This window comes from Bufo bufo, chromosome 1, assembly GCF_905171765.1.
Source record: "Bufo bufo chromosome 1, aBufBuf1.1, whole genome shotgun sequence".
NCBI classification, from domain to species: domain Eukaryota; kingdom Metazoa; phylum Chordata; class Amphibia; order Anura; family Bufonidae; genus Bufo; species Bufo bufo.
The window spans coordinates 771,469,073-771,590,968 of record NC_053389.1 but is presented as its reverse complement, the minus strand read 5'-3'; the positions used below and the strand labels follow the sequence as shown (position 1 = coordinate 771,590,968).

General features: G+C 45.1%; 1 protein-coding gene across 5 annotated transcripts; it reads right to left on the bottom strand.

Moving 5' to 3' along the window:
• Positions 1 to 2,423: 2,423 nt before the first annotated feature.
• Positions 2,424 to 90,603, bottom strand: LOC120986307 (inositol polyphosphate-5-phosphatase A-like). Of its 5 annotated transcripts, XM_040414810.1 has the most exons (18): positions 90,526 to 90,603; positions 89,133 to 89,292; positions 87,978 to 88,072; positions 85,236 to 85,277; positions 85,040 to 85,140; positions 64,838 to 64,925; positions 14,702 to 14,765; positions 12,267 to 12,370; positions 10,110 to 10,162; positions 8,041 to 8,160; positions 7,873 to 7,951; positions 7,710 to 7,781; positions 5,533 to 5,607; positions 4,978 to 5,051; positions 4,764 to 4,875; positions 4,623 to 4,691; positions 4,486 to 4,542; positions 2,424 to 2,548 (listed from the first exon to the last, which is right to left on the bottom strand). In XM_040414810.1, the coding sequence occupies exons 3-17, from the start codon at positions 88,032 to 88,034 to the stop codon at positions 4,489 to 4,491; spliced, it is 1,164 nt and encodes a 387-aa protein (XP_040270744.1). In that variant the 5' UTR covers positions 88,035 to 88,072; positions 89,133 to 89,292; positions 90,526 to 90,603; the 3' UTR covers positions 2,424 to 2,548; positions 4,486 to 4,488. The 5 variants fall into 5 exon arrangements, with proteins under 5 accessions (XP_040270744.1, XP_040270747.1, XP_040270748.1 ...); XM_040414813.1 differs by lacking the exon at positions 89,133 to 89,292 and having other exon boundaries at positions 90,526 to 90,557; XM_040414814.1 differs by lacking the exons at positions 89,133 to 89,292; positions 90,526 to 90,603 and adding an exon at positions 89,812 to 89,851.
• Positions 90,604 to 121,896: the final 31,293 nt, after the last annotated feature.

Here is a 121,896-nt window from a genome sequence, read left to right as displayed (position 1 = left end):
TATTCCCCTATTACATCCGTGTGAAGTGACAACCACTATGGACATCCAACAAGTGACACCAAACATGCAATGGAGTAAATAAAAAAGTTGAATGTTCCCAGAAATGGGAGGTACTGGCTCTCCTTAAATTAAAGAGACCAGTGGTGTATGAAGACTTAGTGACATTGACCCATGGGAAAATAATATGCAAAGAAGTCTCAAATATGCAAATATCTCCCAGAACAAGAGAACTGTCTCACTAGTGTCTGGAAGTGGCCCCCTATCAGGTCCATTGGCTTGGCTGTTTCCCCTTGTCATGTTGCAAGGCTTGTTATAAATAGACCACTGCAGGTAAGTATAGTTAAAGGGGTTGTCCAGCCTACAGATATTGATGACCTATCCTTAGGATGTCATCGTATCAGACCGGTGGTGGGCTCACACCCATCAGCTCTTTAAAGGGAATCTATCACCATGATCTTGGACTATTACCTGGAGTAATAACCAATCAGATTCCACCTTTCATTTTTCAGAGGTCCTTTTTTCAGAGGTCCTTTGGGAAATGAAAGGATCAATCTGATTGGTTGCTATGGACGACTAAGCCAGTTTTCCTTTACACCAGTTTTGATAAATCAGTTTCATTTTCTGATGGTAGTTTTTATTGTCCAGAACAAATAACAGCATGGCACTCCCCAAAAAAATGTTCTTTTACTTAATCCAGCATGCACATACAGCAAGGGTGCGAGGGAAATACAGGAGAGCAGTCGGCCTACCGCCGTTTAACGTCACAGACGCTTTCTCAATGCAGTTTTTATTGTATTTCCTGTACTTGATTATGAGGGTAGCCATCTTGCCTGATCTGCTGTTAATAGGGTTGACACCTTTACCAACAAAAAATACCGGGCAACTTAAGCCACACCCCAAAGAGGGTGTGATTGTGCGGGTGTGGCTTAACACTGGGTGTTAAGTCGTTATGTCATAATGTGGCTCCCAGTATTAATAATGCCCCCATTAGTGCCCCCCAGTCATATTAATGCCTCCATTAGTGCCCCCAGAATTGATAATGCCCTCCATTAGTGCCCCCAGTAATAGTAATGCCCCCATTAGTGCCTGCCAGAATTACTAATGCCCCCATTAGTGCCCCCCCTAATTAATACTCCCCCCATTAGTGCCCCTCAGTAATATTAATGCCCCAATTAGTGCCTCCCCGAATTAATAATGCCCCCTTTAGTGAACCTCAGTAATATTAATCCCCCAATTAGTGCCCCCAAAATTAATAATGCCCCCATTAGCACCCACAGAATTAATAGTGCCCCCCAGTAATATTATTGACCCAATTAGTGTCCCCCAGAATTAATAATGTCTCCATTAGTGCCCCCAGTTATAGTAATGCCTCCATTAGTACCCTGATTAGTGCCCCCAATAATATTAATGCCCCAATTAGTGTCCAGGGAAATAATAATGCACCCATCAGTGGCCCCTAAAATTAATAATGCCCCCTTCGCTGCTTGTGCAAAAAAAAACTAAAAACTTACCTCACTGATTAGATTGTGCTGCGGTGAACACTCGCTGCTGACTGGAAGCTCAGGACAGGACCTGCTTTCCAGCGTGATGACATCTCACAGGTCCTGAGCTTCCAGTCAGCAGCGAGTGTTCACCGGTGAGGCGAGTTCCTTGCTTTATAGCAGCCACATGGACCAGAGGAACCTGTTAGACAGGAGGTATCTGATTGACTTCCATGGAAAAGCATTGTGGGCATGCTCTGTGATCTGTGCAGGGATGGGGGCATATAATCTTGTAGACTGTAAGCCCTCATGGGCGGGGCCCTCTCTCCTTCTGTACCAGTCTGGAACTCGTCTTGTTCATGCTTAGTGCACTTGTCTGTATTATGTATGTGCACCGCATATCATATGTACAGCGCCATGGAATGTAGGGCACTTTAAAGGAGTTATCCGATTTCTGAAACATCCCCCCCATGTGCCGGGCCCCTCACAGGTAATATACTTACCCCGCTCCCGGCACCGCTCCTGGTCCCCGCACCGCAGGTGGGGACAGGGACGAGCCTCCTTAGCATGCGCAGTTCGCCCTCCAGGAGTTTGGGGCCTCTATTTTAAGTATAGGTGCGGGACCCACACCTAACATTTTTGGGGGCTTTTCCTAGCGATATGCCAAAGATGAGAAAACCCCTTTAACATACTGTAAAAACTTGATCTAAACAATAGATCATTTTCTGATAATACATTCCCTTTAAGGATAAAAGATAAAATGTATCTATATGCTGACTTTTCTTTTTTAAGCGCTTCCCTACCCACTGTTAGTCTTCGCAGTATTTCATTTAAAGAAACAGCAGTTGGTGCTCCAGAGCTGCAGTTCTTACTGTGTTCTTATGATCTCCCTAGTGTGTAGTGCTGTCTATATGGTGTATAGGAATAAATCACACATTGTGGTTACAGTGACAGAGGATTAAGAGGTTTTATTTAAAATAAAATAATATTAAATATGGTAAGTGACATCATATCTACAGACGAGGATCTGTCGGAGACCTCCTGGAATTGTTCTGGCTGTGGTCGACCTGTAAAGGGAAAGGCATGGCAGTGTGATGGGGGTGCATACATGGTAAACTACATCAAAATGGAGTCAGACTGGGCGTATAGTAGTTCAGTAGGGATGGAAATTATGTTTTAATCCTTTTAAAAGGCAAAAGTAAAGCTAGCAAGCATTGTAACATAGTAACATAGCATCTACTAAGTAACATAGTTTATAAGGCTGAATAAAAACATTTGTCCATCCAGTTCGGCCTGTTATCCTGCAAATTGATCCTACTTTAGGGGACATACATGTACGGAGCCGCCAACTCTTCTCCAAGGGCATATGTCTGGGGATAGTAGGTTTGGGTTGACTTCAACATGCCCAATCCTCTTGTTCTCAGGGAGATAAGCTGCCACCAGAGGTGTCTGGCAGCGGTTTAATCCCCTTTCCCCATTCAGAAGACATGCATGCTCAGTCAAGCCAAGTGTACATGTATATATCAGGGGCGTTGCTAACGGCTCATGGACCCTGGTGCAAGAGTTCAGCTTGGGCCCCCTTCCCTCAGTGCTTTGTGGCCAGGGGCAGGGGAGCACATTGCCTTCGTGCTGCCTGAGGCAAAAATTGAAATGGCACCCCCCTTCCCCCTTGCCAAGTTCTTGACCTAATGCCTTCCCTTCATAGGTGTAACTTGACCAGCATGCACTTTCTATAATACCAGTGTCTTCTTACATGGCAGAAGGGTCTTTGGGCCCCCTTAGGCTCCTGGGCCCGGTAGTGGCTGCTACCTCTGCACCCCCTATAGCTACGCCCCGGAAGGTGGTCAAGAGATATTGCTGATCATGGTCAGGGAATATTTAGGGCTCAGTTTTTGCTCTGCTCATAGTATTATACAGATACTAGGGTCAGGCTGACAAGTCCCTTAACACTTGGTACTATATAGAAGAAATTGCTCTCATTTAAGGGAGCCATACACATTAAATACATAAGGGGGCCATACATTCGCTCAGCCATCAGCTTTTTTCCAGTCTCCCCCATTTACGTGCACAATCGGCAGATCATGCATGTTTATTTCAGTGGGGAGAGGGGTATAAGAGCTTATCTCCCATGGGAACAAATCAATCCTTCTTTTCCGGGTTGCCACCATACACATTAGATCACGTTTGGCCGGGTTTCCTCTAAAGTGTATGGATACCTTTAGATTTCCTACTATTACTTAAAGGGTATCTATCACCAGCAACCTCTCTATCCAGCTGTTTGCATAGACACATAGCTGTGCTTCACCTGGTTAAAATGCAGTTTTTCTTTTGTTGATCTGAGGCTCTGTTCCCCAGTTATGACACTTTTTCTTAATATGCAAATTAGGGCTTTGGTGCAATAAGTGCATCACTGTTGCTCGTGTTGCGCCCAAGCTCCCACCCTTTCTGTGACCAGCCCTTCCTTGGCTGCTTTGATTGACACGTCCAGACACTGGAAAAGAATGAGGGAGGAGGTTACCACAGAAAGGAGTAAAGCTTGGGTGCAACAAGTGCAATGGTGACGCCCTCATTGCACCAAAGGCCTAATTTACATATTAAGAAAATGTATCATATCTCAGGAATGGAGCCTCGGATCAAGAAAAGAAAAACAGCGTTTAATCAAGTGAACCACAGCTACGGGTCTATGGACACAGTTAGATAGGGAGGTCGCTGGTGACAGATTCCCTTTAAAGGGGTCATATGTAAGACGATCATGGTGAGTCCCAGTGCTGGATGCCCCCATGATCAGCTACTTCTGGTTACTTTCTCTAGGTTATTTTTTGTCCTTTTAGTAGTCTACATGGTGTTCTAGACCAGGCAACCTTTTAAAAGAGAGCTTAGTCTACTATTCCTATCTAGGTTACATTAGAAATAAAGGTTGACCCTAAAAAGTAGGCACAATCCATACAATGTTTAGGACTATTGGGAACTATGTGAAGAACTCCAGGAGAAACAAGCTCTTTACCTGTCAATTCTTCGCCTGGTCGATTTTAGTCTCCATCTCAAAGTAGAGGAACACGGGCTAGATATAAGAAGAAGGACCTATCAGAGGGTGAAACTGTCAATATAGATTTGGAAGTAAGAATATTTCCTCCATCTTACCTTGTGATCCCCCATACAGACGTCTCCCCCAATACTCCCATACCGTACACAGGTGTCTCCGTCTGTTCTCTGCGAAAGACAAGTTGAATGAGAGGAAGAGATGATGGGAAGTGACATATACAAGGGGTGACCTGGACTCACCTTCTGTAGTAGGGCTCTGGCTGTGTGAGACATGAAGACCCGGTCACACCAAGCCGGACATCGCGTACCCATAAACTCTGAAGGTTTGGTCACATTTTCACTAAAAGGGTACCTAGGAATAAAAGCAGTAAAAACAAATATAAAAATTTTCATTTACAATCAAAAAAAAACTGTTCAATTTCAAAATTAGCCATTTTCAAGATAATTTTCTCACGTGGGTGGAAAGGAGATCTGGACCTCGGTCAGTTCAGTCAAGAAAGGGATAGGTTCATGGTCAAATCTGAGCAGCTGGAAACAATAGAAACCAGATGAAGCTAATCTTATGTAAAAGCCAATTGAGTGATATGGTCATATCTATAAGCAGGGTTCTGGAAATACTGAACATATCCATACGAAAATTTTACAATTATCTTTAGTCTCTCCAAGAAGAAAGAATACACAATGGCTTAGCTTAAAAAATGCTTAAATTAGTTGTAAATGGTGGGCTCACTAATGTACAGGGTAAGACTAGCCCAACTAGAGGTTCCTCCAGTGGAACTAGGCCTTGGGCCTAAGGGTCCAACAGAAGACAACCCCATATGGAGTTGTCTTTGGAGATGACCACTTGTCACTGGGAAGTAGATCTTATGATATCATTCACAAAATGACCTATTAGATTATATAGAAGATACGGCATGGCCGGTGTGTAAAATAATAACAGCCTCTGGAGAATATGGAGCCTATCCTATGATTCGAGCTTTATGATATCAGAGTACGGGAGACTACTCACCATGTGCACATTTTCATCCTGAAATACCTTTGTGTTTTGATGTTCAAACCATTTACATTTTATTATAAGCTGAACCTGGGGAGAAAAATCATGTACGTGTGTAAAGAAGAGGGGATAGATAGATAGATAGATAGATAGATAGATAGATAGATATGAGATAGATAGATAGATAGATAGATAGATAGATATTAGATAGATAGATATTAGATAGATAGATAGATAGATAGATAGATATAGATAGATAGATAGATAGATATAAGATAGATAGATAGATATGAGATAGATAGATAGATAGATAGATAGATATGAGATAGATAGATAGATAGATAGATAGATATTAGATAGATATTAGATAGATAGATATTAGATAGATAGATAGATATGAGATAGATAGATAGATAGATAGATAGATAGATAGATAGATAGATAGATATTAGATAGATAGATATTAGATAAATAGATATAAGATAGATAGATAGATAATAAAAATAAACTCCACGGCACTTCCAAAAGAAAAAAGTATTTGTTTAATCACCAGATAGCGACGTTTCAGTTCTCTCAAGGGGACCTTTCTCAAGCAGTGACAAAAATACAAGTGCAAATATAAATACAACTTTATGATAATTGATCATCAAATACAATTAATGAATATGTGAAAATACATACATGATTTAGACACAAAAAATGACCTGGTAACACTAAGTGCCATAATGAATAAATATATCAAAAGAGAAAGAAGATCATAATAGTATATGTATATCCATAACACATACATAATTGATCATAATTAAAAACATGACACAGTTGTGGTTACCCAGGTGTAGAATTAAAAACATAAATGAATAAGGAGGAGCACTGACCAGCATGGATCCGGTCCACATGTGTTTAGAGTCTCAAGTTACAGACTGCGCATGTCTAAGGGGTGTTTGTAAAAGAGGCGCGCATTCCGCAACCAAAACTTTGCAGCGGCAGGTCACATGACCACACCGTAGTTGGAACGCGCAATGACCCGCTAGCATTGTGATCGCATGATCACTGAAAAACACAGTGAACCGCAAGCTTGCAGCGATACGACCAACTAGCTGAAAATGATTGTACATTGGAATGATATGTATATCTTGCCATCTCAAGAAGAAAATGATAGAGATGATAATAGTATAAAATATAGAGGCAACAGGGGTGAGATGCTACATCAATATTATGACCCTGGATTTCCACAAGGTCCGGTGCAGCTTCCACCGCATCCAAACCATGTTGGAGGGTCGACACAGCCACTCGGTATCTGTATAACAGACATCAAACACCGCTGTGTCAAACCACAGATCCAATACTAAAATAAGAAGAGTAATAAAAGAATCATTGTATACAAAATGGCATATCAATCCGTCTCAACATACAACAATTGTGTTGCATGGGGCAGACAGACAACGGAGCTCCATACCAGACCCACACCGAAAATTCAGCATGTGGACATTATATCGAACATCCATAACCATTTAATGATGAAATAAAATATATATATATATTCTCACTTATCCATTAATTGTATTTGATTATCAATTATCATAAAGTTGTATTTATATTTGCACTTGTATCTTTGTCACTGCTTGAGAAAGGTCCCATTGAGAGAACTGAAACGTCGCTATCTGGTGATTAAACAAATACTTTTTTCTTTTGGAAGTGCCGTGGAGTTTATTTTATTATAATTTTTTTGTTTGGTGGATCGCCTCTTCAGCCGCTGGCACTCCGCATTTACTAACATATTGCTGTGCTGCCCATAACATTTTCTTTTTTCTCTAGATAGATAGATATGAGATAGATAGATAGATAGATAGATAGATAGATAGATGTGAGATAGATAGATAGATAGATAATAGATAGATAGATAGATAATAGATAGATAGATAGATTATAGATAGATATAAGATAGATAGATAGATAGATAGATAGATAGATAGATAGATGATAGATAGATAGATAGATAGATAGATAGATAGATAATAGATAGATTAGATAGATAGATAGATAGATAGATAATAGATAGATAGATATGAGATAGATAGATAGATAGATAGATAGATAGATATGAGATAGATAGAGAGATAGGGCATTTAGATGAGCAGAAGAAGTGAATGGAGGAACATAAGTTGAGGGAAATCTCTATAAGATAATTCTACCTCCCCGTCCTGCTCATACACGGCAGTCTGTCCATCTGTGCCTCCTGCGTCACTCGAGGACCAGCCTTGAGCCTGTGGATAGAGGACTGATCTCAATCACTCAGTACATAATATACAATAATCCCATAAAAACTGTATACATTTTGATTTATGATCTCCAGACCTGAATGAAACTTTTCAAGTCCAAACGGAAGTTAAAATCTCCAAATAGGAAAAATGGGGCATTACAGTCATCTCTTAACCTGGGAACACAAACAAGAACCTAGGATATATGGCAGTGGTTTGTAACGTGTGACTTTAATAACTGAGGACTGGTGGGATGGATTGGTACCTTGTCAGCACATGGAATAGGCCTCGTCTACGGTTGGCGCTGTACACAGACGGGGAGCAGTCACTTGACACTAGGTTTGAGGCATCATGAAAGAGGTGAAGGTTCACCAGATCAAACATCCTTAAATACAGAAGGCGGATCCATGTTAAGAGTCCAAACAGTGATAAATACTGAGATTTAAAAAAAATCTGGAAAAAAAAATTCTAGGTATAAAAGACTAAAAGAAAATGGACAATGCATCGGTTGGAAGTGAGATCTCGGTATCAAAGAAATTCATGGAGAGTTGGGCAAGGCAGGTTGACCTATAGGTCCTCTAGTGTGTTTTTACAAAACTGACACTTGTGGCATGCCATTCAGTGTCAAGTGTCAGATTACGAGATTATCAATTAGGACTTCTACTATTTTTTATAATGGTGAGGTCCCTGTGCAGTGACCCGGTGGTTCACTGCAAAATGAGTTTCTGTGACTTTACTGTGCATTTTGTGACCTACAGGTTGTACCATTCTTGGATTCAGCTACTAGGTGTAGGCTGGCCCGGCCCCTCTGATCTGAGAGCTGTAGTGAGCGTAGAGTGTAGTAAAGTACAGTTACCCTATTTCACCATATCGATTGTCACCTGCATTGCTGAGGCATTCTTTTCTGCCAAACCCGAGGGATCCCTGCCTTGCACCCCAAAAAAAACACAGACACCAAGAGCACTCCACCTACCACCAGACAGAAGACCCCAAAATCAGGGTGTGTCCCAAGGGGAAGAAAGGGTGCACCCTTCCATATACTGCAAAGCCCAGGGAGCACTAGAATGAGGACCGCCTCTGTGAGTCCTATTGCTCCTACCCTTGCCATCACCACCACTCTCATCCTCTTACTCTCCTCTCCTAGGCTCGATGCACCAGGCCCAGTTCTTACATAAAAGATGGGATCCCATGGGAGGTCCCTCTCCACTAAAACCAACTGGAGATTTTGAACTTTTCAAGAAATGTTGGCTGGAAAGTCCAATACTTAAAAGGTTTGTCTTGTTTAGGAAACAAATTTTCACATACTTTGTAAAAGAGGTTCACTGATCAGGACCCTTAACTATGAGCTCTGGAGGGCCCTGCATTACAAAGATTCATTGATTTAATGGAGAATTGTGTAATGCTTGATTTTCCCTGCGGAGGCGCTGCAGATAGATTAAACACTTGCTGTTGGATTCCCCCAGAAATTACAGCTGATTGTTGGGGGTTCTAAAAGCATGATACCAGATGATTAGTGTATGGCATGGGCGGATTGGCCATAGACCTTACAGGGAAATCTCCCGGTGGGACCGATGCCCAAGGGGCCGCCTACGACCTCTTCTTTGCAGCTGGTCAGGTAGATAATGAGCTCTCAGTGGTAATTAACGGTGTAAGAATCAGAAACTCATGTACCCCACCAGCGACCATTTATGCCCTCTGAATTCATCTGCTGTGGCCTGTATCTCATCTCCTAAGCCCCCTGCTCCATATCTTGATCAGAGACAACTGGAGGAGGACAGAAAATGGCAGCTATTGATGGCCACAACAGAAGGACAGCTTTTGGGGAAATATATTATGCTGCACTATAGTATTTGGTTCTGCTGGGACTGTATTTTGCACTAGCGTGTTGCCCCGTCTTCTGTCAATTTTCACCCCCCTACAACATGCTAAATACTTTTAGTATTTTTTTTCTAGGGCCACTTTAAGTTCCCAGTCCGCTCCTGGTGTATGGTCAGGGGTCAGGTCCCTTCTAGCGGGAAGGGATTATACAAAGTGGACAAGCCTGTTATATATATATATACACACACAGGTTATACTGAAGATTAAAAGGAGGAAGCACAGGCGCGTACATTGCAGCAAGCAACAGGTCTGCAGTAGATCACCCGAGTATTGGGATCAAAGGTTGCTCATTATTGGAGATATGAGTCAAATACAAACAAATTTATCATCGTGATTGTCAAACTCCAGAACAATCACACTGCGCTTTCGACCGAGGAAGACTTGGCTACTATTACCCGCACGTGTTACACCAGCATGTGTCCTAGTCATCAGCACAAAGTCAGGAGTTTCACTAACCGGTCATTTACTAGCCATCTCGTCTTCATGAATCCCTTGCGAGTCCATGCAAACTGTGAACAAAACAGGAGATCATAAAAGAGGTGGTCTGCTTTAGAAAACCCATGTACCCTAGTAAAGAATTATATGAGTTAAAGGGGTTGTGCCACCATTAAGGATCAGTGAATCGATTCATACGAATTAAATTAGTTCAAAAATCTGCCTCCTTGAGCGGTGAGGAGCTGGCCCCTGCTGCTCAAGAGACAGCCCCTTCCCCTTGATTGAAAGGGCCAGACATCTTTCTTGGCCCTGTCAATCTTGGGCCTGCACCATTGCTCCAAGTAGCGGCACAAGCATAGAGTCTCTGCTGGAACAGAGCAGACGTTGACTGTGCATGCGCCGGTCACGTCTAGGTACACCAGCAAGTGTAGCGGCATATGCATAGTCAGCATCTTTGCTGCTTAGATGGCAGACCTGAAATTGATAGGGCCAGGGGAGATGTCTGGCCCTGGCAAAGTGGAGGCTCTTGAGCAGTGGGGCTTGAGATTTTTGAATAAATTTGAAGTTATTTCGCTCATATCTATTCAGCATGAATAACTAGCTACTTTTGTCATTTATTTTCTGTTACAAAAACTCCCCAGTTGTGAGATATTTTCTTTACTTCATTCCAAGGGTGCCCCCTGGTGTTTAATATGTTTAATATGTATAGTAATATGCATGTCCACCCACTGAGGTGGTCGCACATGCTCAGTTTCATCTTTCAACTGCCACCAGCTGTATCTACTTTTAGAAGCTGTGACAGTCACAGGGCGAGAGCTGAAGCAGAAAGAACAGACACCCTGAGCCATGATAGGAAGAGAGCTGTAGCAGAAAGGACATACCCTCTGAAAAAGTATACGCCCCTGAGCATCCAACCTAAAGAGAATATAGCAGAACAATTGGGGCAATTAATGGGGTGGTCCATGTGAGGTACAGGGCTCGTTCTAGCTTTGTAGAAAGAGACTGTCTTGTACTATATTATGTCTGATTCTCATTTTTACATCAGTCATGGCATAACTTCTGGTGTCCATCTACAAAGGGCATCTTTTGGAGGACACTGCACATTGATATCTATGAACAATATGCATTGCTTCATTTCTCCTCTGGTGGTGCTCCAGGGGAATTCAATACTTGCGTTCAGGTTACAGTTGATCAAAGGGGGTCCTAGCAGCGGGACAACAGTCTATCATTGGGAACCCTTCTAAGGAAAAATTGCTGAGGCATCTGCCCTGGGTGCTTCGGAATGTCAACAAAGCCACTTTGACTTAGCTAGAGTATTTTGAGGCAGAGCTTGGGCAATAAACTGAATCTCTGCCCCTTGTCAATACTAAAGTACTTCAAAATGTTCTTGTTCTGATCGTATACAATATCACAAATATCAAATTGTTTCTCGTGGTTAAACCAATGATGTCGACAGTGGTCTGGTTGTACCTAAGCTAACTTTGACCATATCAATAACTAGGGTCTTTGGCAGCAGGTTCTGATATTTTAGGACATAGAATAACCACACACTGGTTACTCTGCTGCCATTCTCCTATGGCACTTTGGTTTTGTTCCCATAGAGGTTATGGAGTTCTCCTAAAGTTTCCACCCAAAATGTAAAAATTGGCTAATTAACTTTAAGTTCAACTAAGAGTTCAACTCTATGCATGTAAAGCTGAGTCATCCTTGTCTTTTAGCAGTTGTGCAATCCCATTATAAGTGCTTACTAATAGAGCAAAGTCACATAGACCAAGCTTCATCCTCCATTGGGCTGGCCCAGCATCCTTGGGAAAGCCTGCCGCCCCATAAAAAACTGTTTATCAATTAACTTAGATTAAATTGGCACAGAACTGGGAACCAAATGCGATAGCAATATAAAGGGTGTGTCCAGGATGAGAAAAACATGGCAGCTTTCTTCCAAAACTGCACTACTCCTGACCACAGGTTGTGTGTGATATCGCAGCTAAATTTATGAGACTAAACTAAAGTACTGCACCCAACCTGTTGTTCTACATTGGACAACCACTGGAGGTCACAAAACTCGAATAATAGAAGTTGAAAGCCAAACACCCTAGCACTTAATTGGTGGCTGGACACCAGGGATTGCACTGCTCCATTACTTCCTATGAAGTGTTCCAATTGCAGTGATATATATACCTTCAGCCAGAAGTCTTGGGGGAATCTTTCCTTGTGAACAGTGGGACAATCCTCAAGTGATCCCATCCACATTGTATGGCCCGAGATGGACACAAAGTTCTTTTCTGAGGGATAAGAGGTATTTGGAGAAGATATTACTAACACAACAAAAAGCTAATGGTATCGTTTTCAACCCTCCTGGAATGTCTGGGAGGCTCCCAGAACAAAGGGGGCAATCTCCTGAAAGAGCAGGCAAGTCTCCCACAGGTGCACCACATTCTCATCTCTCAACGTTCTTCACAACCAGGTTGCATCACATACAATGTCCTGACACCACATGGTGTCTGTGCATTGTCTGAGGTGGCACCAGGTAGTGGAGGGTAGTGCAGGAATCTCAAGTACCTTATTGTCTGGTCTGAGGTCCATATTGGTGTAGTTTGACACCTTATATAGAAACCCAAGACCAGACCTTCTATTGTCTGTAAACAGGGAGGTCTGGGGTTTGTAAACAATGAGTTCTTGTCTAGAGTCTGTAAACAGGGAGGTCTGGTATGAGGTCTGTAAACAAAGGGGGGCCTGGTCTGGGGTCTGAATACAGGGAATTCTGGTCTGGAGTCTGTAAATTTGGAGGTCTGGGGTCTGTTACCGGGACAGTCTCTTATTAAGGTTTGTAAACAGAGGAGGGTCTAGTCTGGTGTTTGTATACAGAGAGATCTGGGAACTGTATACATGGAGGTCACGCCTGGGGTCTGTATACAGGGAGGTCAAGTCTGGGGTCTGTATATAGAGAATTCTGGCCTGTGGGCTGTATATAGGAAGGTCAGGTCTGGGGTCTGTAAACTGAGGAGACGTATGGTCTAGGGCAGTGGTGGCGAACCTATGGCACGGGTGCCAGAGGTGGCACTCAGAGCCCTCCCTGTGGGCACCCACGCCCTGGAAAAAGTCTAATATGCCTTAGACTTTTCCTGCCATTCATCAGCGCAGGGCGCACTATGAACAGCGCAGGCAGCGCACTGAATGTAGCTATTATAGCTAAGTGATAAAGTACATGGAAGATACACTATATTGGACTGTAGTATTCAGGGTAAATTGCCGTGTTGGCACCTTGTGATAAATAAGTGGGTTTTGGGTTGCAGTTTGGGCACTCGGTCTCTAAACGGTTCGCCATCACTGGTCTAGGGTCTATATCTGTGAAGAGGATCTGTTTAATTGAGGTTATATGTACTATTTGTGATTAATATGTCATATGTTGTGAGCGTGTTCTACATAAATAGGCAGGGCATGAAGTTTAAAAACTTTGCACTACTATATATTCCACCCTAGGGAATGTAATAGATGTCCTTTCTCAATAGTTGTCAAGTATTATATAAGTCCCTCTATATACCAGTCTCTATGTAATAATAAGATGGTGGTCTATGGATATACCAGTTTATTCCTAATAAGAATGTAGACTGTGAATAAAAGCGTGTTTATTATGGGTACAGACAGTGCCAGTCTCTTTATAATAAAACTACTGCTGATATCAGATATGTGCCAGTCTCTTTATAATAAAACTACTGCTGATATCAGATATGTGCCAGTCTCTTTATAATAAAACTACTGCTGATATCAGATATGTGCCAGTCTCTTTATAATAAAACTACTGCTGATATCAGATATGTGCCAGTCTCTTTATAATAAATCTGCTGCTGATATTAGATATGTGCCAGACTCTTTATAATAAAACTACTGCTGATGATAGATATGTGCAGGTCTCTTTATAATAAAACTACTGCTGATATTAGATATGTGCCAGTCTCTTTATAATAAAACTACTGCTGATATCAGATATGTGCCAGTCTCTTTATAATAAAAGGGATGCTGATATTAGATATGTGCCAGTCTCTTTATAATAAAACTACTGCTGATATCAGATATGTGCCAGACTCTTTATAATAAAACTACTGCTGATATCAGATATGTGCCAGTCTCTTTATAATAAAAGGGATGCTGATATTAGATATGTGCCAGTCTCTTTATAATAAAACTACTGCTGATATCAGATATGTGCCAGTCTCTTTATAATAAAAGGGATGCTGATATTAGATATGTGCCAGTCTCTTTATAATAAAACTACTGCTGATATCAGATATGTGCCAGTCTCTTTATAATAAAACTACTGCTGATATCAGATATGTGCCAGTCTCTTTATAATAAAAGGGATGCTGATATTAGATATGTGCCAGTCTATTTATAATAAAAGGGGTGCTGATATTAGATATGTGCCAGTCTCTTTATAATAAAAGGGATGCTGATATTAGATATGTGCCAGTCTCTTTATAATAAAACTGCTGCTGTATTAGATATGTGCCAGTCTCTTTATAATACAACTACTGCTGATATTAGATATGTGCCGGTAATACGACGGTCTCTTTGTATAATACACTTTATGCATTCTCTATAGAAACCCAACTTACCTTGGAAATCATAAATCTTAACATTACGCAGAGAGCTGTGTATGAAATAGATGGAAGCCAGGGCCTGCCAAAGAAACAGAGAAGAGAAAGGGTTAAATATGGTAGTCTTGCGTAGGGGGTGTAGGTAAAGTAGGGGTTAATAAAGTCAGGGCCCATGGGTTCCTAGCAGTCTTTGCTAAGGACAAGTGCATAGGTGGACTTACCAACCCCCAACTGGCCCTAGGGGGCACCCTGGACCCTCCCACCCTCACGGCTGCGCTGGGCTGATTAATTGGGAGCTGGCGATCAATAGGAGGCAGAAAATTAAAACTATTTTTAAGAGATTAAGTCGTTTAACAGCTGTCTGGAGCGATGTCAGAGAGGGATACCACAGAGACGGGGAGGGGAGGGGAGGAGGTGGGGGAGAGGGACCATAAGGAGCACACAGAATGTGAATTTAAGGAAGGGAAGTAGAAGTGATGCCAGCCCATCCAATCTACCTTCTGGCCGGCATTGCCCTATGTAGAGCTTGTGCCCACCATCACCCCAATATACCACAAATACTAGAAATGATACTCTCTCTAAAACAGTATCATGTCATGACTCATGGCAGACCGAGTAAAAGTTACAGATGTAGCAGAGCTAAATCGGTTCTTTAGTTTGAGCAGGCTTTTAGTCTACATTACCTGCGGTCCTAAGTGTCAGAGATCACAGTCTCAGGAAAATTGTGAAGATTCAATATGGTGGCACCGGATGATATAATAATAGTAGGGTACCACAGGCGCCAAATCATGTGGCACCGCGGCCTGCGGTAAGGAATGGCTTGAAGTGACCGGTGGATCCTGGGCAAGCACCTTGCTGGCAAGAGATGGGTTAACGGAGTGGTGCTCTCGGAGGGGGTGCTGAGATTCACAGACATGTTCATAAATCAGAGTCTCGCACGAGAGAGTCGCAAAAATATAGAGTACCAAATAATTGCCTATCAAAGGAGCGTTAATAACCAGGAGTGAGAAGAGAGAGACAGCGCTGCCTGGGGAGAGAAAGGGAGCAGACTAGTGATGGAGAGACAGTGCACTGTGGAGACAAGGAGAGCAGTCTAGTAGAGAAGAGACCGCTGACTGTAGAGGGACGAGAGCAGTCCAGTATAGAGGAGACCGCTGACTGTAGAGGGATGAGAGCAGTCTAGTAGAGAAGAGACCGCTGACTGTAGAGGGATGAGAGCAGTCTAGTATAGAAGAGACTGCTGACTGTAGAGGGATGAGAGCAGTCCAGTATAGAAGAGACTGCTGACTGTAGAGGGACGAGAGCAGTCCAGTATAGAAGAGACCGCTGACTGTAGAGGGACAAGAGCAGTCTAGTATTGAATAGACTGCTCATTGTAGAGGGATGAGAGCAGTCTAGTATAGAAGAGACCTCTGACTGTAGAGGGATCAGAGCAGTCTAGTATAGAAGAGACCACTGACTGTAGAGGGATGAGAGCAGTCTAGTATAGAAGAGACTGCTGACTGTAGAGGGACAAGAGCAGTCCAGTATAGAAGAGACCGCTGACTGTAGAGGGATGAGAGCAGTCTAGTATAGAAGAGACCTCTGACTGTAGAGGGATCAAAGCAGTCTAGTATAGAAGAGACCGCTGACTGTAGAGGGATGAGAGCAGTCTAGTATAGAAGAGACTGCTGACTGTAGAGGGACAAGAGCAGTCCAGTATAGAAGAGACCGCTGACTGTAGAGGGACAAGAGCAGTCTAGTATTGAATAGACTGCTCATTGTAGAGGGATGAGAGCAGTCTAGTATAGAATAGACCGCTGACTGTAGAGGGATGAGAGCAGTCCATTATAGAAGAGACAATGCTAAGATAATGAGAGTAGAGACAGCCGACTGGAGAGAGAAAAAGAACAGTCTAGTGTAGAAGAGACAGCAGATTGTGGCGGGGAATATATATACTGTAGACACACATATATGCTGTGTATACATGTGCGTACAACCGTTTTTAAAGCACAGGAGACACCTCTCGCTCTCTTCGGCTGGCCGTATACATGAGATGGCTGACAGCTAACTCCTGATCCTCTTAGGGGAGAGCTGGGAGGAGGGGAGTGGTAGTCATGACACTGACAGGAGTTGTAGTGGTTCATGGTGGCTGTCCTCACTTCAACACTCCCTGGGGCCATGCAGTGAATGGACAGTGCCACCTTTCTTCAGTTGGGGCACACCCTGGACCTTTTGGGGCTCCTGCTTGGTGTTAGGCTTGGTGTTTGATGCAAAGCGCTCGTTCATCAGGTAATTAGATCGTTTGTGCGAACACAAAAATCCTTGTTTCCCAGTTGCAGATAGTGCTGTGCAAACCGGGAAACAACGAGTCAGTATGGCGACCAGCGATGGTGTTGGCGATCACTGCTCCCCATACTGTGGAAGAGATCGCTGCATGTAACTACACCGGTCTCCTCCGCTAGCGGTCAGCAGATTGTCAGGAAGGAACACTTCCTTCTGCTAGATCGTCATCCTGGGTAAAGGGACCATTATCTGCTGAGAACAAAAGGATTGGGTGATATAATCCAAAGTGCCCGATCCTTATCTCTCCGACAGAGAATCTTGAGGCCTCCATCCACATTAGATGATCATCCAAACCCGCCAAAACCGAGCTTCATAGATGGAGAACTCACTGCTATATTGATTTATGGAGACCCTGAATGTAGGTAGGTATATCCTCACCCCGCACCTGCTATACAGGTTCTTCTCAAAAAATTAGCATATTGTGATAAAGTTCATTATTTTCTGTAATGTACTGATAAACATTAGACTTACATATATTTTAGATTCATTACACACAACTGAAGTAGTTCAAGCCTTTTCTTGTTTTAATATTGATGATTTTGGCATAAAGCTCATGAAAACCCAAAATTCCTATCTCAAAAAATTAGCATATTTCATCCGACCAATAAAAGAAAAGTGTTTTTAATACAAAAAAAGTCAACCTTCAAATAATTAAGTTCAGTTATGCGCTCAATACTTGGTCGGGAATCCTTTTGCAGAAATGACTGCTTCAATGCGGCGTGGCATGGAGGCAATCAGCCTGTGGCACTGCTGAGCTGTTATGGAGGCCCAGGATGCTTCGATAGCGCCTTAGGCTCATCCAGAGTGTTGGGTCTTGCGTCTCTTAACTTTCTCTTCCCAATATCCCACAGATTCTCTATGGGGTTCAGGTCAGGAGAGTTGGCAGGCCAATTGGGCACAGTAATACCATGGTCAGTAAACCATTTACCAGTGGTTTTGGCACTGTGAGCAGGTGCCAGGTCGTGCTGAAAAATGAAATCTTCATCTCCATAAAGCTTTTCAGCAGATGGAAGCATGAAGTGCTCCAAAATCTCCTGATAGCTAGCTGCATTGACCCTGCCCTTGATAAAACACAGTGGACCAACACCAGCAGCTGACATGGCACCCCAGACCATCACTGACTGTGGGTACTTGACACTGGACTTCAGGCATTTTGGCATTTCCCTCTCCCCAGTCTTCCTCCAGACTCTGGCACCTTGATTTCCGAATGACATGCAAAATTTGCTTTCATCCGAAAAAAGTACTTTGGACCACTGAGCAACAGTCCAGTGCTGCTTCTCTGTAGCCCAGGTCAGGCACTTCTGCCGCTGTTTCTGGTTCAAAAGTGGCTTGACCTGGGGAATGCGGCACCTGTAGCCCATTTCCTGCACACGCCTGTACACGGTGGCTCTGGATGTTTCTACTCCAGACTCAGTCCACTGCTTCCGCAGGTCCCCCAAGGTCTGGAATCGGTCCTTCTCCACAATCTTCCTCAGGGTCCGGTCACCTCTTCTCGTTGTGCAGCGTTTTCTGCCACACTTTTTCCTTCCCACAGACTTCCCACTGAGGTGCCTTGATACAGCACTCTGGGAACAGCCTATTCGTTCAGAAATTTCTTTCTGTGTCTTACCCTCTTGCTTGAGGGTGTCAATGATGGCCTTCTGGACAGCAGTCAGGTCGGCAGTCTTACCCATGATTGTGGTTTTGAGTAATGAACCAGGCTGGGAGTTTTTAAAAGCCTCAGGAATCTTTTGCAGGTGTTTAGAGTTTATTAGTTGATTCAGATGATTAGGTTAATAGCTCGTTTAGAGAACCTTTTCATGATATGCTAATTTTTTGAGATAGGAATTTTGGGTTTTCATGAGCTGTATGCCAAAATCATCAATATTAAAACAAGAAAAGGCTTGAACTACTTCAGTTGTGTGTAATGAATCTAAAATATATGAAAGTCTAATGTTTATCAGTACATTACAGAAAATAATGAACTTTATCACAATATGCTAATTTTTTTAGAAGAACCTGTAGTATTGCACCATGCTGGTGAACAGAGGCTCCATGCTACACTCTGGGTATACACCTACAGGCTCAAAGGCTTTTCCAGCTGTTTGCAAAGAAAGCTGAATCACTGTATAAAAGGAGACTTCTACAACTTTCTAATATATTTTGCTTCTTTTCGTCACCATTTTCTAGAGATTTGCTTGCTGTTAGTGGATAAGAACCCTCTTGATTCAGAGGCAGTCGACAGCTAGTCCTCATCTGGGCAGTGGACACCATTGTATCAGTCTAGAGTAGACAATGCTCTGTGAGCTAAACAGCCTCCAGACTGACACATTGTAGCAAACCAGCAGAGAGATTAGTACATCTGCTGATGTGTTCCGCTCACAGAGTATTGTCAGACTAAGGCCTCCTGCACACGAACCTGTGCTGCCCATGCTGTGGACCGCAAAAAACTATGCCAGCCAGGTGCAGGCCTGCCATAGATGCGCCTAAATTGGACAAATTTCTGAGCGCAAGGAGGAAACTAAGACCAGCGTTCCCCTGGATCAACTTGCAGGATAACAGGCTGAACTGGATGGACAGATGTCTTTTTCAGCCTTATAAACTATGTTACTTAGTAAATGTGCCCCATTGAGCACTTTGTACAATGTGTAGTCATCTGGATCTGAAGAGTCTTCCTACCGCCATAGCAGGTGCTCAACTGCTACGCAGTGCGAGGGGGGGTTCGGGCCATAATGTACAGTCAGGTCCATAAAAATTGGGACACCGACACAATTCTCAAATTTTTGGCTCTATACACCACCACAATGGATTTGAAATGAAACGAACAAGATGTGCTTTAACTCCAGACTGTCAGCTTTAATTTGAGGGAATTTATATACAAATCAGGTGAACGATGTAGGAATTACAACAGTTTGCATATGTGCCTCCCACTTGTTAAGGAACCAAAAGTAATGGGACAATTGGCTTCTCAGCTGTTCCATGGCCAGGTGTGTGTTATTCCCTCATTATCCCAATTAAAATGAGCAGATAAAAGGTCCAGAGTTCATTTTGAAGTGTGCTATTTGCATTTAGAATCTGTTGCTGTCAACGCTCAAGATGAGATCCAAAGAGCTGTCACTATCAGTGAAGCAAGCCATCATTAGGCTGAAAAAACACAACAAACCCATCAGAGAGATAGCAAAAACATTAGGCGTGGCCAAAACAACTGTTCGGAACATTCTTTAAAAAGAAGGAACGCACCGGTGAGCTCAGCAACACCAAAAGACCCGGAAGACCACGGAAAACAACTGTGGTGGATGACCGAAGAATTCTTTCCCTGGTGAAGAAAACACCCTTCACAACAGTTGGCCAGATCAAGGACACTCTCCAGGAGGTAGGTGTATGTGTGTCAAAGTCAACAATCAAGAGAAGACTTCACCAGAGTGAATACAGAGGGTTCACCACAAGATGGAAACCGTTGGTGAGCCTCAAAAACAGGAAGGCCAGATTAGAGTTTGCCAAACGACATCTAAAAAAGCCTTCACGGTTCTGGAACAACATCCTATGGACAGATGAGACCAAGATCAACTAGTACCAGAGTGATGGGAAGAGAAGAGTATGGAGAAGGAAAGGAACTGCTCATGATCCTAAGCATGCCACCTCATCAGTGAAGCATGGTGGTGGTAGTGTCATGCTGTGGGCATGTATGGCTGCCAATGGAACTGGTTCTCTTGAATTTATTGATGATGTGTAAGTAAAGAGGAGAATACGACGGCACTGCTGCAAATTCAGGTTACGATCCATCAACTCTTACAGCCAATCACTGGCGCAGCGGTCTCGGTGGGTAACCCCTTCCTGCGGTTTATACATTTATTTTTGCGTTATGGCGATGACATTTTTTTGGTCTGGTCGGGTAGCGAGGAATCATGTCACGCATTCCTGCATTACCTCAATACGCGCAACCAGATGAACATGAGATTCACCGTCAATTTTGGTGGTGCGTCCCTTGATTTTCTGGATGTGCGCGTCATGGTGAGGGATGGTGTATTACACACCACAGGTTTTCGCAAACCCACCGTGACAAACTCGCTGCTCCACCAGACCAGTTTTCACCTGCCATCGGTGAAGGGGGCCGTCCCATACGGACAGTTCGTCCGTCTGCGGAGGATCAACGACACCGATGACGGGTTTTACCGACAGGCGCACAAACTAAAAAACCGCCTCCTGGATCGGGGTTCCCTGCCGCGAATAGTCTCAGCCGCACTTCACAAGGCGGCCAAACTTGATCGTAATTCCCTGCTGGTTGAAAGGGCAAGGGGCAAGACATCATCCCGTTTCGCCTTCGCTTTTAAATACAGTCCTGCGGCGGACGTAATTAAACGTGTCATTAACCAGAACTGGGATCTTTTGAAAGGGGATCCCTCTTTGAGCAACCTTTCTGGCCAACGGCCTTTAGTCACATTTAGAAGATGCCCTACCCTCAAAGATAAGCTAGTTGACAGTGTATTCAGCAAACCCCAAGAGGAGACCTGGCTCACTAGCAGAAAGTCTAGAAGGAATTATAAGTGCGGGCACTAAATGTATGTAAAAAATTGCTGCAGATAGGAGGTGTGACCTACGTAGTACGCAACTTTATCACTTGTCGCACACCGTATGTTGTCTATGTCGTCTTTTGCCCTTGCAAAAGATATTACATTGGAAAAACTATTTGCCCACTTTTTGAGCGAATCCGCGAACATGTTGGTTCTGTTTGTTCGGGAAAAGGATGTCCCCGTTTGATAGAACATATCAGAGCTGCTCATGGCGCCCGTCCGCGTTGTCTTTCCTTTACAGGTCCGACTCATCCCTGGGGGGGGGATCGGCACCGTCTGCTCCTGCAGAGGGAAGCAAGGTGGATCCTGCGCACTGGGGCCATGGGGCCAGCAGGCCTGAACGACAGAAACGACATGTCCGTCTTTCTCTAAGTCGATTCTTGTGATATACTTATGCTCCGCACATATAATGTGGTTTATTAGCTGATTCAGCAATCATGACGTGCTGCCCGCTCTCCCGTGCCAGATTATAGAGCATCATCTTTGCATCAGGATATGCATTATTATAGTGTAATTTGTGCAAGATTTATGGTACCAGCTGTACTTTACTTGTCTCTTTCTGTACTTCATGGTTTTAACGTCACTAACCTGCGGTGAGCAGCTGTTGCCCATGGTGCCGGCTGCGGAGCGCCGCCTCTATAAAGCGCAACAATGCGTGATGACGTCGACAGCGGCCCGAAGAAGCACGAGAGTACGCGCGAAACGGGAGTAGCCGCTACCATTCGCAACGAAGTGTCTGCTCCTGCGTCCCGCACGTAACTTATTCCAATGAAGGAACAATAAAGAAGATTTTTATTTGCAACTTTGGTGAGTGCCGCACGTCTCTACATATTTTCTCTACATTGTCGCACTTTATTGATGATGTGACTGCTGACAAAAGCAGCAGGATGAATTCTGAAGTGTTTTGGGCAATATTATCTGCTCATATTCAGCCAAATGCTTCAGAACTCATTGGCCGGTACTTCACAGTGCAGATGGACAATGACCCAAAGCATACTGCAAAAGCAACCAAAGAGTTTATAAAGGGAAAGAAGTGGAATGTTATGTAATGACCAAGTCAATCACCTGACCTGAATCCGATTGAGCATGCATTTCACTTGCTGAAGACAAAAACTGAAGGGAAAATGCCCCAAGAACAAGCAGGAACTGAAGACAGTTGCAGTAGAGGACTGGCAGAGCATCACCAGGGATGAAACCCAGCGTCTGGTGATGTCTATGCGTTCCAGACTTCAGGCTGTAATTGACTGCAAAGGATTTGTAACCAAGTATTAAAAAGTGAAAGTTTGATTTATGATTATTATTTTGCCCCATTACTTTTGGTTCCTTAACAAGTGGGAGGCTCATATGTAACTGTTGTAATTCCTGCACCGTTCACCTGATTTCGATGTAAATACCCTCAAATTAAAGCTGACAGTCTGCAGGTAAAGCACATCTTGTTTGTTTCATTTCAAATCCATTGTGGTGGTGTATAGAGCCAAAAATGTTAGAATTGTGTCCATGTCCCAATATTTATGGACCTGACTTGTATGTCTGTCATCTATTATGGCCTGGGCCTCATTTTCTAGTCTGTGCTCTCCCTCAGCAGGCACAATGCAGTGAGATTATTGTGCCTGCTTTACTGAGCAGAACGAAAGGGCCGAAATCATCCCCTGTCCCCGTGTGAGCTCTCTCAGCCCAGCAGACGTGATGACATCACTGCATCTTGCCTGCTGGGGAGAGTGGTATATGCTCTGTTCATTGGAGGAATAGGGGTAGGTGAGTATTGATGTTTTTTGTTTTTTTTACGTTATTTATACCACAGGAGCCTCACCAACGTAAAGGAGCAGGGCACTAAAGAGGCATAACTACAGTGTGGGGGCATTATGAGGGCAAAACTACTGTGTGGGGGCACTAAAGGGGTAAAACTACTGCGTGGGGGCATTAAGAGGGCAAACCTACTGTGTGGAGGCATTAAGGTGGCACAACTACTGTGTGGGGGCACTAAAGGGGCAAAACAACTGTGTGGGGCCCATTAAGAGGGCAAACCTATTCTTTGGAGGCATTAAGGTGGCACAACTACTGTGTGGGGGCACTAAAGAGAAGAACTACCATGTAAGCTCATTGAGGAGGAGATGCAGGTGCACTAAGGGTGAGCATCAGGGGCGTAGCTATAGGGGAATCGGCTGCTTTGGGGCCCAAACTCCGAAGGGGCCCAACCAGGATGAGAACTAAAATATTTTATTGTCAGGATCCCCTCAACAGTATTACACAATGAAATTCTATACAGTGACAGTTTATAAAGTGTAGGAAATGGATGGAGCAGCTGCTGGGCCTGGTCTGAGAGAGCAATCTTTACTAGCCACAGGAATAGGGGTGGCATGAAAGGAAGGGGTTGCAAAGAAATTACTGGGGAAAGGGGGCCCCATTCAAAAATTTGCTTTGGGGCCAAGTCATTTCTAGTTACGCCACTGGTGAGCATTATTGCGTGGGGCAAAACTACTGTGAAGGGTGCACTATGGGGGCATAACTAATGTGTGGAGGAACTGTGGAGGCAAAACAACTGAGTGGGGATGTTGTACAGCGGGCATGGCTGGTCTTGACTAGCCGTGGGAGCGGGGTTGTAGGGAAGGTGCTCAGGGAGAGGCATTTAAATTTTGGCTATTGGGTCCAGCCTTTTCTAGTTACGCCCCTGGTGTTTAAAGCTCATTATACCCATGATGATTTTGACTTTCCCATACATAGGAAAGATATCACCCCCTTGTATGTGGTCTGTAGGTGTCCTGGCCATATGTTCCTATATGTGGTATGGGGATAGGAAGACATCAGCCTTATAACAGTCTTCCAGGTTCAGACTGGTCCTTTACCAGAGGATTCTGTGGAGTGCCCAGGTTCTAACACAACAGGGATATAAAGGCCTGGTAGAAGACAACTCCATCTGCAGCCAATCAATTGTCACTAGCAGGGCCGGCTCCAGGTTCATGTGGGACCTTGGGCGATAAATCCCAGTGGGCCCCCTTGAGGCATTTTTTTACATTTACATGTACCCCTGTGGCTCCCACACCGTATAATGACCCCCAGTGGCCCCCATACAGTATAATGACCACTAGTGGCCCTTCACACAGTATAATGCCCCCCCCCAATGTCCCCCACACAGTATAATGACCCCACAGAGGCCCCACACACAGTATAATGACCCCACAGTGGCCCTCCATTCAGAATAATGACCCCTCAGTCGCCACCCATTCAGAATACTGTGTAAGGGGCCCTCACAGTGTAATGACCGCCCAGTGACCCCCCTCACATACCTATCATTGCAGGAGTGCAGGGGAGCCGGTGGTCCTGTCATTCACTAACTGTAGCTCATCTCCCTGCGCTCCTTCTCTCCTCCGCTGCAGCAGTGAGACACACGTCATGACGTCACCGCTGGGCCGGGCCTGGAGGAGAGAAGGAGCTGTGCAGGGATGTAGCTAGAACTGACTGGGCCCCACAGCAAATTTTTGTAGGCCCCCTTCCCAGTGGGTTCATGTCCTATCGTTTTGATGTATACAAATGTGCAGCACTCCACGTTTTTTGTATCCTACAGAGTACAGTAAAAAATACATACGGTAATGTATATGTTTTTTTTTACAATGAAACTGTATGGTGAACGGCCGCCACTGTACGGCATCAGTCTGAGATACCTGTTAATGTATACATTTTTGGAATACATTTCCGTTCCTGAAAAAAATAGAAATGTCCTATTCTTGTCCGCAATTGCAGACAAGAATAGGCATATTCTATTAGTGCCGGTGATGTGCGGTCCGCAAAATGCGGAACGCACATTGCCGGTGTCCGTGTTTTGCGGTTTCGCTGATTCATTTCTATGGGGCTGCACGATGTGCGGCCCGGATCTGGAAATGCGGACCCGCACTTCTGGGTCTGCATTTCCGTTCCCAACAAAAAATAGAAAATGTCCTATTCTTGTCCGCAATTGCGGACAATAATAGGCATATTCTATTAGTGCCGTTGATGTGCGGTCCGCAAAATGCGGAACGCACATTGCCGTTGTCCGTGTTTTGCGGATCCGCAAAACACACATGGACATGTGAATGGACCCTTAGTGCCATAATAAGCACTAGTACACAGCGGAGCGGCGAGGGGAGACCGCCATGTACTGACAGAGCACACAACCTGGTCCTAGTGGTCAGCGGTGAGGACTGTGCTGCCCAAGGATCATTTATCTATTGGGAAATACAGGGCACAGTATAATACACTAGAATCTATATACTACAAAGATATTAGCCCTACTCCCAAATAATAATACAATTAGGGGGTCATTTATTAAACAGAAATACGCCTATATTAGGCTAGTTTCCACACTAGCAGCAGGGGACTCCGGCAGGCTGTTCCAACCTGCCGCTAGTTCACGTGTGCCCCCGGACTGCCGCTCCATCCCCATTGACTATAATAGGGGCGGGGGCGGAGTTCCAGAACGGCAGCGCACGCCGAGAGGCAGCCAGACTAAAAGTACTGCATGCCGGCCCCCACCCCCATTATAGTCAATGGGGACGGAGCCGCAGTCCGGGGGCACACGTAAACTAGCGGCAGGACGGATCCGACAGGCTGTTCAAACGCCGGAACAGCCTGCCGGAGTCCCCTGCCGCTAGTGTGAAAGTACCCTTAGGAGTATTTCTGACACAGATTGTGGAGCAAAGGTCCTTAGCGCCGCAATCTGCAACTTTTTCCCACTCATGCCAGGTCTAAAAAAGGTAGCGTGGGCAGGGAAGGGGATACAGTTATTGGATAACACCACCATACAGTAACTGGATACCACCGCCATACAGTCACCGGATAACACAGCCATACATTCACCAGATAAAACTACCATACAGTAACCGGATACCACCGCCATACAGTCACCGGATAACACCGCCATACAGTAACTGAATAACACCACCATACAGTCACCGGATAACACCTCCATACAGTAACTGGATAGCACCACCATACAGCGACTGGATAAAAGGGTATAAGAGGGCACAGAACAGGTAATGACTAGGGGCACTGTACAGAATATGGTAAGAGGGCACAATGCAGGGTATAAGGGAGCACAGTACGGGGTGGGGGGCACAGTCACGTGACCCTCTGACGTTAAAAGGTCCTTATGGTGCATGCGGTTTACACACCACGATAACGAGAGGCAGAGGAGTGAGACAGGGGCCCTGGGCCCTGGATGGACAAGAGGGGTGCACACAGCAAGTAGGTGGAAGGGGCTCTGAGGGGAATTCATATAAGAAGTAGGGGGAAGGAGGTCTGTGCAGGGCAGCAATAGATGATAGGAGGGGGGCAACAGAAGCTCTGGATACATGGGGGAGGAAAGGAGACAGCAGGGGCTCCATGAGGATGAGATAAGACAGGGAATGGGGGGGCAGGTGTCATGGAGGCCAACTGCTTAATGAGGCAGTAAAACATCAATTAGCATGAAGCTGCTGGTCTACAGCATCCAGCAGCAGCTTGAAGAGTTCCCTGACCCTCCTCCTCCTGTCCCACAGAGAAGAGACAGTCACAGTGCAGACTCACTCACAGACTGTCTTCACACTTTTGCTCCGCTGGGGTCTCAGCACCTCCTGTGTAGAGGGGGCGTGTCTGAAGCTGGTAAGGCAACATGTCTTCTCTGCTGGAGTGAAGAGGGGGTGTGTTTGAAGCTCCGCAGCACAAGAGCTTGTAATGAGGACAGCAGCAGCCAGCCTCAGCGGATGCTCCCTTGCTCCAGTCTGAAACTGCGTAAGTGAAAGGACTGCAGCTCCCTGCACTCCAGCAATGAGCACTTCCATCTGTATTCATACAAGCGCTAATAGCAGCGCAGTGGGCCCCCCCAAGAGCAGTGAGCCCCAGAACTTGCCTGGGAATGCCGGGTGCTGACGCAGACCCTGGTCACTAGGTTCTATTTCTACCTAACCTACAGTGGCATGCAAAAGCTTGCAATTGCTTTCTGTAGCCAGCCAAGAGTCTTTTAATTCTTGTTTGAGGGGTTTTCATCCATTCTTCCTTACAAAAGTCTTCCAGTTCTGTGAGATTCCTGGGCCATTATGCAGCACTGCTCTTTTGAAGTCTATCTACAGATTTTCAATGATGTTCAGATCAGGGGACTGTGAGGGCCATGGTAAAACCTTCAGCTTGCGCCCTTTCAGGTGGGTTTAGTGGTGTGTTTAGGATCATTAATTATCCATTTGCAGAAGCCATCCTCTTTTCAACTTCAGGTTTTTTACAGTTGGTGTTATGTTTACTTCCAGAATTTGATGGACTTTCATTGAATCCATTCTTCCCTCTACCAGTGAAATGTTCCCTGTGCCATTGGCTGCAACACAACCACAAAGCATGACTGATCCCCCCATGCTTAATGGTTGGAGAGGTGGTTTTTTTCATGAAATTTTGTGCCCTTTTTCGCCAAACATACCTTTGCTCATTGTGGATACCTTTGCTCATTGTGGCCAAGGAGTTTTAGTTTAACCTCATCGGTCCACAGGAGTTGTTTACAAAATGCATTAGATTTGTTTTTTTTGCAAACTTCTGACGCTGAATTCTCTGGTGAGGACGCAGGAGAGGTTTTCTTCTGATGACTCTTCCATGAAGGCGATATATGTGCAGACATCGATGAACAGTAGAACAATGCACCACAACTCGAGAGTCTGGTAAATCTTCCTGAAGGTCTTTTGCTTGGTCTTCGAGACCTTCTCTTGACCTCTGCTATTCCTGTAAAGTGCCATTTCTTAATTACATTTCGGACTGAAGAAATGGCAACCTCAAAATGCTTTGCTATTGCCTTTTCCTGCCTTGTGGGCCTCAATCATTTTCATTTTCAGAGTGTTAGGCAGCTGCTTAGAAGAACCAATGGCTGCTGTTTTGTGGGACAAGGTTTGAGGAGTCTGGATATTCATAAAGTTTAGAAATTTGCATCACCTGGCCTTTCCTAATGATGATTGTGAACTAGACTTAAAGGGGTTGTCTCACTTCAGAAAATAGCATTTATCATGCAGAGAAAGTTAATACAAGGCTCTTACTAATGTATTATTGTTATCCATATTGCCTCCTTTGCTGGCTGGATTCATTTTTCTATCACATTATACACTGCTCATTTCAATGGTTACGACTAGGGATGAGCGATTTGACTTCAGATGAAACATCCAAAGTCTATTCGCATAAAACTTCATTCCAATACTGTACGGATCAGGAGCCTGAAGTGGTACCTTGGAACCGAACCTGAGTTCGGGAAATGTTTTTTTACAGTACAAATTAATTTATGAAGTTATTACCCGAAGTCTTGAGAGACTTCGCAAAGCAATAATCTCAGTTCATCAGAGCCAATACATTCTAATACTGTATGGTGCGCCTGCTCCATACAGTATTGGAACAAAGTTTTATGCAAATCGACTTCGGATGTTTCATCCGAAGTCAATTCGCTTATCCGTAGTTACGACCACCCTGCAATCCACAAGTACTGGTCATGCTTGCATACTATAGGAAAAAGTGCTGGCATCTCTGGGGGCCGGGACCGTGGGACTGCACATAGGCTAGTGCTTTTTCCTAGAGTGTGCAAGCACGACCGCCGTTGCTAGATTGCAGGGTGGTTGTAAAAATGGAAATGAACAGTGTATAATGTGATGAAAAATTAATACAGCCAGCAAAGGAAGAAATATGGATAACAATAAATTTTTAAGTGCCTTGTATTAACTTCTTCTACATAATAAATACTATTTGCTGAAGTGAGATAACCCCTTTAACCCGAACAGGCTATTTAAAGGGGTATTTCCATCACAGACAACGGGGGCATATCTCTAGGATATGCCCCCATTGTCTGATAGGTGCGGGTCCCACCTCTGGGACCCACACCTACAAGGAGAATGGAGCGGGAAGAGTTGAGGCTGGAGGACCACCACCAATCGCTGCGCCCCGCTGCTCCCATACAAGTGAATGGGAGCACACCGCGGATGCGCAGCCCCTGCTCCCATTCATTTCTATGGGGCCGATAGAAATAGCCGAGCTATTTTCGGCAGTCCCACGGAAATGAAGGGAGGGCAGCTGTGCATGCGCGGTGCGCTTCCATTCACTTGTATGGGAGCAGTGATTGGTGGTGGCCGGACCCCGGGAAACCCGGGGTCCTCCAGCCTCAAATCTCCCTGCTCCATTCTCGTTGTAGGTGTGGGTCCCAGAGGTGGGATCTGCACCTATCAGACAATGGGTGCATATTCTAGTGATATGCCCCCATTGTCTATGATGGCAAAACCCCTTTAAGGTCTGGGATCTCGGTCAAAGTTATCTGAGTGCTCAAATCTCCCATATTTTTGCAAGGTACTTGTGAGGAATATGAATTATTATTTACTGTCAGCCATGTTCCCACACCAACCATTTGCTGAAAGGTAGCAGAGGTAGTGAGCTCCACAGGGGGGCCCTGCTTCAAAGCCAGCAGCTAGCAAAGGACCTCTAGCAGTCCACCAGTGTTTACAACTTTTCACACTTCCATTCAGCCAGCCAGGAACCCAGCTAATGGAACAGGAAAGATCTCTCTGCAGGAGGTCTAGTCCATTCCCCAGTTCAATGGAAATTATCAGACATATTGGAGCCGGCAGTTCATAAGGAATTATGAATCACCCAGCCATCACAGGCCCAACCCAGATACATATTTATGTCCCTGTGGCCACGATGAACAGGCCCGTGGTCATGGTTTGTTGGTGGGATACCAGGGAAGGGAGATATACATAACTCCCCACAGAAACTAAATAACGGTACCATGCTTGGACTCTTCTTGTAGCCAGAACCCAGGCGGGTCTGTTGGTCCTAGAACCATCTCTTTGTGACCTTCTGGTCTGGCGCTATGAACCCTAAAGGGTTTTGAGGGTCGTTGAGCTGCCAAGATCAGCAGGGAGGGGGGGACCCTTCCCAGAGGCGGGAAGAAGAGGGGTCGGCTATAGTTTAAAAGTCCAGCAAGCGGACGTGTGTTTTCTCGGAATGAGGGTAACATCGTGCCATGTGTTTAGAGGGACCTACAACCTACTGACATCACTGCCCTCCATGTGAATACCGCTAAGAACTTATCACAACCCAAAAGGACTCATCCATCTGGTAAACTGACTTTTGTTCTGCTTAACCCTGTTTGTGCCATACCACCTGAATTTGTAACCTCAGACCACTGTATATATCCTTGTGTGTATAGTGTATTGTCTAGTGCGCCCTTAAGGCGATTAAATATATCATTTAATCTTGTGCTGTCTTGTATCTCGATCACGAACCCCCTCCGTGTTTCAGCCTAGTAATGCGCTACCGCAGGTTGGTTTCTTACCCTATATAATCCCGTTAGCGGACCAGGCTTATATCAAACAAGAAACTGGTGGCAGTCTTTCCTGCTTCACTGGGGCAGTGAAAAGACTCTCTCAGCTTGTTGTCTTTCTGTGGACAGGAGTCTGTGAAAACTGTACCAAGACTGACCTTACCCGCTCCTCCAGGAGGGCGTAACGTCACGTCTTGGTAACCAGTGACCATACCGTATCTCATGAGCGCGACGTAGTTGACGTCCGGCGTCAGTCGGGGTACGGTATTCGTCACAGTACTCCTTTTCTTTTTTTTTTACTCTAAGGCAACATGCACACGAACAGTGTTTCCATGTCTGTTCTGTTTTTAGGATGCGGACCCATTCATTTCAATGGGTCCGCATCAGTATGTCCGTTCCGTAGCCCCACACAAAAAAATAGATCATGTCCTATTCTTGTCCGTTTTAGGCCTTGTTACAATTGATCCGCAAAAAAAAAACGGATGGCATACAGACAGCAAAACACATACAGTTGTGTGCATGTAGCCTAAAACTGTAGAAAACCAAAATAATACACTGAAATTGCTTAAAATGTTGAAAATTGTTTTTCATCTTTAAACTTATGCCTTTTGGAGATCATTTCATCTTCAACTTCACATTAACAGTAATTTTGACCAGGGTTGCCCAACATTTTGAGTGCCACTGTATTACTGTAGATCTTATTGATGATGTCCCATATATACTATAATAGCAACAAAGATGGAGGGTGACCCTCAGAATCGTTTCCTTTGGTGGACCTAAGGAAGACCATCACCGTATTTATATAGTCCACACGTATACCTGCATGTAAAGCTCCCAGCTGAGGGTGGACTAGAAGGACTGTAACATCCTGAAGTACAGTACAGACCAAAAGTTTGGACACACCTTCTCATTCAAAGAGTTTTCTTTATTTTCATGACTATGAAGGCATCAAAACTATGAATTAACACATGTGGAATTATATACATAACAAACAAGTGTGAAACAACAGAAAATATGTCATATTCTAGGTTCTTCAAAGTAGCCACCTTTTGCTTTGATTACTGCTTTGTACACTCTTGGCATTCTCTTGATGAGCTTCAAGAGGTAGTCCCCTGAAATGGTCTTCCAACAGTCTTGAAGGAGTTCCCAGAGATGCTTAGCACTTGTTGGCCCTTTTGCCTTTACTCTGCGGTCCAGCTCACCCCAAACCATCTCGATTGGGTTCAGGTCCGGTGACTGTGGAGGCCAGGTCATCTGGCGCAGCACCCCATCACTCTCCTTCATGGTCAAATAGCCCTTACTTTCAAAGTTTTCCCAATTTTTGGGCTGACTGACTGACCTTCATTTCTTAAAGTAATGATGGCCACTCGTTTTTCTTTACTTAGCTGCTTTTTTCTTGCCATAATACAAATTCTAACAGTCTATTCAGTAGGACTATCAGCTGTGTATCCATCTGACTTCTCCTCAACGCAACTGATGGTCCCAACCCCATTTATAAGGCAAGAAATTCCACTTATTAAACCTGACAGGGCACACCTGTGAAGTGAAAACCATTTCAGGGGACTACCTCTTAAAGCTCATCAAGAGAATGCCAAGAGTGTGCAAAGCAGTAATCAAAGCAAAAGCTGGCTACTTTGAAGAACCTAGAATATGACATATTTTCAGTTGTTTCACACTTGTTTGTTATGTATATAATTCCACATGTGTTAATTCATAGTTTTGATGCCTTCAGTGTGAATCTACAATTTTCATAGTCATGAAAATAAAGAAAACTCTTTGAATGAGAAGGTGTGTCCAAACTTTTGGTCTGTACTGTATTTCACTAAAACTTCTGTCACCCTGCTTCCTCATGTTAGGTGTATATGTGTATTTCCATCTTGTGTGACTTAACTTTGCATTTATATTATATGTATTTTCAGGCCTGTATTATATATTTAAACGGAAAATGCAAATGTGATCGCACACTACATCCAGCACTCTGCCCTGCCTCCATGCTGGATGAGACATTGGTGTACATTTTGGCCAAAGCAGCCCATAGCCAGTTAATATCCCTAGGCTGGAATAGTTCATTCCAGGCTAGCTCCCCCCTTTCTGAGGAGGAGTGGAATGTTCCAATATCCTACCTCATGGGGAGGAAGAAAAGTTCTAGGGTGTGTGAACCAGCCCCCTGCTGGGGAAGGCTGTGTTGGTAGGAGCTCCCAGAAACAGGGATCCCAACCTAGGATCCAAGCCTCGGCTGAGGCCCAGGATCATCTCTTCCCAGCCAGAGTCATCTACCCAGCTGGTTGACAAGAAAGCAGCAATTACAGAACTATAGATCTCCAGGAAGAAGACATCATACCCTGCGAGCAGTCCTGTGAGTACAGATCCAAACACCAAGAGAAGCTAAATACCTCCTCAGCTAGTCAGGCCCAAGCTAAGCAGACTACAGACAGAGCAGAAGATAGATACCTGCCAGATCTCCTAGGCATATGTATAAGAAGCAGAATAGATATAAATTCCTGTCACATATTGCCAATACCTGCTGGGATCCAAGACTATTGCTGTAACTTGTATGGATCAAAGCTGCCAATCATTAAGTAAAGACAAGTTGGAACCTATTACCTGTCTGGATCTCAATTATTCCTCAATTACTCCTACTGACCACACTCAATTTTATTGCAAGTGAGCCCAGGAGTCCAGCCGTATCAAGGTAGGAGACACCGTTGACACTACAATACCTACTATACAGAGACATTATCCCCGTCTGGCATTCCTCACCTGGTACGTGAGTTATTACATCTTAAAGGGCCCTGCTACAGTACCTGCAAGCTGCAATTGGCGCCACGAACTACTACACATATATACTGACCCACTGCATAGCTGACCCACTGACCCAGTGTCCTGCTCATTGCAGGACCAGAATGACTACTTCTCTGTATGTATAACATAGAGCACACATATTTTATAACTGCTCATTTTTAGCCCTCCACCAGCTATCGCTGCCCATATCTTGCACGCAGTGTTTACACACCTCATACGCCTCACACCTCTTTTTATTTCCCTCCCTCACAGTATTTATCACGCCGCTGACACGATCAATACTTTTAATCTAGAGCTAAATTTATTAACTATGGAAGACAGGAGGGGAGATAAATGTGACCCCTGCCTCTCGCTCTCACATACCAGGACTTAACTAACTTAAGGGGGTCACTAAGTTTCTATGACAGGTCATTATCTGCCATAGCTTCCTCCTCCATTAAGAAGGCCCATGGTGTATTTTTATGTTTCTAGGTGTTATAAGGGTTTTCCAGATGTTTATAGCTGGAGATACCTCGTATAGTCTGTAGAATTTGAGGGACCTTAAAGTAGAGGAATATTTGTTCATGGCAATGGGATATGTAACCTATCCATGTGGACAAGACATGAACAAATTTTTAATCTCCACCGCTACCTACAGACATACAAAACTGGTGTAAAGTAGAACTGGCTTAGTTGCCTATAGCAACCAACCGGATTCCACCTTTCATTTTTCAGAGCTCCTTTGGAAAATGAAAGGTGGAATCTGATTGGTTGCTATGGGTAACTAAGCCAGTTTTGCTTTACACCAGCTTTGATAAATCTCCCCCATAGTCCTCAAGGTCCAAGTCTCAGGTTCTCCACAATTTTAAAACTTCTCTAGGGTTGCAACTTTCAAAGAAATACTACACATATCAGGTTGTTTCTTCCAAATTTGAATCGGAATTTGGATTCAAGTCCATGTTAAAAGAACATGACATGGCCAAAAGTATGAGGCACCCCTTCTTAATTGGAGGACTTGGCATCTGGGTGTAACAGAAGCTCAGATAAATCGGGTTAAACTAAACAGGACCACTGGGCCTCATTTCTTAAAACTGCCTAGGAATAAAACTCTTAGTTGCCCATAGCAACCAATCAGAGCTCAGCTTTCATTTTTTTCAGAGCCCTTTAGGAAATGAAATGTGAGCTCTGATTGTTTTCTATGGGCAACTAAGACAGGTTGGGTGATTGGTGGCCAAGTAGCTGAGATAACCATATGCAATGCAAGAGCAGCTTAAAAACTTGTTCTCTGGATTAAAGGGGTTTGCCAATATTTTAATGCTGATGATCTATCTTCTGGATAGGTCATCAGTAACTGATCGGTGGTCGGGGCAGACACCCAGGACCCCCACTGATCAGTTGTTTGAGAAGACAGTAGCACCATGGCCTTCTCTCAACTTTCCCTAGGTCAGTGATGTCACATACATCGGTCATGTGGACTGAATGGGGCTGAGCGCGATACCAAGCATAGCCACTATGCAATGTACGGCGCTGTGCTTGGTGAGCTCCGTTGCCTTCTAAAACAGTTGATCGCAGGGGGCCCGGGAGTCGGACCGCCACTGTTCAGATACTGATGACCTCTCCAGAGGATAAGTCATCAGTATTAAAGTCTCGGAAAACCCTTTTAATGAAACATGCCTCAACATCTGACATGAAATGGTGGATGTCAGCAGAACTTTTACTGTCCAACATAAGACCTTGGGATGGAGTCATGTTCCAATCTCTAGCGGACAGTCTTTCCAAGAAAGCACAGGCTATTGTAGCAGCAATGGAGAGTTAAAGGGGTTGTCCCACGAAAAATATTCAAAAGATTCAGTAAGGCATGAGGCCTTACTGAATCTTTCCCATAAAACTAGATATCACTAATCTGCTCCGCTCCTCCTGCTCTATAACATACCGCCTGCAGCTCAGATACCGTGTGCAATGTGACAGGTTCCCTTTAACAACAAAAAACACAAATTGGATGCAGACCAAAACTACAGCCATGTGCATAGCCCCTAAACTAAAATCAGGCACTGACAGCTTTCACGATCACTGTATGGGACTAGGTGTGACAACTGCCAATGGCCTTCATTTCCTAGCAGCCTGCCAGGCAAGGTCGGCGTCAGCGCCCGGCACACCCGGGCACGCATCGGGGCCCACTGAACCTGGGGGGGTGAATGTGCCTGCTCACTCCTACGGCTGTGTCCTGGTCTTCATTAAACTGCCTGTTCTGAATTCTAGGGCAGCTTACCCCAGCAATGCAGACAATTTTCGCCATGTGCTCTGCTGGGTTGGGCGACCCCAGGACTCAGAACAGTGTTTTTGTCTGTCCTTGTGTGTATGTGACTGTCCCTGTGTGTGTGTGTGTGTGTGTCTGTATCTGATCCTGTGTGTATGTGTGTCTGTGTGTATGTTTCCCTGTGCGTGTGTCTGTCCCTGTGTGTGTGTGTCTGTCTCTGTGTGTTTTTGACCGCCCCTGTGTGTGTGTCTGTCCCTGTGTGTATGTGTCTGTGTCTGTCCCTGTGTGTATGTGTCTATCCCTATGTATGTGTCTGTCCCTGTGTGTATGTGTCTATCCCTATGTATGTGTCTGTCCCTGTGTGTATGTGTCTGTCCCAGTGTGTATGTGTCTGTCCCTGTGTGTGTGTGTGTGTGTGTATGTGTCTGTCCCTGTGTGTATCTGTCCCTGTGTGTATGTGTCTATCCCTGTGTATGTGTCTGTCCCTGTGTGTGTGTGTATGTGTCTGTCCTTGTGTGTGTATCTGTCTGTCCCTGTGTGTCTGTGTGTCTGTCCCTGTGTGTGTATCTGTCCTTGTGTGCATGTGTCTGTCCCTGTGAATGTCTGTCCCTGTGTGTGTGTGTGTGTGTGTGTCTAGCACTGTGTGTGTGGGTGTCTGTCCATGTGTGTATGTCCCTGTGTGTGTATCTGTTCCTGTGTGTGTGTCTGTCCCTGTGTGTGCATGTGTGTGTGTCCCTGTGTGTATGTGTGTGTGTATCTGTTCCCGTGTGTCTGTCATTGTGTATGTGTCTGTCCCTGTGTGTGAGTGTGTGTTTGTGTGTCTGTCCCTGTGTGTGTATATGTCTGTCTGTCCCTGTGTGTGTATTTGTTCCTGTGTGTATGTGTCTGTTCTTGTGTATGTGTCTGTCCCTGTGTGTGCGTGTGTCTGTCTGTCCCTGTGTGTATGTGTCTGTCCCTGTGTGTGCATCTGTCCCTGTGTGTATGTGTGTCTGTCCCTGTGTGTGTGTGTCTGTCCCTGTGTGTGTCACTGTGCGTCTCTGTCCATGTTTGTATGTGTGTCTGTCTGTCCCTGTGTGTCTTTGATTGCCCCTGTGTGTGTATCTGTCCCTGTGTATATGTGTGTCCCTGTATGTTTGTGTCTGTCCCTGTGTTTGTGTCTGTCCCTGTGTGTATGTGTCTGACCCTGTGTGTGTGTCTGACCCTGTGTGTGTGTATGTCCCTGTGTGTATGTGTCTGTCCGTGTGTGTATGTGTCTGACCAGGTGTGTGTCTGACCCTGTGTGTATGTGTCTGTCTGTGTGTGTATGTGTCTGTTCCTGTGTATATGTGTGTCCCTGTATGTTTGTGTCTGTCCCTGTGTGTGTGTCTGACCCTGTGTGTGTGTCTGTCTGTCCCTGTGTGTGTGTCTGACCCTGTGTGTGTGTATGTCCCTGTTTGTGTGTGTGTCCCTGTGTGTGTGTGTGTCTCTCCCTGTGTGTGGCCCCCACACAGTATAATGACCCCACAGTGGCCCTCTGTGGTGAAACCAACCTCGCCACTGGGTTTTGGAGAGGCCTGTTTAAAGGCCTCTTGCCTCAGGATTATGGCCCATACTAACTTTTAAACCCCTGAACCTATTCAAGTGAATTTTGGATAGGTTTGTCCCCAGGTTATACTGGTTAAATTGATTTAAGTTATATGTATGGACAATGTAAACCCACAAAGTTGTAACAATTTATAATAAGTGTAACTTGTCAGCTTGGGAGGAATATGCTGGGTGTGTTTCCATTGTCCCATTGTGTGTTTAAATGGTGATGTCTGTCCTGTTGTATCCACATGTGTATTGGCGATTTCCCTTTGTCCTGAGAGATAATTGGATTGCTCCTCGGTTGTCTCCAGGACAGAGAGGAGGAAACCATGATGCATTGTGGGGATGTGTTGTGTCTGTATCCTGAATTGCTACATATCTGTCCTGTGTCGCAGTCTTCCTTCTGGTCCCCTAGGGGCGTGAACAATTGGTTGCTGTACTTACATTGTATGTGTTGTAATATATTAATTGGTTGTATTTCAAACCCCTGTGGGCAGTACTATGTTTTTGGTTTGTGAATAAAAGAGGCTGTACTTGAAGTACAGTCAGACCAATGCTTGACCCTCAACACGGAGCCTTGTCTCGTTATTGGGGGGATCCGCTGTATGATGTTAGAGACTGATTGCCAGGAGTGTAAGCTGATTCCTGTTCGTCTGCTAGCAGCTATTCGTGAGGTTCCAGTTGGAGTGCTATTTTGTATCCAGTTCGGGAGGTTGGTGTTCTGCAGTAGCTGTGCCTGTCTCTCAGAAAGGGGCATATCGCCTAAACGGATTTTAACCCCTTGTCTGCTGAAACGGTCTGTTACACCCTCCATTCAGAATAATGACCCTCAGTAGCCCCCATTCAGAAAAATGACCCCCAGTGGCCCCCAGTATGGGGGTTATACTGTATGGAGGATCTATTACGGATCTCAATAGCGGAATTGAAAATATAGCTAGTGTGAAAGTAGCCTTAATAGCATGAAGCTGCTGGTCTACAGCATCCAGCAGCAGCTTGAAGAGTTCTGTATTGATGGAAGCGCTCATAGCAGCGCAGTGGGCCCCCTCAGGAGCAGTGGGCCCCGGCACTTGCCCGATTATGCTGCATCAGGACGTTCTGCACACTAAGGACGTAGGTAACACTAACACATGATCTACACTAGTGTTATCTGTGGTTTTACATAGGACTGCAGGTAACACTACCACATTATCAGCACTAGTGTTATCTGTGGTTTTACATAGGACTGCAGGTAACACTACCACATTATCAGCACTAGTGTTATCAGTGGTTTTACATAGGACTGTGGGTAACACTACCACATTATCAGCACTAGTGTTATCTGTGGTTTTACATAGGACTGCAGGTAACATTAACACATTATTAGCAGTAGTGTCACCTGTGGTTTTACATAGGACTGCATGTAACACTACTACATTTTCTGTACTCAGATAGCCATGACTGTGTTATCTGTGCTTTTACATAGGACTGCAGGTGATATCTACTATACAGGGAGTGCAGAATTATTAGGCAAGTTGTATTTTTGAGGATTAATTTTATTATTGAACAGCAACCATGTTCTCAATGAACCCAAAAAACTCATTAATATCAAAGCTGAATATTTTTGGAAGTAGTTTTTAGTTTGTTTTTAGTTTTAGCTATTTTAGGGGGATATCTGTGTGTGCAGGTGACTATTACTGTGCATAATTATTAGGCAACTTAACAAAAAACAAATATATACCCATTTCAATTATTTATTTTTACCAGTGAAACCAATATAACATCTCAACATTCACAAATATACATTTCTGACATTCAAAAACAAAACAAAAACAAATCAGTGACCAATATAGCCACCTTTCTTTGCAAGGACACTCAAAAGCCTGCCATCCATGGATTCTGTCAGTGTTTTGATCAACATTGCGTGCAGCAGCAACCACAGCCTCCCAGACACTGTTCAGAGAGGTGTACTGTTTTCCCTCCTTGTAAATCTCACATTTGATGATGGACCACAGGTTCTCAATGGGGTTCAGATCAGGTGAACAAGGAGGCCATGTCATTAGATTTTCTTCTTTTATACCCTTTCTTGCCAGCCACGCTGTGGAGTACTTGGACGCGTGTGATGGAGCATTGTGCCGCATTAAAATCATGTTTTTCTTGAAGGATGCAGACTTCTTCCTGTACCACTGCTTGAAGAAGGTGTCTTCCAGAAACTGGCAGTAGGACTGGGAGTTGAGCTTGACTCCATCCTCAACCCGAAAAAGGCCCCACAAGCTCATCTTTGATGATACCAGCCCAAACCAGTACTCCACCTCCACCTTGCTGGCGTCTGAGTCGGACTGGAGCTCTCTGCCCTATACCAATCCAGCCACGGGCCCATCCATCTGGCCCATCAAGACTCACTCTCATTTCATCAGTCCATAAAACCTTAGAAAAATCAGTCTTGAGATATTTCTTGGCCCAGTCTTGACGTTTCAGCTTGTGTGTCTTGTTCAGTGGTGGTCGTCTTTCAGCCTTTCTTACCTTGGCCATGTCTCTGAGTATTGCACACCTTGTGCTTTTGGGCACTCCAGTGATGTTGCAGCTCTGAAATATGGCCAAACTGGTGGCAAGTGGCATCTTGGCAGCTGCACGCTTGACTTTTCTCAGTTCATGGGCAGTTATTTTGCGCCTTGGTTTTTCCACACGCTTCTTGCGACCCTGTTGACTATTTTGAATGAAACGCTTGATTGTTCGATGATCACGCTTCAGAAGCTTTGCAATTTTAAGAGTGCTGCATCCCTCTGCAAGATATCTCACTATTTTTGACTTTTCTGAGCCTGTCAAGTCCTTCTTTTGACCCATTTTGCCAAAGGAAAGAAAGTTGCCTAATAATTATGCACACCTAATATAGGGTGTTGATGTCATTAGACCACACCCCTTCTCATTACAGAGATGCACATCACCTAATATGCTTAATTGGTAGTAGGCTTTCGAGCCTATACAGCTTGGAGTAAGACAACATGCATAAAGAGGATGATGTGGTCAAAATACTCATTTGCCTAATAATTCTGCACGCAGTGTATTATCTGTACTCAGAGCGTTATTACTGTGTAATGGGGCCCACATGAACCTGGAGACGGCACTGCTTCCAGGAATACACGATTACTAATACACAACTGACCCCCCCATGCAGTATTAAAGGGGATGTCTTTAGGGTCCATTCACACGTCCGTAGAATGGGTCCACATCCGTTGAACAAATTGCGGAATGGGTGCAGACCCATTCTCTATGGGGCAGGAATGGATGCGGACAGCACACAGTGTGCTGTCCACATCCGCATTTCCGGAGCGCGCCCCCGATCTTCCGGTCCACGGCTCTGGAAAAAAATAGAACATGTCCTATTCTTTCCGCAATTGTGGACAAGAATAGGCAGTTCTATGGGGGTGCCGACCAGGTGTATTGTGGATCCGCAATTTGTGGATCCAAAATACACTACGGACGTGTGAATGGACCCTTATCATGTAGAGAAAGTTAATACAAGCCCCTTACTAATGTAATGTGATTGTCCATATTGCCTCCTTTGCTGGCTGGATTCATTTTTCCATCACATTATACACTGCTCATTTCCATGGTTACGCAGATACGAGGTAGCCGGGATGGGTTCTGCTGCGCATACGTGCCTATGCGTACTCCCACAGTCCCAGCCACCAGAGACACTGGTGCTTTTTCCTGTAGTGTACTAGCATGACCACCGTTCCAGCTCTCAGTGCACTGGAGCCCTAAGTCTTTTTTTTTTTTTCAGGAATGCTGCAACCGATTTTCACATGAAGAGTTTAATTTTAATCAGCAGGAACAACTGTACCAGTATGCCTGGTTTAATAGGGTTGACCCTGCTGACAGGTAACCCTTCAATACTAAGCAGGGAGGAGCCTCATAGAAGAGAGGGACAGCCTGTGGCAGGCAGGGGAGTCAGGAAAAGAGAAGGGCAGGAATGTAAGGCAGGATCAGGGGAAATGCTTGGTGGAGAAGAAGGGCAGAAGTATGAACTGTGCAGAATGAAGAACGGGGCAGAAACCAGCAGGGATCTCAAATAAACCCTGCTCCCAAGAGGTCCGCAGACACTGCCGGGACAATGTTAATTAGGGGAAAATGCAAATGTCTCTTTTCCATAAAATGTTTGGAAGCCAGCCAAGGGTCACACAGAAGACTTTGCATCGTGACGCCTTTTGTTGGATGTTTATGCAAATTAAACACGCCTGGACCCAACCTCAGCTAGAAACGGCAGCTGCCCGGAAAATGGCTAGAACTCTTCCTACCTTTTCACGCAGGAGGATGTGGTCAGAGTATATTCACACCTAGCAGTTAAGGCGCAGCTGAAACGGCATCAAAACCGCATAAGAAAATGCATGAGTTTTTGTTGCAGTTTTCCATGTGGTTGCGGTGTCTACAGATTAAGGGCTCATGCACACAAATGTATTTTTTCCGTAGCGTGTATACATAACCATTCACTTCAATGGGGCCGCAAAAAATACGGAAATGCCACCGTGTGCATTCTGTTTCCATATGTCCACATGGCCGTTCCACAAAAGAATAGAACATGTCCTATTATTGGCCGCATTACGGTCAAGGACAGGACTCTTCTATAAGGGGCGGCTGTTCAGTTACGCAAAAAACGGAATGCACACTACCGGTATCTGTGATTTGCAAATCCGCAATTTGAGCCCGTATTCAACATGTAAAAACTGCAACTGCACCATTTACTTAAAGTGGACCTCTCACCTCTCCTGACATGTCTCTTTTAGTCACTACTTGCATCCCTCCATGTAATAACAATTCTGGAGCTGGAGCATCTGTTCTTATAGCTCTATGATGAGCCATTCCTATATTATTCCTGCTAGAAGTTCTAAATGAATTGCTAGCAGTTTGCCGTGAAGGTCCAGGTGGGGCTTACCAGTTGGGAGCGTGCCCCTGCACAGTCTGACACTATCCAATTAGTGCTGCTAGTGTTAGACTGTGCAGGGACACACCACCAACTGGTTACACCCATCTGAACCTTCTCTGCAAAACTGCTGGCAATTCATTCATAACTTCTAGTAGGAATAATAGCGAAATAGCACAACATAGAGTCATAAGAATAGATGCTCCAGAATTGTTATTACATGGCAAATGTTTCCTACCCCAGAATAGAGTACTTGCAAAATTGTGCATTATTTAATGTTATTTGGTTCTATCATATGTAATATTGATCTATAGTGTTGTGGCCATATAGTTTTGTATGGATAAGTCAGGGTTAACAATACTTACTTGCCCTTGTAGGAGGCTAGGTGATGAACCTAGGGCCGCCCCTAGGTGGAATGTAGTGCTAGCTGAGGAAGTGATAGGATTTACATAGCTCACTCCTTGGAGACACTAGGTCTGAGTACCAGAGAACCATCATCTCTGAGATATTTTCATCAAGAGAGTAATTTAAAGAAGGTCCACAATCTGCACTGCCAAACGCTGGAGTCAGTCAGTAAGGTGTCTGCTGCATTTTCCGCGGACAGCACACGTACCCTTTGATTTAAAGGTGTCTGTTCATATATCAGTGGTTTTTTACTGAATGTGGGAGACTTTCGCTACTTTGGTCCGTGAAGCGGATCAAACACGCCCATTATAGTCTATAGGTCCGTGAAAAAACACAGACACAACACAGGTGGCAATCGTGTTGTGTCAGTTTTTCACTGACCACTGATAGGCGATGCTCTGGAAATTGATTTTCGGCTGAGCAGTGCCCATGGTTTACGGATGACACGCAAAGGGTAAAAAACGGACACGCGGATCATTCGCGGATGAAACACAGACTGATTTTTTTCATGGATGTCAGGGCATCCAGGGACAGGACAAAACAATAAAAACATCATCACGCCTGTCAAAGTGCAGACGGTGCAGCAGTTGCAGAGAGAGCAGAGCCTCTAGGAGTAATAATAACGCCCCTGTTGCTCCTAGAGGCTCATTTGCATATATTAAAACATCATTTTTATCAGCAATGTAGACACATATGGGACCAACACAGATGTCTTCAGGTGCAGGTCAGGTCAGCCAATTCCATAGGTACAAATCTGCTGACATGCCCTTTAAAGGAGGAAGAGGATCAGGGTAGGACTCAAACATGGAGGTCCAGATCTCCTTCTACCACAATGGTGTAGCTATGGGGGCTGCAGAGGTAGCAGTAACACAGTATCCGAGGGTCTCAAAGTCCCCTCTGTCATATAGGAAGACACCAGTATTATAAAAATGGCAAATTTTGCATTGGGGCCTAGAAGCTGAAGTCCCCCCTCTGCTCTCTCTGCAGGCTCCATGATGTGTGTAGATAAGTCGAAGCTCTGTTCGGCGGCACGGGATGAATATAATGACTATTTTGATGTCACCGGCGGCTCTCCCCAGGGAACTGAAGTACGAAATCATGAAGAGCGATTTACTGCCTGGGCACCGGGCTTCTTAAAACTGGATGAACATTGAGACAGAGATGAATCCCTGTTTGGTGAAGAGGCGCCCGGTCCTCCTCTAGTGTAGGCAGGCATCAGGCGTTGTTACTGCCAGGAAGGCCTCTTCACACCTCAAAGATTTGGGGATGTTTGGTTACTGTGATTTTTTTTTTACTTCACCTGCCCAATGTTATAAGTAGCAGGGGTCAGCAACCCAGCTGCTGTGAAACTACAACTCTCAGCATGTACATGTTTGGCTGTTCCTCTAAAATCCCTCAGAAATGAAGAGAGCATTGTGGAAGTTGTAGTTTCAGAACAGCTGGAATGCTGGAGGTTGCTGATCCCTGATTTACGGTGTGAAAATATTCAACTTTCTGCGCTGATTAATTTCTTAATATTGGCCAAAGATCCATTTCTACACAAGCTCAATATTTTCTGCAGAGACAGAGATGAATGACAAGATTCTGGATGCCTGCAGTCACCACTAGAGGGAGCTTATGAGCATATTGCACAATGATTACACAGTGAACCCATTAATGCCACAGTATTCAGTCAGCTCCCTCTAGTGGAGGCTGCAAGCAGCCAGAGTAGTATCAATATGAGAAAAATGGAGCTCCGATCACTAGAAAAATACGAAGAAGTCAATCAGCTCATTCATTTTTACCTATTTAAAGTAAACAAAATGTCGATAGCAGACATCCCCTTTAATACATTCTTTGCATACTGTGCTTCCAAATACACAGCTGTATAATCCCACAACGCTAGTACTATGTTATACAGGGCTGCACATTAAAGGGGTTGTCCACTCCTTTCCCATTGATGGTCTATGTTCAGGATAGGTCATCAATATCTGATACCCCGCACCTCGCTGTTTCAGAGTAGGACTAGTTCAATCAAATAAAAGAGACTGCGCTGCCAAAAGAATATTACTTTTCTTTTCCTCTCTTTTACAAACTTCTCTCCTCGGATTTAAAGGGAAAAAACTGGGTTTTCACCAGATTCACAAGATGTAGCAAAATCCTCCTCGGAATCTACAAGTGCCTGCAGGGTGCAAATAGAAACTCCATATGGTGAAGTACTGTTTTACAACCGCAAGGAGATAAAATACTCACAAGATTCCATTCACAGTGTGCGTATTCATCACCACTTGTGTCCCCACTGCTCCATAGGCTTCAGAAAACACCTTCTTTGGTATTCCTTGATCTTCTAATAGATCCCTGTTTTCTCAAAAGCCAGAGAAACGCGGAGTGTGCGATTTTAGGTGTGCGATTATAAAAATTCATTTATTATACTCACAAGATTAAAAATATAACAAGCATTCAGATCAGCCTGCACAGACGCCCAACCCGGGTTTCGCTACAACGCTTCTTCAGGAGCTAGAGTAGGACTAGTGCCAGAAGTCAGTGTCAGAAATCAAATAGCGCCGTTCATTGTCTAGTGGACGGAGCTTGGAACTACAGCGCTGCTCCCATTCACTTCACTGAATGGTCTGAGCACTGCAGTGTAACACCCCCTGTGCTCTGTACACGCCCCCTCCCCTTGATTGATAGGACGAGACATGCTGAGGGCAGAGCTGTGTCCTAGCATCTACATATCATATACTCCATGTACTATAGCTTCACCCCACTGAGATCTGCTCAGAAAGATATTATACATATTACTGCTTTAGTCACAAGCACAATATGATTATAAAGACACCAGTAATTTGTGTTAGTTTATAAGCATAGAAAAAACTTGTCTTCTATATGTGGTAATACTATAGTTCAGTGGTTAAGTGATTAGTTTTGCATGTATAAATCCCAAGTTTGAATCTTGGCAGAGACTTTGACGTTTTTTTCTTCGGATATTTTTTTTCCCATAAGAAAAGTCTATGTCCTTATCATATTGAGAATATTGTGTTTTTTTTTTTAAAGCTAATATATATGGCTTGTTTCTTTATAGTAATATACTGTGTCTGTGAATAAACAGGTAAGGTTTTAGCAAAAAAAAACAACAACACTTTTTATTATTATATGATTATATATTATAGTGTAGCCTTTTAATATGGTTTTAAATAAAAGAGAAAAAAAAAAATAACAAAGAAAACATAACTCACCTAGGACTTGAACCAGGGATCTCTACGTGCACTATAGACCACTATACCACCAAGCTATAACATTACCACATATAGAAGCATGTTTTTTTTCTATGCTTATAAGCTAACACACAGTAATGGTGTCTGTATAATCATATATTCTGCCTGGGAATAAAGCAGTTATATGTAGATTATCTTTCTGAGCAGATATCAGTGGGGTGAAGCTATAGTACATGGAGTATATGATATGTAGATGCTAGGACACATCTCTGTCCTCAGCCTGTCTAGCCTTGTCAATCAAGGGGATGGGGAGTGTACAGAGCACAGGGGGTGTTACACTGCAGTGCTCAGACCATTCAGCCCCACCTCCTGGTGCTCGAATTGCTCATCTGCATATAATTAAAAACACAGATATCTTTGCAGCTGTTTAGCATACAGACAAAAGAAAGGTATAGTTTTAATCAGCATGATGAGCCCCACCAGGCAGTATGTCTGGTTTAATACTGTTAATACTGGTGACAGTGCAGCTTTAATTATATGATGTTAGTACCTTTTAGGTTACCTTAGTTACCTTAAAGGGGTTGGGCACGTTGGGGAAGGTGAGGGAGTTTGGTAGTGGAGCAGCTGAGGCCGGGGAAAGAAGGAGCGGGAAGCAGGTATGTACACTTCCCATCGCAGGCCTGCCCAAGGGAAGGGGGGGAGGGGGTTGTAAATCCCCCTCCCCAAAGATGCAAAACCCCTTTAGAAAAACATTCTATGTATACAATAGGGTGCTTTCAGTGTTTATTTTTCAAGTACATTCTATATATTTCAGTTCATGAGCAACCCCACTTCCCTTCACAAATTTCTGCTTACGCCCCCCCGGTATCCTCTACACTCAGGAACACAGCATTGGAGGTACTATTTTGTGACAAAACCTAAATTATTCTATCAAGTTGGGATATGTTGTGTTTTTGTTGTAGAAAAATGTCCTGATGACTAAAGGCATACCTGGTGGCGTGACTAGAACTGACTGGGCCCCACAACAACTTTTTGAACAGCCCCCCCTTCGGCCCCCTTAATTCAGACCTTAGACTGGACCTAACAAACAAAACCCTCTCTCCTCCTCCTGTGGGTGCCTCTGCTGTTCGTGCACCCCTGTGTCTAGGCACACACTGCACTGTGATATTTCACACATAGTGGGTATCTTAATAAAACTTAAGGTTTAATGATCTCAAATAAAATAATAGGCCCTTAAAGTTAAAAAATGTTGCATTGAATACAACTAAAGAGCTGCATGAGTATGTTACACTGCAGTATGATCACAAATAGGAAAGGGACCCAATAAAGGGATAGCGGTAATAATAGAGTGAGAGGAAAAAATCAGACAGAAGGACACAATGCTGGGTCACAAGCCCTAGGTGTCCCTTAGGCCTCATGCACACGACCGTTGTGTGCAGCCGTGGCCGTTGTTCCGTTTTCTGTGATTTTCTGCGGACCCATTGACTTTCAATGGGTCCGTTGAAAACTCGGAAAATGCACTGTTTGACATCCGCCCATCCGTGTAACCTGTCCTATTTTTTTGACGGACAACGGTTTACGGACCCATTCAAGTCAATGGGTCCGTGAAAAAACACGGATGCACACAAGATTGGCATCCGTGTCCGTGATCCGTAGGCTAATTTCATGCAGACGGATTCGAAGATCCGTCTGCATAAAAGCTTTTTCAGAGCTGAGTTTTCACTTCGTGAAAACTCAAATCCGACAGTATATTCTAACACAGAGGCGTTCCCATAGTGATGGGGACGCTTCTAGTTAGAATATACTGAGAACTGTGTACATGACTGCCCCCTGCTGCCTGGCAGCACCCGATCTTTTACAGGGGGCTGTTATCCGCACAATTAACCCCTAAGGTGCCGCACCTGAAGGGGTTAATTGTGCGTATCATAGCCCCCTGTAAGAGATCAGGGGCTGCCAGGCAGCAGGGGGCAGACCCCCTCCCTCCCCAGTTTGAATATCATTGGTGGCCAGTGTGCGGCCTCCCCCGGCCCCCCTCCCTCCCTTTATTGTAATATCATCGGTGGCCAGTGTGCGGCCCCCCCTCCCTCTATTGTAATATCATTGGTGGCCAGTGTGCGGCCTCCCCCGGCCCCCCCTCCCTCCCTCTATTGTAATATCATTGGTGGCCAGTGTGCGGCCTCCCCCGGCCCCCCCCTCCCTCCCTCCCTCTATTGTAATATCATTGGTGGCCAGTGTGTGGCCGGGAGCTCCTCCTACTGGTAAGTGACAGATCATTAAGCAATGCGCCGCACAGACCTGTCACTTACCAGTAGGAGGAGCTCCCGGCCGGTCACAGACAGGTAAGTATGATGCTTCTAATATTGTAATATTGCTAAGTAACCATGGCAACCAGGCCTGCAGTAGCGTCCTGGTTGCCATGGTTACCGATCGGAGTCCCAGCGATTAAACTGGGACTCCGATCGGAACTCTCCGCTGCCACCAATGATCGGGGGGAAGGGAGGCCGCACACTGGCCACCAATGATATTAATACAATAGAGGGGGGTCGGGGGGGCGCACACTGGCCACCAATGATAATACAATAGAGGGAGGGAGGGGGGGCCGGGGGAGGCCGCACACTGGCCACCAATGATAATACAATAGAGGGAGGGGGGGCCGGGGGAGGCCGCACACTGGCCACCAATGATATTACAATAGAGGGAGGGGGGGCGGGGGGGGGCGCACACTGGCCACCAATGATAATACAATAAAGGGAGGGAGAGGGGGCCGGGGGAGGCCTCACACTGGCCACCAATGATATTCAAACTGGGGAGGGAGGGGGTCTGCCCCCTGCTGCCTGGCAGCCCCTGATCTCTTACAGGGGGCTATGATACGCACAATTAACCCCTTCAGGTGTGGCACCTGAGGGGTTAATTGTGCGGATCACAGCCCCCTGTAAAAGATTGGGTGCTGCCAGGCAGCAGAGGGCAGTCATGTACACAGTTCTTAGTATATTCTAACTTGAAGCGTCCCCATCACCATGGGAACGCCTCTGTGTTAGAATATACTGTTGGATCTGAGTTTCACGATGTAACTCAAATCCGATGGTATATTCTAACATAGAGGCGTTCCCATGGTGATGGGGACGCTTCAAGTTAAAATATACCATCGGATTGGAGAAAACTCAGATCTTATGGTATATTAACTCCTGACTTTACATTGAAAGTCAATGGGGGACGGATCCGTTTGCAATTGCACCATATTGTGTCAACGTCAAACGGATCCGTCCACATTGACTTGCATTGTAAGTCAGGACGGATCCGTTTGGCTCCGCACGCACAGGCGGACACCAAAACGACTTTTTTTTCATGTCCGTGGATCCTCCAAAAATCAAGGAAGACCCACGGACGGAAAAACGGAACCCGTTTTTGCGGACCGCTAAAAAAAACAGTCGTGTGCATGAGGCCTTAATCTGTCTCTATCCCCCCTATAACTTTCAAACCCTAGAGTGTCCCTTCCTAAATTTAGACTGCCCAGCTTTGTCCAACAGATATGAACAGGTCCGATCACTCCTGACGCTACTGATAGTCAAAATATACTTATGACCACAAGATACCAAGTCATAATTCAAATCAGGTGTATCAGATAAACACTAATCAGTTACAATCCAAGCTGATGTAGTATAATCAACCCAAATCCACTTTTATTCAATGCTCAAAACTCATATGGCGTTCACTCCCAAACATTGAATCAGTCATTATGGTCAGATTTTGCCAATAAATATTTCCAACTATTCAATGAAGTATGCCCAAGCGCTTTACAGCAACAATTCAAAAGCACCATTTGCTTTACTTATCTGCTCAATGTTAGATGGGCATTGTATACAGACAGGTGATGCGGATGTCCTCCTCGGCGTCCTGCGTATGGCAGCAGCGGTATGAGTACACTGGCGGCTCGTTTAAAACGCTGCGCTTCTCCGCCCATCCACGCCCCTTCTGCGTCACGTGACCGGATCACATGTCGAATCATGTGCTCCTCTCGCGGTCACGTGATCAAGCGGCTCCAGGAAGCACTCCAGATGCAGATACCTATTCATTACCTGGCAACCGCTCTAACATACTGACGTCACCGGTGGGCGGGATGGTCGCAATGCATTAGGTTAGACTACTGGGCAACGCTAGTCAACCCCATGCAGCGCTCCAATAATATACATACCCTGGAGATTTGCCAAGTCCGCAGACCTCAGGGAGGTATTGCAGAGTTCATAAGGGCGATTTTCCTATGTACTCCAGGCCACAGTCACAATTTGCCTTGTAGACCACCCCTTTGGTACGGCAGTTTACAAAGTGTCTAATTTGATATTCCTTGTTTGTGACATTGCTGAAGGAACGTCCCTGGGTGATATGTGGACAAGCCACACAGCCACTACAGTGATAACATCCCGTGGGACGACGGAGCCACATTTCCTGCACTGCACTGTGACCTGACATCGGACAACATCAGGTCATAGCGAGCTCCTCCTACGCACACTACATCCCGTCCTGAAACTGTGCGCTGCCAGGACATAGTGCAGCGCTGGCATCGAGAGAAGAAGACCAAGGAGCGGTGAGTAATACCAGTGTTAGGACTAGAAGCACTATACTCACCGCTCCCTAGGGCCTGAAAATAAATACATTTTTCCTCCTCCTGGGCCCCTTTCTGAGTTTGGGCCCCGTACCAGCCGCTTCCCCTGCGTCCATGGTAGCTATGCCCTGGACCATAAAACAGCACATCAAGCACTGTGTGCAGCCTTATGTGGCCATGCGGGTAGATTGAGTAGCTGAAACTAAGCTGGGAAGCACACAGTCATGCGTCCCCCGGCACAGCGCGCTTCTGCTAATTTATGAGGAGCTCTGTGTCTTTCCGATGCAATACATTGATTTTTCTTATAACTTAAACAATGATCTCATTTATACCGCTGATCGCCCCGTCTTCTTCACAATGCCTGCCGCACACTTCCTAATGAGTTTTTGTTCATTCGTGATCCATTACATGGAGCCTCGTACAGTAAAACAAACTATTGATTTGCATTTATAATCAAATGGGTCAATTCATTTATCTAATGCTCATTAATCCCGTCGTACGATGTCGGTGGACACTGATGTATGTACCTGAAATGGGAGGAAAAGGCTCAACATATTACACCCCAAAAACACGGCTAGTGATGAGCGAAGTATTCAAAAATTTGATTTGGCTGCTTCACCGAATTTTACCCAAAAATTTTTTTGTAATGAATTACGACGATTGCGCCGCCCCCCATCATTGTACCCCTCAGATGCCACGTTCATAGCTGATCGCAGCATCTGATATTGATATTACAGTGCAAAAATGTATAAAATGATACTTACCTCATCCATTTGATCGCGAAGAGCCGGTCGCCGCCATCTTGAGTGAAGATCTAGCGCAAAATCTCATGCAGCCCGTCATGACATCAGCCAGCGTGGCGACATACGCCACCGCGCATGAGATTTCGTGCGAGATCTTCAATCAAGATGGTGGCCGCCAGCTCTTTGTGCTTTGTTAGGTAAGTATGATTTTTTAAAAATGTTTTACCGCTATTTAGAGAAAATCAACTCGCTACCACGAAGCACGAGGAAATTCAGCTTCGTGGCGAATCGAATTTTCCCTTTGTGGAGTTTGATTCACTAAACATGGCCAATATTACGCCACACACGTCCACCGTTGTGCCTGGTATCGTAGCTCAGCTCCAATTAAGTGCATGGGGTAGAACTGCCATTCCATACACAACCTGTGGGCAGATGTGGCGCTGTTCTTTGAAGAAAAATCCTACTCCCACAAATATTGTTGAGTTTTTTCTTTTTACCACCCAAAAAAATGCATTTTTTTCCCATACTGAATTTTTGGTGTGACTTTTTAAAAAAAAACTAATATGTGGATGGCATTGTTTATTCCACTATAAAAAAAAAGGGGTTGAAAAAACCCCCACCAAATTCTGCTTTAAATAAAAAGCCAGAGACAAAAAAACTGGTGCTGCCAGTTTTACAGAAAAAACTGCACCAAAAACCTTGTGTGTAAAAGAAAACACAGTTTTTCAGCCTTAAAGGGGGATTCTGGTAATGTCAGGTTATCCCCTACCCACTGCATAAGAGATAGTTAATTGATTGGTGGGGGTCTGGCAACGGGGGCTCTCATCAAACCTGAGAACTGCGTTTCCAACGTCCTGATGGAGCGGCAGATCGTGCATGCGCCCTGCCAGTTTATTCATTTTCTAAGGGACTGGCAAAGATAGGAGGACTCTGTATGTGGCTATTTCCGTCAGTCCATAGAGAAGGAATGGAGACGTAGGGTGTGTGATTGACCTCCCGCTCCATCAGGACAGAGGTATGAAAATCCTGTTCTCAGAATCGGTGGGGGTCCCAGTCATCGGACCAGACAACGATCAGTTGGTTGTCCCCTAACTTGAAGTTACCGGAATATCCTTTAATATTGGGCCATTCTATTCTATACATGGGTATGGGGTCAGACAGGATCCTAGTGGGTGTCACCTTCAGGTGTATCTACAGATATAAGATATATTTGGAGATAAGATTTAGGTCTCATATGCATAGCAGTCAACAATCCTGGGAAATAGGCAGTAAGGGGACAGGGCTGAAGTAGGATTTGTCCAAATTTACCCCAAGATGGGCAGTTTTTGGGTGTTTCTTGGACATTTCTGGGGTGACGCTTACATTTCCCAAGTTTTGTTGGCAACTGTGCTCCTCATAGTACCATCTTAAAGGCTTATTCTCCCTTAGAAGCAATATTCCATAATACAACATCAATTACGGCATCCACATTTTTTGGATCCATATGACTGCTTATGAAACTGGGGATGTATGGAGGTGCCATAAGGCCCCACAGAAGTAATCTGATTGCTGTCTATGTGCAACTTCTCCACATTTTCCTTGTCCTAGTTTTGATAAATCTCCCCTTTTGTCACGCCCATGGTTATGGTCGTGACTCCTTGGGAGCCGCATGCAGTTGCCCGCGGTCTGGGTGTTGTGTCAACCGCAGCTGGGGGCACTTAGTTGTTTGCCTCAAGTGCGGTTGCCGCGGACAACAGGTATGCGTGCGGTTGCCTCTGGTTTTGTGTGTGTGTTTGTGTGCACTTTCCTTGTTTGGTGTGCACTGTGTCATTTCCCTTCACTGGTGGCTGTCCGTGGCAGCGTGTGGTGTGTTACATGTGGTGGCAGTGTCTCGGCCTTCTGGCGGTTTCCAAAGACATAGTTGCCACGCATGTCGTTGCCTGCGGTAACAGCTTCAGTGTAAGGTTTGTTTGGACATTTCTCCTTTAAGTGGCAGTCTTTCAGTGCCTGGTGTAGGAAGGGTTAACTCCCTTCTTTGTGTGTGTGTACACTGGGTGTGTCTGTGTGTGGGTGTGGCCACTTTGGGCTATAAAGCCTCAGTAATGACCTGTAGTCTGGGGGGTACTCCAGCCTTGTTTGTAAGCTGGAGTCATCCTCCTGGTTATTACCATCTGTCAGTGAGGGCCACCCTTGTGGTCATAAGTTTTTACGTGATGTCAAATGTTTATATGAGATGTTAAGTTGATGTTGTTTTCCTTTCATGTAGCTATGGATGTGGGTTCCTGTGTGTGTTTGCTGTGTCCATTTATTTATAGTGTGGACATCACCTGTGAGCACGGGATCCAGTCAGCAAGGCTGTGGCAGGTAGGTGTGAACGAGTGTAGTTCTCCTGCCATATAAATAGGCTGTTCTTGTTCCTATCCCCTTGCAGCTTGGCCACTTTAGACTCCTGTTTCTCCGCGTCCAGGAGGAACGGGATGTCTACCCAGCTCCTAGCTTTAGGGATCTGCGGAGGGTTAGTAGGGATCCGAGGTTCCGGAGCATGAGCCCTCCTACCATCAAGGTCGGCTCATGCAGCTAGGAGTCAGGGTCAGATTAGGGATGCGATAGGAGGTGACCTGCTCCCTAATTCTGTGGTCCTGGCCAAGTAGCGACCTACCATCTCCTGGCATCGCACGGCTGAGGGTTTCCCCCATCCTCAGCCGTGACACCTTTTGAGGTGATCACAGGTTGACCTACTGCTGGGGAACCATGGATGATCCGTTAGGCTAGTTTCACACTAGCATTAGAGATCTTCGGCAGGCTGTTCCAGCAGGGAGCAACCTGTGGAGATGTTTGGATCCGAAATTGCTGGATGCTACCTGATACCTGCCATAGTTAATGGGGCCGGAAGGCATTCTGGCAGCTTCCGGCAATGCTGGATCTAAACATCTCTGACAGGCTGCTCCCTGCTGGAAATGTCTAGCGCTAGTGTGAAACTAGCCTTATATGTGATAGAACCTAGAAGCCAGTGTTTGACTAGGATCACTAGTATTACCTTTCTTTTGACTGTACCACATAAAAAAAGTCTGTGTGTTTTTGGTTTGATCCAGAGACTTTGCTACAGGGGTACAGGGGTAGCAGTCTCCCTGGCCCCTGGTGCTGACACCCTCCTGCCACATATGAATGGCACATGGTGGTTGAGGCCTGTTGCAGGTTCTGCACCAGAGCCCAGGAGCTTCAAATTACACCTTTGGTTTGGTCTCCTTTTACTCGTGACACAATGACGCTCTTCCAGGTGACATTTGTACCAGATCTCACCTTACTGCTAAATCCCGTAATCTGTCCAACATTCTCATTAGGCCTCATGCACACGACCGTTGTGTGCATCCGTGGCCGTTGTGCCGTTTTCCGTTTTTTTTCGCGGACCCATTGACTTTCAATGGGTCCGTGGAAAAAACGGAAAATGCACCGTTTGGCAGCCGCATCCGTGAGCCGTGTTTCCTGGCCGTGAAAAAAATATGACCTGTCCTATTTTTTTCACGGCCAACGGTTCACGGACCCATTCAAGTCAATGGGTCCGTGAAAGAACACGGATGCACACAAGATTGGCATCCGTGTCCGTGATCCGTGGCCGTAGGTTAGTTTTTATACAGACGGATCCGAAGATCCGTCTGCATAAAAGCTTTTTCAAAGCTGAGTTTTCACTTCGTGAAAACTCAGAACCGACAGTATATTCTAACACAGAAGCGTTCCCATGGTGATGGGGACGCTTCTAGTTAGAATACACTACAAACTGTGTACAAGACTGCCCCCTGCTGCCTGGCAGCACCCGATCTCTTACAGGGGGCCGTGATCAGCACAATTAACCCCTTCAGGTGCCGCACCTGAAGGGGTTAATTGTGCTGATCACGGCCCCCTGTAAGAGATCAGGGCTGCCAGGCAGCAGGGGGGCAGACCCTCCCCCCCGGGCAGACCCTCCCCCCCCCCCTCCCCAGTTTGAATATCATTGGTGGCCAGTGCGGCCCCCCCCCTCCCTCTATTGTAATAATTCGTTGGTGGCACAGTGTGCGCCCCCCCCCCTCCCTCCCGCTATTGTAATAATTCGTTGGTGGCACAGTGTGCGCCCCCCATCGGCCCCCCCTCCCTCTATAGCATTAACAACATTGGTGGCCAGTGTGCGGCCTCCCATCTCTCCCCCCCCCCCCCCCCATCATTGGTGGCAGAGGAGTTCCGATCGGAGACCCAGTTTAATCGCTGGGGCTCCGATCGGTAACCATGGCAACCGGGACGCTACTACAGTCCTGGTTGCCATGGTTACGTAGCAATAGTACAATAGTAGAAGATTCATCCTTACCTGCTCCAGGCTGCTGCTGCGATGTTAGTGTCCGGCCGGGAGCTCCACCTACTGGTAAGTGACAGGTCTGTGCGGCGCATTGCTAAATGAACTGTCACTTACTAGTAGGAGGAGCTCCCGGCCGGACACGAACCTCGCAGCTCCCAGGTAAGTATGAATCTTTACTATTGTACTATTGCTAGTAACCCGCTGCCACCAATGATCGGGGGGGGGGGGGGGGGGGGGGGGGGGGGGGGAAGATGGGAGGCCGCACACTAGCCACCAATGTTGTTAATGCTATAGAGGGAGGGGGGGCCAATGGGGGGCGCACACTGTGCCACCAACGATTTATTACAATAGAGGGAGGAAGGGGGGGGGGCACACTGTGCCACCAACGAATTATTACAATAGAGGGAGGAGGGGGGGGGGGCCGCACTGGCCACCAATGATATTCAAACTGGGGAGGAGGGGGGGGTCTGCCCCCTGCTGCCTGGCAGCCCTGATCTCTTACAGGGGGATATGATAGTACAATTAACCCCTTCAGGTGCGGCACCTAAGGGGTTAATTGTGCTGATCACGGCCCCCTGTAAGAGATCGGATGCTGCTAGGCAGCAGGGGGCAGTCATGTACACAGTTTGTAGTATATTCTAACTAGAAGCGTCCCCATCACCATGGGAACGCCTCTGTGTTAGAATATACTGTCGGAAATGAGGTTTCACGATCTCACTCATATCCGACAGTATATTCTAACATAGAGGCGTTCCCATGGTGATGGGGACGCTTCAAGTTAAAATATACCATCGGATTGGAGAAAACTCCGATCTGATGGTATAAAAGGGACTCCAGACTTTACATTGAAAGTCAATGGGGACGGATCCGTTTGAAATGGCACCATATTGTGTCAACGTCAAACGGATCCGTCCCCATTGACTTGCATTGTAATTCAGGACGGATCCGTTTGGCTCCGCACGGCCAGGCGGACACCAAAACGACTTTTTTTTCATGTCCGTGGATCCTCCAAAAATCAAGGAAGACCCACGGACGAAAAAACGGTCACGGATCACGGGAAAACGGAACCCCGTTTTGCGGACCGCAAAAAAATACGGTCGTGTGCATGAGGCCTTACCCTGTAGATAAAAGGCCCTGAGGCCAGATTTCCTTATCGGGTTAGTAATGATAAAACCTGGAGCCGATAAGGACATTGTGAACACCTCTGCTTCATATCACCCAGGGAGAGCTGTGTTCCCTCATTAATGTCCCATTACAGTTCAGAATGCCACAACTTTCACACCCAAAAGTGTGATGGAGAGATTGGATTTCTGAAGGAGCTGGATAAAGCACTGAGAGAAGCACATTGCATAGTTTTCATAGTGTTCATTTGCTTCCTAAATGCAAAATTAAACAATTTCCTAAATAAACTTCATTCCAACTTTCCTACCATTTCATACTTACCAACGTTTAGGTTCTGAAAATGGGGGCATCCAAAATCCCGCCCCTGGGAATGCCCCAAATCTGCCCAGAAACTTCCACGTATGGGCAGGGATATCGCCAGCCCCGCTTGTTTTCAGCCGGGGTAGCCAGAATTTGCCGAGACCGTCTCTTAAAATCAGGAACATTCCTTGCAAATTCGGGACAGTTGGCAACTATGCAATTTTGCTGCTGTAGAGTCTGTGCAACTCCTTTACATAGCTGCCTGTGCTGCGCACTGGCAGCAAGCCACACTGCTCCTGACCTGGCTGATGCAGGCTTAGGCCTAGTTCACACGAACGTTTTTTTTGCGTGTACGGGACTTTTTTTGTGTTCCGTATATGGTCCGTATACGGAACCATTCATTTCAATGGTTCCGCAAAAAAACACTGAATGTACTGCGTATGCATTTCGTTTCCGTATTTCCGTTTTTCCGTTCCGTTGAAAGATAGAATATGTCCTATTATTGCCCACAAATCACGTTCCGTGGCTCTATTCAAGTCAAAGGGTCCGCAAAAAAAACGGAACACATACGGAAATGCATCTGTATGTCTTCCGTATCCGTTCCGTTTTTGCTGAACCATCTATTGAAAATTTTATGCCTAGCCCAATTTTTTCTATGTAATTACTGTATACTGTATATGCCATACGGAAAAACGGAACAGAAACGGAAACACAACGGAAACACAACGGAAACAAAAAACCGAACAGCGCATCCGTGAAAAACGGACCGCAAAACACTGAAAAGGCCATACGTTCGTGTGAACTAGGCCTTAGGGAAGTTTTCAGAGACAGTTTTAGATAAAGTGTTTTCCTTGGCAAAATTACAAATTTGGCCCCAAAAACTGAAATATTGTACCAACAACCCAGTCACATTCAGTCAATTAAAATTTTGCATAGCTTGCATGTTCTCCATGTTCACATGGTTTACCCTGAGTATTCCAGTTTCCTCCACATTCTGGCATTGTGGTTCAGATGAGAGCTTGGCTGCAGATTAGCAGGCATAAACCCAGGGTAGATTGTCAAAAAAGCACCCCCGTCAATCACTAAGTTAGGCTTTATTCAGAGTATTACCACACTACAGACTATACTAGAGAATACAGTAGTGATCAGGCGCAATCACAGTCAAAATACGTAACCATTAAATCTAGTGATGTCTTCTCTCATTGCAGTCATTCACTTGTCTTTTCTTCTCTATCCAGCCAAGGCCACCATGGTGACTTCTCCAAACGACTACAGAGTTTGCTACACAGACGTCTTTGGTCCCTCACTCATGTAGACCATTCTCATCCTCGATAGCAAAACAAACCTAGAGCCAGACATGGCTCCTAAATGAAATAAGACCCTCTAATGTAATTCAGACCTCAATAACAGACTCCCTAAATTAATACTGCATGCAAGACCTCTTGAATAGATACATAGCTGTTGTTCACCTGATTAAAACTCGTTCCCGAGTTATATGTTTTCATAATAAGTGAATTAGGTCCCTGGTGCAATGAGGACATCACCATTACTCTTGTTGTACACAAGCTTTACTACTTTTTGTGGCCAGCCTCTCCTTGGCTGCTTTGACCCTGCCTTATCTTGTCAATCAAAGCAGCCAGGGAGGGACCGGTCACAGAAAGGGGTGGAGCTTGGGTGCAATAAAAGCAATGGCGATGCCCTCTTTGCACCAAAGGCCTAATTTGCATATTAGGGAAAGGAATCATAACTTGGGAGCGAAGCATCGGTTAAACAAAAGAAAAACTGCATTTTAATGAGGTGAAGCACAGCTATGTGTCTATTGTAGGAAGGCGCAAGGTTCCGTAGTTGACGAAAGGTATGTGTCACTGAGGTTCCTGGCCTCGGTAGAGTAAGAGACAGTTTTCATGTGTCAGCAGAAGTTGCTGTTTGACACCTAGCTATTTAGTATAGTTGTATAGCTGATCCGGGACGGCTCTTACTGGGAGTAGTCAAAGTGCTGGGTGGGTGACTACTCCCCACGTTCCAGGCCGGGTCTTGGCAGGCTTATAAAAAACAGCCAGCACTGTCAGGTGGTGTGGATTACCTCCCTCTGACAGTGGAGCTCTGGAGATCTCTGTGCTGAGGTGTGAAGACCGTTTGTCAGGCGAGCAGGCTGCCTTAAAGCCTGCAAGTGGACTTTCTGAGGCTGAGCATTCAGTCGGGTGTGAACTAACACCCAGGATACCAGGTGAACTTTATTTTGTTTTTCTGTGTGTGAACAAGCACCAATCCTGAGTGTGAATAAACACTGAAGAGTGATTTACAACCTGGTCCTTTGCCTCTATACTGTGTCCGCTAACCTGCCTACCACAGCGAATCCCCACACTATGCAAACGATTAGATAGGAAGATCGCTGGTGACAGATTGCCTTTAAATAAACAGACCCCAGACCAGATCCCTAAATTAATCCGATCCCTTAAATTAATCAGATACCAAGCTGGACACTAAATTTATTTAGACCCTAGACCAGATCCTTTGTACTCAGACCCCAAGACATATTCCTACATTAATAAGAGTAGACCCCAGAATAAATTCCTATATTAATCAGACCCCAGACCAGATCTATATATTAATCAGACACCAGACCCCATACCTGATCCCTATATTAATCAGACACCAGACCTGATCCCTATATTAATCAGAGCCCAGACCTGATCCATATATTAATCAGACAGCAGACCTGATCCCTATATTAATCAGACACCCGACCAGATCCCTATATTAATCAGAGCCCAGACCTGATCCATATATTAATCAGACAGCAGACCTGATCCCTATATTAATCAGACACCAGACCTGATCCCAATATTAATCAGACACCAGACCAGATCCCTATATTAATCAGAGCCCAGACCTGATCCATATATTAATCAGACAGCAGACCTGATCCCTATATTAATCAGACACCAGACCTGATCCCAATATTAATCAGACACCAGACCAGATCCCTATATTAATCAGAGCCCAGACCTGATCCCTATATTAATCAGACAGCAGACCTGATCCCTATATTAATCAGAGCCCAGACCTGATCCCTATATTATTTAGACCCCAGACCTGATCCCTATATTAATCAGAACCCAGATCCCTATATTAATCAGAACCCAGATCCCTATATTAATCAGAACCCAGACCAGATCCCTATATTAATCAGAACCCAGACCAGATCCCTATATTAATCAGAACCCAGACCTGATCCCTATATTAATAAGACCCCAGACCAAATTCTTATATTAATCAAACCCAAGAACAGGTCCTTAAATTAATCAGACCCCAAACCATAACTCTACATTTTTCTCAGACATAGTCAGACCCCACATCCAGTCCCCATAAATTAATCAGACCCCAAACCAGAGAAAAAGACCCCAAGCTAGGCTCCTGCATATACTTATATCTTTGGCTCCTCTTCAGCTCTGGGAACCACTGTTCTGGGCCCTGGCACCATCTAGCATCAAGGCATTGTGTGCCTTCTGATGGTGAAGGGTAAGCGTACCAGCAGTGTTGGAGTCACTCAGCCGGTCGGAGTTGTTCTGCTTCCTGTACTAAGGGAAGAGCAGCTGAACAACAGTGACAAGTTTGGGGAGTGTTGGGGACCCCTTTGAAGATGGGGGCCATTGGCAATTGCCAAGTCCCCATCTCCCTAACCTCGGCCCTGGCTGATGTCATCTATTCATTTAACTATCTGCCTGCTCTCTGCATTATGCCTATGAAACAGTGTCATCAAACATAGGACTAGTATAGCGTCTCTTTCCAGTGTAGACATAAATAGTACTGCCCCTCTGTAAATGATGGTAACTTCTCCCTACAATTACTGGACTCACAGAAACTGGCAGAAGATTTCACAGCTCCCATCTCTCCAATAGACCAATTTACTAAATGTTAAGAAATAGAGAATTTCTACATGTCCCTATGTTCACTTCATAGGGCAAAATTGGTGACAGGTTCTCTTTAAAAAAATGGTCTCTATGCAGCACCTAGTGGTCATCATTGGTTTTGCGCAGCTCAATTTTTCCCTCACAATTTATATATTTTTTTGGTTTGGAGAAATTGATCGAGCCAATTATCAACCCTAAATAGACCAATGCTAGACAGAACTATGCTTTTCCAATTATTATACTGTTATAACACAACTCCACAAAATGTCAGTACTTCTCTTATGATTAGTGCTGTGTGCTTCCATAAGGCCCACCCAACTCTGACTATATGTCATTCATATTACTAACATCGAGTGGTAATATGGTGTTGCATGCTATGGTGTAAGACTGTATTCTCACAATGCAGTTATTTTTGCTTTTAGGGTACTTTCACACTAGTGTTATGAGGATCCGGCAGGCAGTTCCGTTGCCGGAACTGCCTGCCGGATCCGGAAATCCATATGCAAACGGATATCATTTGTTTCTGGATCCGGATCTGTCTGACAAATGCATTGAAATACCAGTTCCGTCTCTCCAGAGTCATACAAAAGAACGGATCCGGTACTTATTTTTTCACATTTTTAAAGGTCTGCGCATGCGCAGACTGGAAAACCGGATCCGTCACTGCGGCAATTTCCTGAACGCTTGGTACCGGATCTGGCATTAATACATTTCAATGGAAATTAATGCCGGATCTCATGTGGAACCTGCATTCCCTGAATGTGATGGAGGTCAGCATGGCACCAGGTAATTTGGTATTTAGTGTTAGGTTCCCGTCTTACTGAGATCGCCTTGACGTTTGGCAGACGGGCCCAAATAATTTTGTACAAAATGATTTGCCAAGCATCTCAAATTTATTAGCGTAGAAATAGCACCAGAATACTTTCTATTATTTTGGCATTATTGTACTTTATGTGGTTTGCAGAGTGCTGTTGCATTGTATATTTTTTTGCCTTTGTGCTTTCAGCCATGGCAACGCGCACCTGCGCAGTGTATGTGCTGACTGACCCCCAATTTTTCTTTGCAGTTTGTATTGGAGGTGTGGCTGACTCTGTTGGTCGTGCACTCCAGATCAACCTGTCTGCCCTACAGGCTGATTTTAATTAGTATAGCTATAAAGCTGCAGCCCACTCTCCCTGTATGTATTGGTAGCCATTTGGCACCAGGAAAGGTGGAATACAGAGTGGGCCTAGCATGCTAGTGGAACCTGCATTCCTTGAACATAATGGTTGCCGGCACCAAAGAGGTATCATATAGTGTGGGTTCAGCATGCATGTGGAACCTGCATTCCCTGAATGTAATGGAGGCCAGTATGGCACCAGGTAATGTGGTATTTAGTGTTAGGTTCCCGTCTTACTGAGATCGCCTTGACGTTTGGCAGACGGGCCCAAATAATTTTGTACAAAATGATTTTCCAAGCATCTCAGATTTATTAGCGTAGCATTAGCACCAGAATACTTTCTATTATTTTGGCATTATTGTACTTTATTTGGTTAGCAGAGTGCTGTTGCATTGTATATTTATTTGCCTTTGGCAATCCAGCAAGTGTTCCGGATCCAAATACCGTAAAAGGCACAAAACGGAAGACACCCTGATGCATACTGAATGGATTGCTTTCCATTTAGAATGCATTAGGACAAAACTGATGCGTTTTTTTCCAGTATTGAGCCCCTATGACAGAACTCAATACCGGAAAACTTTAACGCTAGTGTGAAAGTATCCGTAGGCTTCGGTTTCTACAAACAAACTGCGTTTTTGCAAACATTTGACAAAATCATAACATGTGAACACCCAAAATCACAGTACAGTACAGTGCTGGGCTGCTATACTGGCCTAAGTCGGCTACTTAGATTTCAGTTCAACTCTGCTGCATTGACCCTGAGTTCAGCTCTGCTACACAGGCCCACAGTTAATCTCTACTACACAGGTCTTCAGTTCGGCCCTGTTACACAGGTCCTCAGTTCAGCCCTACTATATCAGCCCTGAATCCATCTGTTGCTTGGCTCCTCAGTTCAGTTGCGCTACATTGACCCTCAGCTCTGCTACAAAAAGTCACCAGCACTGCTACATTGGCCCTCCAGCACTGCTACACCAGCACTCCAGCCATGTGACAATGGTGCCACCTCTCCATCCTGCTTCAAGATCTGCTCTACTGCTTAGTGGACCTACTTCACCAGGTGAAAACGCTACAAATAGCCTAGAATTTCTATTTCAGGTAACCATATGGCCTTACTGTACTAATTCATGGCTTTCACTTCATATGGAGGTATTTTTTCTTGGATTTGTAACAAAAAAATAAAGTGAATATTTGAAAACATTCTGCCAGCTTCCAGGCACCACTAGGGGGAGCTCACTGCATACAAATGTAGACAGCTCCTATTGAATGCAATAAATCCATCTCCAGTAAACTGTTAAACTTCCCGCATCGAGCTGGTCTGCTCCCACCCAGTTATTAAAGATCATTTATTCCTAAAAGCAAAAAACTCCCATTAATATACCGTAAGTTATTTCAAGTTCTGTTCAGTTGTGTACGATTTATAGCTGGGAAAGCTGGATGATAACCAATACGGCCTCCACTGCAGCTTGCACAGAGCTTACTGCCCAACTTTCTGATTATCATTATGGGAGCAGGGGTTTTCCATTCAGATCAGGATAGTAGAAAAGCTGGGTGACTCATAAGAGAGATAAAACAAGGTCTTGTTTTCCAGGGCCACCCAGCCTTCCTAGAAACGGATATAGAAATTACTTTAGTTTTTTTCAAGGAATGTGGGATCCCTATCTACAAGCAAAGTGGTAGCAGCAAGATGTGGAAGTTCTAGTCTCCCTTATAGAGCAATTTATACAATTCTTTGAGGCAACCCCAAGTTTAATCATGTATAGAGGAAAAAAAACTATAAAAGTGGAAGATATACAGTAATCTCTGTGCACCACCATGTGGTCATCAGCAGTATTGCATGGGTCCATTTTGTTTAATTCCTTTAGTTTTTTTCTTTCTTTCTGAGCAATTTAACCCGCGAACAGTCATATAAAAAATTTGTATAGGACAATAAACAGTATGGAGGGCATTTAAATATCCGTTGTTGCAAGGAAACATACAATATAGATATACCTGGAAATATTTATTCAATACATATTCACAATAAAATCTGAATATATTGTACTTCAAAAAATAAAATAAAATACACAAATGTACAGATTTTAAAAATATATATATATAAAAAAAAGAATAAATAAAATATAGAAAGATATAGAATGGGCATATCGGCAGAGGGTATGCCGCGGAGAGTGCACCTATTCTGTGGATTCGGGACGGTAGAGCCACTGTAACCAAATATTACAATTTGGGGGGTTTTTCTATGTCAATTTTGACTTAAATGTCTTAAAAGTAATGTTTTCCTGTTGTCTTCCAGTGGCCATAACTTTGTAAAATTTTGCAGTTTTTAAATTTTTATATATATTTTTTTTTTATAGGAGTCATACATGTATTAAATCACATTTTTTAGGGGAGGGAGTGGGATAAAAAAAAAAAAAAAAACACAACAGTCATATTAAAATTGGGGTTTTTAATGTTAATTTTGACTTAAATACCTTAAAAGCAATTTTTTTCCTCTTGTGTTCCTGTGGCCATAACTTTGTACTTTTTGAATTTTTCAAAGCCGTGTATAACGTGCACTCTAGTGACGGTATATAAAATGCTGATTTCTTGGTAGCAGTCACAGCATGCCAGTTCTCATCTGCGGTGGATTTTTAGGTGGAGGACCTCTTTACTGTACTAGCCAGGACTAGTGTCTAGGTTGACAATGGGGGGGACACCTATAGGCAGCAGTCATCAGATTTTTAGGCGGAGGTGTCTAGGTTAACAATGGTTTACTCACTGTGAAGCTCTCCGGCTTTGTGAAGTCTTTGTCTATGAAGGCCTGGACACAGTCATACTGGGACATCTCTTCACTGTGAATCAGCCTCCTGTGAAGTCAGCCATCGTTAGTACAAGCTTTACACACCCAATAAAGGTGATACAATCACTGTAGCATATACTAGATAATAGCGGTAATATGGGGCACATTAATGATGTCCCTCTCATAACATAGAACTTAGATTAGTCACACAGGGACATACACAGGAAGCATAGGGCCCCGTGGCGAAACGTGGTGTAGGCTCCAACAAGTTTTCAAAAATTTCTTATTATTAAGATCCAGTTCATTGTAATTATAAATTAATATAATATAATATTTTTTATTTTATAATTATAAAATCATGTATAATAGAGCTAATACTGCTGCACCACGTGAGCTGTGTGCCCGGCAGGAGAGTACACAGATTTCATAGGGCCCCAAAGCAAAACTTAAAGAGGACCCAGGGCAGGCCATACTGATGACATGTGATATCGTTCTTTTTTTTTTTGTTGTTGTTTCCTGTGGGCTGCTCCATTCCCCAGCTGTGCCCCCCGTTCTGGTTTTCCGCCCTGTATGTAAATCCATACTATCGTTACAGGGAGGAGAAGACGGCCATGTTTCCCAAGGGGCGTCTACTGCTCCCTGGCTATTAGCTGGCCAATCGCAACGGAGAGCGTCACAGTCAGGTGAGATATATGGTCAGGACCGGCGAAAGGTCCTCTTTATTATGCGGCCCCCCCAATGAGATTTCTGACAAATTTAATTTTTTTTTATTTATTAAGTGGAGGATTTTTTTTTTTGTATTAAAAAAAGTTGCACTCCACTTTGTGTAGGAGAAAGTGGAACAGATGCTTCATAAATATGATGCTCTTTCTGAACACCATATTTCTCAATGTATATTTTCCACCACACAATTGGCATTAAAGCATTGATATATCTCCCCCATACAGCTCTAAATTCTCTGCTTCCCTTCAAATATGTGGGAAAACTGTCTGCCTACAGCCGCCACTAGAGGGAGCTCAGTGCATAGAAATTTATAGATACCATTGCACTCAGTGGAAGCTGTAAATTCTCTTTGCACTGAGCTCCCCCAAGTGGTAGCTGCAAGAAAACGCCATGAATCTATGTTAGGAACATGAGAAGCAGTTCATTGCCAGTTCATTGCCACCATGTGCCCCATTGCAGTCGTATGGTCTGCTTCCATGGTGCCTCTCTCATGTGCAGCTTGGAACAGATTTATCAATAGGGTGCACACTTTGTTGATGAATTTTGCTAGGTCGCACCTTCTCCAAGTAGAAACATGGAGGATTTTATTTTAATATCCAAGCTCTTTTCTGCATGACTCTGAAGCTCCAATAACTTTACCTGACTTGTATGTTGGAAAAAAGTGGAACAGATGCTTCATAAATATGGCGCCAAATCACCGTATTTACACCAGAGAACTGTCATAATACATTGATAAATCCCTCCCGTTTCCCTTAGCACAGTGCAAGATAACATTGGTTTCCTGTAATCACCACTAGAGGGAGCTCAGTGCACTTGATTTTATACAAAGCTGTAAAAATCTCTATAAACTGAGCTCCGCCTAGTGGCAGCTACAGAAAAGTACTATGGCTCTGTCTGGAAGCAGTTGTGTGGTCTGCCACTGGTGAGTGTGCCACAGATTATCACATTCCCACCAATAATCCTAATATGCCCAAAAAGTTTATGTGGGCCTAGATGGGGGTTGTTTCAGGCAGACCTAAAGCAAGATTTATTCTTTCCTTATTTATAACTAAACATGAAAAGTGATAAATGAAGTGTTAGAGAAGACTCTGATAGTCTGGACACCTTATGGGTTAATATCCAGGGATCGGGCAATAATGCTAAACTATTAATTGGACTTTGTCATCAATGTTTTCATTGGTAAAATCTAGACATTTAAGCTCTCCCCCTGGGAACGCCCGGGACTGTCCACCTTTAGGCGGGGTTTACAGTAGCCCTGTCCATTTTGGCCCGGGCCAGCACAAATTTGCTGGGACTGTCTCTGGAAATCAGGGACAGTCCCGAAAAAATTAGGACTGTTGGCAACTCTGTATAAATGTGCAGGTCCAGGAGCACTCGGACGATGGCAACCATAATATAGTAAGCTTCAATATAATATTCAATAAGGTCCAGTAAAAGGGAACTACAAAAACATATACCTTTAAAAAAAAGCGAAAATTAGTCGTCTAAGGGTCCTTTTACTGGGACCGATAATCAGTTATGAGGGTTTGTATAAATGCTTGTTATTGTTAATTGGCCTGTGTAAAAGGTGATGGCAATGAGAAAATCCTTCTTCATCGGGTGATCAAGTCGTTCTGCCGGCACAAAAAAAATCATTGTCTCTGTGCAGCAGATGCTTCTGTCTAAACAGCGATCTGCTGGCCAGGAACCATGAATATCTAATGAGAGAAGCATTCATTGTATTGATCACTTGTCTCAATACAGTGGGGTGATTGCTGCAGGTAAATGCTGCTCTCACCTCCTCCGATGAGCATTGAAGGCAGAGGGTTCAGAAACAGCATTCCAGGCTTACAAAGGGCTCAATAGAAAACGAAAAGGAAGGAAATACAGTTTGCTAAATTAGCCGCAGAAAAACAAATTGCCGACAACATTAAAATAAATCTCAAAAACTTTTGTAAATACACTGCTCAAAAAAATAAAGGGAACACTTAAACAACACAATGTAACTCCAAATCAATCCCACTTCTGTGAAATCAAACTGTCCACTTAGGAAGCAACACTGAGTGACAATCAATTTCACATGCTGTTGTGCAAATGGGATAGACAACAGGTGGAAATTATAGGCAATTAGCAAGACACCCCCAATAAAGGAGTGGTTCTGCAGGTGGTGACCACAGACACTTCTCAGTTCCTATGCTTCCTGGCTGATGTTTTGGTCACTTTTGAATGCTGGCGGTGCTTTCACTCTAGTGGTAGCATGAGACGGAGTCTACAACCCACACAAGTGGCTCAGGTAGTGCAGCTTATCCAGGATAGCACATCAATGCGAGCTGTGGCAAGAAGGTTTGCTGTGTCTGTCAGCGTAGTGTCCAGAGCATGGAGGCGCTACCAGGAGACAGGCCAGTACATCAGGAGATGTGGAGGAGGCCGTAGGAGGGCAACAACCCAGCAGCAGGACCACTACCTCCGCCTTTGTGCAAGGAGGAACAGGAGGAGCACTGCCAGAGGCCTGCAAAATGACCTCCAGCAGGCCACAAATGTGCATGTGTCTGCTCAAACGGTCAGAAACAGACTCCATGAGGGTGATATGAGGGCCCGACGTCCACAGGTGGGGGTGTCACGGCTGAGGATGGGGGAAATCCTCAGCCGTGTGCAGCCAGGTGATGGTATGGCTGCTTGACCAGGACAAACAGGATTAGGGAGCAGGTCACCTCCTAAACGCATCCCTAACCTGACCCTGGCTCCTAGCTACATGAGCCAACCTTGATGGTAGGAGGGCTCATGCTCTGGAACCTAGAAGTCCCTGCTAGCCCTCAAGATGGCCCTAAGCTAGGAGCTGAGTAAGACAACCCACTCCTCCTAGGCACGGAGGAGCAGGAGTCTCAATGGCCAAGCTGTTGGGAAAAAGGGGAAACATAAACAGACTAATGGAAATGGCAGGTGAACTCAGTAGCTCAACCAACCTGCCACAGCCTTGCTGACTGGATCCCTGACACAGAGAATCCAGAACCATTAGCTGCACAAACCAACATAGGAAAATCCCAACAGACCATCACCCAGACATGACACATACAGGTAAGCATAAACTTAATAAGAAACAAAACCTGAACTTAAACCTATGACCACAGTGGTGGCTCTCACAGAGGAATGGAAAGCACAGGAGGCTGCCTCAGCTAGCAAGACTGAAGCAACCTACTGAGCCCTTCTAAAGAGAGGGTATATATAGGCCAAAGTGGCCACACCCAAAGGTAAGACACACCCAGTGACATCACACACACACTGGGAAGGAAGTTAACCCTTCCAATGCCACAGAAGGGAAAACACACATACATAGAGGGAAAGTGCACACAATAACATACAACACAGTGCACACAACAAACACACCTAACAAAAAGGTTGCTAGGTGTGACCGCATGCCAGGGCAGCAAGCTGCCTAGCAACGCTCAGGCTTCTCTGCTGCTAAACCCCAACACTGGTTGCCCGCGGCAACCACAAGTGAGGCCACAGACAAGCGGCCCTCACCCGTGGTTGAAGACCCATGCAAAACCGCCGGCAACTGCATGCGGTAAAAAGTCACGGTCATGGGCCTGGCCGTGACACTCCCACCCCTCAAAGCCCCCCCACCAAAAAAAAGGAAACTAGTGAGGGACTCACACAAGGGGATGGGAGAAGGAGACGTCCACTCTCAGGACATGGTTCCCAGGGGGTCACTGTCAGCTGCATCCTCTCCCAGCTCACACTAGCCAGTCCGACGAGGCCTGCAGCCCGCACCAGCGACAAGGGAATGGAACCACAGAGAGTGGACGAGGGGACTCTCCACTAACGTCCCCACTCTAGTCGTTGCCAGCAGACCCTCCTAACCAGCACGCAGCCGGACCACTTACGGAGAGCTGCCAGCAAACGACCAGAGATGGGAACATGGAGAGGGACGTCACGGTCATGGGCCTGGCCGTGACAGGGGGTTGTGCTTACAGCCCAACACCGTGCAGGACATTTGGCATTTGCCAGAAAACACCAAGATTGGCAAATTCGCCACTGGCGCCCTGTACTCTTCACAGATGAAAGCAGGTTCACACTGAGCACATGTGACAGACGTGACAGAGTCTGGAGACGCCGTGGAGAACGTTCTGCTGCTTGCAACATCCTCCAGCATGACCGGTTTGGCATTGGGTCAGTAATGGTGTGGGGTGGCATTTCTTTGGAGGGCCGCACAGCCCTCCATGTGCTCGCCAGAGGTAGCCTGACTGCCATTAGGTACCGAGATGAGATCCTCAGACCCCTTGTGAGACCATATGCTGGTGCGGTTGGCCCTGGGTTCCTCCTAATGCAAGACAATGCTAGACCTCATGTGGCTGGAGTGTGTCAGCAGTTCCTGCAAGACGAAGGCATTGATGCTATGGACTGGCCCGCCCGTTCCCCAGACCTGAATCCAATTGAGCACATCTGGGACATCACGTCTCGCTCTATCCACCAACGTCACGTTGTACCACAGACTGTCCAGGAGTTGACAGATGCTTTAGTCCAGGTCTGGGAGGAGATCCCTTAGGAGACCGTCCGCCACCTCATCAGGAGCATGCACAGGCGTTGTAGGGAGGTCATACAGGCACGTGGAGGCCACACACACTACTGAGCCTCATTTTGACTTGTTTTAAGGACATTACATCAAAGTTGGATCAGCCTGTAGTGTGTTTTTCCACTTTAATTTTGAGGGTGACTCCAAATCCAGACCTCCATGGGTTAAAAAATTTGATTTCCATATTTTTTTTGTGTGTGAATTTGTTGTCAGCACATTCAACTATGTAAAGAACAAAGTATTTCAGAAGAATATTTAATTAAATCAGATCTAGGATGTGTTATTTTTGTGTTCCCTTTATTTTTTTGAGCAGTGTATATAAATGGTCCTCTAAAAGATAATAACATAGTAACATAGGGGCACATTTATTAAGACCCCTATGCACTGGAGGCGGATCCACCAGAGGTATGAAGAGGCGCTAGTCTCTTCATAACTTCAGGCGCATCCAGCGCCAGTTCTAAATTGAAGACAGCTTCCTCTAGACGCAAAGGATGTCCCCTTATCACAGTCACAGTCCTGGGGATAAATAGATGATGGGAGAGATCTCTGTACTGACCCCTGATATATTTATACATAGTAATTAGATCTCCCCTCAGTCGTCTTTTTTCTAAAGTGAATAACCCTAATGTTGGTACTGTAGTCCCCCCCCCTTCCAATTATTACTTTAGTTGCCCTCCTCTGGACCCTCTCCAGCTCTGCTATGTCTGCCTTGTTCACAGGAGCCCAGAACTGTACACAGTACTCCATGTGTGGTCTGACTAATGATTTGTAAAGTGGTAGGACTATGTTCTCATCACTGGCATCTATGCCCCTTTTGATGCAACCCATTATCTTATTGGCCTTGGCAACAGCTGCCTGACACTGGTTTCTGTAGCTTAGTTTGCTGTTCACCAAAATTCCTAGGTCCTTTTCCATGTCAGTGTTACCGAGTGTTTTACCATTTAGTATGTACGGGTGACTTGCATTAATCCTTCCATAACCTTACATTTGTCAGTGTTAAACCTTATCTGCCACTTCTCTGCCCAAGCCTCCAATCTATCCAGATCCATCTGTAGCAGTATACTGTCCTCTGTAGTATATATATACACAGTATACTGTCCTCTGTAGTATATATATACACAGTATACTGTCCTCTGTAGTATATATACAGTATACTGTCCTCTGTAATATATATATATATATATATATATATATATACAGTATACTGTCCTCTGTAGTATATATAAATATATATACAGTATATGTCCTCTGTAGTATATATATATATATATACACACAGTATGCTGTCCTCTGTAGTATATATATATATATATATATATACAGTATGCTGTCCTCTAGTATATATACAGCATACTGCCCTCTGTATTATATATACAGTATACTGTCCTCTGTAGTATATATAAATATATATACAGTATACTGTCCTCTGTAGTATATATACAGTATACTTTCCTCTGTAGCATATATATATGGTATACTGTCCTCTGTAGTATATAAATAGCATACTGCCCTCTGTAGTATATATACAGTATACGGTCCTCTGTAGTATATATATACAGTATGCTGTCCTCTGTAGTATATACATTATGCTGTCCTCTGTAGTATATATACAGCATACTGCCCTTTGTAGTATATATACAGTATACTGTCCTCTGTAGTATATATATACAGTATACTGTCCTCTGTAGTATATATACAGTATACTTTCCTCTGTAGTATATATAGAGTATACTGTCCTCTGTAGTATATATATACAGTATACTGTCCTCTGTAGTATATATATACAGTATACTGTCCTCTGTAATATATACACAGTATACTGTCCTCTGTAGTATATATACACTATACTGTCCTCTTTAGTATATATATACACTATATTGTCCTTTGTAGTATATATATACACTATACTGTCCTCTGTAGTGTAAATATATATATATATATATACACACTATACTGTCCTTTGTAATATATATATATATATACACACTATACTGTCCTCTGTAGTATACAGTGGCGGAAATAATTATTTGACCCCTCACTGATTTTGTAAGTTTGTCCAATGACAAAGAAATGAAAAGTCTCAGAACAGTATCATTTCAATGGTAGGTTTATTGTAACAGTGGCAGATAGCACATCAAAAGGAAAATCGAAAAAATAACTTTAAATAAAAGATAGCAACTGATTTGCATTTCATTGAGTGAAATAAGTATTTGAACCCTCTAACAAAAAAAGACTTAATACTTGGTGGAAAAACCCTTGTTTGCAAGCACAGAGGTCAAACGTTTCTTGTAATTGATGACCAAGTTTGCGCACATTTTAGGAGGAATGTTGGTCCACTCCTCTTTGCAGATCATCTCTAAATCCCTAAGGTTTCGAGGCTGTCTCTGTGCAACTCTGAGCTTGAGCTCCCTCCATAGGTTTTCGATTGGATTAAGGTCCGGAGACTGACTAGGCCACTCCATGACCTTAATGTGCTTCTTCTTGAGCCACTCCTTTGTTGCCTTTGCTGTATGTTTTGGGTCATTGTCGTGCTGGAACACCCATCCACGACCCATTTTCAGTTTCCTGGCAGAGGGAAGGAGGTTGTCGCTCAGGATTTCACGATACATGGCTCCGTCCATTTTCCCGTTTATGCGAATAAGTTGTCCTGTGCCCTTAGCAGAAAAACACCCCCAAAGCAAAATGTTTCCACCCCCATGCTTGACGGTGGGGACGGTGTTTTGGGGGTCATAGGCAGCATTTTTCTTCCTCCAAACACAGCGAGTTGAGTTAATGCCAAAGAGCTCTATTTTGGTCTCATCAGACCACAGCACCTTCTCCCAGTCACTCTCTGAATCATTCAGGTGTTCATTGGCAAACTTCAGACGGGCCTGCACATGTGCCTTCCTGAGCAGGGGGACCTTGCGAGCCCTGCAGGATTTTAATCCATTGCGGTGTAATGTGTTTCCAATGGTTTTCTTGGTGACTGTGGTCCCTGCTAATTTGAGGTCATTAACTAACTCCTCCCGTGTAGTTCTAGGATGCTGTTTTACCTTTCTCAGAACCATTGACACCCCACGAGGTGAGATCTTGCGTGGAGCCCCAGAGCGAGGTCGATTGATGGTCATTTTGTGCTCCTTCCATTTTCGAACAATCGCACCAACAGTTGTCACCTTCTCTCCCAGCTTCTTGCTAATGGTTTTGTAGCCCATTCCAGCCTTGTGCAGGTCTACAATTTTGTCTCTGACATCCTTGGACAGCTCTTTGGTCTTTCCCATGTTGGAGAGTTTGGAGTCTGCTTGATTGATTGATTCTGTGGACAGGTGTCTTTTATACAGGTGACTAGTTAAGACAGGTGTCCTTAATGAGGGTGACTAATTGAGTAGAAGTGTCTAACCACTCTGTGGGAGCCAGAACTCTTAATGGTTGGTAGGGGTTCAAATACTTATTTCACTCAATGAAATGCAAATCAGTTGCTATCTTTTATTTAAAGTTATTTTTTCGATTTTCCTTTTGATGTGCTATCTGCCACTGTTACAATAAACCTACCATTGAAATGATACTGTTCTGAGACTTTTCATTTCTTTGTCATTGGACAAACTTACAAAATCAGTGAGGGGTCAAATAATTATTTCCGCCACTGTATATACATACAGTATACTGTCCTCTGTAGTATATATACACTATACTGTCCTCTGTAGTGTATATATATATATATATATATATATAGAGAGAGACTATACTGTCCTCTGTAGTATATATACATAGTATACTGTCCTCTTTAGTATATAATACAGTATATTGCCCTATGTAGTATATATACAGTATATGGTCCTCTGTAGTGTGTATATATATATATATATATATATATACATACAGTATATTGTCCTCTAGTATATATATACAGTATACTGTCCTCTGTAGTATATATACAGTATACTGTCTTCTGTAGTATATATACAGTATACTGTCCTCTGTAGTATATATACAGTATACTGTCATCTGTAGTATATATACAGTATACTATCTTCTGTAGTATATATACAGTATACTGTCTTCTGTAGTATATATACAGTATACTGTCCTCTGTAGTATATATAAAGTATACTGTCCTCTGTAGTATATATACAGTATACTGTCATCTGTAGTATATATACAGTATACTATCTTCTGTAGTATATATACAGTAGACTATCTTCTGCAGTATATATACAGTATACTGTCCTCTGTAGTATATATATATATATATATATATATATATAAAATATATAAAGCTGAGGGTATGTGTGTATGTCCACTAAAGGAATCCACACTGTCGCATTTACAATCACGAAATTTGGCACACAGGTATATCAGGTGTCCGGGAAGGTTTTAGACCAGGTCTCAGCTCTCTAGGATGTACCATTCCCGAGATATTCCCAAAAAATGCATTAGCCAATAGAAGCTTGGTCACATGACCCTTATCAGCCAAAAGAAGCTCGCAGGTCCTCCAGCCTCCACACATACAGTTTTACTTCAGGTTTCCATAACAACCCAGCCATTTATCTTCACTGCTGTAGGAGAGCTTTAAAGGAAATCTGTCACCAGGATAATTGCTATTGAAGTAAAGCCATGGCCTAATAGCACTTAGTACCTTATTTCCAGATGTGCCTTTGTTCCAGCAATAGATGTTTTTATCCTCTGAAAATCCAGTTTGTTATGCAAATTAGCCAGCAAGGTGCCCAGAGGGGCATCACTCTTGCAGGAAGGAGCCCCCTGCCACAATGTGTCCACCCTCAAAAGACTTAAAACCCCGCCCCCAGGTTTCACTAAACCACGCCCCTGATCTGGTTAGGTCACGCCCCCTCCCATTCCTGAGGCGACGGGGATTAAAAAAATGAAGGTAAAAATCAACTTCTGTCAGCTGCAGGGGTGGCAGGGAGGGTGACTTTCTCCCTGCAGCTTACACTCAAACAGCACAGTGCTGCTGTATTAGAGTGAGCTGTTCAAAAGGAAACGCCCCTGATTTGGTTAGGCCAGGCCCCCTCCCACTCCTCAGCCAACAGATTGAAAAAATTAAGTTAAAAATCAACTAGGTGGGAGGGAGGATGACTTTCTCCCTGCAGCTTACACTCAGACAGCACAGTGCTGCTGTCTTAGAGTGAGCTGTTCAAAAGGACACGCCCCCGATTCGGTTAGGCCACGTCCACTCCCACTCCTCAGCCGACAGATTTAAAAAATGAAGTTAAAAATCAACTTCTAGGTCCCGCTAAGCCATGCCCAGCTCTGGTTAGGCCACGCTCCTTCACTCCTCAGCCGACAGGGATTGAAAAAATGAATGTAAAAATCAACTTCTGTCAGCTGCAGAGGTGGGAGGGAGGGTGACTTTCTCCCTGCAGCTCACACTCAGACAGTACAGTGCTACTGTCTTAGAGTGAGCTGTTCAAAAGGACACGCCCCCGATCCAGTAAATGACACTGTTAAGGGGGTGGGCCCCTGTGGAGGTCATTGTCAAGGGGGTGGTATGCTGTGAAAGTCACTGTTAAAGGGAAAGACTGCTGTAAAGGTCAAAATTAAGGGGGTGGGCTGCTGTCGAGGTCCAATTTTAAGGCACGGGGCACTGGGGGGGTCAGTGTTAAGAGGTGGGGGGCTGTGGAGGTCACTGTTTTGGGGACGGGGTGCTGTCTATGTCACTGTTATAGTGGATAGTGTTGATATCTTTTAACGACACACACAAACATTAAATTAAATAGAATAAATATACCCGAGCGAAGCCGGGTCCTTCAGATAGTATATATATAAAACTGAGTGTATGTGTGTGTATGTCCGCTAAAGGAATCTCCATACCGTCGCATTTACAATCATGAAATTTGGCACACAGGTAGATCAGGTGTCCTGGAAGGTTTTAGACCGGGTCTCAGCTCTCTAGGACATACCGTTCCTGAGATATTTAAAAAAAAAATGCATTAGCCAATAGAAGCTTGGTCACATGACCCTTATCAGCCAATAGAAGCTCGCAGGTCCTCCAGTCTCCACACATACACAGTTTTACTCCAGGTTTCCATAACAACCCAGCCATTTATCTTCACTGCTGTAGGAGAGCTTTAAAGGATATCTGTCACAAGGATAATTGCTATTGAAGTAAAGCCATGGCCTAATAGCACTTAGTACCTTATTTCCAGATCTGCCTTTGTTCCAGCAATAGATGTTTTTATCCTCTGAAAATCCAGTTTATTTGGTATGCAAATGAGCCAGTAAGGTGCCCAGAGGGGCGTCACTCTTGCAGGAAGGAGCCCAGGCCCCCTGCCACAATGTGTCCACCCTCAAAAGACTTAAAACCCCACTCCCCTGATCTGGTTAGGCCACGCCCCCTCTCACTTCTGAGCCGACAGGGATTAAAAAAACTGAAGGTAAAAATCAACTTCTGTCAGCTGCAGGGGTGGGACTTTCTCCCTGCAGCTCACACTCAGACAGCAAAGTGCTGCTGTCTTAGAGTGAGCTGTTCAAAAGGATACGCCCCAATCCAGTTAGGCCACTCCCCCTCCCACTCCTCAGCCGGCTGAGATTGAAAAAATGAAGTTAAAAATCCACTTCTAGGTTGCACTAAGCCACGCCCGGATCTAGTTAGGCCACGCCCCCTCCACTCAGCCGACTTTCTCCCTGCAGCTCACACTCAGACAGTACAGTGTTGCTGTTACAGAGTGAGCTGTTCAAAAGGACACGCCCCCGATCTAGTAAAGGCCACTGTTAAGGGGGCGGGCCCCTGTAAAGGTCACTGTCAAGAGGGTGGTATGCTGTGAAAGTCACTGTTAAAGGGGAAGCTGCCCTCTGTAGTATATATACAGTATACTCTCCCCTGTAGTATATATATATATATATATATATAAAAGTTAATGTTTGTATCCGCGCTGTCAGATGGGTCTTTTCTCTGTGCACATCCGTGCACAGAGCCGCTGCTGGATACCTAAAGAGATCGGTTGCCTCGATTCTCAAAGTTAGATATATATCAGAAGAAAAGATTTGGTATCAGCGCAGGAATAAAAGAACACATGGGGTAAAGTCGAGTATCAATAATAAGTACCTGTTATAATCGGGTGTAGGTTGGGACTGTTCTTGAAGCAGTCATTTCTGCAAAAGGATTCCCGACCAAGTATTGAGTGCATAACTGAACTTAATTATTTGAAGGTTGACTTTTTTTGTATTAAAAACACTTTTCTTTTATTGGTCGGATGAAATATGCTAATTTTTTGAGATAGGAATTTTGGGTTTTCATGAGCTGTATGCCAAAATCATCAATATTAAAGCAAGAAAAGGCTTGAACTACTTCAGTTGTGTGTAATGAATCTAAAATATATGAAAGTCTAATGTTTATCAGTACATTACAGAAAATAATGAACTTTACCACAATATGCTATTTTTTTTAGAAGGACCTGTATATATATATACACACAGTATACTGTCCTCTGTAGTATATATACACTATGCTGACCTCTGTAGTATATATACAGTACACTGTCCTCTGTAGTATATATGGAGTATGATGACCTCTGTAGTATATATACAGCATACTGTCCTCTGTAGTATATATAAAGTATACTGTCCTCTGTAGTATATATACAGTACACTGCCCTCTGTAGTATATATACAGTAAACTATACTCTGTAGTATATATATACAGTAAATTATCCTCTGTAGTATATATATACAGTATACAGTCCTCTGTATGATATATATATATACAGTATCCTGTCCTCTGTAGTATATATATATATATATACATAAAAAACAAAAAACAAAAACACAACCGAGGGTGTCAATGGCCAAGTATGTATACACACAATGGTGAGGCTAGATAGTAAGACTACCCAGTGTCCCAATATAACTGGACAAGCTTAATGCATACAAGAAAAAACAGAGAACTAAAAAAGCTCTTAAACGTCCAATGGTGAAAATATATATAACTTTATTGAATATTCAGTCAGTGAATTTATAAAACTGCCATAAAAACAGGGGAAGTAGGGAGCACAGACGCCATCCCAGTTCTACAGTGTCAGCATAAAAAATCACAGATAGATTAGACATTAATAAGATTACATGTGAGTCCAAAATATAAGAAATGGCTGAACTATTGAAATAATATGGACAATGGCCAGAGGATAATCCACACACACATGCAGCCCGTGCACCAGGCGATGGTGTGACCTGACTGGACCTATGTCCTATCTATGTGCAGAGTGCCAGACCAAAAGATGAATAATACAAAAAAGGGGGACTCACCAGAATGAATGCGACCTGGATAGCTGGGATGGCGTTACCCCGACGCGCGTTTCGGCGTACCTTCGTCAGGGGGTGCACGGGCTGCATGTGTGTGTGGATTATCCTCTGGCCATTGTCCATATTATTTCAATAGTTCAGCCATTTCTTATATTTTGGACTCACATGTAATCTTATTAATGTCTAATCTATCTGTGATTTTTTATGCTGACACTGTAGAACTGGGATGGCGTCTGTGCTCCCTACTTCCCCTGTTTTTATGGCAGTTTTATAAATTCACTGACTGAATATTCAATAAAGTTATATATATTTTCACCATTGGACGTTTAAGAGCTTTTTTTAGTTCTCTGTTTTTTCTTATATATATATACAGTATACTGTCCTCTGTAGTATACATACAGTACACTGCCCTCTGTAGTATATATACAGTATACTGTCCTCTGTAGTATATATACAGTATACTGTCCTCTGTAGTATATATACAGTACACTGCCCTCTGTAGTATATATACAGTATACTGTCCTCTGTAGTATATATACAGTATACTGTCTTCTGTAGTATATATACAGTATACTGTCCTCTGTAGTATATATACAGTACACTGCCCTCTGTAGTATATATACAGTATACTGTCCTCTGTAGTATATATACAGTATACTGTCTTCTGTAGTATACATACAGTACACTGCCCTCTGTAGTATATATACAGTATACTGTCCTCTGTAGTATATATACAGTACACTGCCCTCTGTAGTATACATACAGTACACTGCCCTCTGTAGTATATATACAGTATACCGTCCTCTGTAGTATATATACAGTACACTGCCCTCTGTAGTATATATACAGTATACTGTCCTCTGTAGTATATATACAGTATACTGTCTTCTGTAGTATACATACAGTACACTGCCCTCTGTAGTATATATACAGTATACTGTCCTCTGTAGTATATATACAGTACACTGCCCTCTGTAGTATACATACAGTACACTGCCCTCTGTAGTATATATACAGTATACTGTCCTCTGTAGTATATATACAGTATACCGTCCTCTGTAGTATATATACAGTATACTGTCCTCTGTAGTATACATACAGTACACTCTCCTCTGTAGTATATATACAGTATACTGTCCTCTGTAGTATATATACAGTACACTGCCCTCTGTAGTATACATACAGTACACTGCCCTCTGTAGTATATATACAGTATACTGTCCTCTGTAGTATATATACAGTATACCGTCCTCTGTAGTATATATACAGTATACTGTCCTCTGTAGTATACATACAGTACACTCTCCTCTGTAGTATATATACAGTATACTGTCCTCTGTAGTATATATACAGTATACTGCCCTCTTCCGTGTTAAATACTTTACACAGTTTAGTGTCATTTGCAAAATTGATATTTTACTGTGCAGTCCATCTACAAGGTCATTAATAAATATATTGAAGAGACCAATACTGACCCCTGTGGTACCCCACTAGTGACAGTGACCCTACCAATACTGACCCCTGTGGTAACTACGAGTGACAGTGACCCCACCAATACTGACCTCTGTTGTACCCCCCAATTTATGGTGACTTAACCAATACTGACCCCTGTGGTAACCCACCAGTGATGGTGACCCAATCTAAGAATCAATCAAGATAACCATGAGAATATAATTATAGAGGAAAAAGGGAAGACAGAGATACTAAACTCTTTCTTTTCATCTGTGTTCACCGGTGAGCTGCCAGCACCAGATCTCGTTCAGAAGGGGCAGTAACCAAAGTTCTTTGTCATGACCACTATCTTGATGTAGGAAGAAGTACAGCTGCGTCTGAGCAGATGGCATACATCCACAAGTACTGAGGGAGCTGAGCGCGGTAATTGATAGAACACTGTATCTTATCTCAGACTCTCTTGTAACATGGTCAGTGCCAGAGGACTGGTGGATGGCTGATGTGGTACCAATATTTAAGAGAGGTAAAAAGAGGGAACCATGTAACTACAGATCGGTAAGCCTGACATCTCCGTTCTGTAAAATATTTGAAGGTAAGAGATAAACTGCAAAAGTATATAACAGTGAAAACAATAATAACTGATATCAGCATGGATTCATGCAAGACAAGGTTGTGCCTACCCAACATGCTGGGTTTCTATGAGGAGGTGAGTGCAAATCTGGATGTTGGTTATGTGGCAGATGTCATGTGACACAAAATCATTGTGCTGAAGATACGAATGCAGGGACTAGGGGAATATATATACACATGGATAATCAATTAGTTACAGGACAGAAAACAAACAGTCATAAATCCTGCATACTCAAAATGGGCTAAAGTCAGCAGCGGGGCACCACAAGGATCTGTACTAGGAGCAGCGGGCAACACAAGGATCTGTACTGGAAGCAGCGTGGCACCACAAGGATCTATACTGGGAGCAGCGGGGCACCACAAGGATCTGTACTGGGTGCAGCAGGGCACTACAAGTATCTGTACTGGGAGCAGCAGGGCACCACAAGGATCTATACTGGGAGCATCGGGGCACCACAAGTATCTGTACTGGGTGCAGCAGGGCACCACAAGGATCTGTACTGGGAGCAGCAGGGCGCCACAAGGATCTGTACTGGGAGAAGCAGGGCACCACAAGGATCTGTAATGGGAGCAGCAGGGCACCACAAGGATCTGTACTAGGAGCAGCGGGGCACTACAAGTATCTGTACTGGGTGCAGCAGGGCACCACAAGGATCTGTACTGGGAGCAGCAGGGCACCACAAAGATCTGTACTGGGAGCAGCAGGGCACCACAAGGATCTGTAATGGGAGCAGCAGGGCACCACAAGGATCTGTACTAGGAGCAGCGGGGCACCACAAGTATCTGTACTGGGTGCAGCAGGGCACCACAAGGATCTGTACTGGGAGCAGCAGGGCACCACAAGGATCTCTACTGGGCGCAGCAGGGCACCACAAGTATCTGTACTGGGTGCAGCAGGGCACCACAAGGATCTGTACTGGGAGCAGCAGGGCACCACAAGGATCTCTACTGGGCGCAGCAGGGCACCACAAGGATCTGTACTGGGTGTAGCAGGGCACCACAAGGATCTGTACTGGGAGCAGCGGGGCACCACAAGGATCTGTGCTGGGAGCAGCGGGGCACCACAAGGATCTGTACTGGGAGCAGCGGGGCACCACAAGGATCTGTACTGGGAGCAGCAGGGCATAACAAGGATCTGTACTGGGAGCAGCGGGGCACCACAAGGATCTGTGCTGGGAGCAGCGGGGCACCACAAGGATCTGTACTGGGAGCAGCGAGACATCACAAGGATCTGTACTGGGAGCAGCGGGGCACCACAAGGATCTGTGCTGGGAGCAGCGGGGCACCACAAGGATCTGTGCTGGGAGCAGCGGGGCAAAACAAGGATCTGTGCTGGGAGCAGCGGGGCACCACAAGGATCTGTGCTGGGAGCAGCGGGGCATAACAAGGATCTGTGTTAGGCCCAATTCTCTTGAATCTCTTTATCAGTGATCTTGTGGACGGGATTGAGAGTAAAGTGTTTTTGCTGATGATACAAAACTCTGCAGGATACCTAAAATCCAGCTTCATTGTCAAATATTACGGAAAGACCTAGATAAGATGGCGGCATGGCAAGAATGTGGAGGATGAAATTTAAAGGGGTTGTCTGCTTTTTTAACGTTGATGACCTATCCTCAGCATAGAAAAGTGCAGACGGTATCAGCAGCATCTCACATCATCGACTTTATTTGGACTTCAAAGCAATAATACAAACGGCAACGCTTTGGCTGATACACAGCCTTTGTCAAGCCTACTCACATTGTGTTACACATAGTAAAAACAAGGGCAGACCCACGATACGCATTGTGTGGACCATTGATGATGACGTGAATGATTAGACAGCTGGGTATACATGCGCACTGAGCGGTAAGGAACGCCGAACATGGCAATTGATGTTTTGCTTTATATTTGATACATAGCAATTACAGACGCAGTGCGATGATGGGGTTAACCTCTAGGAGGATTGGTGGACACTCAGGTGAGACATATAGGTAAAGTAGGCTAAGTAAATACGCATTCTCATTGGTCAGTCTGTGCCATTGCCTGCAATTGGATAATCTGGATGGGGGGGGGGGGGGCGCACTTGTTTTTACTATAAATTTAAGTATGTAACACAATGTGAGTAGGCTTGACAAAGGCTGTGTATCAGCCGAAACGTTGCCATTTGTATTATTGCTTTGAAGTCCAAATAAAGTCGATGATGTGAGATGCTGCCGATACCGTCTGCACTTTTCTATATATTCTGGCCGTTGGATCCAAGGCCATCGGTGAGGCTGTTGCATCTATTTGGATACATCAACAAGGACCGAGTGGTGCTGCTTCTACACTTTGTTTATTGCTATCCTCAGCATAGGTCATCAATATCAGATCGGGGTGGGGTTGTCCGCATCCGTATGTCCGTTCCATAGCTCCGCAAAAAAGATAGATGTTCCGTTTTGCGGACAAGGATAGGTATTGTTACAAAAAAAAAAAAATGGATGCATTACGGATGCCAAATAGACCTCATCTGTATTTTTTTGCAAATCTGTGTTTTCCGGACCGCGGTCATGTGAATGTAGCCTAATGTTGACAAATGTAAAGTAATGCACTGTGGCCAGAGTAATGGTATGGCTGTAAAAACATTACACGGAATAATCCTGGGGACAACTAAACAAGAAGAGCACTCGGGTATTCCGGTTACAAGTAAGCTAAGCAGCAGTGCTCAATGTCAGGCAGCAGCTGCAAAAGGATGTACAAAAAGAGCTAAAAACCTCTGATCCCCATGTAATGTTACCCCTTTATAAAGGCCACCTCTTGAATATGGGATTCAGTTGTGAGCTCCATATACTATAAAGGGCATAGGAGAACTAGAAAGGGTTCGGAGGCGGGGATCGGATAATTCAATGTGATGGAGGGGCTCTGCTAATGAGAGGCTTGAAGAATCAGGCTCGTTCAGCTTGGAAAAGACGCCTTAGAGGTGATTTCATTCACAAAGAACTGGATCCGGATTTATTCATTCCATGGACTTTACAGAGGACGTGTGGAGGAAAGGGGATGCAGACATTAGGAAAGGATTCTTTACAGTTAGAGCAGTCACACTGTGGAGTGCCCTGCCCCAGGAGGTTGTAATGGCAGATACTACTGAGAGACTCCGACGGCATAATAGGGCTTCCATGGAGATGCACAAGCCCTCTACTGGACCCTCGTATGCCTCTGACTTCATAGGGTGTTTTTTCTGTAGGAATCCAAACAAATCTGAAAAAATGCGTCACTCTCCCTTGGACTCCATGTATGGAAGTATAAAGAAGCATTGGTTTAAAGGGCTTTTCCAAGACTTTTATACTGATGACCTATCCTCTGGACAGGTCATCAGTATCTGATCGGTGGGGGTCTGACACCTGGGAACCCCGCTGATCAGCTATTTGAGAAGGCGCCGGCAATCCCTAGGCCGTCGTGTGACGTCACATTCATCGGTCACATGGCCTAGGCACAGCTCCTCTCCATTGAAGTGAATAGGGCTGAGCTGCAATACCAGGCACAGCCACTATACAATGTACGGCACTGTACTTGGTGAGCTCACAGAAGGTCATGGCGCTACTGTTAGCACCAATGCCTTCTCCAACAGCTGATGGGCAGGGCCCCCCCCCCTGTTCAGATACTAATGTCCAGAGAATAGGACATCAGTATAAAAGTCTCAGAAAACCCCTTTAATGAGAAAATATCTCCTATGAAGTCTGATAGCGCTTACGCAGGAGAACTCAAAGGTTGTATGACTCATACTAAATGAGCCATGCAAGTCATCCAGGCTGCGTGCCAGTGTGCATGAGCCCTTACCTGCACTGCCGCTCGGAGGAAGCCTGAATGACTGTCGTTACAGGAGATTTACTAAGGAAAATGTGCCAGAATTCTGGCACAATTTCTGCAAAAAAAATAAAAATTAAATTGCAAACATGATTTGCAGTAGATTAATGAACTATTGCTTTTGGCTTTTTGGGGAAAAGATGCCACAATGTGCACAAAAAAGTGCAAAATTCTGGTGCAAAATAAGTCAATAGGTAGAAACTTACACAGTCTACTCTGAAAATCTGATGCACTTTTAGTCTGTCTAGGTTAAACAGTTATATAAAGCTCCTTCCCTAGGATATACTTGTCTAGTCTCCCACATTCCTGGCAGAGGAGGGAAGATGCCCACAAAATCCTGCTACCAACCCTCACATGGGGAAGTCACCTGCATACGTATTTATATTACTTCTATTGAGTGCAATGGCAGCTCTATACATTTTTATGCAGTGAGCTCCCCCTAGTGGCGGCTATTGGCAGCCATAATTATGCCCTTCATAGGAGGCACTCTGCTGGCTGTATTGTTTGTGAGGAGAAGTCTGCTGGAATTATGGGAACAAACTCTACTGACCAAGTTAGGGGACGGATCTCTGATGGCACAATAAACGGAGGCACAGAAGCTGTTGTGTTGGCGTGACCTTACTTAAAGGCAAGGTTTGGAAAATTTCGGCAGCACACAATGCACTAGAAGTTGATTCTTAACAGTAGGCAAGTATGCGCTAATATTACAGCAGACCTGGAGACTTAGGCCACTCTGAAGTCTAGGACTATGTAGTCCTCCATTGTCTTATTACCTGATGAAGTTTTCAGCGGATCCCATGTTCTCCTGATAATTTTTGCCCCCAAATTCCTGCATATGAAGAGCAATGAATGCTGACTGGCGGTGCTGCACCGTCTGATGGGATGAGAAGGCATGTCAAGATGATGATGATGATGATGATAGATACCAATGGAGTTGTCTATGGGACCGTATGGTTAATGTCATCTTACCTTATAGAATTCCTGAACCCAATTTTTCTCAATTTCTTCAGGCTGTGGGAGAAATGAAAAAATGAATGTCACCTTAGGAAGCTTCAGAAGATTAAGGGAACCAAGCACAATGCAAGTACTTTTAATCCATATTCAAATGAGCAGTTAAGTGCATTGAGGGCGGGCCCAAGCCACTCTGTGCACCCTTACTTTTCCTGCTTCGTCTGCCAGACCCTCCCTCTGCTAGATTCAGAGGGCTAGGCGGATGACTATGCAGGAACCTGGTCCTGTTAATCAAGAGCTTTTTCATCCAGCAAAAAAATAAATAAATGAGGATAAGTTAAACTGATTTTTTTAACCTTTTTTTTTTTTAAAGAAAATAAAGCAACAAAGAAACACCAATGATCACTCACTGACAACCCCCTTGTCCAAAAATTCAACCAATCACACGTCACTTTCCTTGTTTCCAGGAAAAAAAAATATAAAGCTAGAGCTTTTTATTTTTAAACTGATGCAAACTTTGCATCAGTTTTTACAATGGATCCAGTTCCTCTAAAGAACTGATTCTGTGCCTAAAAAAAACAACTGTAGTGAAACAGGCCTAAAACCACGTAAAAAAATGTCCTGTAGGGCTATCTCAGCTGAATGTGATGATACCTTTTTCACTTAGCGATGTGTTACTAATCCATATGCAAACAAGCAATTAAGTGCACCAAAGGCGGGCCAAGCCACTCTGTGCACCCTTGCTCCTCCTACTTCCTCTGCCAGCCCCTCCTTCTTCTTGACTGATAGGGCCAGTTTCCTGCATGGTCATTTCTCCTGGTCCTACCAATCAAACTGATGGCGGGGCTAGAGGGTATTCTATTCTTGCTTTCCCTTTCCCCTTCTGCCTCCGCCCTCTGCGGGTTCTCCCTGTCTAATATGCTGGGCGAGCTCCACTCGGCGCCAACCAGCCGCACTGAGTCTTTATACTTTAGCTCCAGGCCCCACGTGGGTGGCACTACACCTTGGCAAATCAGAGTTCCTTTGCTGGTCACTGAAGCCACCAACAATCTCCACCTCAGTCATAGGGAACCAAGACCTCATTAGAAATAAAGCGTCCTGGCAATCTCCAGCAAAGAGCACCATCCCCTGTATATGGCCTATTCACCGAATCACAGATGTACAAATATCGGTAGAACTGACTGCTGGGCACCAGACATAAGAAGTTATGTGATAGCCAGAAAGAACGAGATAATTTAGGGTAGGGCCTAGCAGGCAATATCACCATGACCAAGGCCGATTCTAGCCTTTCTGCTGCCTGAGGCTAAAATGTAAATGGTGCACATACCTCTTACATCCAGTGATGTAGTCGCTGAGGCCTAGGAGGCTGAACGGCGGTGACAAAAGCCATAGGCTCAGATGCCCCTCTGTGAACTGATGCAAAATGCTCATCTCGCCTCATGGCAGAAGAAAGCCCTGACCATGACAACCCTTTCTGAAAATGAAGCCAATGCAGCAATCTGCAGGTCGCCACAGGTCGGGTGCGGCTTCGGAATCCCCATGCGATCATCCGTTATTGCCGGCCATACAGCAGTCCCACTGCCGCGGACGGGGAAATATAGCGCTACATGGCGGACTTTCACATGAATAGCCTTCCGTGTGATACATTCTGCTCCAGGTCATAGGCAGGTTGGGAGTAGTACATGGTTTTCAACCGTGACAATTACTATTTGAATAATATTTGCATGTCTGCTATTTGCATTCATAGACAAATCATGGGAGGACAAAAAAAGAAAAATCCTAGACTCTTCACTACTTAATTAGAATAACGACTCATTTTCCATAACGTATCGAGCCTCGTGACATCTCAATAACTTTAAAGGGGTGCTCCATCTGGGACACTGATGGCATATCAGTAGGCAACGTATTTTTAATAATATCAAATAAACATAATAGCCAAGTTTTAAAGAGGACCCCTCACCTCTCCTGACATGTCTGTTTTAGTAACTACTTGCCATCCCCATTTAATAACAAATTAAAAGCATCTATTCTTATTCTATGATGTGTCATCCCTTTATTATTTCTACTAGAAGTCATGAATGAATTACTAGCATTTTGCTACGAAGGTCCAGATGGGTGATACCAGATGGGAGTGTTTCCCTACACAGTCTGACATCAATCAGTACTGCCAATGTCAGACAGTGCAGGAACACTGTCAGGGAGAAGCAGCAACTGCGATGCGGGAACCAGGAGCAGCGCCGGGAGCGGAGAGCGGTGAGGGGCCCGGCATATGTGGGGGCCGCAGGTAACTAGCATGTTATCAATAAAAAAGAACAAAGCTCTGACCCCGATACAGTTTTATGGACATTCTTTGGAAGCTGAACTCTCCATGGTTTTTACCTATATAATTTTATGGAAGATTTACTTAGGAGTAAGCTAAGGGAACCACTGCAGTCTCATAGAAGTGAATGGGGCTGAGCACGATACCAAGCAATGTACGGCGCTGTCCTTGGTGAGCAGGGAGAAGGCCGCCGAGCTACTGCGAGGGCCTGTGCCTTCTCAAACAGCTGATCGGCAGGGGCCCCAGGTGTCAGACTCCAACTGATCAGATACTGATGACCTATCCAGAAGATAGGTCATCAGTTCTAAAGTCTCGGAAAACCCTTTTAAGTTCATGTAGATAACCCCTTTAAATGGCAGAATGATAATAACATACACGAATGATTAAAAGGCAAAAGAAAGCAGAGAAACTAATAAGACGTATAAATGGATAAAACTCACCTCGTCACACAGTGAGCCAATATTGGCCGTGATGAGCAGGACTCCCAGACTGTCCATGATGGAGCTCACAAGTGACAGATACTGCTAAACCAGGACTATGGCACACGGGGGACAAAAATAAAATCAGGTATGAGGCTAAAAGGTTACGTTTATAGAAAACCTCAGACGAGGTGTAAGAAAATCTGTAATTAAAGGTCAAGGAGGAAGACTAAAGTGAAGTCTGGGAAGACTAAAGAGAAGAAAGAAGAGGACAAGAGTCTGAGCGCAAGGATCCAAGGGTAAAGGAACATGCAAGCGGGAGCACAGAGGAGCAGAGATGAGGTGAGAGCTTATAAACCCAGCAGACAGGTAAATATTATGCAAAGTGGCACAAAGGAGGTTCATGACATGGTATTAACTTGTCACTGTCCCGGGCAGGGCATCCCGTTAATCCAGACTTGGTCAGCTGCCTTGCTTTGCAGATGTTTAGAAATCCCAGGATCTGATTGTATAGATGTGTGCAGCTTCTTGGGATTGCACTGATCTCCCTCCTTCCTGGCTCAGGTGTGTTTGACAGGCCCCTCCCTACCACCGTGCAGGTGACCCTAGCCCTCTACTCACATACCTGTCCCTCCCGCGCTCCACACATGTCTCCTGCAATCACAGTCTACTATGTGTCTTCCTCAAGTCTCCAGCTCTTCTTTTGTCTGTTCTCGTTGTTACCTCAGTGTCAGGTTACATGACGTTGAAAGGTAAAGGCCTACTGAGCAGGTTTGACAAACACATAACCGTTCCAGCTGTCTATACTACAGCTGATATATAAATAGGCCTCTCTGCTAGAGAACGTCTGGCCTACAACCCATCCTGGCTTCTGCAACTGTAAAACACCCATCAGCCACTGCATCTAGCTGTCATGTACCACACACTTCCTTTAAGCGATTGCAAAACCTAAGAGCGTCTGTCACAGTTCCTCTGGAGCACGCAGCCTGTCTAAATGACCATAAATGCTGTCTCGGTGTTACCTAAGAAACAAGGCCTAGCCAAGTGACATCACAAACAAGGCAAGCCCATTGTGTGATGTCATCGCTAGACTGACACAAAAGCTAGGATGGTTGGGGCCCAAGTTTAAGACATGCATGGTCCACGTACAAGGAACATCTAAGCTGTATTACAAACCTTGGGGTGGAAATGGTTGTGAAAGACTGCAGTTACCCCGCTTTTCATCAAGAATCAAACTTTATCGGTGTTTCCAAGTCCACAGGCGAATACATCTTGAGAATACGTGGAATGATGACAGTTTCTCCCACCTCAAACCCTGAACCTCAGTCACAAAAATCTTGTATAAGAAATCAAGATAAAGGCAAACAAGATGAGAACTCAAAGAATTCTGAAACACCTAGAGACCATGTCCAACATCTGAAAAGAAAGGTGACATTTGCACTGGATAACCCACCGCTTCCTAAGAGAATCAACCTAGATTCAAACACCCATGAGAAGCATCGAGAGGCAGAAAACAAAACTTCAGAAGAATACTCTAGAAACACACAAATAAGAACCAGGCAGAAAAGTAAATCTAGACCCTTCTCAACCCTGTCCACAAGTGGAACTGAACCACCAACTACAGAAACCCCAGAAACTAAGAAACATGCTGAGGTTAGTAACGGAAAGAAACCTACAATCAGACATAAGACTAAAAGACTAAAAAATAAACTTCAAGTGAGAAAATGCAAACAGAAAACAGGGAAATCTACAACCAGACGCAAGGTTAGAATACAGAAAGAGAATAGTACGACTCATGCAGAAACAAGGAAACAGAAAACATGGAAGGACAATTCTACCCAGACGGAAAACATACCAGAGTCTCCTCCAGTAGTCCAAGATGGAGCTTCATTTCCAAGATGGTTAAGGGTTCTCAAGCCCTTCTTGGACATAACATTAAATATGAATGAGCCCCAAGAACCATGGAAGTTCACATGGAAGCTAGCTCTACCCCATGGAGATACCAGGAATACTCATTCTTCTTAAAGTGATCAGGATAATTAGAACATCCAAGTGTCTGAATAAACAATGACCACAGGATATTACTTTCTTAATGATTTTCTTGAAAAAAAAATCTCTTATTCTTAGGACATTTAGAGAAATTGTCCTAAAACAGTGAACTATAATCCTGTAGATACAATGATGTCATGGACATGGCAGAGTGGGGGTCCCTAGAGCTCATATGGCGAGGGTCTAAGATATTCAAAATTCTGAACTTGTGCCTCTGCCATATGCACATGACCCATCTCTTACATCATATAAATGTCTCCTAAATAGTTGCATATACCTACACCTGTCAGCCATGGATGAAGCAACTTCACCATGCCAGGAATTTACATGTACCTGGAGGTCCCCTTTAATTTACTCAGACGAACAGTCCAGTTTTGGGTACGAACATTCATAGCTAAATTTGGACATTCCTTCAGACTTTCTTAGAAGTAAGTTGTCTGCAGCCGTCCCAGTTTTGGCTTTTATTTAACGTTCCCCCTCATGTGCCCCCACCTCCGCTACAGAGGAATTTTATACCTACCACAATGTACTGTAACATAGCAGAGCCAAAACTTCCACATCTCTCTTCATTTTATTTCCGGATAGACGAGGGGGCTGGTAGATTCATATATCACAGAAAGTCCGTATTTCCTGTCCTTGGAAGAGCAGGAAGGAATTAACCCCTGAAGACCCACTATTCTCCTCAGTCTGGAGAAGCTTAGGCACAAAGCCATCGGGCCTTCCATTGGAGATGGACACTGTGAAGATTTCCGGATATGTACCTCCAACAGAATGTTCTGTCATATGACACTGTACAGATATAGGCTACTTTCACACTCGCGTTTGGTGCGGATCCGTCATGGATCTGCACAGACGGATCCGTTCAGATAATACAACCATCTGCATCCGTTCAGTACGGATCCGTTTGTATTATCTTTAACATAGCCAAGACGTTTTCTATTGTGCCTGATTGTGTCATAGAAAACGGATCAGTTTGGCTCAGTTTCGTCAGACGGACACCAAAACGCTGCAAGCAGGGTTTTGGTGTCCGCCTCCAAAGAGGAATCGAGACAGAACGGAGGCAAACTGATGCAGTCTGAGCAGATTCTTTTCCATTCAGAATGCATTAGGGCAAAACTGATCAGTTTTTGACCACTTGTGAGAGCCCTGAACGGATCTCACAAACAGAAACCAAAACGCCAGTGTGAAAGTAGCCTATGTACATTGGGATATATAGTCTATCCGCCACAATGAAAAAAAATGTATACTGTGTGTTTTTGTGGTGGCCCACTGTATAGGGAAATGGGACACTTGCCAATAGGACACTTTTTTACCTCCATCTGAGTACAGCAAATATTTATACACTGAATGAATGGCTTGAATGCTGTGTGCATAGAGCCATACATATTATATACACTCATTGACCAAAAAACATCCTGCACCAAGTAGATGATGGAATGAAACCTTCGATATGTGAATGTAATGTCGATATATGGAAGAGATTACAAGATTAGAGGAGAGAAGACGTTTATTGGGAAAAACTGCACAATTAATAGAGGCTCTAGGACCCTATTGGTCACCTGTAGCCTGTCTACAAGATGAGATACGGCCTCTTGCCTGGATACAAGATGAGATACAGGCTCTAGCCTGGATACAAGATGATATACAGCCTCTAGCCTGGAAATAAGATGAGATACGGCCTCTAACCTGGATTCAAGATGGGATGCCCCCTTTAGCCTGGATACAAGATGAAATATGGCCTCTAGCCTGGATACAAGATGAGATACGGCCTCTAGCCTGGATACAAGATGAGATATGGCCTCTAGCCTGGATGCAAGATGAGATACAGGCTCTAGCATGGATACAAGATGAGATACGCCCTCTAGCCTGGATACAAGATAAGATACGGCCTCTAACCTGGATTCAAGATGGGATGCGCCCTCTAGCCTGGATACAAGGTGAGATACGGCCTCTAGCCTGGAAACAAGATGAAATACGGCCTCTAGCCTGGATACAAGATGAGATACGCTCTCTAGACTGGATGCAAGATGAGATACGGTTTCTAGCCTGGATACAAGGTGAAATACAGCCTCTAGCCTGGATACCAGATGACATATGGCCTCTAGCCTAGATACAAGATGAGCCTCTAGCCTGAATACTGTTTGATACCTGAAATACTGTTGGGCATGGTTCTGTAAGATACAGTACAGACCAAAAGTTTGGACACACCTTCTCATTTAAAGAGTTTTCTTTATTTTCATGACTATGAAGGCATCAAAACTATGAATGAACACATGTGGAATTATATACATAACAAACAAGTGTGAAACAACTGAAAATATGTCATATTCTAGGTTCTTCAAAGTAGCCACCTTTTGCTTTCATTACTGCTTTTCACACTCTTGGCATTCTCTTGATGAGCTTCAAGAGGTAGTCACCTGAAATGGTCTTCCAACAGTCTTGAAGGAGTTCCCAGAGATGCTTAGCACTTGTTGGCCCTTTTGCCTTCACTCTGTGGTCCAGCTCACCCCAAACCATCTCGATTGGGTTCAGGTCCGGTGACTGTGGAGGCCAGGTCATCTGGCGCAGCACCCCATCACTCTTCTTCATGGTCAAATAGCCCTTACTTTCAAAGTTTTCCCAATTTTTCGGCTGACTGACTGACCTTCATTTCTTAAAGTAATGATGGCCACTCGTTTTTCTTTACTTAGCTGCTTTTTTCTTGCCATAATACAAATTCTAACAGTCTATTCAGTAGGACTATCAGCTGTGTATTCACCTGACTTCTCCTCAACGCAACTGATGGTCCCAACCCCATTTATAAGGCCAGAAATCCCACTTATTAAACCTGACAGGGCACACCTGTGAAGTGAAAACCATTTCAGGGGACTACCTCTTGAAGCTCATCAAGAGAATGCCAAGAGTGTGCAAAGCAGTAATCAAAGCAAAAGGTGGCTACTTTGAAGAACCTAGAATATGACATATTTTCAGTTGTTTCACACTTGTTTGTTATGTATATAATTCCACGTGTTAATTCATAGTTTTGATGCCTTCAGTGTGAATCTACAATTTTCATAGTCATGAAAATAAAGAAAACTCTTTGAATGAGAAGGTGTGTCCAAACTTTTGGTCTGTACTGTATGCTACGGCACATTTGCCCACAGATTGGTGATAAATCTGGTGACCGGGCAGCCAAGGAAGTGTTATAATCTGGTGGAGACATTCCTGGGAAACCCTTGTGTGTGGGTAAGCATTATCCTGCCATGAGAGGAACCCATGTGGCGGCAGGATGTCCTGCACATATCACTGAGCTGTTAGTGTCCCTTATGTCACTACTAGGGGTGACTGACTGTCACATGCAATGGCTCCCCAGATCATTACACCAGCGGTTGGGGCAGTCTGTCACCCCACAGCAAAGGCAGGATTGAAGCACTCACCATGAGGTCTCCATACTGTAACCCAACCATCATGGATCCCACAGAACATGGATTCATCACTAAAGACAATACGGTTCCAGTCTGTAGCAGTCCAGGTTTCTTGTTCACGACACTGCTGCAAACAAAGGTAACAGTGGCTGGATTTCAATGACAGGACAAGTAATGGATGCTATGACAGCAGATTTCCTTCAGCTAAGCGCCTGAAAATGTTCCGGGCAGAGACACAGGTGTGTAATGAAGGTGCCACTTGTGTCTGCATGGTGGACAACAAAACTGTGGGAGCTGCTCGCATTTGTCATCAAATCCTCTCTTCTGGTGGCCTGCCTGGGCTGTCCGAGCCTGTTCGCCATGGGTGCATGCCCTCACATAACCACTACTCCTAATACCTCCTAAAAGTGAGGTGAGAACAGTCTAGATGGCGGCCAATTCATGAAAACGTCCATTGTACTTCTCTTAGTCCAATGATGCGCCCGCATTCAAAGCCAGACAACTGAGCAAAATGTCTTCAGGTGCATTGTAGAGTCACGTCTAGCAGTCAAAAATCTCTCACCAAGAGGTACACTAGCCAAAAGTAGCCTCTCAGAGTCTTTTTATAGGGCTGCAGGAAAGCACTTCTATATCTCATAGCTGTCTATCACATATCTATTTATAATCTATCTATAGAACTCATATCTATCTGATTATCTATCTATCTGTCTATCCATCTATCTCCTATCTACAAGTATCTCATATCTATCTAGCTATCTACCTTCTATCTATCTATCTATCTATCTACAGTCGTGGCCAAAAGTTTTGAGAATTACATAAATATTGGAAATTGGAAAAGTTGCTGCTTAAGTTTTTATAATAGCAATTTGCATATACTCCAGAATGTTATGAAGAGTGATCAGATGAATTGCATAGTCCTTCTTTGCCATGAAAATTAATTTAATCCAAAAAAAACCTTTCCACTGCATTTCATTGCTGTCATTAAAGGACCTGCTGAGATCATTTCAGTAATCGTCTTGTTAACTCAGGTGAGAATGTTGACGAGCACAAGGCTGGAGATCATTATGTCAGGCTGATTGGGTTAAAATGGCAGACTTGACATGTTAAAAGGAGGGTGATGCTTGAAATTATTGTTCTTCCATTGTTAACCATGGTGACCTGCAAAAAAAAACGCGTGCAGCCATCATTGCGTTGCATAAAAATGGCTTCACAGGCAAGGATATTGTGGCTACTAAGATTGCACCTCAATCAACAATTTATAGGATCATCAAGAACTTCAAGGAAAGAGGCTCAATTCTTGTTAAGAAGGCTTCAGGGCGTCCAAGAAAGTCCAGCAAGCGCCAGGATCGTCTCCTAAAGAGGATTCAGCTGCGGGATCGGAGTGCCACCAGTGCAGAGCTTGCTCAGGAATGGCAGCAGGCAGGTGTGAGCGCATCTGCACTCACAGTGAGGCGAAGACTTTTGGAAGATGGCCTGGTGTCAAGAAGCCCAGCAAAGAAGCCACTTCTCTCCAAAAAAAACATCAGGGACAGATTGATCTTCTGTAGAAAGTATGGTGAATGGACTGCTGAGGACTGGGGCAAAGTCATATTCTCCGATGAAGCCTCTTTCCGATTGTTTGGGGCATCTGGAAAAACGCTTGTCCAGAGAAGAAAAGGTGAGCGCTACCATCAGTCCTGTGTCATGCCAACAGTAAAGCATCCTGAGACCATTCATGTGTGGGGTTGCTTCTCATCCAAGGGAGTGGGCTCACTCACAATTTTGCCCAAAAACACAGCCATGAATAAAGAATGGTACCAAAACACCCTCCAACAGCAACTTCTTCCAACAATCCAACAACAGTTTGGTGAAGAACAATGCATTTTCCAGCACGATGGAGCACCGTGCCATAAGGCAAAAGTGATAACTAAGTGGCTCGGGGACCAAAACGTTGACATTTTGGGTCCATGGCGTGCAAACTCCACAGATCTTAATCCCATTGAGAACTTGTGGTCAATCCTCAAGAGGCGGGTGGACAAACAAAAACCCACTAATTCTGACAAACTCCAAGAAGTGATTATGAAAGAATGGGTTGCTATCAGTCAGGAATTGGCCCAGAAGTTGATTGAGAGCATGCCCAGTCGAATTGCAGAGGTCCTGAAAAAGAAGGGCCAACACTGCAAATACTGACTCTTTGCATAAATGTCATGTAATTGTCGATAAAAGCCTTTGAAACGTATGAAGTGCGTGTAATTATATTTCACTACATCACAGAAACAACTGAAACAAAGATCTAAAAGCAGTTTAGCAGCAAACTTTGTGAAAACTAATATTTGTGTCATTCTCAAAACTTTTGGCCACGACTGTACTAAATAAAAGAAGGCAGCACTCCAAAAGTTCAGTGAAAAAGTGGATGGTTTATTAACCCATCTAGCAGCAATGTTTCAGCTCTACCCAATGGAGCCTTTGTCAAGCTGTAGTGAAGTACAAAGTGCAATACACATATATAGCAAACTCAATAAAATAAATGTAAATACATAATTGATCCAAAATTCATGATTATAAATAAAATCTTCAAATATAAAAGTGCACAAATTCATCTTATCTATGACATAATTCATCATCTTCCATTGCGTGATTTGTAAAAGTGTCTATTATAAAAATATCCACAAAAAATCCATATTACATCCATGATTAGTGAAGGGAATGATTATAATATAAAAAGAAAATCAGGTGTACATGATGTGTTAAAAAAAAACGGATAAAAAAACTGTTGAGCAGTCTCATGGTGCCGGAGATAAGCAGGACCTAGTCGGCGTCAGGAAATGCGGTCTGCGCAAGCGCCACAAGTCCGTCCTCTCGCGAGAGACGGGATTAACACTATAAGCATAGGAGACCACAACAAAGATGGTCACGGCTTCAGAGAAGCCTAGACCGCATGCACCTGCCCAAAACGTGCAGATACGCCCACTGGGAGATCCCATAGCCGTGAAACATTATAAATGAACCAAATCAGCCCAAAATTATCAACGCCTGTATATGTACTGCACAAAGGCCTAGTTGGAGGAAATAAGGTGTACTTATGGGCCACCACAGTCACCTGTATTCCAGGTTCAGGAAGGTATCGCCGTCCGCATAAATATGCCAGCGGCGACACCACTATCACCATGACAACCATAGGCGGCCTCAAATGAAACGGTCTATATTTAAACCAGGGCGTAAAGTGCCCGCCCAGGGATCACCCTAAAGGTGGACACAACACCCAATTAGCAGAGTGAATCTGGTGTCACATTTATGGGACCCAGAGTCCCAGATCCAAGTCCTGGAGAAAACCACATATATATATATATATATAATTACGTATGGCAAATGTTGGGCACGGAATAGAAAATATATACCCCTGGATCATCGTATCAAGAGTCGGAACCTCCCATGTCCCATAAGGGGCAAGTGAGGGACTAAGTCGGGAAACCATAACCCCAGAGTGTTGGACAAAAAAGTCGCAATTTATGTGGTTTCCTATATAATAGCATCGTACGCGAACACATAGAAAACACTTAACAAATAGTCTGTATGGTCCTGTAGGCCGGAATCCAGTGTGACTGTCCATCAAATTCATCTCTGCAGCAAATTCCTAGATGGGGACAACAGAACAACAAATTAGAATACAGCACATGTCTGAACCCATACAAAAGGGAATCGTAAAGAATCAGAAATGTAAAAAGATGTGACAAAAATATCAATTAGAAAACTTTGAATTCCACATTCAGGCCTTAGGGTCTGTAAAGTAAAAATGCTTTAAAGTTCCCTTTTCTTAAGTATGGCTGTCCTATCTCCACCACGTCTTAATATAGGTACTTGTTCTAAAATCCTAAACCGTAGATCTCTTTCTGAGTGTGTCAAAATGTTTTGACACAGGTAAGTCCAACTTTTGCTTCCTAATAGAGTATCTATGTTGGTTTAGCCGGGTTTTTACATCCCAAGTGGTCTCCCGAACATATAATAAGTTACAAGGACAGGAAAGTAAGTACTCTACAAACGTAGAGTCACATGTTAAGAATTGGATTTTTATCATTTTGCCAGAGGAGGGATTCATAAAAGAGTGCCCCCGTCCCCCCTGTCCTTGTAACTTATTATATGTTGGGGAGACCACTTGGGTGTAAAAACCCAGCTAAACCAACATAGATACTCCATTAGGAAGCAAAAGTTGGACTTAGCTGTGTCAAAACATTTTACGGAAGCTAAACACTCAGAAAGAGATCTACGGTTTAGGAGTTTCCCTGCAACCGGCCTGCGTTCTACCGAGAACTTAAAATTCTGCAGAGACAAAAAACATCTGGTGACCCGGGCATTCTTGTCTTTGGCCTGGCTCATCCACTTGAGAGGGGAGTGGTCGGTCACCAGGCGGAACTTTCTCCGAAACAAATAGTAGCGGAGAGACTCGAGTGCCCACTTGATAGCCAGGCACTCTCTCTCTCCACTATACTGTACCTGGTTTCGGCTGGGGTGAGCGTGCGGCTTAGGAAGATAACAGGATGCTCCTCCCCGTTGACTTCCTGAGACAGTACCGCACCGAGGCCTACTTCGGAGGAATCCGTTTGTACCACAAACTCCCTCTTGAAGTCGGGCGTCACCAAATCCGGTGACCCACACAGGGCCGACTTCAAAGCAGAGAAAGCCTCTTCCGCCCGATCATCCCAGTAATTTCGGCCCTTCAAGAGTCCTGTCAAGGGTGCGACTAGAGTAGCAAAGTGGGGAATAAACCTCATGTAATAGCCCACCATTCCCAGGAATGACTTTATTTGCCTAGTGGTGACAGGTCGAGGCCAAATCCGTATCGCCTCTATTTTCTTCACTTGGGGTTTGATGACTCCGCGCCCAATGACATACCCCAGGTACTTAGTCTCTTCTAACACTATCGCAAATTTTTTGGGGGTTAGTGGTTAGGCCAGCTTTCTGAAGGGAGTCCACTACAGCCTGCACTTTGGGTAGGTGACTTTCCCAGTCGGTACTGTGGATGACAATATCGTCCAGGTAAGCCGAAGCGTACCGACGATGTGGACGAAGCACAATGTCCATTTGCTGAAAAGTGGCGGGGGCGTCATGCAGACCAAAGGGTAAGACCTTATATTGATACAGCCCCTCAGGCGTGATGAAGGCAGTTTTCTCTTTGGCAGCCTCCGTTAAGGGCACCTGCCAGTACCCTTTCGTGAGGTCCAAAACAGAAAAATACCGGGCTTGTCCTAACCTCTCGATGAGCTCATCCACCCGGGGCATGGGATGCGCATCGAATTTGGAAACCTCATTAAGTTTTCGAAAGTCGATACAAAACCGAAATGTCCCGTCCGGCTTGGGTATCAATACTATAGGACTGGCCCACTCACTTTTTGACTCCTCAATGACATCTAGCTGCAAAATTAGCTTCACCTCCTCCGATATGGCCTGTTGCCGAGCCGCGGGCAACCGGTATGGTTTTAATCAGACTTTTGCCTGAGGCTCAGTGACAATGTCATGCTGGAGTATGGAAGTGTGTCCAGGGAGGTCCGAGAACACATCTGTGTTCCGACTAACGAACTCCCTGGCCTCCTGAGTCTGTTTCGAGGAGAGACTGTCAGCAATTTTTACTGTTGCAGCCGCCTCTCTTGCATCAGACAGAGGGGCCAATACCTCTTCTCCTAGAAAACCCGGTGTAATGGATCGCCTGGCACCCCTAGACTGAGTACCTCCGTTGACAGATGCGCCTAGCGTTTTCCTGAGGTTTCCAAGCACTCTGGCAGACATGGAGCGTAATAATATTACAGGCTATAGCTACTAGAGAGGGGTCGTTGATCCAGGGAGTTATTCTGATTGCCTGATTGGAGTCGGGAAGGAATTTTTTATTCCCCTAAAGTGAGGAAAATTGGCTTCTACCTCACAAGTTTTTTTTGCCTTCCTCTGGATCAACTTGCAGGATAACAGGCCGAACTGGATGGACAAATGTCTTTTTTCGGCCTTATGTACTATGTTACTATGTTATGTACTATGTTACCACAATCACCGAACCGAAGCAGCATATAAATCCTCTTCAAGCATATGAATGCTGTAGGCAGTTGAATAGGAACCATACGAATAGGTTTACACTCCTAGCAGTCAAACTGGGACAGCATACCATAAATCCTCCCCCAAGCATGAGACGACACTTCACCTTGAGGGTTAAAACAGGAACTGAACTTTATTTAGACACAGCACACTACTTTAAACCCCCCAACAGCCTAATTTACATACAATAGGGTACCTAGAGGACTCTGGTACAAGGAAGGGTGGGGCCAGACAATAGCACGAGCTGATGGGAGATTGAGGAGGGACAGAACAGCTGGTTTAAACTGGTGTCCCTGCGACAACACATTGCTGGAGAAACAATGGGACAGGACAAAGGGGGAGGAGAAGAGGCACAGAACACCCATGCCTGTAACATAGCAAACTTTACAGCCAGGGCAAGATATATACAGTCCACAACACACAGCAATACAAAATACCACATGCCCAAATTGCATTCCACGTACAAATTCACCAGGGGCCATAGTCAGTAGGTAGGAGGCGGGTAGCCAGGCCTCTCCAATGCCCAGTGGCGAGGCGGGTTCCGCCACACCCGGTTGCGGGCTTTCTTCTGTACAGGTTTCCCTATCTTTCCACGGTTTCAGTAAATTCACATGGTAAACCTGCTCTGGCTTTCGCCGCCCTGACTGGTGTACCTTGTAGTTTACATCTTCAATTTTCTCGAGTACCTTGTAGGGCCCCTGCCACCTAGCCAGGAACTTACTGTCCACGGTCGGCACCAGAACCAAAACCCGATCACCCGGGTTAAAGATCCGGATCCGAGCCTGCCGATTATAAACCCGACTCTGGGCTCACTGAGCTGCCTCCATATGCTCCCTAACAAGAGGCAACACTGTCTCTATCCGATCTTGCATCTGGGTAACATACTCAATGACACTTTTATGTGGAGTGGGTTTTTGTTCCCACGCCTCTTTGGCCACGTCCAAGAGACCGCGAGGGTGTCTGCCATATAGCAGTTCGAAGGGTGAGAACCCAGTAGAGGCCTGGGGTACCTCTCACACTGCGAACATGAGATAGGGCAGAAGCAGGTCCCAGTCCTTCCCATCTTTAGACCCTACCTTTTTCAACATATTTTTTAATGTTTGGTTAAAATGTTTTACCAGACCGTCCACTTGAGGATGGTAAACGGACGTCCGTAGTTTTATGTGCAGCAACTTACAGAGTTCCCTCATCACCTTGGACATAAAAGGGATCCCTTGGTCGGTCAGAACCTCTTTAGGTAGTCCTACTCTGGAAAACATCTCCATTAACTCCTTAGCTATGAGTTTGGCCAAGGTATGTCGCAGTGGCACCGCCTCCGGGTACTGAGAGGCGTAGTCTAGAATGACTAAGATGTGTTGATGTCCTCTGGCGGACTTCGGTACTGGGCCTATAAGGTCCATAGCTATTCGGTCAAACGGTACTTCGATAATCGAGAGAGGTACTAGGGGACTACGGAAATGTGGCTGGGGGCTAGTTATCTTGCAGGTCGGGCAAGACTTACAAAACTCTTCCACTTCTTTGAATATGTTGGGCCAGTAAAACCACTGTAGAATACGATCCTGAGTTTTCTGCAGCCCCAGGTCAGCCCCGAGAACGTGTTGGTGGGCTAGATCTAACACAAGCTTGCGATAAGCCTTGGGGACCACCAACTGTGCAATAGGCTCACCCCGTAGTTGGTTTACCCGATACAACATATCCCGATGAACCACAAAACAGGGAAACACTGACTCTGCCCCAGGTTGTTGTAGTTCAACATCTACTATTAACACATTTTCCTAGGAGCGGGATAGGGTTGTGTCCCGACATTGGGCGGTACCAAAATTATCCCCAGAGACATTGAGGTCTGCCAATTCAGGACCCGGCGGCAAGTCCTCCACGTCTCATACCATCACACTTAGCGGGGTTGTCTCCCCCTTTTCCACCGAAGTGGCGGTCACCCTTACCGCTGGTCCTTCAGTCTCAGGTTCCCAGGGTTCTGGTCTCCCCCCTGAGCCGGGCCACCTTGCTAGGGTTACCCCTGTCTCATGGGTATCAGTCACTCTCATAGCAGGCCACAGTGCCGGGAAGCCCGGGAAGTCTCTCCCTCTTATAAGTTCGTAGTGTAAATTTGGGGCAACTGCCACTTTGTGAGTCCATCTGCCAGCCCCTGTGGTTAGAGACACCAGGGCGGTGGGATAGTCTTTTAAGTCTCCATGGATGCACATGACCCCAACTTTCCGGCCAGTATACTCCGCTGACTGTACCAGGAGAGCCCTTACTAGGGACACCAGACTCCCTGAGTCCAGCAGAGCCTCCGCTGGAGTGTATCCTACATCCACCTGGCACAGGTGGTTTAGAGTTTTTGGGGTACCTGCTGCACACAGCTTCCTGGCATATAGCGACTGACGGTAGCCATAGTTAGTATCCATGGGTTCCACCTGATGGTGACAGTCAGCTCTTACATGGCCCGGCTCCTGACACCACCAGCAGACTATCGGAGACAGGTCCGTAGAGGGTACACCCTGGGTGGGCTTGGTTTGTACAAGTCGCAGATTCTGGGATGGAGATTTACAGGGTTTGACTGCCCCCCTGCCAAAAGAACCCCCTCTAACAGTCTTAGTAGCCTCGTAGCACTCCACCATTTCTAGGGCATTGCCAGGAGACACCTGGCCGATCCAGTGCTGGAGAGGGGGTGGCAGAGCCCTCCAGAACATATTAGCCAATAGTCTATCCAGCATAGCCGTGGGACTCAGCACATCAGGCTGTAGCCACTTTTGCAAGAGGTGGAGTAAGTCATAATACTGGGTACTCGCAGGCTCAGCCGGCTTAGGCTACTTTCACACCTGCGTTAGGTGCGGATCCGTCTGGTATTTGCACAGACGGATCCGCACCTATAATGCAATCGCTTGTATCCGTTCAGAACGGATCCGTTTACATTACCATGATAATGCAAACGGATCCGTTTTGACTTACACTGAAAGTCAATGGGAGGCGGATCCGTTTTCAATTGCACCATATTGTGTCAGTGAAAACGGATCCGTCCCCATCGGATCAAAATGGATGGTGAATTGAAGCTCCGTTGTGATGGGATTCAGAAATTTATGGAATTTGAGTAATGTTTCTGTCGAGCCTTTCCAGATGCAAAAGATATCATCAATATATCTTTTCCATAGCTGTACATGTGTCGTGAAAATGTGGTAGGGGTATATGTGGGTTTCCTCAAAGTCTGCCATGTAGCTATTGGCATATGGGGGTGCCACATTGGACCCCATTGCCGTCCCTTGTTTCTGTAGGTAGAATTGGTCTTGGAACAAAAAGAAGTTGTGGTGCAGGACTATGGAGAGTAGATCCTTACACAGGGAAATCACATTGGGGTGTTTGTCAGTTTTTTTAAGCATTTTATCGACCGCTGTTATGCCTTTGTGGTGCTTGATTGAAGTGTATAGGCTGTATACATCCCAGGTCACTAGAATAGTGTCTTTTTGTATCGGACCAAGGTTCTTAAGGGTATCTAGGAAGGCGGACGTGTCGAGTAGAAAGGATGACGTTTTTTTAATCTCTGGGCTCAATATTTTTTCTAGAAAGATGGACCAAGGCGAGAGGATGGAATCAGTGGAGGCTACGATGGGGCGTCCGGGTGGGTTGAGCAGATTTTTGTGGATTTTGGGAAGGGTATAGAAAACGGGAGTGATTGGATGTCTGTTGATAAGAAAATTTGCTGTCTCTTGATCTATGGTTCCTTTTTCTGTGTATAGAGTAAGAGGGTGGGCTTGGTTTGTACAAGTCGCAGATTCTGGGATGGAGATTTACAGGGTTTGACTGCCCCCCTGCCAAAAGAACCCCCTCTAACAGTCTTAGTAGCCTCGTAGCACTCCACCATTTCTAGGGCATTGCCAGGAGACACCTGGCCGATCCAGTGCTGGAGAGGGGGTGGCAGAGCCCTTTAGAACATATTAGCCAATAGTCTACCCAGCATAGCCGTGGGACTCAGCACATCAGGCTGTAGCCACTTTTGCAAGAGGTGGAGTAAGTCATAATACTGGGTACTCGCAGGCTCAGCCGGCTTAGGCTACTTTCACACCTGCGTTAGGTGCGGATCCGTCTGGTATTTGCACAGACGGATCCGCACCTATAATGCAATCGCTTGTATCCGTTCAGAACGGATCCGTTTACATTACCATGATAATGCAAACGGATCCGTTTTGACTTACACTGAAAGTCAATGGGAGGCGGATCCGTTTTCAATTGCACCATATTGTGTCAGTGAAAACGGATCCGTCCCCATTGACTTACATTGTAAGTCAGGACGGATCCGTTTGGCTCCGCATCGTCAGGTGGACATCAAAATACTGCAAGCAGCGTTATGGTGTCCGCCTCCAGAGCGGAATGGAGGCTGAAAGGAGGCAAACTGATGTATTCTGAACAGATCCTTATCCATTCAGAATGCATTGGGGCTAAACTGATCCGTTTTGGGCCGCTTGTGAGAGCCCTGAAACGGATCTCACAAGCGGACCCAGAAACGCCAGTGTGAAAGTAGCCTTAAAGAGGACCTTTCACTAGAATAAAACATCTAAACTAAGTATACAGACATGGAGAGCGGTGCCCAGGGATCTCCCTGCACTTACTGTTATACCTGGGCGCCGCTCCGTTCTCCCGGTATAGCCTCCGGTATCTTCATAGTTCGGCTCCACCCAGGGGAACCTGACGGCGTCTCATTCTCCCATGCTGTAGCGCTGGCCAATCGCAGCGCTCAGCTCATAGCCTGAGAGGCTTTCCGTGTAGGTGCAAGTGTTAAAAATGCTTATTCCCATACCAGAAGTCAAATCTGGACTGTATAGGAAACAGAGGACTCATGAGCACTAGACTACATGTTAAATGCTCTAGTGCTTCAGTTGCAACACAAAAAAAAAAAAAAAGTTTTCTGCTTTAGGCAATCATTATTACATTCAGAGGAAACCGCTTCCAAGTTTCTTCATTATTGCTTTAAGTGGCACATCGGTTTCGGAATCTAGTGAGACTGACCGTCATACGGGGTCCTTTTCTAGCAAGACATTAGTGCAGCAGGTAGAACATAAGTTATCGGATCTGAATTGAGTGACATTAATCCTCATGCTGGGTCCTTTTCTAGTCAAACGGGATGAGGGGTTGTTGACTAGCTTAAATTTTGTAGTTAGAAGGCATAGTTGGGAATGATTTTAGGTATGATGTAAAAATGGGATCATGCGCAAAAGGAAGGAATGAAAAGCTATAAGGGGACAGAAATTTGAACCGCAATGGGAGACCTTCGATGTCGGTGCAAATTTAAAAACCAAGCATTCCCATACCGGGAGTAGTGATGTCGCGAACATAAAATTTTCAGTTCGCGAACAGCGAACGCGAACTTCCGCAAATGTTCGCGAACTGGCGAACCGGGCGAACCGCCATAGACTTCAATAGACAGGCGAATTTTAAAACCCACAGGGACTCTTTCTGGCCACAATAGTGATGAGAAAGTTGTTTCAAGGGGTCTAACACCTGGACTGTGGCATGCCGGAGGGGGATCTATGGCAAAACTCCCATGGAAAATTACGTAGTGGACGCAGAGTCGGGTTTTAATCCATAAAGGGCATAAATCAACTAACATTCCTAAATTGTTTGGAATAACGTGCTTTAAAACATCCAGTGTGTGTATACGATCAGGTATGATGTTGTATCGATCAGGTAGTGTAAGGGTTACGCCCGCATCACAGACATTGACAGACCAAACTCCCCTTTTAATGCACCGCAAACAGTTCATTTGCACAACCGCAAACTCCCCATTTGCACAAGGTTGGATACCAAGCTAGCCACGTCCCGGTGATGTCATTGAAGGTTTCTTCCTCCACCCAGCCACGTACAACACCAAGGGTCCCCGAAAGGTCAATTGAATTGATTTTTCGAACGGGGAGATGGTTAAAAAAACGCTGGCTCCCTCCCCTTTGTTTTTATCCACGGTGACTGCGTCTGCGCCGTGCAATTTACTGTCACACCCGATATGAGTGGTATTTTCTGTAGTACTATTCTCATCAGTTTAATCCCTCTAACGTCCCCGACTCCCCAATCTGGGGGCCATTTATTAAACAGATTTTTCGGACGGGGAGATGGTTAAAAAAACGCTGGCTCCCTCCACTCTGTTTTAATCCACGGTGACTGCGTCTGCGCCGTGCAATTTACTGTCACACCCGATATGAGTGGTATTTTCTGTAGTACTATTCTCATCAGTTTAATCCCTCTAACGTCCCCAATCTGGGTGCCATTTATTGAATAGATTTTTCGAACGGGGAGATGGTTAAAAAAAACCTGGCTCCCTCCACTCTGTTTTAAACCACGGTGACTGCGTCTGCGCCGTGCAATTTACTGTCACACCCGGTATGAGTGGTTGGCACTGGCAGTGGGCACACTACAGTCAGTGGAAGAGGGCCTGACACACACTGGCAGCAGGCAAGCAACTGAATTTAGACTACTGTCTAAAAATTAAATGCCTTATTTATCGGCAAGCTACTGTGCCACCCGGTATCAGTGGTTGGCACTGGCAGTGGGCACACTACAGTCAGTGGAAGCGGGCCTGACACACACTGGCAGCAGGCAAGCAACTGAATTTAGACTACTGTCTAAAAATTAAATGCCTTATTTATCGGCAAGCTACTGTGCCACCCGGTATCAGTGGTTGGCACTGGCAGTGGGCACACTACAGTCAGTTGAAGTCGGCCTGACACACACTAGCAGCAGGCAAGCAGCTGAAATTACACTAAAGTGTAAAAATTAAATGCCTTTTTTATGCAAAGTCCTGTGCCAGCCGGTATGAGTGGTGGGCACTGGCAGTGGGCACACTACAGTCAGTGGAAGTCAGCCTGACACACACTGGCAGGCAACTAACCTTAGATTAAAGTGTAAAAATTAAGTGCCTATTTTTTAAGCAAAGTCCTGTGCCACTCGGTATGACAGGGGTGGGCACTGGCAGTGGGCACACTACAGTCAGTTGAAGTCGGCCTGACACACACTAGCAGCAGGCAAGCAGCTGAAATTACACTAAAGTGTAAAAATTAAATGCCTTTTTTATGCAAAGTCCTGTGCCAGCCGGTATGAGTGGTGGGCACTGGCAGTGGGCACACTACAGTCAGTGGAAGTCAGCCTGACACACACTGGCAGGCAACTAACCTTAGATTAAAGTGTAAAAATTAAGTGCCTATTTTTTAAGCAAAGTCCTGTGCCACTCGGTATGACAGGGGTGGGCACTGGCAGTGGGCACACTACAGTCAGTTGAAGTCGGCCTGACACACACTAGCAGCAGGCAAGCAGCTGAAATTACACTAAAGTGTAAAAATTAAATGCCTTTTTTATGCAAAGTCCTGTGCCAGCCGGTATGAGTGGTGGGCACTGGCAGTGGGCACACTACAGTCAGTGGAAGTCAGCCTGACACACACTGGCAGGCAACTAACCTTAGATTAAAGTGTAAAAATTAAGTGCCTATTTTTTAAGCAAAGTCCTGTGCCACTCGGGATGACAGGGGTGGGCACTGGCAGTGGGCACACTACAGTCAGTTGAAGTCGGCCTGACACACACTGGCAGGCAACTAACCTTAGATTAAAGTGTAAAAATGAAGTGCCTTTTTTTAAGCATAGTCCTGTGCCACACGGGATGACAGGGGTGGGCACTGGCAGTGGGCACACTACAGTCAGTTGAAGTCGGCCTGACACACACTAGCAGCAGGCAAGCAGCTGAAATTACACTAAAGTGTAAAAATTAAATGCCTTTTTTATGCAAAGTCCTGTGCCAGCCGGTATGAGTGGTGGGCACTGGCAGTGGGCACACTACAGTCAGTGGAAGTCAGCCTGACACACACTGGCAGGCAACTAACCTTAGATTAAAGTGTAAAAATTAAGTGCCTTTTTTTAAGCAAAGTCCTGTGCCACACGGAATGACAGGGGTGAGCACTGGCAGTGGGCACACTACAGTCTGTGGGCCTGCAGCTCCTCACACACAGGCAGGCCAGGCAACTGCAATATGTATATAAAGGAAAAAAAAAAAGCAGACTAATGTTGCAGCCCTAAAAAGGGCTTTTTGGGGTGCTGTCAGGACGCTGTCCTTACAGCAGAGATCAGATGAGTCTTTCAGGACTGGAGTGGACACTGAATTCACTAGCCTAGCTATCGATTTCCCAATTAAATCAGCAGCAGTTACAGTCTCCCTCCTCTCACTAAGACTGCAGCTTCAGAATGAATCTAAAATGGATGCTGTGCAGGAGGTGGGAGGGTCTGGGAGGGAGGGTATGCTGCTGATTGGCTGGAATGTGTCTGCTGACTGTGAGGTACAGGGTCAAAGTTTGCTCAATGATGATGTATAGGGGGCGGACCGAACATCGCATGTGTTCGCCCGGCAGAGGCGAACGCGAACAAGCTATGTTCGCCGGGAACTGTTCGCCGTCGGATAGTTCGGGCCATCTCTAACCGGGAGTCGAACCCGGGCCGCCTGGGTGAAAACCAGGAATCCTAACCGCTAGACCATATGGGAAACATGGCACAAAATATTCTATCAGCACCTTGTTGAATCAATGCCACGTAGAATTAAGGCAGTTCTGAAGGCAAAAGGGTGTCCAACACCGTATTAGTATGGTGTTCCTAATAATTCTTTAGGTGTGTGTATGTTCACAAGCAGAGCCCTTGTAGCACACAGTGGATATTCTGCTGGAGTAGGGTTCCCACCCCTATAAACAATAGATTCAAAGACTCCAGCCAAGTAGTGTTTAGTGCAATTTTGTTTATTTGGCAAACAAAATGGTGGGTGCTACGGCAAAGTGACTTTTCGGCACATCCGTGCCTTCATCAGACTGTAGCAAAAAATAGATAAACATATGTAAATATATAAGGTATTTCCATCAGTATACATGATAGCGACTGTATCATATACGTCTATGTGCTTGGTAAGTTTACAAACGCAAAAAATCATATAAAATTATATTAACAAAAATTAGAAATAGAAATAAAAATAAAAAAACGAATAATAATTCTTTAAGGAGATAAGCAAAATATGGTAATATATGGTAATATTAATGCATAACTTCTGTTGCTAAAGTTCAAGGCTGAAAAAGGCCTATAATGGTAAGGACACCGTCAGTCGTGGTCATCCTCTTATGCTCAGAGGGGGCTATCTGTGGTAAGTTAAGGGAATTCTCAGTAATGGGTCAATGCTATAATGTAATTACAGGTAACAATTTCTCCCTATATATCAGCTGGTAGCAGGTTGAAACATAATGGTCCAAAGTCTCAGGAGCAACTTACCTAGTGCCGCTTGAGGAAGAGGAGATCGCAGTTGTGGACGCAGTGAAAGATAGACATGCGGAAGTACCGCAGGAGAGAAGAAGCGCCATGTCTGAGGTCATATGCTTGGGTATTTAAATACCCACGCGCTGTCCCGGCGTTTTTCGCGCTTCCGGAACCGGAAGTGCGTCACGTGGAACGCAAGCTATCGCCGCCATCCGTTCCACCGACAGGAAGTGTCTAGGTGGAGCGCAGAGCGGACCCACAGATACAATGCAGCAATGAGAATAGATAAGACAAAGTGACGTGTGGTAGAATGGGGTCTGAGTGGCAATGTTTAATCATGAATACGGGGTTGGCCTGGGTTTTAAAATGTAGTGTGACGAGGTGGAACGCATATTATATGGATGATGCGTTCCACCGGCCGGAAGTATCTAACGGAGATGTGTGTGACGAGCTAATATTTTAGATAATGTAGTTCCTAGGCAGATATGCGCTATTGGGAGAGGGGAAATGACATTCTGATTAAAATGGTATTTGGAATTTCACAAGAAAAACAATGGTGTGCTTGGTTTTAACGTAACTTTATTCTTTCATGAGTTATTTACAAGTTTCTGACCACTTATAAAATGTGTTCAATGTGCTGCCCATTGTGTTGGATTGTCAATGCAACCCTTTTCTCCCACTCTTCACGCACTGATAGCAACACCGCAGGAGAAATGCTAGCACAGGCTTCCAGTATCCGTAGTTTCAGGTGCTGCACATCTCGTATCTTCACAGCATAGACAATTGCCTTCAGATGATACGAGATGTGCAGCACCTGAAACTACGGATACTGGAAGCCTGTGCTAGCATTTCTCCTGCGGTGTTGCTATCAGTGTGTGAAGAGTGGAGAAGAGGGTTGCATTAACAATCAACACAATGGGCAGCACATTGAACACATTTTATAAGTGGTCAGAAACTTGTAAATAACTCATGAAAGAATAAAGATACGTTAAAACCAAGCACACCATTGTTTTTATTGTGAAATTCCCAATAAGTTTGATGTGTCACATGACCCTCTTCCTATTGAAAAAACAAAAGTTGGATTCAAAATGGCCGACTTCAAATGGCCGCCATGGTCACCACCCATCTTGAAAAGTTCCCCCCCCTCACATATACTAATGTGCCACAAACAGGAAGTTATATCACCAACCATTCCCATTTTATTAAGGTGTATCCATATAAATGGCCCACCCTGTACATAAAAGGATACATTGCGGCACTGGAGTGGTCCTGGAGAGTCAATGGGCCTGTGGAAAAAAGAAAAAAAGGCTGGTTAATATTTGGTCATCTAAATGCTTTATAGTAGGGTTTGAATCTCATATTCCCTATTGAGTCCCCTTGTGTCACGGAACCATGAACCAGACGTACAACAAGAGATAAGTGAAAATAAGAAGGCTTTATTGAAAATAAAGCTGTAAAGCAAAAGTCCAAACGAATGGTGAAACCGAAGCAGAGTCTTTGAGAGGCCAGAGATCAGGAACCAGAAGGGTAGTCAGACGAAGCCAGGATCAGGAACCAGCAGGGTAGTCAGACGAAGCCAGGATCAGGAACCAGCAGGGTAGTCAGACGAAGCCAGATCAGGAACCAGAAGCAGCAGCAGTCTTAGAAGCATGTGAACACAGGAGGACCAAGCAAGGAACTGAAGCCACAGACCTCCTATATATATGAGCTAGGCATCCAGCTCCTCCCAGTGGGAAGGAGGAGCCGCAGGGTGGAAGGCTACAAGAAACCCAGAAACCAAGATGGCCGCCAGCACATGTCAAACGAAGGAGAACAGCAAGAAGGTAAGACCATGACAGTACCTCCCCCTCAAGGGCCCCTCCTCCGCGGAGCAAAAAACGGTTTCTGAGGGAAGCGTGCGTGGAGGCTCGGAGCAAGGCAGGAGCATGGACATCTGCGGAGGAAACCCAGGAACGCTCCTCTGGACCATAACCACGCCAATGGACCAAAAACTGCACCCGACCGCGGACCAGGCGTGAGTCCAGGATATTGCTCACCTCATACTCCTCATGAATGCCCACTCGGGACCGGACGAGGCCGAGGAACCGAGGAAGTGAAACGATTACACACCAGTGGCTTCAACAGGGAGACATGAAACACGTTAGAGATCCGCATGCCAGGAGGAAGCGCAAGGGCATAGGCTACCGGGTTTACCCTGCGAAGCACTCGGAAGGGACCAACAAAGCGAGGCGCCAGCTTGGGAGTGGGCACTCGAAGGTTGAGGTTGCGGGTGGACAACCATACACGGTCTCCGACCTGGTAGGAAGGAGCAGGCGCTCGTCTGCGATCAGCCTGGAGTCTCTGGCGCTGCGCAGAGGCCTCAAGGGACTTCTGGATCTGTACCCAAGAAGCACGTAGGACGGAAAGGTGATTCTCCACAGCCGGAATATCCTGGGGAGAGAATACCTCCGGTAACACGGCAGGTTGGAACCCATAATTGGCCATGAAGGGAGACGTCCCAGAGGAAGAGTTCACCCGCCGTGTTCCTGGCAAACTCAGCCCAAGGCAGAAGGTCAACCCAATTGTCTTGGTGATCGGAGACATAGCAACGAAGGAATTGCTCCAAGGCCTGATTGGATCGTTCTGCGGCCCCATTGGACTGAGGGTGGTAGGCCGAGGAGAAGGAGAGATGAATCCCCAACTGGGAGCAAAAGGCGCGCCCAGAACCTGGACACAAACTGGACTCCCCCGATCCGACACAATCTCCTTGGGCAAACCGTGCAACCCGGAAGACCTCCCTGGCAAAAATCGTGGCCAACTCTTGTGCAGAGGTAACTTCTTGAGAGGAACACAGTGGCACATTTTGGAAAACCGATCCACAATCATGAGGAATGACCGTATGGCCTCGGGATGCAGGGAGGTCCACAATGAAATCCATCCCCAGGTGTGACCATGGGCGCTCCCCCGGTGGCTATGGGTTGCAGAAGGCCCAACGGAAGGAGCCGAGGGGACTTACTCTGGGCACAAACGGAGCATGCCGCTACATATGCGGCGATGTCGGAACGTAGGGAAGGCCACCAGAACAGACGTGAAACAGCCCAGGACAGCTGATTCTTTCCAGGATGCCCCGCGGTCTTGGAGTTATGGTAGGTTCGCAACAACCGAGGTGAGCAACTCCTCAGGCACAAAACATCTGCCGTTGGGTCTCCCAGAGGGAGCACCAATTGAGCCGCCAAAATCTTGCTCACCCAGGGGAGAGGTCAGGCTGGTGCGAATGGCGGCCAGGATCTGATTCGGAGGTATGACCGAAGTCGGAATCGACTCCTCCCTGGACAGTTCGGAGTACTGCTGTGATAGGGCATCCGCCCTGATGTTCTTGGAACCGGTAGGTAGGAGACCACGTAATTAAAACGTGACAAGAACAGAGCCCATCTGGCCTGACGTGGTGTCAATCTCTTGGCCTCAGAAAGGTAGGTCAGATTCTTATGGTCCGTCAGGATGAGAACCGGAACCACCGAACCCTCGAGCAAGTGCCTCCATTCTTTAAGGGCCTGCACGATGGCCAATAACTCCCTGTCACCAATCTGATAGTTGCACTCCGCGGAAGACAGTTTCCGGGAGTAAAACCCACAAGGAAGCAGAGGACCCTCTGGTGTTCTACGCTGAGACAGAAGGGCGCCTACTCCCGTCTCAGACGCGTCCACCTCGAGGACAAAGGGCAACCCAGGGTTGGGATGCGGACAGAATCGGAGCCGACACAAAAGCGGACTTTAGGGGCTCTCAAAAGCTCGGATGGCCTCGAGCGGCCAGACCTGGGAATTACTGCCCTTCCTGGTCAGATCCGTGAGAGGCTTGGCCAGCATGGAAAGTCCCTGATGAACTTCCGATAATAATTGGCGAAGCCCAAAAAGCGCTGCAGGGAACGAAGACCACTGGGCTGGGGCCACTGTAAGACAGCCGAAACCTTCTCAGGATCCATGGAGAACCCCTCAGCGGAAATGATGTAACCTAAGAAGGTTACCTGGGATCGGTGAAATTCGCATTTCTCAAGCTTACCGAACAGCTTGTTCTCTCGTAACCGTTTGCAACACTCAGTCTGACATCCAGAATGTGGGCCTCCATGGATTCAGAATATACCAAGATGTCATCCAAATAGACCACCACACACTGCTGCAACATGTCACGGAAAACATCGTTGATGAATTCCTGAAAGACTGCGGGCGCATTGCACAACCCAAAGGGCATAACCAAGGATTCATAATGACCGGTCCTGGTGTTAAACGCGGTCTTCCACTCATCGCCCGCCTTGATCCTTACCAGGTTATATGCCGCCCTCAGGTCGAGTTTGGTAAAGACCGTGGCCCCTTTAAGGCGATCGAACAGCTCGGAAATCAAGGGTATCGGGGTAAGCGTTCTTGATCGTGATGCGATTGAGACCCCTGTAATCGATTGCAAGGCCTCAACTCACCGCCCCTTCTTTTTCACAAAGAAAAATCCAGCCCCTGCCGGGGACGAGGATTTGCGAATGTGTCCGCGTGAAAGCGCCTCCCCTCACGTACTCCTCCATGGCCTCATTCTCCGCTACCGACAGTGGATAGACTTGCCACGAGGAGGAACGGCACCAGGTTGTAACTCTATGGCACAATCGTAATGGGCGGTGCGGAGGTAGGGCAACCCGCGCGCACCTTATCGAATACATCCCGGTACTCCTCGTATTCAGGAGGCAACAGAGAGTCCGAGGAAGTACACAGCAACTTGACAGACCCATGGATGCAACTAGCCCCACACTGCGGTGACCACGAGAGATCTCGGCCGATCCTCCAATCGAAAGTCGGATTATGCTTCTGGAGCCAGGGGGTACCCCAAGACCACCGAGTAGTGTGGAGACGAAAATAACCTGGAGGCAGACCGACTCTCTGTGAACGGAACCAATGGCTATCCCCACTGGAAGGGTCTCAAGAGTCACGTGTGACGACAGAAGGGGTCTGCCGTCTATCGCCTCAAGAGCCAGTGGGGAACCTCGAGGCCTGCAGAGGAATGGAATTGGAGCAGCGAACACACTATCAATGAACAAACCACCAGCACCAGAGTCCACCAACGCCTGGGTCGTCACCGAGCCCCCCGCCCAGGAGAGGACAACAGTGATTCAGTGGTTTGTCAACACGGGAAACCGGGGACGAGGAGACTCCACCCAAGATCTGCCCCGACAGGATCTCAGGTACGAGCGTTTCCCGGACGGTTCGGACATGCCAAACCGAAAATGCCCACCGAGACCACAGTACATGCATCGACCCTCGCGTCTCCGGGAGTACCCTCTCCCCCTCGGACAGGCGAGCAAACCCCAGCTGCATGGGTTCACCCCCCAGACAAGTCATCCCCAGGAGGCGTGGGAGGAGAGGGAGGCACGGGTGGGACAGCAAACGTAGCGCCAATCTGTTAGAAGACCTCCGCAGGCTCTCCTTAAAGGAAGGTCTCTCCCTGAGTCTGGTGTCAATCAAAATCAGGAAAGAAATAAGAGACTCGAGCTCCACAGGTAGGTCCTTAGCTGCAACCTCATCATTCAAGGCATCCGAGAGACCATGAGAGGAAAGCAGCGACCAGAGCCTCATTATTCCAGCCCACCTCTGCTGCCAGGGTACGAAACTCAATGGGCGTATTCAGCTACGGATCGTGAACCCTGTCTGATGGACATAAGGAGCTTTGCGGCAGAGGCAGCACGAGCCGGCACATCGAATACCTTCCAAAGAGAAGCAACAAAACCGGAAAACTCGGCAACCACCGGATTGTTGTTCTCCCATAAAGGGCTGGCCCAGGCCAAGGCCTTGTCCGAGAGCAGCGAGATCAAGAAGCCCCACCTTTGATCTCTCAGTAGGAAAGGCATGTGGCCAGCAACTCGAAATAAATGCCCACCTGGTTAAGGAAACCTCGGCACTGAGTTGGCTCTCCCCCAAAGCGCTGTGGAAGAGGGGCAGAACCGGTCATACCCCCGAAACACCGCAGGCGCAAGAACAGTGTCGGGGTAGACTCAGGCGCAACAAACCGGAGCGGTAGTAGGAGCGACAACCGACCCATCGGCAACGGGAGCGAAATGAGCCGGCGTTCAAGCAGGGTTTGCAACGCCACAGCGAACCGACCCAACAGGTTGATCCTGCTGATCAAGTCTGGCAACCAGCATGGGTAGCGAGGATGGCCCTGTACCGGTCAGAACTCATGGCTTGGTCCTAATGTCACGGAACCATGAACCAGACGTACAACTAGAGATAAGTGAAAATAAGAAGGCTTTATTGAAAATAAAGCTGTAAAGCAAAAGTCCAAACGAATGGTGAAACCGAAGCAGAGTCTTTGAGAGGCCAGAGATCAGGAACCAGAAGGGTAGTCAGACGAAGCCAGGATCAGGAACCAGCAGGGTAGTCAGACGAAGCCAGGATCAGGAACCAGCAGGGTAGTCAGACGAAGCCAGGATCAGGAACCAGAAGCAGCAGCAGTCTTAGAAGCATGTGAACACAGGAGGACCAAGCAAGGAACTGAAGCCACAGACCTCCTATATATATGAGCTAGGCATCCTGCTCCTCCCAGTGGGAAGGAGGAGCCGCAAGGTGGAAGGCTACAAGAAACCCAGAAACCAAGATGGCCGCCAGCACATGTCAAACGAAGGAGAACAGCAAGAAGGTAAGACCATGACACCTTGGTTCCATACTTTCCAATTTGTGTATCCAGAAGGCCTCTCTTTGTTTAAGTAGTTTGATTCTATCGCTACATCTTCTTGGTGCTGGGATGTGTTCTATAACTTGGTACTTAAGTTTAGAGATAGAATGTGAGGCCTGATTGAAATGGTATGGGACAGGGAGTAACAGGTTTGGTTTGCGTATTGATGATTTATGTTGACAGATTCTACTGCGGATGGTTTGAGTGGTTTCGCCGATATAAACAAGTCCACATGGGCATTTGAGGGTTTGCCTGTGTATGGATGTGATATACTATTACCTTTCTGTACGTGGGAACACTGTATACAGTGGTGGCAGGGAAACGTGCCCTTCTTTGGTGTCTTTAGAAATGTCTGGCGAGATATTTTAGTAGCTGAGCCGATGTCTGCTCGAACCAACAGGTCCCGTAGGTTTTTTTGGGCGTCTATTGCACATAAGGACTGGATTTTTGAATTCTTCGATATCCGGGTAGGCCCTAGCTAAGAGATGCCAGTGTGATCTAAGGCTATTCTCCATTTTTCTTACGCATGGATGATATGTGTGGACAAATGGAATGAGTTTACCTGATGGACGGTTAGTATTACGGGGGTGTATTGGATGTCTGATTAGGTGTGCGGGGTAGCCTCTCTCTCTGAAGCGTTCTTGCATTTCTTCAATCCTTTTAGACTGTGTGGGTTCTGTCTGTACAATCCTGTTGATCCTTTGAAATTGTGACATCGGAAGTGATTTTTTGGTGTTAATTGAATGAAAACTTGAAAAGTGTAGTAAGTTATTTCTGTCGGTCGGTTTTCTGTATAGATCGGTTGTGAGCCTCCCTTCTGGATTTTTTGTTACTAGTGTGTCTAGGAAATTAATGGTTATCGGATCAAAATGGATGGTGAATTGAAGCTCCGTTGTGATGGGATTCAGAAATTTATGGAATTTGAGTAATGTTTCTGTCGAGCCTTTCCAGATGCAAAAGATATCATCAATATATCTTTTCCATAGCTGTACATGTGTCGTGAAAATGTGGTAGGGGTATATGTGGGTTTCCTCAAAGTCTGCCATGTAGCTATTGGCATATGGGGGTGCCACATTGGACCCCATTGCCGTCCCTTGTTTCTGTAGGTAGAATTGGTCTTGGAACAAAAAGAAGTTGTGGTGCAGGACTATGGAGAGTAGATCCTTACACAGGGAAATCACATTGGGGTGTTTGTCAGTTTTTTTAAGCATTTTATCGACCGCTGTTATGCCTTTGTGGTGCTGGATTGAAGTGTATAGGCTGTATACATCCCAGGTCACTAGAATAGTGTCTTTTTGTATCGGACCAAGGTTCTTAAGGGTATCTAGGAAGGCGGACGTGTCGAGTAGAAAGGATGACGTTTTTTTCATCTCTGGGCTCAATATTTTTTCTAGAAAGATGGACCAAGGCGAGAGGATGGAATCAGTGGAGGCTACGATGGGGCGTCCGGGTGGGTTGAGCAGATTTTTGTGGATTTTGGGAAGGGTATAGAAAACGGGAGTGATTGGATGTCTGTTGATAAGAAAATTTGCTGTCTCTTGATCTATGGTTCCTTTTTCTGTGTATAGAGTAAGAGTATCTTGGATCCTACGGGCTATATCTGCGGTTGGATTATGGGTGAGTTTCTCATAGATGTCTTGGTCATTTAGCTGTCTTAGGATTTCTGTTATATAGTGGTCTTTATCCATTATGACTAGAGCCCCACCTTTGTCGGCTGGTTTGAAGATCAGATTTTTTTGTTTGGTTAGATTTTTGAGTGCTTGTTTATCTACCTGAGTGAGGTTGCTTGTGAATTTCAATTCGTGTTTTTCTATGCTTTTCCTGAAGGAAAGCATGTCCTTTTGAACCAGTGATATGAATGTTTCTACCGGTGGTTGGGTTTTGGGTGGCATGTATGAGCTCTAATTTTGTAACTGAAATAAGGGTGTTGGAGCTTTGAGGAATGGGTTTCTCTTTTATTGTACTGAAATGGGTTGTAAGTCTAATACGTCTGTAGAATCTGTGTAGGTCCAGTTCTAATTGAAAAGTGTTCAATATGTGGGAGGGACAGAAAGATAAACCTTTTTCTAGGAGTGTCATATCTGCTGCACTGAGTGATTGGGAGGATATATTGACTACTAGTGACTGTGTCCTTACCTGAGTCATAGAACACATCCCAGCACCAAGAAGAGGTGGCGACAGAATCAAACTACTTAAACAAAGAGAGGCCTTCTGGATACACAAATTGGAAAGTATGGAACCAAGGGGACTCAATAGGGAATATGAGATTCAAACCCTACTATAAAGCATTTAGATGACCACCTATTAACCAGCCTTTTTTTCTTTTTTCCACAGGCCCATTGACTCTCCAGGACCACTCTAGTGCCGCAATGTATCCTTTTATGTAGTTTGTAACTTCATGTTCTACGTGTAGTCATACCGTGTTACTATGTCATGTCATATTGTGTTACATATTGTCACTCCTAGCCTTATCCTTGTAATGTCATAGTGTTTTATGTCATCTTCACATACATCGCCTCGCCACTTGACCATTGAAGTTAATATCAGTGAGTAGACAATCTACCACCCCACAGAATCCAGATATAGTCTCCAGAGTATCTCCACTCATCCTTTCACCTCCCTTACTCCCAAATACACTTCGTCTCCAGAGTAACAGACACCCACGTTTTATCTCCCCTATTCCCAATATAGACTCCGCCTCCATGACTATATTCACCTCGATATCACACAGCTCAAGACACATGGCACAATACACCAATAACGCAGATATAACATAACACATATTGTCATAGATATATCCACTGAGATGCCTTTATTTTCTTATATAGAATATAATATTCATTATATAATGTCATTTCCCCTCTCCCAATAGCGCATATCTGCCTAGGAACTACATTATCTAACATATTAGCTCGTCACACACATCTCCATTAGATACTTCCGGCCGGTGGAACGCATCATCCATATAATATGCGTTCCACCTCGTCACACTACATTTTAAAACCCAGGCCAACCCGTATTCATGATTAAACATTGCCACTCAGACCCCATTCTACCACACGGTCACTTTGTCTTATCTATTCTCATTGCTGCATTGTATCTGTGGGTCCGCTCTGCGCTCCACCTAGACACTTCCTGTCGGTGGAACGGATGGCGGCGATAGCTTGCGTTCCACGAGACGCACTTCCGTTTCCGGAAGCGCGAAAAACGCCGGGACAGCGCTTGGGTATTTAAATACCCACGCATATGACCTCAGACATGGCGCTTCTTCTCTCCCGCGGTACTTCCGCATGTCTATCTTTCACTGCGTCCACAACTGCGATCTCCTCTTCCTCAAGCGGCACTAGGTAAGTTGCTCCTGAGACTTTGGACCATTATGTTTCAACCTGCTACCAGCTGATATATAGGGAGAAATTGTTACCTGTAATTACATTATTAGCATTGACCATTACTGAGAATTCCCTTAACTTACCACAGATAGCCCCCTCTGAGCATAAGAGGATGACCACGACTGACTGTGTCCTTACCATTATAGGCCTTTTTCAGCCTTGAACTTTAGCAACAGAAGTTATGCATTTATATTACCATATATTACCATATTTTGCTTATCTCCTTAAAGAATTATTATTTGTTTTTTATTTTTATTTCTATTTCTAATTTTTGTTCATATAATTTCATATGATTTTTGCGTTTGTAAACTTACCAAGCACATAGACGTATATGATACAGTCGCTATCATGTATACTGATGGAAATACAATATATATTTACATATGTTTATCTATTTTTTGCTACAGTCTGATGAAGGCACGGATGTGCCGAAAAATCACTTTGCCGTAGCACCCACCAAATAAACAAAATTGCACTAAACACTACTTGGCTGGAGTCTTTGAATCTATATATATATATATAGATATATATATAGATAGATATATATATATTGATAGAACATTCTTCGCCAAGCTAATTGATGGATTCCCACAGGAAAGACTTGTTTCAAGTCCTTCCCATTTAAGATATGATCTAGCAAAGATCCTAGATCCCTGTTATTTGTCTTAATAGTCTTACCAAAGTCATATGTGTGAAAATAGTCCAGGATGGGGCGGAAGGATACAGTTGTCTCTTCTAAGTTGTATCCTTGGATGGATTTTCCCATCTTGAAGTCATGTGATGTGTAGTTGGTTAGAAGGGGGCGGGATGTATTTAGCATTCTATATTGATGTCTAGGATTAGACATGCCCATCCTGATATCATGAGGTTTCCTCTGAACAGAAGTGATGTATATACCGCATTTTTCGCTTTATAAGACGCACTTTTTTCCCCCAAAAGAGGGGGGGGAAATGACAGTGCGTCTTATAAAACGATGGTTGACTTTTTTTTACAGGCCTGACACTGATATATCGCCGGCCGCTATGCTGCACAGCGTGGCCGGCGATACATCAGTTACAGTGCGGGGAGGGAGGAGGGGCTGGAGGCAACTCACAGCGGGGCCCGGTGCAGTCACTGTATTACACCGGGCCCCGCGCACAGAAGTCTCTTTGTATGTATAAAATCTTTCATTATTCCTGAATCCATCGCTCTCCTATTGATAAACTAGCCTAATCGCTGCATCAGTACTCACTATGAATGTAGCGTGCGGTCCGGCCGGCGTGTGACTTCATCCTGCTCCTGCTTCATTAATGAGGTGGGAGGAGCGTGACTGACTGAGTGACGTCAGTCACACGCCGGCCGGACCGCACGCTACATTCATAGTGAGTACTGATGCAGGCGATTAGGCTAGTTTATCAATAGGAGAGCGATGGATTCAGGAATAATGAAAGATTTACATACAAAGAGACTTCTGTGCACGGGGCCCGGTGTACTACAGTGACTGCACCGGGCCCCGCTGTGAGTTGCCTCCAGCCCCTCTCCCTCCCCGCACTGTAACTGATGTATCGCGGTCACGCTGTGCAGCTAGCGGCCGGCGAAATATCAGTGTCAGCTAGTTTATCAAAAGGAGAGCGATGATTCAGGATTAAAGAAAGATTTTACATACAAAGAATAAAGTACTGTAATGCTGTGAAACATAGGGCCAGGGGACCAGCATAAGATGCTATGTGTGTCATCCCACAAATATAGCATCTTATCCTGGCCCCCCTCATGGCCACTATGTGTCACAGCACACATCCCCCATAACAGTGCATCATCCATAGATCCCACCCATAACAGGGGTGTCATCCACAGATCCCCCTTAACAGTGCGTCATCCACAGAGCCCCATAACAGTGTCATCCCCAGACCATTAGTTCAAAATCCACCAAAAGCACACCTTATGGTTCAAAATTTTTTCTTTCTTATTTTCCTCCTCAAAATCCTAGGTGCGTCTTATAATCAGTGCATCTTATAAAGCGAAAAATACGGTAACTTATGTTCCTACTTTCATATCCTAACTTTATAATAGCTTGGTTATAAGTGACAAGTTATTTCCACTCACATGTATTATTAAGCTTGTAATGTTTTATATCAATGCAGAATATATTCATTTGCATGTATCATTGTGTTTATTTACTTAGGCCTCATTCACACTTTGCGTTGTCCGGATCCGGCGTGTACTCACTTGCCGGAATTACACGCGGATCCGGAAAAACGCAAGTGAACTGAAAGCATTTGAAGACGGATCCGTCTTCAAAATGCGTTCAGTGTTACTATGGCACCCAGGACGCTATTAAAGTCCTGGCTGCCATAGTAGGAGCGGGGAGCGGGGGAGCGGTATACTTACAGTTCGTGCGGCTCCGGGCGCTCCAGAATGACGTCAGAGCGCCCCATGCGCATGGATGACGCGCCATGCGATCACAGTGATCCATGCGCTTGGGGCGCCCTGACGTCACTCTGAAGCGCCCCCAGGAGCCGCACGGACGGTAAGTATACTGCTTCCCGCTCCCCACTACACTTTACCATGGCTGCCAGGACTTTAGCGTCCCGGCAGCCATGGTAACCATTCAGAAAAAGCTAAACGTCGGGTCCGGCAATGCGCCGAAACAACGTTTAGCTTAAGGCCGGATCCGGATCAATGCCTTTCAATGGGCATTAATTCCGGATCCGTCGATGCGGCAAGTGTTCCGGATTTTTGGCCGGAGCAAAAAGCGCAGCATGCTGCCGTATTTTCTCCGGCCAAAAAACCTTCCGTTCCGGAACTGAAGACATCCTGATGCATCCTGAACGGATTTCTCTCCATTCAGAATGCATTAGGATAAAACTGATCAGGATTCTTCCGGCATAGAGCCCCGACGACGGAACTCTATGCCGGAAGAAAAGAACGCAAGTGTGAAAGGGCCCTTATATACATTTATAACCTTGTGACCAATAAACCTGTATATTATTGTATAATGTAGGACTATATTTTTATCATTAACGTCATCTCACGTCAAAAGAACTTATTTATCTGAGGAAATAGTCAGACTCAGATGTGAATTGTATCGATTAGTTTGTCTACAATTCACCAGGTCATG

Coding starts and splice junctions, on each gene's coding strand:
- LOC120986307 (XM_040414810.1), bottom strand. CDS start 88,034: ATGGACAGTCTGGGAGTCCTGCTCATCACGGCCAATATTGGCTCACTG. Junction 85,141..85,235: donor GGGTTCAGGAATTCTATAAG/GTAAGATGACAT, acceptor TCATCCCATCAG/ACGGTGCAGCACCGCCAGTC. Junction 8,161..10,109: donor AGATGGCTAGTAAATGACCG/GTTAGTGAAACT, acceptor TCTGTATTTAAG/GATGTTTGATCTGGTGAACC.